Source organism: Hyla sarda, chromosome 2 (genome assembly GCF_029499605.1).
Source record: "Hyla sarda isolate aHylSar1 chromosome 2, aHylSar1.hap1, whole genome shotgun sequence".
In the NCBI taxonomy this organism is placed as follows: Eukaryota; Metazoa; Chordata; class Amphibia; order Anura; family Hylidae; genus Hyla; species Hyla sarda.
This window is the reverse complement of record NC_079190.1, coordinates 281,308,685-281,452,863: the sequence shown is the minus strand read 5'-3', so window position 1 is coordinate 281,452,863 and position 144,179 is coordinate 281,308,685. Positions and strand designations below refer to the sequence as shown.

At 42.2% G+C, this 144,179-nt stretch overlaps 3 protein-coding genes and 1 long non-coding RNA gene across 7 annotated transcripts; 2 read left to right on the top strand and 2 right to left on the bottom strand.

The window, feature by feature from the left end:
* Positions 1 to 11,922: 11,922 nt before the first annotated feature.
* Positions 11,923 to 15,383, top strand: LOC130357886 (protein spinster homolog 1-like). Its single transcript, XM_056560629.1, has 2 exons — positions 11,923 to 12,076; positions 13,839 to 15,383. The coding sequence occupies exon 2, from the start codon at positions 13,864 to 13,866 to the stop codon at positions 15,376 to 15,378; it is 1,515 nt and encodes a 504-aa protein (XP_056416604.1). The 5' UTR covers positions 11,923 to 12,076; positions 13,839 to 13,863; the 3' UTR covers positions 15,379 to 15,383.
* An 11,865-nt stretch (positions 15,384 to 27,248) lies between these two features.
* MATN1 (matrilin 1) lies at positions 27,249 to 40,652 on the bottom strand. The gene is made up of 8 exons (XM_056560628.1): positions 40,562 to 40,652; positions 38,718 to 39,064; positions 35,366 to 35,588; positions 33,356 to 33,481; positions 32,852 to 33,256; positions 32,065 to 32,217; positions 31,898 to 31,978; positions 27,249 to 27,301 (listed from the first exon to the last, which is right to left on the bottom strand). Exons 1-8 carry the CDS (start codon positions 40,650 to 40,652, stop codon positions 27,249 to 27,251), a joined length of 1,479 nt encoding a protein of 492 aa, XP_056416603.1.
* A 30,466-nt stretch (positions 40,653 to 71,118) lies between these two features.
* Positions 71,119 to 135,882, bottom strand: LAPTM5 (lysosomal protein transmembrane 5). Of its 4 annotated transcripts, none has more exons than XM_056557234.1 (8): positions 135,776 to 135,882; positions 105,485 to 105,575; positions 93,242 to 93,318; positions 91,964 to 92,092; positions 91,735 to 91,863; positions 85,791 to 85,880; positions 74,206 to 74,304; positions 71,119 to 72,779 (listed from the first exon to the last, which is right to left on the bottom strand). In XM_056557234.1, exons 1-8 carry the CDS (start codon positions 135,860 to 135,862, stop codon positions 72,705 to 72,707), a joined length of 777 nt encoding a protein of 258 aa, XP_056413209.1. In that variant the 5' UTR covers positions 135,863 to 135,882; the 3' UTR covers positions 71,119 to 72,704. The 4 variants fall into 4 exon arrangements, with proteins under 4 accessions (XP_056413209.1, XP_056413210.1, XP_056413212.1 ...); XM_056557235.1 differs by lacking the exon at positions 135,776 to 135,882 and adding an exon at positions 115,009 to 115,094; XM_056557237.1 differs by lacking the exon at positions 135,776 to 135,882 and adding an exon at positions 114,538 to 114,702.
* On the top strand, positions 73,365 to 86,910 carry LOC130356145 (uncharacterized). Its single transcript, XR_008888794.1, has 3 exons — positions 73,365 to 73,481; positions 86,481 to 86,554; positions 86,662 to 86,910. It is a non-coding gene; the product is annotated as an uncharacterized LOC130356145 (long non-coding RNA).
* Positions 135,883 to 144,179: the final 8,297 nt, after the last annotated feature.

Here is a 144,179-nt window from a genome sequence, read left to right as displayed (position 1 = left end):
CCGGAACCACTATCCCACCGGACGACCTCCCCACCGGACAGTCTTGCAGCACCGGACCAGCGGCCGAGCAGAGATGAGTACAGAACTAAAGGGGGTGAGAGGGGCTGGATGATGTCGAAGGCCGCAGTGGTCTTCAACCTGCGGACCTCCAGAGGTTTCAAAACTACAACTCCCAGCAAGTCCGGACAGCCGATGGCTGCCCGGGCTTGCTGGGAGTTGTAGTTTTGAAAGCTCTGGAGGTCCGCAGGTTGAAGACCACTGAGGGCGGAGAGTTCACTCGAGTATAAGCCGAGGGGGGTGTTTTCAGCACGAAAAATCGTGCTGAAAAACTCGGCTTATACTCGAGTATATACGGTATACGTTTGTTAGGTAGGCAGGAAAAGCATTTGCTAGGTAGGTAATATGTTTGGTTGGTAGGTAGGCAGGTATATGTTTGGTTGGTAGGTGGGTGGCCACGTTACATTTGGTAGGAAGGCCCTTAGTTCAGTGTTTTCCAAACAGGCTTTGGCTGTTTGGGCATGCTGGGAGTTGTAGTTTTGCAACAGCTGGAGGCACTCAGGTTGGGAAACACTGGACTAAGGGCCCAACTACCCACCAAAATGCCACCTTCTGCTGCAAAACTCTAACTTCCAGCTTAAGACTGTCCGAGCATGCTGGGAGTTGTAGTTTTGCAACAGATGGAGAGACAATGTTTTGAAAACACTGCCGTAGTTAGTGTTTCCCAACCTGGGGGCCTCCAGCTGTTGCAAAACTACAACTCCCAGCATGCCCGGACAGTCTTAAGCTGGGAGTTAGAGTTTTTCAACAGCTGGAGGCACCCAGGTTGGAAAACAATGGACCAAGGACCTACCTATCAAACCTGAGTGTCTCCAGCTGTTGCAGAACTATAACTTCCAGCATGCCTGGACAGCTAAAGACTGTCAGGGGAATGCTGGGAGTTGTAGTTTTGCAACAGCTGGAAGTCCCCAGGTTGGAAAATACTGACAAAGGCAGTGTTTTCAAAACGGTGTCTCTCCAGGTGGTCCAAAACTACAACTCCCAGCATTCCCGGACAGTCTCTAGCTGTCAAGGCATGCTGGAAGTTATAGTTTTGCAACAGCTGGAGGCACACTTATTTGTAAACACTGATGTAACACTGGAGGCACACTGATTTGTAAAACTGGTGCTGAAACAATGATGACACTGAGCGCACCGTGATTTACTGACCTGCAGGAAAAGCAGAAGGCGGCGATCAGAGAACGGGACACCAATATTGGAGCAACGGGGGAGCATAGACAGTTGAGTTAGTTTCTTTTGGAATAATTTTCATCCCTGGCACAGTGGATAAAACTAAAATAAAATACTAAAAAAGCCAGCAAGTAGAAGTAAAACGTCCGTCTTTATTCAGGGTTCTTCCTTAAAAGCCTTCACGGTGGCAGACAAACCGTGAACATATCAAAAATATGAAATATTGCACAAACAGAGGGGGGTCCCAAGCATGGCTGACGCGTTTCTGATCTATCGATCCTTACTCATAGCCTGTAGATCCTCAAATGAGGCACCCTTATATACTCCAGGGCTTATTCCCCATTCACACAGGAAGGGGAGGGACAGGTCCACATCACATGTGCGCGTGATTAAAACAAAAACATGGGACCAAACACAGATAAATTATTTGGAGACATATCAGTAATGTAATATTAAATCTGTTTTGCTATTTAGACCATGGGGTTGAATGCAATTCAAAAGATAAATCCACATGATTTCCCTATTGTGGAGGGATCGAATATGGTCACCTCCCCTTTTATTTAGCTTCACCTTCTCAATGCCTGAGAACCTGAGGGAAGTGGTGTCTGAATTATGACATATTAGAAAATGTTAGATATGTTAGAAATGTTCGAGCTTAAAGGGCCAGCAGCATGTCTAATGTGCTCTTGCATGCGTTTTTTAAGGGACCTTTTGGTGGAACCCACATATGTTAAGTGACATTGTGTGCACATGATTTTATATACAACAAAAGTGCTATCACAGTTTATAAAGTTGTGAATGACCTGGCATTTGCCATCCACCGTACCTTCTATTTTCTGGCATTTTTCGGCAAAGGGACATACCACACACCGCGATTTACTGCACTTGTGGAAGCCCTTGGTGCTAATCCACTGGGTGGTAACACTAGCCGTGTCCACCATACTGGGAACAAGGAGATTGGATAGAGTAGGTGCCCGCCTCGGGGCAAATCTCACACCTGACTTTATAATCTCCCCTACCGTGGGATCTGTTGATAGCAAAGGTAAGTGTTTAATTACAATGTGTTTGATATCATTAAATTCTGGACTGTACGTGGGGACAAATGTAGGACAATCTTGTGATTCAGTTGGTTGCTTACTTGTAAAAAGGGATTTTCGATCCATAGGATCCACTCTCGACCGAGCTTTTTTCAAGAGCCATCCAGGGTAACCTCGAGCCGCCAGGCGTGTGCATGCTGCATCAGCTTCCCTGCGGTACACCTCAGCGAAAGAACTGATCCGCTTAATTCGTATAAGTTCACCTACTGGTATGGCTCTTACAGTTTGTTTGGAATGGCATGAATTCGCCCTTAGGATGCTATTGCCTGATATCTTTTTTCTGTAAGGATCAACCTCAATTTTATTTGTATCAGGGTTGCCACGTAATATGACATCCAAAAAGGGGGTTTCACTTTTACACCATGTGTGGGTAAACGTAAGATTGAACCGATTATTATTGATATATGTCATGAATGCATCAACGGTCAGATGGTCAGACGACCAAATGATGAACACATCGTCTACATACCTCCCATACCATGCGAGGCATGTGGAAAATGGATTGGTGTCAGGAAAAATTAACTGCTCCTCCCACCAAAAAACAAAAAGGTTAGCCCGAGCTGGTGATGACTTTGCTCCCATTGAAGCACCCGTGCGCTGCAAAAAAAAATTGTTACCAAACATAAAATAATTGTGTTTTAACACAAAATCTACCACCTCAATAATGTAATGTCTCAAATCCACAGAATATTTAGAAAATCTCATCAGTATATCCGAGATAGCTGATAATGCCAGGTTTTGCGGAATACTGGAATAGAGCGATTCAATGTCGCAAGTAAGCCACGACAGAGAATCGCTCCATGTGAATTCATCCATGATTTTTAGCAAGTGCTTAGTGTCCTTGATATAACTTGGGCATTGCATAACCAGAGGTTGCAGTACTGAGTCCAACCACTCGCATAGGTGCTCGTTAAGCGATCCGATCCCCGCCACGATCGGACGCATCGGCGGCGGAAATCGGTCCTTATGCAGCTTGGGTAGCGAGTGGAAGATAGGAATAATTGGAGCAGGCACGAAAATATAATCCACTTCTTTTTGGGTCAAAATACATCTGGCTTTCCCCTCTTTCAACAGAGTCAACAGTTCTTTTTTAAAAGGTTCAGTGGGATCCCCACAAAGTTTAAGGTAAATTTTATCATCAGATAGTAGATTTTCATTTAAATTGATATACAGTCCCGTGTCCATACATACTACCGAGCCGCCTTTATCGGCGGATCGGATCGTCAAATTTTTGTTTTTCTTTCATTTCTTTATGGCAGCAGCCTCCTTTTTATTCAAATTAGGACAAGTTGTATTGGACATTACTTTTGATTGTAGATTAACCAAATCTTTCATGATAAGGTCCTGGAACCAATCAAAAATTGCTGGTCTGGTCTGTATGGGGTAAAAATTTTGGTTTTTAGTGGAGAAGGTATGTGCAGTATTCACTTCATCACAAATTGATATCCCACTATTTTCAAGGAGACAGAGATCTCTAAAAGCAATTTGTTCTGCTAACGTATGCATTAGTGGTAAATCAGGGTTTATAGAAAGTTGAGGTGGGTCCGATGGTTCATCAGCATTTTCCACAAAAAAATGTTTCTTAACTGTTAAAGTTCTCACAAATTTATTTATATCCAAAATTGTCCGATAAACATCAAAATGATGTGTAGGAGAGAAACCCAGTCCTTTCCACAGGACCGAGGTTTCTTCATCTCTAATGATTTGTGCAGAAATGTTAATGACTTGAAAATCCTCTTTTATTACTTTTTCCGTTTGTCCTTGTTACGCTCCGAAGCTCTTCTTCCTATGTTTTCTGCCACCGCGCCTTCCTCGTTTTTTGACTGTCTTCTCGCATTGCGATTCTTGTGAGTGTTCACATATTGCGGTTCTGAGTCCCCGCTAGTGTCCGTGGTATCTGAACAATCTGAATTTTCAGTAAACTCCTGGTCAGAAGAACTAAATTCACATGGAGCGATTCTCTGTCGTGGCTTACTTGTGACATTGAATCGCTCTATTCCAGTATTCCGAAAAACCTTGCATTATCAGCTATCTCGGATATACTGATGAGATTTTCTAAATATTCTGTGGATTTGAGACATTACATTATTGAGGTGGTAGATTTTGTGTTAAAACACAATTATTTTATGTTTGGTAACAATTTTTATTTGCAGCGCACGGGTGCTTCAATGGGAGCAAAGTCATCACCAGCTTGGGCTAAGCTTTTTGTTTTTTGGTGGGAGGAGCAGTTTATTTTTTCTGACACCAATCCATTTTCCACATGCCTCGCATGGTATGGGAGGTATGTAGACGATGTGGTCATCATTTGGTCGTCCGACCATCTGACCGTTGATGCATTCATGACATATATCAATAATAATCGGTTCAATCTTAAAGGGGTATTCTAGGCAAAAACTTTTTTATATATATCAACTGGCTCCAGAAAGTTAAACAGATTTGTAAATTGCTTCTATTAAAAAATCTTAACCCTTTCAGTACTTATGAGCTTCTGAAGATAAGGTTGTTATTTTCTGTCTAAGTGCTCTCTGATGACACCTGTCTCGGGAAATGCCCAGTTTAGAAGTGGTTTGCTATGGGGATTTGCTTCTAAACTGGGCGTTGCCCGAGACAGGTGTCATCAGAGAGGACTTAGACAGAAAAAAACAACCTTTACTTCAGAAGGTCATAAGTACTGAAAGGATTAAGATTTTTTAATAGAAGTGATATACAAATATGTTTAACTTTCTGGAGCCAGTTGAAATGTAAAAAAAAGTTTTGGCCTGGAATACCCCTTTAAGTCCCAGGATGCCCTTGGTCCTAGTGGGGTTAAAAGGTCAAAAGATTAAAATATATAAACTAAGAAGACACTGTGAAGTACGGGGATATACTCGGCAGGCCTGGAGAAATATTTTTCTAAAAGATGTTTTTATGTACTTCTAGGTGTATATTTTATGTATTTCTAGGTGTATATTAATATATATATATATATATATATATATATATATATATATATATATATATGTCAAAGAAGAAAGCAGCACTCCTAAAGCGTGAGTAGGTGCCTCCAGCTAGAGTCCGTGTCCAGGATTCTGCATACGTAGTTCCAAGGAAAATGCTGTGGCACTCAAGGTATGGTGAAAAAATGAAAACTATTTATTCATCCCAAATGTGCAAAGAGCAACGTATCGATGGTCTCACACCATCATTATCAAGTGGCTTCATAATGATGGTGTGAGACCATTGAAACGTCGCTCTTTGCTTATTTGGGATGAATAAATAGTTTTCATTTTTTCACCATACCTTGAGTGTCACAGCATTTTCCTTGGAACTACGTATGCAGGATCCTGGACATGGACCCTAGCTGGAGGCACCTACTCACGCTTGGAACTATATATATATATATATATATATATATAAAAAACAAAGGAGCAACAGCACTCAAAAAGTCCAAACGATATATAGGAAAGGGTGCAGGCAACCTGTAAAAGGATCAAGTCCAACGATCCATCCAAATGTAGAAAAAGAAAGATCAGGGCAGCACTCCAATGGTGTGAAAAAAGATATTAAAATTTATTCCATCAAAACAATGTGCAAAACAGCAGCGACGTTTCGATCCTCTCCAGGATCTTTTTCAAGCTGAACTAAACAGATTTGTGATTTCTTTTATACAAATACTCATCAAGTGAAACAATTATCAATCAAATATACAGTCAAAATACAATAAGGTGCAATTAAAGCATAAACCGTGTACAGTAGAGTGATCAATGTACAATATAGGGCTCATATATCTTTCTTATTATGAGCAAAGTGCATGTACAGGTATCCAGAAAACCTGGATACTAAAGTGCTGACAGTGATCTAAAAACAATAAGGTTGCCTATAATTAAAAACAATCAAACAATCAGAGGAATGATTACAGTAACACTATACCTTAGACGTGTGTGATGGCGTGCATGGACACTTGGCGTTCCGGAAGCGCCGTCTGTGCCAGCCCGCCCCCCAACATGACGTTCTACTTAATCATTGGTTTGAGATCTCCGTCTTGCAAACGCCACAGCAGATCGGCGCGTGCGCATTGCCGACTTAATCGTCTGTACATTGTCATGTACCGGCGCCTGCGCACCAAAGGAATAGGTGCGTCGGTGCCATTTTGAGAACTGGAAAAGCTTCCCTTACATAGAAGAATACGTGAATAACATGTCCCAAACAAAATAACACGGCAGTCAATGAAAAAACAGGTAACCAAGGGGCAGGATTCCATGCCAAACCCTATGCCGTCAATGCTCAATTCCAGGTAGAAAAAAATGAGAAAAACAAATGAGAAAAACAAATGAACATAAGAAATGAAGACAATATAAAAGATGAATTCAACTGAATATAGCAGGTAGGTATTAGGTTCAGGTTCTCTCGAACCTAGCTTTTTTAGAGTACATAGCAGGGCATTATTAAATTAGAGTAGACCGGATTATGGTCACAAAACCCCTATTCCGTGGGTCACCCCTGTTAACATGACTTATATAATAAGTACATATTAAGGGTGGGTGTCAGTCCCGACACACCCAATCGCCTCGGGTGCGTCCGGAACCCACCAAAACCCTCGGACGCTCGGGGCCAGGTGTCTGTGTTCAAACAGCAGCCCGTACCTGTATGGACCCTGGTCATCATCAACTTCCCTGTGCCATGTAAGTCCAAGGTGGAATATACCAAAATAAACAAAATGGGAAAGATGAATAAAGTAATGTATAAGAAACAAAAAAATAATAAAGTAAAAATAGAAAAATGAAAAATGAAGAATATATTTAAAAAAAAGAGTACCTGGAAGAGCAAAGACCGCAAGAGGTGGCACGTATCAAAACCTCCTATGGCACCTGTCACACATGTCTATCGTGTACAAACGTCAGGGAAAAGACATAATGAAAATATAATTTATTAAAGAAATTATTACAAAGCAAGATATCCTGTTCTCAAAAATTGACTGTTGCAAGTGGCGGAGATCAAGAGAGTAAACCAATTCCTCTGAGTGTATTGAGCTCAAACTGAATCTGAAAAAAAGGGAATAGAAGGATAAATTAGATAAACAAATCTATTGTACTCGGAAACCAAAGTGAACAACAATCCCCCACACCTTAGAGCATGCCCGGTGTAATCTTGAACTCCACGTTCAGCCCAACAGGGCGTAGTGTGGAAAGTTCAAAGATCCACCGAAGTTCCTTCTTTTTGAGAAGAGTTAAACGGTCCCCACCTCTTTTTGGAAGTGGGACATGGTCCAGAATCATAAATTTCAAATCCCGTTCTGTGTGGCCCTTTTCTGTAAAGTGTTTAGCCACTGGCAAATCTAAGCGTTTTTTGCGTATGGTGTATCGGTGATTATTTAACCGTGTTTTCATGTCACATTTGGTTTCACCTATATACAAAAGTTGACAAGGGCACCACAGAACGTAGATAACATAATCCGAACAACAATTTAGATAGTAGTTAATCTTATATTTTTTGAGTGTATCAGGATGTTGGAACTCAGAACCTTTTACCATTAGATTACAATTGACGCAAGACCTACAAGGAAAAGATCCCTTGCCCATTGTACCAAAATATCTTTGTTGTGGTGTTTTGGAGGAAGCTATATCAGCTTTCACCAATTTATCCTTAATATTAGAAACTCTTCGATAGGACATTATGGGAGGATGTTTTAGAGATGGAATCTGGGGGAAACCTTTTTCTATAATCTGCCAATTGCGTTTCAATATTTTAGTTAATTGTGTAGAGATGTCATTAAAGGTACTCACAAATGTCAGTCTCTCTCCCCTGTCTACTGTCCGATTAGTGGGGCTCAGAGTTAGTGCTCTATCCATGGATTTAACCCGCTCAGCATGGATGTCCAGCAGCCTAGGGGGATGACCCCTCTGTCTGAAGTTGCGGGACATCCTGGTGAGCGCTGCTTCGCTGTGTTCAGGGCGGTCAACTATTCTCTTAACTCTCAAAAACTGACTGTACGGTAAAGATCTCACCATATGCCTAGGATGGCAACTCGTGTACTGTAGGAGGGTGTTGCAGTCAGTCTTTTTAACGTAAAGGTCCGTATGAAGTTTATTGTCTTGTAACGTGACTGAGGTATCCAAAAATTGTAGTTTATCTGTGGAAGATACAAGAGTAAATTGTATGTTATAGTCAATGGTGTTCAAAAATCTATGGAAATCATCCAATTCCTCAGTAGTGCCCGTCCAAATTAAAAAAATATCATCTATATATCGCCACCACTCCATTACCTTGGTGAAGTGGGGCGACATATAGATGAATTCCTCCTCCATACTGGCTACCACCATGTTTGCGTAGGTGGGCGCAACATTTGCGCCCATTGCGGTCCCTCTCGTCTGTAGGTAATATTGATCATTAAATATGAAGTAATTGCAGCTAAGATTGATATCCAACAAAGCTAGTACAAAATGTAGTTTATCATCAGTACAATCCGTATTTAGCAGAGCCTTACGTACCGCATTAAGTCCTACCTCATGGCTAATGGATGTATAGAGACTCACTATATCGAAGGAAGCCAGTATGGAGTTGGATGGTATAGTCAAGTTCTGGATTTTCATCAAAAAATCGGTCGTGTCCTGGAGATAAGACCGGGCCCCCACCGCATGTTCACGAAGCACCTGGTCTAAAAAAATTGAGATATTATTCAAGATGGAATTACGACCAGACACTATGGGTCTGCCCGGCGGATTTGACAGAGATTTATGAATTTTAGGTAATAGATAAAGGACCGGGGTGACAGGATGGTCAGTCAGCAGAAAATCATACAGTGACTTATCAATGATGTTACTATCAAGAGCTTTGTCAAGGACCAATTTGATCCTGCGTTGGATGTCCCACCTGGGATTCCTGTCCAACAGCTTGTAAACCGAGCTATCGCCTAATTGTCTCTCTGCCTCATGTAAGTACATCTGCCGGTCCATGACCACGACCGCGCCACCCTTGTCCGCAGGCTTGATGACGAGGTCGTGGTCACGGGCCAGCATGTCAAGGGCCTCTCTCTCTGCCCTGGACAAATTGTGGTGCACTGTAAAATTACCATCCTGTTTCAGTAAATCCACATCATGTTTTACCAAAGTCCTGAATGTCTCTATTACAGGAGACTCCAATATAGGAGTAAAGTCACTTTTTGTTTTGATATTAAGTCTTTTCAGTTCAAAATCCGCCTGAGATCTAGAAGAAGAAGTATTTGGTGTAGGTCTTGCGTCAATTGTAATCTAATGGTAAAAGGTTCTGAGTTCCAACATCCTGATACACTCAAAAAATATAAGATTAACTACTATCTAAATTGTTGTTCGGATTATGTTATCTACGTTCTGTGGTGCCCTTGTCAACTTTTGTATATAGGTGAAACCAAATGTGACATGAAAACACGGTTAAATAATCACCGATACACCATACGCAAAAAACGCTTAGATTTGCCAGTGGCTAAACACTTTACAGAAAAGGGCGACACAGAACGGGATTTGAAATTTATGATTCTGGACCATGTCCCACTTCCAAAAAGAGGTGGGGACCGTTTAACTCTTCTCAAAAAGAAGGAACTTCGGTGGATCTTTGAACTTTCCACACTACGCCCTGTTGGGCTGAACGTGGAGTTCAAGATTACACCGGGCATGCTCTAAGGTGTGGGGGATTGTTGTTCACTTTGGTTTCCGAGTACAATAGATTTGTTTATCTAATTTATCCTTCTATTCCCTTTTTTTCAGATTCAGTTTGAGCTCAATACACTCAGAGGAATTGGTTTACTCTCTTGATCTCCGCCACTTGCAACAGTCAATTTTTGAGAACAGGATATCTTGCTTTGTAATAATTTCTTTAATAAATTATATTTTCATTATGTCTTTTCCCTGACGTTTGTACACGATAGACATGTGTGACAGGTGCCATAGGAGGTTTTGATACGTGCCACCTCTTGCGGTCTTTGCTCTTCCAGGTACTCTTTTTTTTTAATATATTCTTCATTTTTCATTTTTCTATTTTTACTTTATTATTTTTTTGTTTCTTATACATTACTTTATTCATCTTTCCCATTTTGTTTATTTTGGTATATTCCACCTTGGACTTACATGGCACAGGGAAGTTGATGATGACCAGGGTCCATACAGGTACGGGCTGCTGTTTGAACACAGACACCTGGCCCCGAGCGTCCGAGGGTTTTGGTGGGTTCCGGACGCACCCGAGGCGATTGGGTGTGTCGGGACTGACACCCACCCTTAATATGTACTTATTATATAAGTCATGTTAACAGGGGTGACCCACGGAATAGGGGTTTTGTGACCATAATCCGGTCTACTCTAATTTAATAATGCCCTGCTATGTACTCTAAAAAAGCTAGGTTCGAGAGAACCTGAACCTAATACCTACCTGCTATATTCAGTTGAATTCATCTTTTATATTGTCTTCATTTCTTATGTTCATTTGTTTTTCTCATTTGTTTTTCTCATTTTTTTCTACCTGGAATTGAGCATTGACGGCATAGGGTTTGGCATGGAATCCTGCCCCTTGGTTACCTGTTTTTTCATTGACTGCCGTGTTATTTTGTTTGGGACATGTTATTCACGTATTCTTCTATGTAAGGGAAGCTTTTCCAGTTCTCAAAATGGCACCGACGCACCTATTCCTTTGGTGCGCAGGCGCCGGTACATGACAATGTACGGACGATTAAGTCGGCAATGCGCACGCGCCGATCTGCTGTGGCGTTTGCAAGACGGAGATCTCAAACCAATGATTAAGTAGAACGTCATGTTAGGGGGCGGGCTGGCACAGACGGCGCTTCCGGAACGCCAAGTGTCCATGCACGCCATCACACACGTCTAAGGTATAGTGTTACTGTAATCATTCCTCTGATTGTTTGATTGTTTTTAATTATAGGCAACCTTATTGTTTTTAGATCACTGTCAGCACTTTAGTATCCAGGTTTTCTGGATACCTGTACATGCACTTTGCTCATAATAAGAAAGATATATGAGCCCTATATTGTACATTGATCACTCTACTGTACACGGTTTATGCTTTAATTGCACCTTATTGTATTTTGACTGTATATTTGATTGATAATTGTTTCACTTGATGAGTATTTGTATAAAAGAAATCACAAATCTGTTTAGTTCAGCTTGAAAAAGATCCTGGAGAGGATCGAAACGTCGCTGCTGTTTTGCACATTGTTTTGATGGAATAAATTTTAATATCTTTTTTCACACCATTGGAGTGCTGCCCTGATCTTTCTTTTTCTATATATATATATATATATATATATATATATATATACACACACAAATCAAAAAATATGTTGCAGTATCTTGTAATACCTTTTTTATTGGACTAACAGAATTTTGTAGAGACAAGCTTTCAGGATTCCTCCCTTTATCAAGTCCAATAGTCAAGGACTAATGATCAAAGGACTTTATAAATTATCAGGGAGGAATCCCGAAAGTTTGTCTCTACAAAATTCTGTTAGTCCAATAAAAAAGGTATTACAATCTGCATCACTGGACTAATATGGCTACTCACATTTACTATACAGATATACACATACCTGAAGATGGTTTAGAACCCTGTGATGTCACACATGCTTGTGATGATGTCACCGTAAGCTGTACAAGGAGGTGCGCGCCGGCTGCAGTCTCTTCAGTGTGTTTTGCATTCACAACCTGTGGTGCAAAGTGTTTGTTAGAGAGTTTCTATTTGTGATAGAGAATTCAAGATTTTGACCGTTCCTTGTCTGAAGAGAGAACCACAAGGTAAGTCTCAGCCTCTTCTATTCATACATACACAGGGCTTTTTGTTTGACAGTTTTTTTTTTATTGTTGTTGCTTTTTTTTTTAGCAAAAAAAAACCAAGAAATTAATTTCCAAAAGAAATAACAAAAGTTATATTTCTCATAGCATTGTGACAATACTTTGCTTAGGCATTAAACATAATAAAACGCACAGATAGTATCATGACCAGAGCTTTTTCTTGCAAAACTGCTAAAATGCAATTATGCCCAAAAAAGCCCCCAAGAAAAAGAGTCCTAATTCATGAAGTTCAAAAAGAAAAAAGTCTATGAGAAAGATTTGGTGGTGTAGTAAAAGAATGACAGAAAGATTAGGGCAGAAATATAATAGTATATAATAGAATTCTGTGTGTACTAACAATAGAAATACTCTGGGTACTCCGAAAGGGAACATTTTCAAATCAACTAGTGGCAGAAAGTCATATAGGGGACGGATAGATCCCAATGAGGTGGGGTAGGTTCATTATTAGTAAATGCATATAGCAGGATAGCCCAATTGTATCTACAGTATGAAGTTCACATGGCCCAGTGACCATACAGCCAAGCCCTTATAATCCGCCATTACTAGGACAGATTCAGGGTTGTCAGATATTACTAGGACCGGACAGGTTTAGGGTTATCAGATATTACTAGGACCGGACAGGTTCAGGGTTATCAGATATTACTAGGGCCAGACAGGTTTAGGGTTATCAGATATTACTAGGACCGGACAGGTTCAGGGTTGTCAGATATTACTAGGACCGGACAGGTTCAGGGTTATCAGATATTACTAGGACCGGACAGGTTCAGGGTTATCAGATATTACTAGGACCGGACAGGTTCAGGGTTATCAGATATTACTAGGACCGGACAGGTTCAGGGTTATCAGATATTACTAGGGCCGGACAGGTTCAGGGTTATCAGATATTACTAGGACAGGACTGGTTCAGGGTTATCAGATATTACTAGGACCGGACAGGTTCAGGGTTATCAGATATTACTAGGACCGGACAGGTTCAGGGTTATCAGATATTACTAGGACCGGACAGGTTAAGGGTTATCAGATATTACTAGGACCGGACAGGTTCAGGGTTATCAGATATTACTAGGACCGGACAGGTTCAGGGTTATCAGATATTACTAGGACCGGACAGGTTCAGGGTTATCAGATATTACTAGGACCGGACATGTTCAGGGTTATCAGATATTACTAGGACCGGACAGGTTCAGGGTTATCAGATATTACTAGGACCGGACAGGTTCAGGGTTATCAGATATTACTAGGACCGGACAGGTTCAGGGTTATCAGATATTACTAGGACCGGACAGGTTCAGGGTTATCAGATATTACTAGGACCGGACTGGTTCAGGGTTATCAGATATTACTAGGACCGGACAGGTTCAGGGTTATCAGACATTACTAGGACCGGACAGGTTCAGGGTTATCAGATATTACTAGGACCGGACATGTTCAGGGTTATCAGATATTACTAGGACCGGACAGGTTCAGGGTTATCAGATATTACTAGGACCGGACAGGTTCAGGGTTATCAGACATTGGTAACCTTAGGGAAGACGTCTCCATATAAAACACTTATAGAGAAGCGTCTTCTTCTGAGGCTGCGATGGTCTTAGTGTTATCTTGTGGTTCTGTGCTGGACATTTCTGCTCTGTATGAAGGATCTATTGTATAATGACAGGAATGATGACATGTTGTCTAATGTGTTCACTTATCTCTCTCTCTCTAGTGTTTTCAGGCTCTGACCTGTGACCATGGCCTCTCCACAAGACCCATTGCTGAAGGAGGAGGAAGAAGCAATGGAGGACCATAGTGATATGGATGTAGAAAAGGGCGATATCCCTGAGAGGCAGAACCTGCCATCTCTAAGCGTGATGTCCACCGCACGTTCCATCATCACCGTAGTGATCCTCGCCTTTGTTAATTTGCTCATCTATGCAAATCGCTCCAGCGTGGCGGGGGTGCTGCCTTATATACAGAAAGCATATGACACCAATGCTAGTCTGTCCGGCTTATTGAATACATTGTTCATTGGAAGCTACGTGCTGGTCGCACCAATTGCCGGATATTTGGGCGACCACTGCAATAAGAAATATACTGTTTGCGCAGGAGTCATCGTTTGGCTGAGCATGACACTTACCCTGTCATTCATCCCTGATGGGTACTTCCTGCTCTTCCTGCTGACGAGTGGACTGGTTGGGGCCGGAGAGGCGACTTTCTGCACCATCGCCCCCTCCATCATTGCAGACCTTTTTACAAGTGACCAGCGGACCCGCATGCTGAACGTGTTTTACTCCGTCATACCTGTAGGCTGCGGACTAGGATACATCATCGGGCCCAAAGTGACTGATGCAGCAAGGGGCGATTGGCACTGGGCATTTCGGGTCACCCCTGGCCTGGGCCTCATAGCTGTGGCTTTGATGATTTTGGTCACAAAGGAGCTTCCAAGAACGACTACAAACGGGAAGAAGAACAACAAATCCCAGAAGTTTGCCAAATGGGCGACAGATCTGAAAAAACTATTTAAAAATCGAAGCTTCATGTTAACCACCATGGGATCGACGGCTGTATCCTTCATAGTGGGAGCCATAGGTGTATGGGGTCCGTCATACCTGACCCACGCACGAACACTCCTACAAGAGAAGGACCCTTGCCGTGCTGAACCGTGTGACTATCACGACATCCTAATATTTGGTGTGGTTACAGTCGTTTCTGGCATTCTGGGAGTTGTAGCAGGGACGGAGATAAGTAAAAGATATCGCAAATCCAACCCACGGGCGGACCCGCTTGTGTGTGGATGCGCGATGATGCTCTCCGCTCCTTTTCTTCTGTTGGCATTGACTTTTGGCAACATCAGCCTCGTTGCCACCAACATCTTCATCTTCATCGGAGAGACGCTTCTGTCAGTAAATTTCACCCTCATATCTGACATTATACTAAAAGTAGTAACTCCGTGGAGGAGATCTTCAGCCCTGGCCGTGCAGATGACAATCTATCACCTCCTAGGTGACGCCGGCAGCCCGTACCTCATCGGCCTGATATCTGACACCTACGAACGAGGATATGCCAAATCCCCTCTTCTGAAATACCGCAGCCTAGAGTATGCCCTCATGACCTGCACCATAATGGCAGTCATCGGAGGGGCCTTCTTCATGGCCACGGCCCTATATATAGAGAGGGACGAAAAAGAAGCAGAGATGGAATCAGAACCTCCGTCATCCTCCTCCTCCTTACTGCTTCCTGCCGATGAGGAGCGCGCTTCAGACTGAGGAGAAGTCATTGCTTACCTTTATCTCATTTACTTCATAAAAAAAAAATTAAGAAAAAAAAACTGCATTTGTTCTATGTTCCACTTTACCCCTTATTCTCTACCCAGGGGCGGACACAGACAGCAGAGGGCCCTTGTGCAAAGAATGTGCCCTTGCCCCCCCCCCCCCCCACAAAACATCAATTGTTCAGCACCCCCCCCCCTCCATGTGTCACTTACTCAGGTGGACCCTCATATGTCACTTGCTGTATAAGTTTCTAATTATTTATTAAGGCCTCCCATATGCCGCAGCTCATTCAAGCCCCCCACATTAGGTAGCATAGATTCCCAACATTAGGTAGCATAGATTCCCCACATTAGGTAGCATAGTTTCCTCACATTAGGTAGCATAGTTTTCCCACATTAGGTAGCATAGATTCCCTACATTAGGCAGCAGTTTCCCCACATTAGGTAGCATAGTTTGCCCACATTAGGTAGCATAGTTTCCCCACATTAGGTAGCACAGATTCCCCACAATAGGTAGCACAGATTCCCCACATTAGGTAACATAGTTTCCCCACATTAGGTAGCATAGTTTCCCCACATTAGGTAGCACAGATTCCCCACATTAGGTAACATAATTTCCACACATTAGGTAGCATAGTTTCCCCACATTAGGTAGTACAGATTCCCCACATCAGGTAACATAGTTTCCCCACATTAGGCTATAGTTTCCCCACATTAGGTAGTATAGTTTGCCCACATTAGGTAGCAAAGATTCCCCACATTAGGTAACATAGTTTCCCCACATTAGGTAGCATAGTTTCCCTACATTAGGTAGCACAGATTCCCCACATTAGGTAACATAGTTTCCCCACATTAGGTAGCATAGCTTCCCCACATTAGGTAGCATACTTTCCCCACATTAGGTAACATAGTTTCCCCACATTAGTTAGCATATATTCCTCACATTAGGTAGCCATAGCCCCCCCAAACACACAGACAGACACAGACACACACAGAGACACACTTACTTGCCCTGCACAACGCTTCTCCTCTCCGGCAGCGGCCTGACGAGTAACGTCACTGACGTCCTCCTGAGCGGGTCTGCAGAAGTACGTCACTTGTGCGACGTCCCTCGCTAGACCCCGGTCGGCCGGAGGCCGACTCACTGTCTAAAGTGCCCGCTGCGCTATTATACCCCGCAGCTGCTTTAGAACAGTGAGCAGCGGCGGCGCCAACCCTACCATGAACCTACTAGGCACAAAAAAAAAGGGGGCAGCAAAATGCCGCCCCTGGAAAGTGCCACCTGGGACTTATAGTCCCACCGGGTCCCATGGTAGGGCCGACCAGAGGCGGCTCTAGACTTTGTGAGGCCTTAGGCAAAACTTGAACATGAGGCTCTGCTTTATTTTCTGCTGAAATTACATGGTGGTCCGGCTGTGAGATGGTTATACTGTGACATCACTGTGTATTATCCCTGTACTGTGACATCACTGTGTATTATCTCTGTACTGTGCCATCACTCTGTGTATTATCCCTGTAATGTGACATCACTGTGTGTTAACTCTGTACTGTGCCATCACTGTGTATTATCCCTGTACTGTGACGTCACTGTGTATTATCCCTGCACTGAGACATCACTCTGTATATTATCCCTGTACTGTGACATCACTAAGTATATTATCCCTGTACTGTGACATCACTGTGTGTATTATCCCTGTCCTGTGACATCACTGTGTATATTATCCTTGTACTGTGACATCACTGTGTGTATTATCCCTGTACTGTGACATCACTGTGTGTATTATCCCTGTACTGTGACCTCACCGTGTGTATTATCCCTGCACTGTGACATCACTGTGTGTATTATCTCTGTACTGTTACATCACTGTGTGTATTATCCCTGTACTGTTACATCACTGTGTATTATCCCTGTACTGTGACATCACTTTGTATATTATCCCTGTACTGTGACATCACTCTGTATATTATCCCTGTACTGTGACATCACTGTGTATTATTCCTGTACTGTGACATCACTGTGTATTATTCCTGTACTGTGATATCACTGTGTATTATCCCTGTACTGTGACATCACTGTGTATTATCCCTGTACTGTGACATCACTGTGTGTATTATCTCTGTACTGTCACATCACTGCGTATTATCCCTGTACTGTGACATCACTGTGTATTATCCCTGTACTGTGATGTCACTGTGTATTATCCCTGTACTATGACATCACTGTGTATATTATCCCTCCCTGTACTGTGACATCACTGTGTGTATTAACTCTGTACTGTGACATCACTGTGTATTATCCCTGTACTGTGACATCACTGTGTGTATTATCTCTGTACTGTGACATCACTGTGTGTATTATCCCTGTACTGTGACATCACTGTGTATTATCCCTGTACTGTGACATCACTGTGTATTATCCCTGTACTATGACATAACTGTGTATATTATCCCTGTACTGTGACATCACTGTGTATATTATCCCTGTACTGTGACATCATTGTGTGTATTATCCCTGTACTGTGACATCACTGTGTGTATTATCTCTGAACTATAACATCAATGTGTGTTATCTCTATACTGTAACATCAATGTTGATACTTACACTGCACTGTGACATCACTGTATATATTAAGCCTGTATACCCTAATGCCACTGTACATATTTACCTTGCACTGCGAGTGACAATACAGGGTAAATATGCACAGTGACATCACAGTTCAGAGTTAATATAAACAGTAATGTCTCTGTACAGGGACAATAAACAGTTTTGCCACTACAGGGTTAATAAACGCAGTGTTGTCACAGTAGAGGGTAACTATACAGTGATGTCATTGTACCGGGAAAATATACACAGTGAAGTCAGCATTCAAGAATAATAAACTGTGATGTCACTACAGGGTTGTTATACACAATGACATCAAATTACAGGATGAAGCACAGTGATGTCACAGTTTATTATAAAGCAGAGTGATGTCACAGTTTATTATGAAGCACAGTGATGTCACAGTTTATTATGAAGCACAGGGATGTCACAGTTTATTATGAAGCACAGTGATGTCACAGTTTATTATGAAGCACAGTGATGTCACAGTTTATTATGAACCACAGTGATGTCACAGTTTATTATGAAGCACAGTGATGTCACAGTTTATTATGAAGCACAGTGATGTCCCAGTTTATTATGAAGCACAGTGATGTCCCAGTTTATTATGAAGCACAGTGATGTCACAGTTTATTATGAAGCACAGTGATGTCACAGTTTATTATGAAGCACAGTGATGTCACAGTTTATTATGAAGCACAGTGATGTCACAGTTTATTATGAAGCACAGTGATGTCACAGTTTATTATGAAGCACAGTGATGTCACAGTTTATTATGAAGCAGTGATGTCACAGTTTATTATGAAGCACAGTGATGTCACAGTTTATTATGAAGCACAGTGATGTCACAGTTTATTATGAAGCACAGTGATGTCACAGTTTATTATGAAGCACAGTGATGTCACAGTTTATTATGAAGCACAGTGATGTCACAGTTTATTATGAAGCACAGTGATGTCACAGTTTATTATGAAGCACAGTGATGTCACAGTTTATTATGAAGCACAGTGATGTCACAGTTTATTATGAAGCACAGTGATGTCACAGTTTATTATGAAGCACAGTGATGTCACAGTTTATTATGAAGCACAGTGATGTCACAGTTTATTATGAAGCACAGTGATGTCACAGTTTATTATGAAGCAGAGTGATGTCACAGTTTATCATGAAGCACAGTGATGTCACAGTTTATTATGAAGCACAGTGATGTCACAGTTTATTATGAAGCACAGTGATGTCACAGTTTATTATGAAGCACAGTGATGTCACAGTTTATTATGAAGCACAGTGATGTCACAGTTTATTATGAAGCACAGTGATGTCACAGTTTATTATGAAGCACAGTGATGTCACAGTTTATTATGAAGCACAGTGATGTCACAGTTTATTATGAAGCACAGTGATGTCACAGTTTATTATGAAGCAGTGATGTCACAGTTTATTATAAAGCACAGTGATGTCACAGTTTATTATGAAGCACAGTGATGTCACAGTTTATTATGAAGCACAGTGATGTCACAGTTTATTATGAAGCACAGTGATGTCACAGTTTATTATGAAGCACAGTGATGTCACAGTTTATTATGAAGCACAGTGATGTCACAGTTTATTATGAAGCAGAGTGATGTCACAGTTTATTATGAAGCACAGTGATGTCACAGTTTATTATGAAGCACAGTGATGTCACAGTTTATAATAAAGCACAGTGATGTCACAGTTTATTATGAAGCACAGTGATGTCACAGTTTATTATGAAGCACAGTGATGTCACAGTTTATTATGAAGCACAGTGATGTCACAGTTTATTATGAAGCATAGTGATGTCACAGTTTATTATGAAGCACAGTGATGTCACAGTTTATTATGAAGCACAGTGATGTCACAGTTTATTATGAAGCACAGTGATGTCACAGTTTATTATGAAGCACAGTGATGTCACAGTTTATTATGAAGCACAGTGATGTCACAGTTTATTATGAAGCACGGTGATGTCACAGTTTATTCTGAAGCACAGTGATGTCACAGTTTATTATGAAGCACAGTGATGTCACAGTTTATTATGAAGCACAGTGATGTCACAGATTATTATGAAGCACAGTGATGTCACAGTTTATTATGAAGCACAGTGATGTCACAGTTTATTATGAAGCACAGTGATGTCACAGTTTATTATGAAGCACAGTGATGTCACAGTTTATTATGAAGCACAGTGACGTCAGTTTATTATGAAGCACAGTGATGTCACAGTTTATTATGAAGCACAGTGATGTCACAGTTTATTATGAAGCACAGTGATGTCACAGTTTATTATGCAGCACAGTGATGTCACAGTTTATTATGAAGCACAGTGATGTCACAGTTTATTATGAAGCACAGTGATGTCACAGTTTATTATGAAGCACAGTGATGTCATAGTTTATTATGAAGCACAGTGATGTCACAGTTTATTATGAAGCACAGTGATGTCACAGTTTATGATGAAGCACAGTGATGTCACAGTTTATTATGAAGCACAGTGATGTCACAGTTTATTATGAAGCACAGTGATGTCACAGTTTATTATGAAGCACAGTGATGTCACAGATTATTATGAAGCACAGTGATGTCACAGTTTATTATGAAGCACAGTGATGTCACAGTTTATTATGAAGCACAGTGATGTCACAGTTTATTATGAAGCACAGTGATGTCACAGTTTATTATGAAGCACAGTGATGTCACAGATTATTATGAAGCACAGTGATGTCACAGTTTATCACTAACCATGATAATGGCTCCATAGGAGCTGAATAGTTGCGCTGTATTTGAGATATGTGTGAATAAATGCACTTTTTTTTACTGGAGTGCTGCGCCATTGGAATTTTTTATCTACAAGAGACCCTGATCAGGTTAGGACGCTGGCACCCATTTTTTGTTGGAACCGAGCTGTGCTGCAACTATTTCTTACTATATATATATATATTCATGTATCTATCTATCTATATATCATCCATCTACCTATCTATCTCTCATATCTATTGATCTATCTCTCATCTATCTGAGTTAGATAGATAGATAGATAGATATGAGATAGATAGATATGAGATAGATAGATATGAGATAGATAGATATGAGATAGATAGATATGAGATAGATAGATAGATAGATAGATATGAGAGATAGATAGATAGATGGATAGAGAGATAGATATGATATAGATAGATAGATATCAGATAGATAGATGTGAGATAGATAGATAATAGATAGATAATTGATAGATGATAGATGTATAGATAGATATGAGATAGATAGATAGATATGAGTGACTGAATAGATCCCTGTACACATCTTTGCCGTAGACTTAAATTCTGCATTGAGACCCTCTGGTTTCATGGATCTCAATGCAGAATTTAAGTCTATGGCAAAGATGTGTACTAGGTAGTGCCCTATCTATAGCCCCTTTGTTTTGTTACATGTACTCTGGATATATTGTATTTCTGTTTGATCCTTATACTTGTTTTTATGTTTTATTACAGATAACAAACAATTGTACTGCTGCCACCAACAGAGCAACCACCACGTCATATATACAAAAAGGAGCCTCTTTTTTTATTTCTTTTTTATTCCTTTTTTATTATTTGAATTTCATTGAAACCTGTCTTGCATGCAGGAGTTTTGTCTATCTGTGTCATATAGGGTTGTCTAATTTGCTCCACAGGGTGCAGACCATCCCCATTTAATCTGCTGAAATATGTGGGTGATATCTGGAGGATGGAGCCAGTCTTTGACTGACGTCTATACGTCCAGGATTCGCATGTGACGTCCGGCATGGAGACGTGTTGGTCCGACATATGTGAACCCCGCATCTGCAGCGATCATGATGAGGAAGAGCCATGCCAGCTCAGTCTGCAAACAAACCCTATTAAGTGAACATGGAGACACCCATGACGCTTTTACAACGAGAAGTACCTGAAATGAAGGTTTGGGCAATTTTTCCCTGAAGCAAGATGGCGCAAGATACTTCTCAACTCCAGCACGCATGCGTGAATTCTCTTTTCCTTCATTGGTTATACTCAACACGAGGAAGTCCTCACTCGATTGGTTGACTATGCGCATCTGCGCACTAAGTTAGTACCCACGCTCCGGCAATTATGACACGTGGATTATGGTGCTCTGTTGGGTAAGGGCAATACTGTACTTATCAATGTGAATAAGAAGTAAAGAATTATGGAACACAACGGCGCGATTATGCACACCTAGGAGAAACACAACCTAAACACACGTGGTTATTATGAGATCACTATTGCACTTTAATATGATACGGACATGTGGTCTGTTGGTATAAAATCACATTTGTTTATATGTATGCACAACTTGTATATATTTATTTATGTACTGTATGTTCATTATTACATTAAGTAATTATGTAATTAACTGCACATATAAGATTGCACAGGGATCTATTCAGTTGAGATTGAGAACGACAACGAGAGGTCGCTGAAACGTTGCTTCCTTTGTACACTGGGATATAAATGCAATAAATTTTTCACCTTTCTTGCACCTAATTTTCTGTGTGCTGCTGGTCTCTTGTTTTTTTTAGATAGATAGATATGAGATAGATAGATATGAGATAGATAGATATGAGATAGATAGATATGAGATAGCTAGATAGATAGATTCCCTTGTGACTACATCTACAAATGTGTCAATTCATGCATAGTCCCCAAGGGGTGTTTACATTATTCTTTTTAAGCCTTGTAAAGGGTCCTAGACCTTATACCTTGTAACGGTCGGAGTAGTGGATCCGCTGTACCACTGGAGAAAGCAACACCAGGGAGCGGAGTTTAAGGAGCCGCTGGTTTTCACCAAAGCCCGCTGCAAAGCAGGATGGACTTGCTGCGGCAGGTGAACTCCCAGGTTGCTACCCCTGGTACAACTAACCCACAGTGGCGGCCAAGGTGAGGTGTGATACAATTTAATAAGGAAATTCAGAGACAGGGACTGACAGGAAGGTCAAGGCTGGCGGCAAGGTACGTAGTCAGAAAACTTAAAAAAACGGAACTGGTACACAGTATGGACAGGACACTGCAAGATATGCTATCTCAATGGCTACTAGGCACAAAGATCCAGCAGGGGTCAAGAGGAAGTGCGCTGGGCCATAAATTTCAGAGAGCTGGCATGTGCGCACCCTAGGAAACGAGTACACGCGCGATGGCAGTTAGAAGAAGCAGAGGAGCCAGGTGCGCAGAGAGGTAAGTAAGCATCAGCTGACTGAGTGCAACCGCAGCCTGACATGCTGGCCGCGGTACTGCCAATCCCTGAAGCTGTACAGGGAGACAGGCTGTGAGTACGCCTGCGGCCAGCATGACCCCTTTCTATCTCTGTATCTTCCCACTCAAAAGATGAAACATCCCTCTCTTGTTGTGGCACTACATTCCTTTTTATTGTCTCATACTCTCTTTTTTCATTGAAATCCAAGACATCCCTCTTAAACTGTTCATGTTTACACTCTTTAAGGTATGCCACAAATTTTGAAATATTTTCTTTTAGTATGTTTTCTTTTTTCTCGAATGTAGGGTCACTCTTAAAACAATTCATTTGTTCAGTTGCTGTATGAAGTTTGGTGGTTATAGTTTCTAATTGAACTTTCTCCTCTTCTAATAATATTTTCATTAGACGGACTAAGTACAGGTAGTGAGTTGTTGCTTCACGCTGCCTGTACTTGGAGGCTTTTTGAAGGAAGAAGACCTGTTACTTGTCTTGGAATTCTTGATGGGGTGTCCAGGCGAAGGAGACACCTATCTACCTGCCCTGTCAGGTGGATCTCACTCTAACGTGTCTGTTCTAGGCCCACTGCTCAGATTTAAATGTATTGTGTTTTATGATTTATTGTACTGTGATATTAATTGGTGGTCAAATGCTCTTTTATGCCTTGTGTCTTCAAGAGTTAATCCTGTCTGTACAGGAGGATGCTTAAGAGATCACATGATCTTCCTCAGCCAATCAGTGCTCCTACCCTGCTCCCTCAGGTTTGTCTAGACGGGGAAGAGCTAGTCAGTGTTGTAGAGGAGAGGGAGTGGAGGTCAACTCCAGACCTCTGCTGTGGACCTGTACATCACCACATGAGGACAGGCATAAGATACCCAGTTCCTGCAACAATCTGTTCCTGAGCAGCATCACCCTTCACAGGATGCCGCTGACCCGGTCATCCATCTGGTCTGTCCAGTCAAGTTCAGACCCAAGTCTGCAGAGGAGAGGAGCCAGTGAGCCAATGGTCCCATTTGCAAAAGAAGAGGGTATTGAAAGGCTCAGGCACCCTGGCAGTAAGCCCTAACACAAGATTTCCCAAGTAAAGTGCAGATTCAGTGATTTTTAGCTGAAAAGTTACATTCAAGTCTACTAAAGTCAAGTTCCAGTCATACAGTCAGTCTGTCCAATTCACGTTCAGATCTATGTACACTCAAATTAGGTTAAACAACAAGTTAGTTCAGGTGGACTACAAGTCCCGTAGTGCCTTCAAGCAACTGTGATTCCCAAAAGCATCCTTCATCAAACATTGCATTAGAATTGAACTGTTCCTGTTTATCCTGCCAGCTTCTGAAAGTAAAATAAAAGTGGTTTCCCTAACCTGGCATTTGAGGTTTTAATTGCCCAACGCCTGGCACAGGCAACTGCTTACTCTTGGTAGTGTGGTGGTTAACACTCTTTGTGTCACAAACTATATTTAAGTCAACCCCCCCCCCCCCACTAGTACATCATACACTCCACCCTTTAATGATCACCACATTAATGGTTTGCCACATTGTCTTTATGGTGGGCTACATACTGTGTGCTAGAATGTGGTCTTGTGTTGTTGGAGATTACTATAGCTGCAGATATGGTAATGGTCCATAGCATAAAGATATTCATTATGCGACTGTAGGAAGCTGAGCCATCTCATTCTATCTCACAATGGCTCAATATACAGTAACACATGGGTGTGCGCTATGTCTCTGTAAGTTGAATCGTCATATTGTAATTTGACATAACTTGTTTGCCCACTGTAACTAGGGGAGTGGATTATTACTGTATCCATTGGAGTGGCTTTGGAAACCCTCCCTTTGTTGTTGTCTGTACAATTAAACCTGACTCCAGGTGGGACTCACTCACTTTGATTCTGGATGCTGGAGAATAGATCTTCTGTTGACTTACCGACATGTCATCTGTACTTCTTCAAGTATTGCAAATTTGCTTATCCCGGGCAGACACCACTTTATGTTTGGATTTCTACCACATTTTGGTAATTAAAGTTAGGAGGTAACTGTGTTTTAGTAGCTACATTTGATGAATAATCTGTATGTTTTGAAGCCATAACTATAACCGGTCTTTAAAAGTAAGAAACATTGTATTTTTTTTCTCTAAATTTGACTTGTGGTTCAATACATACAGGCTATCTGAGACAGCTTTGGGGACAGAGGCTACCTTTGTCTTAGAGCCAGTGGTTGTATCTGCCCATCAAGGAAAATTACCAGCATTGTGGCTCCTTTTTGTATATAGATTGTGTTATCTATGTTTGGAGGGTAACGGTGATAAGTAATAAGTTTTGTTTTAAAGTATGTCTTAGAAGGGCAAAGTGTTCCCAGTCGCGTTGTGCTTGGGAGGAAGGATGTTGAGCAGAGCTTCTTTGTTCAGGGCATTTGTTTGAGACTATTTTAAGGTCATATGGACCAAGTGGTCAGGTGGCCGTTTTAAGACCAGACACAAGCTGTGGCTGGAAACAGTCCTCATGGAAGTCTAGGCCAGATGGAGAAGTAAAGGAAAGAGCACTACTCCTGTTCGAGTTGATGTCACCTGTGAGTCATTGGTTGTAACTGTACTACATAATACAGTCTATAAAACACTTGTGGAGAACGCACTTGGTTGCAGCTCAACAAATCAGATGGCTTCTTACATTTCTGAAAAGGCCTGTGAAAAATGAAGCGATCTGATTGGTTGCTAAGGACAACTCAGCAACTTTTCCTCTGGACAGGTTTTTATAAATCTCCCCCCGTGTGTACAAAATGTTATCCAGGTTGGGGTCCCCCACTAACCTTGAATGTGTTTTATTTCCCATGTGCTGACCCTCTAGTTTTACCTATGTTCACAACACAAATGAGAAATGTCACTACAAAGAGACAAAAATAAATGGCTAAGAAGAGTGGTATTACACTTTCAGTGAACAGACTGCTAAACATCACTTCAAGAACAGTTCTGTTTTAATTTACTTTTTATTTTGGCAGTGAAATCCGTTTAACATCTTAAATTACCTCACTTTGACAAGCAGAATGTATGATTCATCCAGGACAGAAAAGTGGATGTTTTATGTTTAATATAAAAAAATCAAATATTTATATTATATATACATTATATATATATTATTTTTTTTAAACAAGGAAAGCAAATATTCTTTCCAAAACTAAGTATACATACACATAACAATGTATGTATAGATACTGATAATTATAAATATATACGAATGGAAGAATTGTGTCATCACATACGAAATAGTAATGTAATGTCACAAATACTGTGCAATATTTCATATTCCTGCTCAAAAGCCTGTTTAATACAAGAATGTATATTAGTGTGTGTTAGACTATAATGCAATATGGAAACTTGCAATGCACATTCTGGAGTCAAGTAGAACACTACTGTGTGTGTTAAATTGTCACATTTGGCATTCTCTGGGATATACAGACATATAGGCTTTTTGAAGCTACTAACCTTCCAACCAAGTGAGTTCTACAGCTTTTGGTTGGGGTAATCTTTGAGCTCTACTTGCTACATATGAGTGTTTAGAGTATTTAGTTTGTTTACTTATATATATACACACACACACAGTTTAATTTATTGTTTGTCTTTTTCATAGACTTATATATGTGAAATGATTTGACATACATGTATATAAATATATTTTATGTATATATAGACATATATCTTTATACATACCGTATATATAGTTGCATATATCTATCTTTATATATATAAAAGTGTATATACATGTGTGTAGGCACTTTTTTACATTTAACAAAGGTGGTATCTGACATCGTTCACAAGATGCAATATGCCCATCATCACAAGGGACATATGTGTGACAATAAAGTTGGTGGAATCCAATACATGTCCCCAACCATGTGGCAGTTCAGGGATAAAGGCTTTCTCTTTTTGCAAGAGAGAAGTGGGGAATGATCTTTAGCCTCAAGAAAATAAAGGGTTAGAAAACCCTAGGATAAATCCTGAACATTAAAAGAGCGAAAGGGTTTTCTTCAGACAGTGATTTTATTCTCCAGAGCAGTGATTCTCTTGGACACGGCTTCGAGTGAGAAAGGAGTTAAAGAAATGTTCAGTGATAATATATTGCAAAACACATTATAATACGATTCAATGCAATCAAAGGTTCATAAATGCAAGGACTTACTTGTATGAAACAGCGCCCTCATACCCAGACCTGTTAGTCACAGACTGTAGCTGAAGTTATCCCTCATCCAGCTCTGATCTTGGATCAGCCCCAAGAGAAGAATTCACATGTGGCCATCTCTTCTCTGGCTGCTTAAATATTTTTCTTGCAGATGAAGACAGTCCTTTTATGTTCATTCACCAAGATACCTTGGTGGTCACTTCCTTGAAACACTATTTCTGTCACTGTTAAAGGAGTAGTCCAGTTTAGGACTGCTAGGACCCCTGTGATCTCCTGCCCAGTGCCCCAGCTCTCCCAATACCTGGAGCTGTATCGATCACTGCATGAAATGCACTACTACATTAATCTCTATGGGAGAGCCAGAGAAGTACAAGTACAGAGCTTCGGCGCATGCCAACCCTAGCTCCATGCACTTGGAGAGCCAGAGCATTGCAAAGGAGATTGCGGGGAGTACCCAATGGTCGCACCCTCCGTGATCACACACCTCTTTGAGTAGGGGATACATTTTTTCTAAACTGGAGTACCCCTTTAAAAGGCCCTATAACTGTCACTCTTTTGGGGGCAATGTTTCTGCCACTATTATAACATCATTTGATTTTAGGGATGCTGTGTGTGTGTGACAACAATTTTGGGCGATACCTACAGTACAAAATATGTGTTGGTAGGTAGGGTGCTGGAAAAGTGGGGAGCCAAAGATGTCTGGGGAGAAAACTCTGGGCAGAAAAATGTTGATATATTTAAGGGGTTATCCACCATAAGGTGATTTTAGTACGTACCTGGCAGACAGTAATGGACATGCTTAGGAAGGATTTGTGCTTGTCTTGGGGCTAAATGTTGTGAGATTACCATAACACTGTGGCTAGCTTTTTGTGAACTGGTATTTCCTGTTTCAGTTTTCTTCTTTTGCCTACAAATCCCATAATTCCATTGCCTCCCTCCCACACATGAGCAACCCCACCTATTGGAACATAAATGAGCTGCATCCATTCAAAAGACCTGTGGTTTTCAATCAGGGTGCCTACAGCTGTTGCACTAGTTGCAGATTGATCTCTCTCCCACCAAGCGATCTCTCCACCCATTGAAGAAGATAGGCTCCCTATCATCAGCTGACTAGTGAGTCAGGTCTCAGCCGCTTTGCAACCTGGGAAAAATCTGAGGCAACAGTCATTTTGTATGCTGTTAAAAACAAATATTGGGGTGAAAATCACAGAAGAATTGTGATAAAACTGTCACACACAGGTACAGACACTTTATTATGAACTACACTAAGTTTACAGCCCCTGAAGCATAGTCAGATAAAATAAAAAATTCCTGGAATACCCCTTTAATGGCGATGATCAAAGAAGGAATCAACTGTAAGTCATTGGATTTAGCGGTACTGTCTTCACTTTCATAGTGTATAGAGCACATGTATGATATTAATAGTAGTTTATTTAGTGGTCACTATGTAGTAGTATTATTTGGTTCTTAAATAGGGATATCATTGGCAATATTGGATTTTCTAAAGTGCTTTGTGTTCAACAATAGTACTGTGGTACTATTTAAGCTTTATATAATAGTAATATTTTTTCCTTGCATAACAATATAATTTTATAGCTATATATGTATATAAATAATTGTTTGTGTGTAGGTTGTTCCATGTGGCTTGGGGCATGTACACCTGAAAGCACTAGAGATAAGCACTACAACTCTCTGCCTACCGACTGAAGAATTGACTAAATGTGACTTAGTTGTGGGTGCAATATTTCAGCATTTGGGTCTCCACTTATAATTTTGCTTATGGACAGAATCCAGGCCTATCTGCATTTGCCCAAATAAACCAATTGCAACTTTCATTTTACCAGAGCTTCTTAAAAAGTGAAAGCTGAGCTGTGATTGGTTGTAAGTGGTTGTTAAAAATCAGAAAGTTTTGGTTTCATGCAGATTGATAAATCTGAGCTAATTTGTCTATAGCTGGCAAGTTCAAGGAAAGCTTGAGGACTGTTTCTGGAGCATGTTCTGTTACCTCTTGAAACTTACTTTCCTAATGGTCTAGGGTAGTGAAGAGGGTTAACTGCTTCATCACCTTAGAATAAGAAAGAAGTGACCATTAACTCCTTCTTCATATGTAGCAGGGCATGACAAGTTATATAATTTTGTAATGTATTCCTGTAACCAAAAATGGATGTGCTCCTTCTGATGTGAACAACAGCTTGTCCTGCAGCTCTGTGCAGTTTGTCTTGGTCCCAGGCTGCACTAAGACAAAAATCAGGAAGTGAGGATGGGACTAGCAGATCTCTGTGCAGGCTTCTGGCTTATCAATCAGCCTGCTCTGTGAGCCGGGGGCCCTCACAGAGCCTCAGTGCACCATAGAGACTAATGCAGCCAAAACAAAAGGCAAGTCTGCAGTACAGTGAAAAGGAGTAAAGCCATATTTTCTTCCATTGTTTACTGCCACTAGACTGGAGTAAGTTTCTGGAATGTATATTGGGCATGATCAATTATATACTTTACATAAAAAGCTATCAAAAAATATCATACAAAACATTTTATGGAATATCCACCTCTATGTATACATGATCAGCACGAAGCCCAATGGCAAAAAAAAAAAAAAAAAAAAAAAAGATCTTGTCAGTGCTAGTCCAGATATTACATAGAAGACAGAGTCCTGAGTCTCTAGTATACATTTATGTAGGCATAAAATATTATTTAAAGCACAAAAACAATGAGTTTCAGTCCTAGAGCAGACCAAAGGAATGGTCTACTCTAGGCTGTAAACGTGTTGTTTTTGTGCTTTAAACAATTGTTATGTCTAGAGAAATCTATACTAGAGAATCAGGACTCTTCTATGCTGTATCAGGAATAGCACCAATAAGATCAATTTTTTTGCCATCGGGCCTTCATGCTAATTTACTAACCTGGGATGGATTGAGGATTGTGGCTGCAGCACTGTGAATTGCAATATTCTACTAGTGTTGCTCGCGAATATTCGCAATGCTAATTTTATTCGCGAATTCGCGAATATAGCACTATATATTTGTAATTACGAATATTCTTTTATTTTTAATTTTTTTCACAGTACACATCACAGTGATCATCCCTCTCTGCTTCCAGCTTGTGTGGTATAAAGAAGGTTCTAATACTCCTGTGAGAGAGCGTCGGGCGAATTTTCGCATATGCGAAAATTAGCATATGCTAATTTTCGCATATGCAAATTTTAACTTACATTATCTTTCGCATATGCGAAAATAAAACGTGATTATTACGAATATGCGAATTTAGCGAATATATGACGAATATTCGAATATTCATCCATATATTTGCGAAATATCGCAAATTCGAATATGGCCTATGCCGCTCAACACTATATTCTACATGCCGACTGAAGTGAATGTGTTATCGCCTCATCACTGTGTCATCCTCTATTACGTTCTTCACATGGGGCATGTGTCCTTTTTCTTTTATCCTTTTCTATTCATATATAGAAATAGAGAAATATAGATAGCTGTCACCCAGCTTTCTCAGACTCCTGAATGGCTGAGATCCTTCTCTGCCATTCAGGAGTCTGAGAAATATGGATGACATATATGGTGACAGCCATATTGATCTTTATAAAGATATACTAGTAAATACGCGATGAAAACAAAAACCTTATGCATAAAAAGGACTGTTCTTTTATCACCCAACCATGACAGGTATTCTTTAACATCTTCCAGTGTCATGTACTAGTGGTATTTTTATTGTATTGATTTGCACAAAATTTGTTGAAATAATATTTGAACACAGCATTATTATTTCCCTTCTAGTTATATTGGCACTCTATAATGGTATGGTATGTTTCCAATTGCAGGCTAATTACTCAGAGGCATTATATGTGTATTGAATGGTACTTTGTGGCCACTATTTGGAAATATTAGATTATTTGAATATTGTAAATAGTGTTGAGCGGCATAGGCCATATTCGAATTCATGATATTTTGCGAATATATGGATGAATATTCGTCATATATTTGCAAAATTCGCATACTCACAATATTCACGGCCTTTTTTTACTATGCGCCATAAAATTTGCATGCGCATTCACCATGAAAGTCGCATGCGCAATATCACTTGATAAAAGAGCTAAAATAAGGGAGGGGTCAATATGCATATGCGAATTTTCGGGCGCCCGGCGGTCTGAGACAGTAACTAGTATTTGAGGCTTGTTTACACCGCAAGCTGGAAGCAGGGAGGGATGATCACTGGGATGTGTACTGTGAAAAAAAAAATGCTAATATTCGTAATTGCGAATATTTAGTGCTATATTCGCAAATTCACGAATATGCGATATTCGCAATAAATATTTGCATTACGAATATTGGCGCCCAACACTAATTGTAAAGTGGTTTTGTTTATTTATTGTCTGACAACTTTTTCTGGACAGTGGATGGTAGTATTTTTGTGGCTGCTGTATGGAAATCCCCTGTTTAACCCCTGTATGTTTTCATAGATGTATCTATGACTTTATAAAAAGGATATTTTTTCGTGTTAATGCCTGAATGAGCTCTTCCACCTTGGTCTGGAACTTGACAATAGCCTCACATTCACAGGGATTTTCTTCTAATAAGGTAAAAAAGAGAAATTCGATTAGTTATTGTTGCAATAGCCCACAACATCGCTTAAAGGAAAAATTGTGTTGCACGTACCAACACAGATCTTCATCTGAAGTTTCTTGCCAATTTCCTTCATGGCCTTGAAATCAGCTGAGTAGAAATAGTGCTCATTCACAGGTTCAGAGGCGATCATCCGCAGCTCCTCCTCCACAGCATTGCCCACACCAACTGCATACATCTTGTAACCTGGAATAGGAAAATATAGGCAACTTTACATTTAAGAATGGAAGCTTCCGTGAACACTCTTATGATACTACTCCTAATAATATTAATAATAATATTATTCCAGTTAATGTATCCAAAAACCAAGGGTATTGTCTATTCTTTACTGTGGTTTATCTAGTTTAAAGGGGTACTCTGCCCCTAAACATCTTATCCCCTATACAAAGGATAGGGCATAAGATGTCTGATCGCTGCTGCTCCTGGCATTTGTTTAGAGCATCGGGCGCAGCGCCAGAGGCTCATGACATCATAGCAGCGCGCCGCTTGTGACGTCACGGCCATGCCCCCTCAATGCAAGTCTATGGGACGGGGCGTGACGGCTGTCATGCCCCTTCTCATAAACTTGCATTGAGGGGGCATGGCCGTGATGTCATGAGCCTCCACCCCGCATCGCCAGTCATCTGGCACGGAGTGAAATACGCTCCGTGCACCGGATGTCTGGGGTGCCGCAGCCGAGATCACGGGGGTCCCCTAGCGGTGGAACCCCTGCGATCAGACATCTTATCCCCTACCCTTTGGATAGGGGCTGAGATGTCTCGGGGAAGAGTACCCCTTTAAGAAATGTAATGGATAATTGCAGGACATAATATTCTCTTACCTAGTTCCTTAGCCTTCAATGCAGCATCATTGATATAATCCTGAGAACGTCCATCGGTGAAGACAATGCCAACTTTAGATACACCTGGTCTTCCGCCATTGGAGATGGTGAAAGTGTTGTCAATTAAATATGTCAGGGCTTGACCAGTCATGGTTCCTTTCTCCATGTAGGACATTTTTTTCACGGCTGTCTTAATTTCTCTCTTGTTGTTATATCTGCCCAAGGGGAACTCCTGCCTTACTGCACTTGAGTACTGGACCAGACCAACATGTGCCTTGTTCTCGCCAACATCCACTGACTCCACAATCTGATTGATAAACTGCTTGACAAGTTCAAAGTTCTCTGGGCGAACACTTTTAGAGCCATCAATTAGGAAGACCAGATCAATAGCTGAGGCACCACAGGCTAAAAAAACAAACAAGCAAAGAATAAAAAATATATCATTAGACGGTGCCAGAGCAAAACAACTCTTAATCATCCGGGCACATGCCATTTGGTTCATACCATTGCAGGTCTTTCCATCCTCATTTAATGTATATCCATCTCTGCAGGCGCAGGTGTAGGACCCTGGGCTGCTGACGCAAATTTGCTGACAGTCGTGATCTCCAGTGGAACAGAGGTCAGCCATTTCTGGATAAGAGAATTGTAAAGAATGATGAATACATGCTCCAATGTGTATTATTAACTGCATGTCCACATATAAACATATGGTCAGGAGGACTAGCCTGAGGGGAACGTAACCTGTGTGACCACATGGGGTCATTCTCTGTTCATCTGACATAGTTTAAAATTGAGTCGAAAATACAAAGAGTCACTGAGGCGGCTCCCTGCCAGCTTCTTCCTCCCTAGAGAAGCTTGACTGACAAGTCTTTCCTTATTTATTTATAGGTAAGTAGCTACCACTTAAACTGAGCTCAGTACAGATAGGAGCTGCCAGCAACCATATAGGAGACATACTTTGCAGCTGCTCTTCACTCTAGGTCAGTGTTTTTCAACTTCTCAGCATGCTGGGATTTGTAGTTTTGCAACAGCTAGAGGCACCCTGGTTGGGAAACAATGCTCTAGGTAAAAGAGAGAGTTCATAGTAACATAGTTCATAAGGTTGAAAAAGCCTTAAAGGGGTTCTCCGGTGGAAAACTGTTTTTTTTTTTTTTTTTTTTAATCAACTGGTGCCAGAAAGTTAAACAGATTTGTAAATCACTTCTATAAAAAAAAATCGTAATCCTTCCGGTACTTTTTAGGGGCTGTATACTGAAGAGAAATCAAAAAAAGAAATGCATTTCCTTTGATGTCATGACCACTGTGCTCTCTGCTGACCTCTGCTGTCCATTTTAGGAACTGTCCAGAGCAGCATATGTTTGCTATGGGGATTTTATCCTGCTCTGGACAGTTCCTAAAATGGACAGCAGAGATCGGCAGAGAGCACTGTGGTCATGACATCAGAGGAAATGCATTTCTTTTTTAGATTCCTCTTTAGTATATAGCCCCTAAAAAGTACTGGAAGGATTACGATTTTTTTTTATAGAAGTGATTTACAGATCTGTTTAACTTTCTGGCACCAGTTGATTAAAAAAAAAAAAAAAAAGTTTTCAACGGGAGTACCCCTTTAATCCCTATTGTGTCCCTACTGTATTGATCCAGAGGAAGGCAAAAATCCCTCATAAGACAGATGCCAATTGCCCCACTAGGGATAAAAAATCCTTCCTGACTCCAAATATGGCAGTCAGAATAAATCCCTAGATCAATGTTCTGTCTTAATAAATGTATCCAGGCCCCTATTGAACTCTTTTATTGAATTCACTATGAACACTTCCTTTGGGAGAGAGTTCTATAGACTCACTGCTCTTACAGTAAAGAATCCCCGTCCCACATCAAACAGGGCATATGACATGTGATTGACATTTCCTTTATAGAATCAGGAAGTGAAGACCAGCGGAAACCCAGTCAGCATTGCCAATGTTTTTTTTGTTTTTTTATTACTTTTATATTTTTAAAGTTTTTTTATGTTTTTAAATTAGTCTGTCACTTTTAAAAATAAAATTGTCCCACTGATTAACTCCTCAAATGGATTGCAAAGTGTGATTACTGGAGATATTTACCAATTGACAAGAAAAAGAATGCTTAACTAGAAACCTTGAAAGGCTATTCTGGTTTTAGCAAATAAATAGTATTTTTTTTTCTTTGTATAATAAGTAGCTAGTATAGAGGAAGAATAGATTCTTGTGATTATCAGTTCTAGATGATCTCACAGGTGCAGGGCTGGTACCATATAAGTGATACTGTAGGATCATCACATGATAACCGGGTATTATCTACAGTGATCCTATAGAATGACGGCAAGCAGACAATCCAAATAAACTAATTGAAGAAATACACTGGAAAAGAAATCATCTCCTATTCATTCCTGTAGATGTAGAATGAGGGGGTAATTTAACTATTAGGTTTCCTATTTGTATGAGGTTTGCCTATTTGTTAAACGTATGGTTAAAAATGTCTGAAAACAGTACGACGTACCACAAAATGCTTCCTGGAATTTCTTGCTGAGTTTCTCGATTACGCTGTAGCTCTCCACATAGTCCACATGTTCATCTAGGGGCTCGCTAGCAATCTGACGCAGGGTGGTCATATCAACGCGTCCCACTCCAATAGCAAAGATCTCCAATCCACTTTCTCGTGCTCTTGCAGAAATATCCTTTATGCCGTCCTGGGGCCGACCATCGGTTACTACGATTGCTACCTAAAAGCAGTCAAATAGCAAGTGTATATTCTTTGTTACTGATTTTTGAACTATTATTATTTTTACACCATTTGTAGCATTTGTTTAAGTGTACAATTCAGTTTTGAGAACACATATAAGGAAATGATGTCATGTAAATGAATGATCTCATATGTCAGTAGCTTATTGTACTGTGATACTTTAAAGGGGTACTCCGGTGGGAAAAAAAAATTCTAATCAACTGGTTCCAGAAAGTTCTACAGATTTGTAAATTACTTCTATTAAAACATCTTACTTCTTCCAGTACTTATTAGCTGCTGTATGCTCCATGAGTTGTTCTTTTCTGTCTGACCACAGTGTTCTCTGCTGACACCTCTGTCTGTGTCAGGAGTAGGAACAAATCCCCCATAGCAAACCTCTCCTGCTCCAGACAATTCCTGACATGGACAGAGGTGGCAGCAGAGAGCACTGTGGTCAGACTGAAAAGAACAATTCAACTTCCTGTGGAGCAGCTGATAAGTACTGGAAGGATTAAGATTTTTTAATAGAAGTAATTTACAATTTTTTTTAAACTTTCTGAAACCAGTTGATTTGAAAAAAATAATAATAATAATTGTAGCCCATTTAAAGCCGGGTTCCTCCTGTGGCTCTCATACTGTTGCGAAACTCCAACTACAACAACTTAGAAATTGCCTTCTAGTTAAGATTCACAAATTCACTCTGCCATTAAATTTCTTTTTTTCTTCTTCTTCTTTTTCTTCTATAGAAGTATAGCATTAAATATTCTACCAAATGCCATAAATGCAATTTGTTCTACCTATCAGTGACAGCTATTGTTTGTGTGTTCCCGAATCCAGTTATACTACACCTCTAGAGGGGCCCCCTCACGTCCCTTCACAGGTCTAGCTGATAACACCTCTGACAGGTCTCTGTTTAGCTTTATCAAAGCTGCATTCCTTAAGTGACTGTTCTGAAGGTAGGGAGATATCACTGAAGGAAATACAAAGAAGCATACAAGACATCTTACTATGGGAATCATTCTTTTTAGCATTGATATTACGTCAAAACACTTGCGGTAGTTATTTGAATGTTAGACTTCTAGCATAAGGTGTAAGATCAGGCAATAGCCGAAGGAACGAGAGGTGGTTACTTTTGTTCTGGCAATCAATCCAAAGGATCTTTTAGAAGAGTATGGCTGGCTGCAATTTACCAACACAATGCTGTTATGAAAATAGGAAATTTCACCATGAGCTACGTAATGTTCTCTGCTCTAAACGCTGATGAATCCTTCAAAAAAAAGTACCGTATTTTTCATTCCCGTCAGTAAAGTATTTCAGAAGTGTTATACAAAAATCCTACTGCCTTAGGCGGCGTGATATACTGACAGGTCCAGCATTCATAATGAACTGTGTTTTACTCCAAACTGCTGCTAAGTCTTAGAGAAATATGTTTTCTTACTAGGTCTCAGACACAACTATGTGCAGGACTTGGTCAAAAGTGTCCACTGGGTGGCTCTCCTCCATATTTCTCTGCTTGGCTCACTATGATTGACAGGTCCATTTTTAACCCTGCATATAACACTGTCTATGTGAACAAGCTATGCTTTTTCTAAAAGGCTATGGACACTTTCAGGGTATGTTCACATGTGTATTTTGCAGCATATTTTTGGCAGCTGATTTTGCTAGCCATTGAAGTCAATGGGTAGCAAAATCAGCTGCAAAAAATCTGCAGCAAATTACACATGTGAACGTACCCCTAAGGGTACGTTCACATGTACAGGATCTGCTGCAAATTTTGTGCAGCTATTTTGCTATCCATTGAAGTTGAAGTGTAGCAAAATCAGCTGCGCAAAATATACAGCAAAAACATGTAGCATATCCTGTATGTGTGTACGTATTCACACACACCGGATCTGCAATCGTAATTTTCTATGTGTGTAAACACCCTTACAATAATTCTGTTTTTTATGTTGATTTGTTTCGTAAAAGCAAAATGAGAGAGAGGGAGGGAGGGAGAGATACATAGCTGCAGAGGCTGTAAAAGCAAAAGTAAACAAACATTTTAATAAAGACCTAGAAAATGATTTAGCATCATAATACATATACAGCAAGAAGATCTCTATTTGACTGTCGAACATTGCTTAGCGCTGAACTAAAATGTTAGGTGACTCCATAGAGAATGAATATAATGCTGGCCATGCATGCACTGTGTACACCATCCATTACAGAGACAGTTTTGTCACCGTTCTCAGAATCAGTGGAGCTCCCAACTATGAGTAGGAAATACCCTTATAAGATGGGATTATCCCTTTTAGGGTGCGTTCACACGCTAGTAACTAGCAACGGGTTTCCCACTGCGAGTTACACTACCATTCATTTGAATGGGTCCGTGGACAGTCCGCAAATCCGACACTATTGCGGACTGTCAGCGGACCCATTTAAATCAATGGTAGCGTAACCCGCAGCGGGTTTCCAGCAGCGGGAAACCCGTTGTTAATTACAATGTTATTGTGGGTTCTGTCACTAATCATGCTGTCCATGGTTAGGGCAGCATGAGTTTGCTGACTGGTTCACTTTAAAATCAAGAATGATCTTAAAAGCATTTTCTATTAGGTACTATCATCAGCATCCCCATGCAGTGCTGTGAGGTGAAAATAATAATAGATAATCAGCAAAATTATGACAATTATGGCAAAATTATAAAGAAGAAGACAATCTAAAACACACATTCATGCAATACAATCTTACACATTTGGCTCTATTCACAAGCATTATATCTATTATAGACTACAAATACAGTAATTGCTTTCTTCTGAACCCTTTTACCATCCTACCCTCTTAGGTGTAATACACAAGCGCACTTCCCTTTGTCTCTTCTACCATCCTAGTCTGACAAAGTCACAATTGAAAACCACTAATCCAATGGTGTCCTATAAAATCTCTGTATAGCTTTTAAAGAAAGTGTGCTGTTGTCTGTCTGACTCAATTGTATTTATTTATTTATTAATTTTTTTTTTATAAAAATGAATTTGACTATGGGCTTCAAAGAAGGGTACGTGTATACACAGTTCAGGCATAAAACTAGTGGTCGACATACTGTTTATTCTTGGCAACTCGTAAAAAAAGCATACTTCATATTACTATTGCTCACCTTCTTTACACCTGTAGATCTGAGTCTTGCTCCTTCCCCCTCTGTGAAGGCGTGGTTGATAGCGTACTGAATGGCAAGGCCTGTCATTGTTCCAGTAGACAGAGGCTGGATCTTTTTAACTGCCTGAAGTAGAGCAGCTTTGGTCTTGTGGGTTTTGAGGGAGAACTCATTTTTGACAGAGCTGGCATAATTTAGAACACCGACTCTTGTGTTATTGAAACCAACATCCAGAGATTCAATGACCTGAGACAAGAAAACCTTGACCTGTTCGAATTCAGAAGGTCTTACACTACGAGAACTGTCAATGATGAATACCAGGTCAGTGGGATGAGTCCTGCAATTGGGGCCTTTTTGGGAGAGAAAAACAAACGCAAGTCTATGTAAAGACAGTCATCACATTGAACAACACTCTATTCATGTGCCGCAGCTAGCAGTGTGTATTGACCCAACAGTCTACAAGCAACAAGTCACAGCACTACAGCAGTAAAGCATAGATGTACTTGCCTTTCTTTTATAAGTTTGCTAATTGTATTACTCTAGCTTAATAAGCAATGTGACTGTCAGGATGATGCATTACAACAGATGGTTAGATCTTGGAAATAAGCGTTATGACAGAGAGACAGTGTTAATAATATAATCCTATTTTTATGTTTAGATTCTCAAAGCCAACACTATGTGGGCTCGACTGGAGAGTGGAATACAACATTATTTTCAGATTTTAACAGCTGATCCATATGTTATATGCACCGTTGTACTTTCTATAAACTTTGTCTTGCAATTGATACACTTGATATGGGTGTTTGGAAAGTATGACATTCAGGTATCACGGAACAGACTTGAAAGCCTGATCTCAGTAAGCCGTGCATGGTTCTAGAAACCTGGCAGATGGAAATAGCCTGTTTAGTTATAACAAAACGAAAAAAAATTTTACAGGCTCTACTTTTCAGCACCTGTGATGATCGTATGTAAAACTTTTTCAGCCAAATAACCTAAAACGAATGTCAGTAAAGTCAGTAACGTTTGTTTATGCATTAATATTGTTTCTACTTTTATATTCTTTATTTATAAAATGTAAAAAAAAAAAATTTTCATAATTTTTCATAATATTTGACCATACTAGAAAGACATTTGTGATGTTATAGACTATTACACTAAGGACAAGGGCTGATTTGTTGCCTTTAGAAGCCTACGTGCCCTGGCTATTGTATTTAGATATACCTCAGGCTTTGCCTTAAGTGAAGAAAACCTTGCTACAACCCACGCATTCTCATACCATCAACACTTTTGGGAACAGTATATGAATAAATACATTATTTTTTCTAATTTCCGTTAAAGTAGGCCAGATTGAGAGAAAAAGAATAATATTAGGTTTTCAGCTCTGCCCTGATTATAATAAATCTCATTTCTCAATTTCTGGTTATCATGTTTATAATAATCGACGATATAATTTCATGTTGCACATATTTCTAAATGAAGAGGAAACCACAGAAATCAGTTAATTAATATCTGACAAAAGAAACTTTGCTGGATGTTTCTGAATGCTGCGGCAGTTTTTAGGTAGATCGCAGAGCACAGAAAAGCCACAGAAGAGCATTATGTTGGACAGCTTTCAGATTATATTTATTGTTAAGTATATAGCTGCTACAAATCTCTTCTATCCATAGAATAGCTGTCCACCATATACACATTAGTTTTAGTTTTTTGTCATTTTTGTCTCTTGTAGGTTTTGCTAGTGTAATTTCTATGGCTCAATGACTACTAATATCCCCAAACTTTATGTCATCATGAATATTATGAACTTATTAATGCATAAATTATAATCCTCAGAAGTAGAAATCACTCACCTCTGAGCTGCTGTGGTGCTGCTCCCAGTGCTACATAGCTATAGCAGCTGACTAATAGGAGAGTGGAAAGTAGACACAGAGAGGTCTTCATGATGTCCGGAGAGGAGTCAGAAAGCAAAGTGAGAGTGATGGAATGGGTAATTTGTGTTCAAGGTATCCTACCTACACACCTCCAGGTGTACCTCCCAGTTAAATGACAGAAAGAGGGGTGGGACGGGTGGAGACTGGCACAAGAGGGCTATATATAGGGGGAAAGGATCAGTGGAAAGATAGTTGTGCCTTATAAAACATCTGGAAACATTTTTTTTTTGCATAAGAAGGAAAAAGTTTTGTGTAACAGGACATCAGGACATATGAAGTGTTCAAACATTATTATGTCTAGCACTGGTGGAGATAACCTGTATGTAAAGTTATACGATATACACTAAGAGAGGTGGCTGTTCATCTGCCCAGTGCTGAAGCTTTGGTTTGAACAGCTGAGCTGGTTAGGACCCCCAGGGGACCAGCTGTCAGTTACACTATTCACCAATCTATGATAGGATTTGTAAGAGCAGGAATGAAAGGATTCAGCTACTATAGGGTTAATCAGGTAAAAGCTACCTAAATAAGATCCTTTCAGTGTGACTTATAAAAGAGGGCCTGTATCTGTAGAGAAGACATAAAGGTCTCTGTTCAGCTATGGGGCTAACTCCAGGCTTTCCACGCAAAGTATCTCCAGTACTCTGTGCGCCGCAATTCATTGGTGCTGTGGTGCAGCGTTGTAACTTACTGGCAGCCTATGCAAGCAGCCCTTAAAGTAGGAATTTTTATAAAGTGTCTGGAATTATGGCACGTAAGGAGTTAAAAAAGTATTTCGGAAACACTTAATGTTACTGAATGGCTGCAGTGTAGTTCTTTACTTTTATATGACAATCCAAACAAAACAGTAACTGTTCATATGTTCTGTGTATATGTATGGTACAAGTCTTCCTTTCTGCTCTGCAGTTCATCAATCTGCAGACTGTTATGTTTCCTCCTCATAGTGCTGCTCCCTATATAGCACTCTCTGCCATCGACTAATTCCTGTAGGCTAAAGTGCTGCATAAATAGAAATATGGGCTGCGCGAGGAAGATAATATACTAATAATGTGCTTAGCAGTGGCTGTTACAGCTGGACTAAGATATAGTTTACTGTTCTGTGCATCTTAATGTTCCAAGATGTCCATTCATACTAACATACAGGCCCAGCTTGATCAATCTGCTTGGAATATATATTGGTTTTGCCCACAACAAACAATCACAGCTCAACTTTCATATATTAAAAGGGTACTCCACTGGCCAGCGTTCGGAAGTAAATGTTCTATATGCTGTTTTCCCGCTGCAGGGGTCAGCCACGCCCCTCTTGATATCACAGCCACGCCCCCTCAATGCAAGTTTATGGGAATGCTGGCTAGTGGAGTAACCCTTTACCGAGCTGAGCTGTGATTGGTTGTTATGTTTCAAATAGATTAATAAATCTGGACCTTCATGTTGGTATGAGTCGTAAAATTCAATTTTATCTTAACAGTATGTATTCTCTGTACTGTACTTTACAGTCTTAGCCAGTTACTGCTGGGTTCTCATTGCTTTTCAGCAGTATGTTCATGGATACCAACAAAAATGTCTTCTTACAAATGCATACTGTCTGCAGATCCACTCCCAAATATATATAATTTTATTATGCAATTTTGTTTCAGAAAAAGACGGAATGTAGTCACTAGTAGACTATGTTTGGTCTGAATGGGGCTTCTGTGAGTACACATGGCGGCATACATTTTTGCCAGTATTTTGATATATACATAAAAATTGCCCAGATTTATTAAACTGTGTGAAAAAAAACCTGAAGGAATTTTGCCCATAACTACCAATCACAGCTCAGCTTTCACTTTACCAGAGCTTATTAAGATAAGAAAGCTGAGCTGTGATTGGTTGTTATGTGCAGAATCTCTCCAGTTTTTCTCTCACACAATTTGATAAATCAGGGCCTATGTATCCCACATAGTATAATATAATTTTATATCACGTTTTGTTGAGGCCTTTTGCTAAAAAATAAATAAATAAATAAATGAAAAATAAAGTTCCCCCTATCAATCTGTGCTCAAGACTTCATAATCAGGATGTGAAAACAACATTTTTGAAATATTTGCAAGTTAGCTTAAAATGAATGGGTAGATTTATCAAACTGTGTGAGAGAAAAAGTAGAGTGATTTTTCCCACAGCAACCAATCACAGCTCAGCTTTCACTTTACCTGAGCTCGTTAGCTGAGCTGTGATTGGTTCTCTCACAGTTTGATAAATCTGGGACGAAATGCTCAAATTTTGCATGGACAGAAGTATTGAGACCCTTTGCTATGACATGTAGCTCTGAAGGCTTCCCATCTCTCTTGATTGTCTCTGAGATGTTTCTACACCTTGATTGGAGTCACCTGTTGTAAATTCAAGACAAAAAGAAGAAAAAGGACATGGGCCCCTAGTGTAATACTTCCAGACCTTAAGGTAAGGGAAGGGGTTAATATTCCACTTACCGAGTGGTGTTGCGCTATGGGCACAACACCTAGATGAGCTTGAGTTTTAATGTGGTGTGCTGAATGCAGCCTGGATCCTCCGGTATCAGCGTGGCTGGCCGGCATGCAATGATATCAGGAACAGGAAAGGAAAGATGATGCTCAATAGGCGCAGTTAACAGCAGTGAAGAAGATTTCAATAGTCATTCATTGTTCATGTAGAGGTTTTATTGAGCACACAATGGCAACGCGTTTCTTGCCCGGATCGGGCACTTCCTCAGACAAATGTGCATATACAAACATTAAGATGGCAGCAACTTAAATAGACATGGATACGCAACTATTCAAAGGTCAAATCAATTAAGCTATTCAGAAACGCTAGTAGCTAGACTAGCCGTAGTAAAAAACATACGTGTCGACTTGGTGGTTTAAACAATTTGTATAAAATTAACAAACTTTATACAAAAACAATTTTGTATTTAAAAGAAAGGAACATGAGCAGTGGTTAGAATTAACTAGGCATATCAAGGCGGAGTTGGAAAGGGGCGGATGTTCTACTTTCACTTTGACAGACAGCGCTCCACAAGGTGCGCTTAGCAAATAGCGCTTCACCGGGAGCGCTATGCATATCGTGGAGAAGTTGAAAAGGGGCAGATGTTCTACTTTCACTTTAACAATTGGCGCTTCAAAAGGAGCGGTATACGAACCGCAACGGGTTAAAGGTAGGCGGTATTGTTTAGTGGTACTATGGTATGTGAATGGATAGTAAGCTGGCCAATAATATGAGTGGTCTGAGATATCCAAAGCGGGACAAAGGGCATACATAACCTGATATAGGTATCTTACTGCTATTAAAAAATCACATATAGCATTTAAATAAATAAAGAGCATGTCAAGGGCAGAACAGAAATCACGACCAGCCTAATATGAATATATTACTGCTCTTATTGAGTTACATATATAGTATATATAAAACAATTGAGTGAGATTTTTTATGCTTTTCAACTTCGCCACGATATGCATAGCGCTCCCGGTGAAGCGCTATTTGCTAAGTGCTCCTTGTGGAGCGCTGTCTGTCAAAGTGAAAGTAGAACATCCGCCCCTTTCCAACACCACCACGATATGCCTAGCGCTCCTGCTGACAGCAGAGCTGATTTAGGCAGCGGTGGTGGGTGAAACCCACCATGTAATAAAATAGCGATCTACTCATTGTTGCTCAACACAGGGCTCCTGCTGATTACTTATCTAGTGAGCTCTGTTAGTTTCTAGCAGATATTTGCCGATACCTGACCACATCTGATACTCTCCAACCAGGATACTGCAGCGCAACATCACAAGCTGCAAATTCATTAATTCTAACCACTGCTCATGTTCCTTTCTTTTAAATACAAATTTTTTTTAGTATAAAGTTTGTTAATTTTATACAAATTGTTTAAACCACCAAGTCGACACGTATGTTTTTTACTACGGCTAGTCTAGCTACTAGCGTTTCTGAATAGCTTAATTGATTTGACCTTTGAATAGTTGCGTATCCATGTCTATTTAAGTTGCTGCCATTTTAATGTTTGTATATGCACATTTGCCTGAGGAAGTGCCCGATCCGGGCAAGAAACGCGTTGCCATTGTGTGCTCAATAAAACCTCTACATGAACAATGAATGACTATTGAAATCTTCTTCACTGCTGTTAACTGCGCCTATTGAGCATCATCTTTCCTTTCCTGTTCCTGATATCACCTGTGGTAAATTGACCTGATTGGAGAGGATTTGGAAAGACATGCCCCTATCTATATAAGATCTCACAGCTGACAATGCATATAAGAGCAAAAACCCCAAAAGTCACAAAGAGGAAAGACCTGCCTGCAGAGCACCAAGACAGGATTGTGTGGAGCAGGGGTTTACCTAGAGCAGTGTTTCCCAACCCAGTCCTCAAGGCACACCAACATTCTGGGTTTTTTCAGTTCCTCCATTGGAATAGAACAGGGAAAATTTTAAATCCTGGACTATTGGTGTGCCTCGAGGACTGGGTTGGGAAACACTGACCTACAGTATTTGGCATCCGGGACAGACCCAATATTTGGCATCTCACCATTCCAGAATAAATAACAGAAACATCACAATAAGCAGTCTAAATGGAGATTTGCCCAAAATTATTTCATGGGTAAAATATACATTTTCTATAACACTTTAGGAGAGATGACAGCTCCTCTATAATCCAGAAACTCACAGATCTGTTCTGATTAAAGACATTGGCCTGATTTACTAAAACCGACATGTTTTGTTGAGTTGTGCACCAGATCTGTGCCAGAATTTGCGCCAGAATTGAAAAAAAACCCGACCAACTCTCCATTTTACTTAGAAAACCCGAAAAAGAGGCATGACCATTCGGGAAAGGGGGCGTGTTCACTGAAAGGGGGCGTGTCCCCAACATTTTCACAAAAACCCAACATATTTGCAAATGTTTCCAGTGAATATCTGATGATTTGAGCTGAGGAAAACCCTACAGATCAGAGCATGTGTAAAAAAAAGCAAAATGTAGAGAAAAGTGCATAATGTAGGGAAACCTTAGTAAATACCGTGGAAAATAAATTGTAGGGAATTAAAACCCACAAAGAAAACTACACAACACTCTTAGTAAATCAGGGCCATTATCTTTCTGTTTTAAATACTGCAGACTACCATTAAGACTTCTTCTGATGATCTTCAATCTCTATGCAAGCATAAATTCAGATGCCATATTCCCGCCAAAGCTCTTAAAAAAAATGCCCCAAGACTCTTAAAAAATACATACACCCAGAAAAGATCCCTAATACAGACCCTAAGGCTAAGTTTCCACATGGTTTTTTTTCTGGCAGTTTTTGGAGTACTGCCACTGCAGTTTTTGAGCCAAAGCCAGAAATGTATTCAAAAGGAATAGGACATATAAAGGAAGAACTTACACTTCTCCTTCCTCATGGATCCACTTCTGACTTTGGCTCAAAAACTGCAGTGGCAGTATTCCATAAACTGCCAGAAAAAAAAAAACAGGTGGAATCCTAACCTTAGAAGGTCAGGGCTTTCAGGATGTGTGCAGGGTCAAGTTCTAGTGTGGGGCTGTCAAAGCAACACTTACCAAGAAAGGTACAATGGGAAGAGGTGCTAGCATAAGACATTTTTACCCCATCATTTACAAATCTTTTGTGCCAGAAAAGACCATATCATGTTGTAAATTCCTTTTTATGTGTTCTTCATAATTTTCAGGCCACTTTATTACTTCACATGTGGATGTTTACCCATTTAATTAAAAGTAATTTTATATGCACTTTCCTCACTTTGCTATGTTAAGTTTTTGTGTTGAGGTTTACTATATCTATTTTTGGCAAAACAATTTAAGGCAGTATCCTTTATCATTACCGTTTTGTATTAACATTTTTCTTTATCCCAGTCCTTGTGTATTTAGCATACTTGAATCACTTGGCCGTTTTCCTGTGTCGTAAGTGATTCTATTAGGAGCGGCCAAAGGAGGAAGCCCAGGGCTGACATCATGGAGAAGCAGAGAATGTAGCCCGGAAGCTGTGAGCCTGAACACGCCAACCACCTGCGTTACACAGACTCATTTAGTCCACCAATGCATCCAGCAGTTTCCTCTGAGCTTAAATTTTTTTGTGCATGTAGTACTAACAATACTAGTTATGCTTTACACCTCATTTTGCCTTCAGAACTGCTTTCATTCTTTATGTCATATTTTCTACAAGGTGCTAGAAACATTCCTCAGAGATTTTAGTCCATATGGACATAATGGTATTACACAATTGTTTCAGATTTGTTGCCTGCACATTCATGATGCAAATCTCTCGTTCCACCTTATCCCTATGGTGATCTTTTTAGATTGAGATCTGGTGAGTGTTGAAGCCATTACAGTACAGTGAACACATTGTCACGTTCAAGAAACCTGTTTAAGATGATGGGAGCTCTATGACATGGTGGTTTATCCTGCTAGAAGCAGCAATGGTCTACCTGACTGTTGTTGCTGACCATGTGCATCCTTTTATGACCAAAGTGTACCCATTTTCTAATGACTGCAGAAGAAGAAAGGTGCGCTGTGGTCATAAAGTGATGGATATGGTCAGCAACAATACTCACTTAGGCTGACTTTTAAACAATGCTCAAGTTTGTACTAAGGGGCCCAAAGAGTACAAAAAAAATATGTGTCCATATATATAAGACACATTATCCGTATTATCCCAGTATATTAGTATTATAGTATTATGCTAAGTCCTCAGTATAATACAATAGCAGAACACAAAACACCATCCAATTTCTTTCTTTAAATAAATGCTTTATTAAAGATTCTTCAGATCATACAATTATGCAAACTGTATTCACCCAAGTGCATGAAAATAACCAGAGCATCATTGCTTTTCCATCAGGTATTTCTTCACTCCCTCTGGAGCATTACATTCCCAACTGTCCTGCCAATCCATCCACTGCAGTTTAGCCATAGCAGCGTTTCACCACCACAAGACGTGTGTGCAACGTTTCCAGAGCCATTGCTCTCTTGGTCAAGCAACTGGAAGCAAACTTTGCTGCCCCTGTTCTACATTCAAGGAACCAAATATCCTGGACTACCCGTTTAACAAGCAATTGCACAGGTGTACCCAATAAAGTGGCCAAAGAGTGTGTATCTACAGTATTAATAGTTTTTTTTCCCCCTTATGTATTGTGGCTGTAGACCAAGCGTAAACATAAATAAATGAGTTAAGTGCTAAGATTCCTGCGGCTGCCTTAGGGCACTGGCGGTGGGGGGTGAAAAATACGAATCCCCAGCCACTGGCAGGGGATCTGGATCATAGACGGTGCTCCTGCCCCTGAGTCGCATGCCGCCGGGCAGTATGACTGGAACATCCCTGCATCCTGAATGATCTTTTCAGGATGCAGAGATGTCCCAGTCTTCTGTTGTTGGCCCGGTGAGCAGGCACTTTAAACTCCCTGAGGCTGCTGGGAGGCGGCGCACGTAGGCACCTCACAGACGTGCCTGTGTGTGTGAGCCTGGAAAGAAGGAGCGGAGGAACACTGAGGAGGAAGAAGACAGGCGGCTGAGCAGGAAATTGTACCAACACAGCACGCTGCCCTATGCTCCTCCAAATCAAGGACCTCCTGTTACAGACCATAGTTCCTGGACTGGAGTAGCAGTGGTCAGGGCAGGGGCGGACTGACAGGGGGGCCTCCAACAGCACCCCCCCCCCCACCGGCCTTAAACCGCAAACCATGCACCCCTCACCCCCACCCCTGGCCTATGACTGCACTCCCCCCCACAACGGTCACTCAGTCACATTTGCCAGTGAGGTAAGTATTTAGGCTGGAAATTGTAGTTTTTGGCTCAGCTGTAGAGTCATAGGATGTATCAGCATGCTGGGAGTTATAGTTAGTAACTGCAACCCCTAGCATGCCTTGATACAGCCTATGGCTCTGCAGCTGACCCAAAACTACAACTCTCAAAACTACTACTACTAGTATAGTAAAGGTAACGGTGCAACATGCTTGGAGTTGTAGTTTTTGGTCAGCTGAAAAGGTGTTACGCCGAGCGCTCCGGGTCCCCGCTCCTCCCCGGAGCGCTCGCTTCACTCTCTCCGCTGCAGCGCTCCGGTCACGTCCTCTGACCCGGGGCGCTGCGATCCCGCTGCCAGCCGGGATGCGATTCGCGATGCGGGTAGCGCCCGCTCGCGATGCGCACCCCGGCTCCCCTACCTGACTCGCTCCCCGTCTGTTCTGTCCCGGCGCGCGCGGCCCCGCTCCCTAGGGCGCGCGCGCGCCGGGTCTCTGCGATTTAAAGGGCCACTGCGCCGCTGATTGGCGCAGTGGTTCCAATTAGGGTAATCACCTGTGCACTTCCCTATATTACCTCACTTCCCTTGCACTCCCTTGCCGGATCTTGTTGCCTTAGTGCCAGTGAAAGCGTTCCTTGTGTGTTCCTTGCCTGTGTTTCCAGACCTTCTGCCGTTGCCCCTGACTACGATTCTTGCTGCCTGCCCCGACCTTCTGCTACGTCCGACCTTGCTTCTGCCTACTCCCTTGTACCGCGCCTATCTTCAGCAGCCAGAGAGGTGAGCCGTTGCTAGTGGATACGACCTGGTCACTACCGCCGCAGCAAGACCATCCCGCTTTGCGGCGGGCTCTGGTGAAAACCAGTAGTGGCTTAGAACCGGTCCACTAGCACGGTCCACGCCAATCCCTCTCTGGCACAGAGGATCCACTACCTGCCAGCCGGCATCGTGACAGTAGATCCGGCCATGGATCCCGCTGAAGTTCCTCTGCCAGTTGTCGCTGACCTCACCACGGTGGTCGCCCAGCAGTCACAACAGATAGCGCAACAAGGCCAACAGCTGTCTCAACTGACCGTTATGCTACAACAGTTACTACCACAGCTTCAGCAGTCATCTCCGCCGCCAGCTCCTGCACCTCCTCCGCAGCGAGTGGCCGCTCCTGGGCTACGCCTATCCTTGCCGGATAAATTTGATGGGGACTCTAAGTTTTGCCGTGGCTTTCTTTCCCAATGTTCCTTGCATCTGGAGATGATGTCGGACCTGTTTCCCACTGAAAGGTCTAAGGTGGCTTTCGTAGTCAGCCTTCTGTCCGGAAAAGCCCTGTCATGGGCCACACCGCTCTGGGACCGCAATGACCCCGTCACTGCCTCTGTACACTCCTTCTTCTCTGAAATCCGAAGTGTCTTTGAGGAACCTGCCCGAGCCTCTTCTGCTGAGACTGCCCTGTTGAACCTGGTCCAGGGTAATTCTTCCGTTGGCGAGTATGCCGTACAATTCCGTACTCTTGCTTCAGAATTGTCCTGGAATAATGAGGCCCTCTGCGCGACCTTCAAAAAAGGCCTATCCAGCAACATTAAAGATGTTCTGGCCGCACGAGAAATTCCTGCTAATCTACATGAACTTATTCACCTAGCCACTCGCATTGACATGCGTTTTTCCGAAAGGCGTCAGGAACTCCGCCAAGATATGGACTCTGTTCGCACGAGGCGTTTCTCCTCCTCGGCTCCTCTCTCCTCTGGTCCCCTGCAATCTGTTCTTGTGCCTTCCGCCGTGGAGGCTATGCAGGTCGACCGGTCTCGCCTGACACCTCAAGAGAGGACACGACGCCGTATGGAGAACCTCTGCCTGTACTGTGCTAGTACCGAACACTTCCTGAGGGATTGTCCTATCCGTCCTCCCCGCCTGGAAAGACGTACGCTGACTCCGCACAAAGGTGAGACAGTCCTTGATGTCTACTCTGCTTCTCCACGTCTTACAGTGCCTGTGCGGATGTCTGCCTCTGCCTTCTCCTTCCCTGCTGTGGCCTTCTTGGACTCTGGATCTGCAGGAAATTTTATTTTGGCCTCTCTCGTCAACAGGTTCAACATCCCGGTGACCAGTCTCGCCAGACCCCTCTACATCAATTGTGTAAATAATGAAAGATTGGACTGTACCATACGTTTCCGCACGGAGCCCCTTCTTATGAGCATCGGATCTCATCATGAGAGGATTGAACTTTTGGTCCTCCCCAATTGCACCTCAGAAATTCTCCTTGGACTTCCCTGGCTTCAACTTCATTCCCCAACCCTGGATTGGTCCACTGGGGAGATCAAGAGTTGGGGGTCCTCTTGTTCCAAGAACTGTCTAAAACCGGTTCCCAGTAACCCTTGCCGTAACTCTGTGGTTCCTCCAGTAACCGGTCTCCCTAAGGCCTATATGGACTTCGCGGATGTTTTCTGCAAAAAACAAGCTGAGACTCTACCTCCTCACAGGCCTTATGATTGCCCTATCGACCTCCTCCCGGGTACTACTCCACCCCGGGGCAGAATTTATCCTCTCTCTGCCCCAGAGACTCTTGCCATGTCCGAATACGTCCAGGAGAATCTAAAAAAGGGCTTTATCCGTAAATCCTCCTCTCCTGCCGGAGCCGGATTTTTCTTTGTGTCCAAAAAAGATGGCTCCCTACGTCCTTGCATTGACTACCGCGGTCTTAATAAAATCACGGTTAAGAACCGCTACCCCTTACCCCTCATCTCTGAACTCTTTGATCGCCTCCAAGGTGCCCACATCTTCACTAAATTGGACTTAAGAGGCGCCTATAACCTCATCCGCATCAGAGAGGGGGACGAGTGGAAAACGGCATTTAACACCAGAGATGGACACTTTGAGTATCTGGTCATGCCCTTTGGACTGTGCAATGCCCCTGCCGTCTTCCAAGACTTTGTCAATGAAATTTTTCGTGATCTGTTATACTTCTGTGTTGTTGTATATCTGGACGATATCCTAATTTTTTCTGCCAATCTAGAAGAACACCGCCAGCATGTCCGTATGGTTCTTCAGAGACTTCGTGACAACCAACTCTATGCCAAAATTGAGAAATGTCTGTTTGAATGCCAATCTCTTCCTTTTCTAGGATATTTGGTCTCTGGCCAGGGACTACAGATGGATCCAGACAAACTCTCTGCCGTCTTAGATTGGCCACGCCCCTCCGGACTCCGTGCTATCCAACGCTTTTTGGGGTTCGCCAATTATTACAGGCAATTTATTCCACATTTTTCTACCATTGTGGCTCCTATCGTGGCTTTAACCAAAAAAAATGCTGATCCCAAGTCCTGGCCTCCTCAAGCAGAAGACGCCTTTAAACGACTCAAGTCTGCCTTTTCTTCGGCTCCCGTGCTCTCCAGACCTGACCCTTCCAAACCCTTCCTATTGGAGGTTGATGCCTCCTCAGTGGGAGCTGGAGCTGTTCTTCTACAAAAAAATTCTTCCGGGCATGCTGTCACTTGTGGTTTTTTCTCTAGGACCTTCTCTCCAGCGGAGAGGAACTACTCCATCGGGGATCGAGAGCTTCTAGCCATTAAATTAGCACTTGAGGAATGGAGGCATCTGCTGGAGGGTTCAAGATTTCCTGTTATTATCTACACCGACCACAAGAACCTCTCCTACCTCCAGTCTGCCCAACGGCTGAATCCTCGCCAGGCCCGGTGGTCTCTGTTCTTTGCCCGATTTAATTTTGAGATTCACTTTCGTCCTGCCGATAAGAACATTAGGGCCGATGCTCTCTCTCGTTCCTCGGATGCCTCTGAAGTTGATCTCCCTCCGCAACACATCATTCCACCTGACTGCCTGATCTCCACTTCTCCTGCCTCCATCAGGCAGATTCCTCCAGGAAAGACCTTTGTTTCTCCACGCCAACGCCTCGGAATCCTCAAATGGGGTCACTCCTCCCATCTCGCAGGTCATGCGGGCATCAAGAAATCTGTGCAACTCATCTCCCGCTTCTATTGGTGGCCGACTCTGGAGACGGATGTTGGGGACTTTGTGCGAGCCTGCACTATCTGTGCCCGGGATAAGACTCCTCGCCAGAAGCCCGCTGGTTTTCTTCATCCTCTGCCTGTCCCCGAACAGCCTTGGTCTCTGATTGGTATGGATTTTATTACTGATTTACCCCCTTCCCGTGGCAACACTGTTATTTGGGTGGTCGTTGATCGATTCTCCAAAATGGCACATTTCATCCCTCTTCCTGGTCTTCCTTCTGCGCCTCAGTTGGCTAAACAATTTTTTGTACACATTTTTCGTCTTCACGGGTTGCCTACGCAGATTGTCTCGGATAGAGGTGTCCAATTCGTGTCTAAATTCTGGAGGGCTCTCTGTAAACAACTCAAGATTAAATTAAATTTTTCCTCTGCATATCATCCCCAGTCCAATGGACAAGTAGAAAGAATTAACCAGATCTTGGGTGATTATTTGCGACATTTTGTTTCCTCCCGCCAGGATGACTGGGCAGATCTCCTTCCATGGGCCGAATTCTCGTATAACTTCAGGGTCTCTGAATCTTCCTCCAAATCCCCATTTTTCGTGGTGTACGGCCGTCACCCTCTTCCCCCCCTCCCTACCCCCTTGCCCTCTGGTCTGCCCGCTGTGGATGAAATTTCTCGTGACCTTTCCATTATATGGAGAGAGACCCAAAATTCTCTCTTACAGGCTTCTTCACGCATGAAGAGGTTCGCGGATAAGAAAAGAAGAGCTCCCCCCGTTTTTTCCCCTGGAGACAAGGTATGGCTCTCCGCTAAATATGTCCGCTTCCGTGTCCCTAGCTACAAGTTGGGACCACGCTATCTTGGTCCTTTCAAAATTTTGTGTCAAATTAATCCTGTCTCTTATAAACTTCTTCTTCCTCCTTCTCTTCGTATCCCTAATGCCTTTCACGTCTCTCTTCTCAAACCACTCATCCTCAACCGTTTTTCTCCCAAATCTGTTCCTCCCACTCCTGTTTCCGGCTCCTCGGACGTCTTCTCGGTCAAGGAAATTTTGGCTGCCAAAAAGGTCAGAGGGAAAAATTTTTTTTTAGTGGACTGGGAGGGTTGTGGTCCTGAAGAGAGATCCTGGGAACCTGAGGACAACATCCTTGACAAAAGTCTGCTCCTCAGGTTCTCAGGCTCCAAGAAGAGGGGGAGACCCAAGGGGGGGGGTACTGTTACGCCGAGCGCTCCGGGTCCCCGCTCCTCCCCGGAGCGCTCGCTTCACTCTCTCCGCTGCAGCGCTCCGGTCACGTCCTCTGACCCGGGGCGCTGCGATCCCGCTGCCAGCCGGGATGCGATTCGCGATGCGGGTAGCGCCCGCTCGCGATGCGCACCCCGGCTCCCCTACCTGACTCGCTCCCCGTCTGTTCTGTCCCGGCGCGCGCGGCCCCGCTCCCTAGGGCGCGCGCGCGCCGGGTCTCTGCGATTTAAAGGGCCACTGCGCCACTGATTGGCGCAGTGGTTCCAATTAGGGTAATCACCTGTGCACTTCCCTATATTACCTCACTTCCCTTGCACTCCCTTGCCGGATCTTGTTGCCTTAGTGCCAGTGAAAGCGTTCCTTGTGTGTTCCTTGCCTGTGTTTCCAGACCTTCTGCCGTTGCCCCTGACTACGATTCTTGCTGCCTGCCCCGACCTTCTGCTACGTCCGACCTTGCTTCTGCCTACTCCCTTGTACCGCGCCTATCTTCAGCAGCCAGAGAGGTGAGCCGTTGCTAGTGGATACGACCTGGTCACTACCGCCGCAGCAAGACCATCCCGCTTTGCGGCGGGCTCTGGTGAAAACCAGTAGTGGCTTAGAACCGGTCCACTAGCACGGTCCACGCCAATCCCTCTCTGGCACAGAGGATCCACTACCTGCCAGCCGGCATCGTGACAAAAGGTATAGGCTGTATGAGGGCATGCTAGGAGTTGTAGTTAGTAACTGTAACTCCCAGCATTCTTACACACAGCATATGGCTCTGCAGCTGACCCAAAACTACAACTCCCAGCATATTGCATTATATACTGTAATAGTATAGTAAAGATTATGGTGCAAGATGCTGGGAGTTGTAGTTTCGGGTCAGCTGCAGAGTCATAGGCTGTGTCAAAGAATTCTGGGATTTGCAGTTACTAATTACAACACCTAGCATGCCCTCATACAGCATATACCAGTGTTTCCGAACCAGGGTGCCTTCACGTTGTTGCAAAACTACAACTCGCAGCATTCCTGGACAGCCTTTGGGAGTTGGGAGTTGGGAGCAACATCTGGAGGCACTCTGGTTGAGAAACACTGGCCCATACCTTTGCAGCTGACCCAAAACTACAACTCCCAGCATGTTGCACAATTACTTATAATATTATATAGTGCAATATGTGGGGGGGAAATATACCACTATGAGAATTTATTTTTATAAAAAGGGATCAAAAAGTCCCATCTTAGCAAAAATGTTGCCAACAAAAAAACTATGGATCAAAAGTTAAACCGTCATATATCCCTGCATTCAGAAAAATAAAAATGCTGTAGGGGTCAAAAATGTTAACTCCCGCATCCCGCTCCCCTTTTATGAGGCGGGGTCAGGAGCTGACCCAATATCATAGCGGGGTAGTCCCGATGACGCCAGAACCCGTGGCTAGCACCGGACATCACTGATCATGGTGATGTCCGCCATTAACCCCTTAGACGCCGCGATCAAAGTTGATTGTGGTGGCTAAATAAAAAAAAAAAAAACTTCCTGGCAGCTCAGCGGAGCTGACCGGGACCACCGCGGGGAAACCGCTGTGTCCCGATCAGCTTAGAGAACTTTGGGAGGGCCCTTACCTGCCTCCTCGCCGTCTGATCAGAGCTTTGATGCTCCTGCCCCGCTCTGCAGGCTGGAGCATCAGCACATCGATAACACTGATCAATGCTATGCTATGGCATAGCATTGGACAGTGTATGCAATCGGAAGATTACATGTAATAGTCCTCTATGGGGACTATAAAAGTGTGTAAAAAGAGTAAAAAAAAAAAAAAAAAGTTAATAAATGAAAATGAACCCCTTCCATAATAAAAGTTTCAACCCCCCTTTTCCTATTTAGAAAAAAGAAAAAAATGTAAACAACATAAACATATTGTCATGTCCTGTGCCCTGGCCAGACACGCTGGCCGTAAGCACTCTCCTCCTTCCCCCTCCTCCTCTTCCGGGGCTCGCCCGCATGCGAATCCCAGCCCGTCACTTCCGCTCTCTGTGGGTCCGTCTCCTCTCTCTCAGTGGAGCTCTTAGATTTAAAGGGCCAGTACGCCCTTAATTGTTGTTTTCACCTGCACCTCACTTATAAGTTTCTGCACCTCCCTTCATTCCCTGCCGTATCTTTGTTGCCCAAGTGCCTAAGAGAATGCTTCCCTGTATTTCAGCTCATCCGTGTTTCTGACCCTTTGCTCCATGACCTGTTCCTGCTCCCCTGTTGGCCTCCTGCTTTCTAGACTGCACTCCTGTGCTGCCTGCCCTGACCTACTGCTCTTCTGGCCATGAGTTGCTGTGTCCCTCGCGTGCCTCGCTTCACCTCGGCCACCTGTGTGGCCGGGTCATGCCGTGAGTGGCGACCTGGGTGCCGACGGCCGCAGCAAGACCATCCCACTGCGCGGGCTCTGGTGAAAACCAGCTGCACCTTAGACTGTGCTCCCTGGCAGGGACCTTTCCTCAGTCGTGGTTCTTCAGTCGCAGTAGTTAGCCCATCAGGCGCAACAACTGAGTCAATTGTCTGCCATTATACAACAGCTTTTTGAGGTGCAGCAACAACTGCAGCAGCAGCCACAACCTGCTCCTGTCTTGCCACCCATTCCAGCAGCTTCTTCTGGATCCAAGCTTTGATTACCCTTATCCTCAAAGTATGAAGGGGATCCAAAGTTGTGTAGAGGCTTCGTGACTCAGTGTTCCATGCATCTGGAGCTCATGGCGTATCAGTTCCTGATGGAATGAGCTAAAGTAGCGTTTGTGGTCAGTCTTTTGTCTGGAAAGGCCCTGAATTGGGCTACTCCTCTCTGGGATCGTAATGATCCGGTTACTTCAAATCTTCCGACCTCCCTGACAGTATTCTGCAGTGTATTTGAAGAACCGGCATGAACCTGCCGAGAAGGGTCTTCGGAACCTCTGCCAGGAGAATTCCTCCATTGGCGACTGCGCGATTCAATTCCGCACCCTTGCCTCTGAACTGGCTTGGAACGACGAGGCCTTGTGTGCTACATTTAAAACAAGACTGTCCAGTAGAGTTAAGGATGCTCTTGCTGCACGACATCCTCCATCTACCATGTGAACTAATCCACTTAGCCTCTCGTATTGATGTGTGTTTTGACGAGAGGCAGGAGGTGCTTCATATCGAAGCTCCTCGAACATGGGGATTTCCTCGCTTGGCACCCGTGTTCCAACGTCCACCTCTACAGTTTTCTTTGCCTCTTGCCGAAGAGGCTATGCAGGTGGACCGTTCTCGGTTAATGCAGCATGAAAGATCCCGACGACGCAAAGAGAATTTGTGCCTATATTGTGCCAGTCCGAAGCATCTTCTCAAAGACTGTTCTATATGTCCACAGCGTCCGGGAAACGCTCGTACCTAGGACACATGGGAGAGGCATCCCTAGGTGTGAATACTACCTCTCCTCGATTGACCATTCCAGTTCAAGTCTTTGCTTATACCAAGTCTTCATTCATTGCTTCTGCATTTTTGGACTCTGGTTCCGCTGGCGACTTCATTGATGCCTCCCTTGTCCATAAACATCAACTTCCTGTGATTTGGCTTGCTAAGCCCTTGTATATTTCTTCTGTTAATGGACAAAACCTTGATTGTAAAGTGCTATTCCGCACAGTGCCTCTCGACATGCAAGTAGGAGTCTTGCACAACAAAAAGATTGAGTTCTATGTGCTCCCACACTGTACTTTGGAGCTTCTTCTAGGTCTTCCATGGGTCCAACATCATTCTTCACAACTCAACTGGAAATTGGTGAAATCACATGTTGGGGACAGTTTTGCCAAAATCACTGCCTTATGCCAGTCCAGTCTAAACCTGTCTCTTCTCTTCCTCATTTGCCTGGTCTGCCTTCTCCATACCAAGACTATTTAGATGTATTCAGCAAAAAGCAGGCCGAGACCTTACCACCACATCGTCCTTATGACTGCCCCATCGATTTACAGCCTGGTACCACGCCTCCACGAGGAAGAATTTACCCATTATCTGTTCCTGATACACAAGGCATGGCAAAATATATCCAAGAGAACCTCCAAAAGGGATTTATCCGAAAGTCCTCCTCTCCTGAAGGAGCAGGTTTCTTCTTTGTAGGGAAGAAGGATGGCTCTCTCCATCCATGTATTGATTACAGGGGACTTAACAAGATCACAATCAAAAATCGTTATCCTCTTCCTCTGATTTCCGAACTTTTGGATCATCTACAGGGTGCGAAGGTCTTCTCTAAGTTAGATTTGTGAGGAGCATATAACCTTTTTCGTATCCGCGAGGGAGACAAATGGAAGACGGCCTTCAATACCAGTGATGGACATTTTGAGTATCTCGTGATGCCTTTCAGTCTCTGTAATGCCCCAGCTGTCTTTCAGGAATTTGTGAATGATATCTTCTGAGATCTTCTCTACACCTGTGTTGTTGTTTATCTTGCTGACATCTTGCTCACTTGTCCATCTGGTTCTTTAGCTCCTCTGGGAAAATCATCTTTACACCAAACTGGAGAAATGCCTATTTGAGAGATCAAGTCTTCCGTTCCTCGGTTACATTGTTTCTCATCAAGGCCTTCAGATGGATCCTGACAAACTGACTACGGTTTTAGATTGGCCTCATCCTACTGGTCTTTGGGCCATTCAAAGTTGGGTTTCGCCAATAATTATCATCAGTTCATCCCTCATTTCTCTTCCGTGGTTGCTCCGATTGTGGGCTTCACTAAGAAGTGTTCTAACCCCAAGATTTGCCTCCAAAGGCCGAAGAGGCCTTCACTCACTTAAAGTCAGCATTTGCCTCTGCTCCCGTCCTTTCTAGACCTGATCTTGAGAAACCCTTTGCTATAGAGGTAGATGCTTCATCCGTAGGAGCCGATGCCTTCTTACTCAGAAAAACTCCAAGGGCGCCTGCTGAAAGGAACAGCTCCATTGGAAATGGAGAACTGCTTTCTATTAAGCTTGCCTTGGAAGGGTCTCCTCATCAGGTCAGCATCTACTCTTATATGCTCAGTGATTGAATCCCCATCAGGCAAGATGTTCTCTTTTCTTTTCCAGATTTAATTTATTCTTTCATTTCTACCCGCTAACAAGAACATCAGAGCCGATGCTCTTTCCAGGTCCTCCGTTGTCATAGGATTGGGCTCCATGTCATGGCATATTATTCCTCCGAAGCGTTTAATTTCTGCAGCTCCTGACGATCTTCAGCAAATTCCCCCTCGGAAATCTTCTGTGTCAGCTAAACTGAGACATAGGCTCAGATTTATAGAAGAATGTCTATGGTAGAGCTATTTTCCCACGTTTATTTGGGTGGTGGGTTTGACTAGCGTGCATCTTATTTATCATGAAGGTGCAGCAGGATGATGAATTTTGCGCAGCTCTGCTGTGGTGGGAAGAGCTGTAAGGGAGGGAAGTAGACACTTTTCCGGGTCCTGAATTTGGCAGGTTAGGTGTTTTTACTTACTTTCACGGAGCTGCTGTGACATTTTTACTTGCATTTTAGACGCTAAAATCTAATTTGATTGTGGTGTCTAAGGGGCTAAAGCCACACATCACCGTGATCGGTGATGTCTGGCATTAGAGATGGGTCCTGGTGGCAGATAGCTGTTGTCCACAAGAGGTTAAAGGTTGAATTGCCGAAGGTAGAAGTGATTATCACGCGTACTAGTAGGTGGTGTAGCGTTGCACCTAAAAAAAAGTACCTTTGCGCACAAAGTAGCGACTTTTGACAAAAGTCACAAATTATAAATACGTGACCACTGCATGGCCAAAAAGAAAAAAGTTCTATGGGTAGGAAAAAAAAGTGAAACTGTCTATATCAAAAGACGCCTAAAAGTCACTAAATATACTGCTTGCGCCTGAACTGCGCCAAAACATAGACAAAAAAAATGCTCTAAAAGCAACGATAAATCTCCTTCATAAAGTCTTAAATTGGGGACATTCTTCTTTGTTGGTTGGTCACCCTGGAGTACAGAAGATTAATCAGCTTATCTCCCAACATTACTGGTGGCCACACCTTGAACGCGATGTCACCGATTTTGTCCGTTCCTGTGTTACCTGTGCCCCTGACAAAACCCATCGTCGATAGAAACCTGTGGGCCTCTTACAGCCTTTGCCCATTCCGGAGACTCCCTGGTCTCATATTGCTATGGACTTCATCACCAATCTGCCGCCTTCCCGTAATAATATGGTCATCTGGGTGGTGGTTGATCAATTCTCCAAGATGGCTCATTTCATTCCGTTACCAGGTCTTTCATCTGCTCCACAGCTGGCAAAACATTTCCTTCAGCATATTTTCCGCCTACATGGCCTCCCGATTCACATCGTCTCGGATTGGGAGTGCATTTTGTTTCCAAGTTCTGGTGTGTTCTCTGTTCCCGACTTGACATCAATTTGGACTTCTCCTCTGCCTACCATCTTCAGACCAATGGTCAAGTGGAGAGGGTGAATCAAATCCTGGAAGGGTATCTCCACCATTTTGTGTCTGCTTGACAGGACGATTGGTCGACCTTCTACCTTGGGCAGAATTTTCCTATAATCATAAAGATACTGAATCTATGAGGACTTCTCAGTTTTTATTGTTTATGGATATTATCTTCGTTCTCCTCTTCCTATTCCTGTTTTCTCTGGTGTACCAGCTGTTGATGAACTTGTTCGAGACTTCTCCTCCATCTGGCAACAGACTTGGGATTCTCTCTCAAGCCTCTACTCGTAAGTTTGGTTATCTTCCAGATATATTTGTTTCAAAATTCCCAGTTACAAGTTGGGTCCTCGTTTCCTGGGTCCCTTCGAGGTGTTGCGAAAAATTAATCCAGTCTCTTATAAACTCAGATTGACTTCTTCTTTACGTATTCCCAATTCTTTCCATATATCTCTCCTCAAGCCTCTTGTCATCAACCCGTTCTCTTGAAAGAATTTTCTTCCCACGCCTGTCTTTGGTTCTTGTGATGTCTTTGAAGTCAAAGAGATTTAGCCTCTAAGACCGTGAGAGGGAAACAATTCTTCTTAGTTGACTTTAAGGGAATTGGTCCAGAGGAAAGATCTGGGGGGCCAGAGGAGAATATCTTGGTTCGTAACGAGTATTGAGCGGCATAGGCCATATTCAAATTTGAGATATTTCGCGAATATATGGACGAATATTCGTCATATATTTTCTAAATTCGCATATTCATTATATTCACGTTTTATGTTCACATATGCGAAAATTAGCATAAGCGAACATTAGCATAAGAGAAAATTAGCATATGCAAAAATTAGCATATGTGAAAATTAGCATATGCGGAAATGAACATTAGCGAAAATAGGCGAAAATTCGTACGTCAGTCTCACACAGTAGTATTAGAGCCTTCTTTACACCACACAAGCTGGAAGCAGAGAGGGGTGATCACTGTAATGGGTACTGTGAAAGAAAAAAAAAAGAATATTCGTAATTTTGAATATATAGTGCTATATTCGCAAATTCATGAATATGCAATATTCGCAAATAAAATTCGCATTGCGAATATTCGCGAGCAACACTAATCGTAACCTCCTCAGACATTTCTTGAACCGCAAGAAGAGGGGGAGATCAAAGGGGGGGGTACTGTCATGTCCTGTGCTCTGGCCAGACACGCTGGCCATGAGTGCTCTCCTCCTTCCCCCTCCTCCTCTGCCGGCATGGCCGGGATTCGCATCGCAGGACTCGCCCGCATGTGAATCCCAGCCTGTCACTTACCTCCGCTCTCCATTGGTCCTTCTGCTCTCTCTCAGTGCCGGCATGCGTGCCCCCTCCTCCTAGGGCGCACGTGCTGGAGCTTTTAGATTTAAAGGGCCAGTACGCCCTTAATTATTGTTTTCACCTGCACCTCACTTATAAGGTTCTGCACCTCCCTTCACTCCCTTCCAGATCTTTGTTGCCCTAGTGCCTAAGAGAAAGCATCCCTGTACTTCAGCTCATCCGTGTTTCTGACCCTTTGCTCCATGACCTGTTACTGCTCCTCTGCTGCCTGCCTGTTGGCCTCCTGCTGCGTTCTAAACTGTGCTCCTGTGCTGCCAGCCTTGACCTACTGCTGTCCTGGCCATGAGTTGCTGTGTCCCTCATGTGCCTCGCTTCAGCTCGGCCTCCTGTGTGGTCGGATCATGACGGGGGTGGCGACCTGGGTGCCGCCAGCCACAGCAAGACCCTCTCGCTTTAGGATCGGAAGCACCCAAAAGTAACAAAATGGCATTTTTTTTTATTTTGCCCCACATATAATATATATCTACTTACCACCACCACTTACCCGCACCATCTACCTACCTACCAGCATTATACATACCAACACTATCTACCTACCTACTTACCGGCATTATCTACCTTTTTACTGGCATTATCTACCTGCACTATTTAGGGCATTGAGGGTAGGAAAAAATAAAAAAATATGCTGGAAACGTGCGGAACTTAACATGTTTTTCTGTCAGATTCTGCGGTGACTAGTCATGATTGGATTAATTTTCATGGCGGTCTGAGCAAGACAGGGAAGAAAAGGAAAGAAAATGACTCCATAAGAAAATGTCTCTCATGGAGTCTATTTCTGACCATTTGAGTGGACGCATGCTCATTTGTGGCCTGCTGGAGGTCATTTTGCAGGGCTCTGGCAGTGCTCCTCCTGCTCCTACTTACACAAAGGCAGAGGTAGCGGTCCTGCTTCTGGGAAGTTGTCCTCCTACGGCCTCCTCTACATCTCCTGATGTACTGGCCTGTCTCCTGGTAGCACCTCCATGCTCTGGACACTGCGCTGACAGACCTTCTTGCCACAGCTTGCATTGATGTGCCATTCTGGATGAGCTGCACTACCTGAGCCACCTGAGCTACCTGAGTGAAAGCATCGCCAGCATTCAAAAGTGACCAAAACATCAGCCAGGAAGTATAGGAACTGGGAAGTGGTCTGTGGTCACCACCTGCAGAACCACTCCTTTATTGGGGGTGTCTTGCTAATTGCCTATAATTTCCCCCTTTTTTTCCATTCCATTTTCACAACAGCATGTGAGATTGATTGTTAATCAGTGTTGTGTAATGGAGCTGGGTGTGGATCCTCCAACCTGTGTGGCTGATGACTCGGACTGGATCAGGATGCGGAGTCTAAGGTGCTGCTGGTCTTCACCAGAGCTTGCCGCAAGGCAGGATGGGCTTGCTGTGGCAGGCAACACCCAGGTCGCTACCCTCACATGGCTCGACCACACAGGTAGCTGGGCAAGACAAGGTACCGAAGGATAAGGCAGTAGCATAGTCAAACGTAGCAGAAGGTCAAGGCAGGTGGCAAAGGTGCGGAGTCTAATAATGTAGCGGAAGGTCTGGATACATGGTTAAGGCCAACAGGCTATAAGGGTCGCTTAATCTCAGGCTGGAAGCACTGAAGATCTGGCAGGGAAGCGTGGGAGGGGCAGGGTCTTATAATGTCGTGTCAGGTGCAAACACTAATTATGGGTACACTGGCCCTTTAAATTTCAGAGCTCCGGCATGCGCGCCCTAGGAGATGGGGAGCGCATGCCGGAGCTAAGAGACAGAGGCAGTGGAGGAGTCAGAGAAGCCTGGTAAGTGACGGGCTGGGACTCGCATGCGGGCCCATCCCACGATGCGAATCCCAGCCCCGCCGACAGCAGGGACAAAGCGCTTGCGGCCGGCATGCAGTCCTTAACAGTACCACCACCCCCTTTTGGTCTCCCCCTCCTTTTGCGGTTCAGGAATTTCCTGAGAAGGTCCTGGTCCAGAACGTTGTCCTGTGGCACCCAAGAAATCTCCTCCAGACCGAATCCTTACCAGTCCACAAGAAAAAAGCACAAAATTTTAGTCCAAGATCTCCTTAACAACAAAAACATCTGAGGTGCCAGAAATGGGAGAAGGTGAGATGTCCTTTTGAGAAAAATGGTTGTAGATGACTGGTTTCAAGAGGGAAACATGGAAGGAATTCGGGATCCGGAGGGTGGAGGGTAGATGGAGGGAATAGGCAACAGTATTAAGTCTCTTCTTGACTTTATAGGGACCCAAATAGCGAGGACCTGGTTTATAACTGTGTATGTTGAAATGGATATATTTAGTTGATAATCAGACTTTGTCACCAGGAGAAAATTCAGGAGGAGGATGTCTTTTCTTGTCTGCTTGGAATTTCATCTGAGAAGTAGCACGTAGAAGAGAGTGATGTGTCTTCTGCCAGATGGAAGAAAAATTCTGCACTTGTTCATCAACAGCAGGAACTCTAGAGGAAGAAGATAAAGGGTGAGGAGGACGAGGGTGAAGTCCATAGACCACATAGAAGGGTGAGGTACCAGTGGAATTGGAATCTTTATGATTGTAGGAAAACTCTGCCCAGGGAAGCAGATCAACCCAGTCGTCTTGACGCGCAAAATTGAAATGGCGTAGATAGTCTCTTATGATCTGATTCACCCTCTCAACCTATCCATTAGATTGAGGGTGGTAAGCCGAGGAAAAATCCAGTTTAACTTGAAGGCGTGAGCAGAGGGCCCGTCAGAACTAAGGGTACGTTCACGCGAGCTGATTGACAGCCTATATTACGCTGCTGATCCACTGGTGAAGGCCTGCTCTATGCTGTCTTTACATGTGCCTGCTCGTAGCGGCAATACGCCGCAACGAGCAGACACCCTGCAGTGATGTGCGCGGCGTACTCACACACCGCAGCCACTCTCCCTGCTCTAAGCTAGGCAGAGAGCTCCCGCGATGTGCGAGTATACTGCGACTTGCACATCGCAGTGTGTCTGCTCGTAGCGGCGTATTGACGCTACAAGCAGGCACATTTAAAGATCATAGAGCGGGCCTTCACCAATGGATCTGCAGCGAAATCCGCTGCCAAAATCCGCTCGTGTGAATGTACCCTTAGAAACGAATTGGACTCCACGGTCAGATACTATATGGGAAGGGAGTCTGTGTAAACGAAAGCTATGCTGAAGAAAAAGCTTAGCAAGCTGTGGTGCAGAAGGAAGTCCGGGTAACGGTACAAAATGAGCCATTTTAGAAAATGAATCTACTACCACCTAGATGACTGTATTGACACGGTAAAATGGAAGATCGGTAATGAAGTCCATGGCAATATTGGTCCAGGGAAGCTGGCAAGGGCTGAAGAAGGACTGACCAAATGAGCAGGACTGGCCAAAATCATCGACATCCCGTTTTAAGGTAGGTCACCAGTATTGTCTGGAGATGAGCTGTAGGGATTTACAAATGCAGGGATGGCCAGCCAGTAGAGAGGAATGTCTCCATTTCAAGACTCAGAGCTTCATACGGGTAGATACCTAAGTCTTTCCGGGAGGCAGATGCTGAAGACTTGCAGGTGCTGCAGAGATGAGAGAAATGAGGAGAAATAAATGCTGCAGAGGAGATTCATGGTCATGCACATCAGAAGACCTGGAAAGAGCATCTGCTTGTAAATTTTTTTCCGCAGGACGGAAGTGGATGTAGAAGTCGAACCTGGAGAAAAATATAGACCACCGGGCCTGCTGTGTGTTGAGTCAATGGGCTGTCTGAAGATAGAGCAAGTTTTTGTGGTCTGAATAAATAGTAACAGGATGTACAGAGCCTTCCAAGAGGTGACGCCATTCTTCTTACTCCAACTTAATGGCCAAGAGCTCGCAGGGGAGAAGGTTTTAGAGAAAAATCTGCATGTTAAAGTTTTCCCCTTAGTAGACTTTTGCGTTAACACTGCCACTGCTCCAACTGAAGAAGCATCCACTTCCCAGATAAATGGTTTGCTAGGATCGGATCTAGATAGAACAGGAGCACATGCGAAAGCGGACTTTAACTGTTTGAATGCTTCTTCAGCCTCAGGAGTCCAGACTTTTGGATTAGCAGTCTTCTTGGTTAGTACAACGATGGGAGCTACCAGAGTGGAGTAGTGAGGAATGATAGTAATTGGCAAAGCCGAGGAAGCACTGAATCGCTTTCAGACCAGTAGGTTATGGCCAGTCCAGAACTACGGATAATTTGTTGGGATCCATTTGAAGACCTTCACTGGTAACAATATAGCCCAGAAAATGGAGGCAGATCTTTTCAAAAGTACAAATGGATACACACAGACACAGAAGTCGGCACTCCAACCCAGAAAGTCTGGAAACAGCGGCAGCAGCTCTCAAAGTGCGGGGTTCGTATTCAAGAAATACAGTTCAAGCAAATCCAGTAATGAAGAAATGAAATCGCACTCACCACTCCAATGAAGACAAAAAGCCAGTTTATTTCAAGCTTCAACAAACAAGGTGCATGGTGCTATACAAAGATGAGACATGACTCTTCCAAATGAATGGGTGACAGCTATTGCGTGTGCGCACAGACACGCTTCCTCTGACCACTTTCCAAAAGTACATTTCTCCAGTTTAGCATAGAGATGATTTTCACGGAGAAGCTGTAACACTTGACAGAGGTGAGAGCGATGAGACTGGACATTGGGCGAGTAAATAAGTATGTCATCCAAATAAGCAACGACACAGGAGTACAGGAGGTCACGGAAACTATCATTGACGAACTCCTGGAAGACTGCTGGAGCATTACAGAGTCCGAATGGAATCACTAGATATTCGAAATGTCCGTCACGGGTATTAAACGCAGTCTTCCATTCGTCCCCTTCACGTATACGAATCAGATTATAGGCCCCACAAAGGTCTAGTTTATAGAAAATCTTGGCACCTCGCAGACGATCAAATAACTCTAAGATTAAAAGAAGTGGGTAGCGGTTCTTTACTGTAATTGTATTCAAACTTTGGTAGTCAATGCATGGTCGCAAAGACCTGTCTTTTTTTCCCATGAAGAAGCAGCCAGCTCCGGCAGGGGAAGAGGACTTCCTGATGACTCCCTTCTGAAGGTTCTCCTGGATGCAATAAGACATGCCAGAGTTTCAGAAACAGACAAAGGGTAGATTCTGCTCTTGGGAGGTGTGGTGCCAGGTAGCAATAGGACAATCGTAGGGACGATGCGGTGGTAACGCTTTGGCTTGCCTTTCACAGTAGACATCAGCATAGTCCTGAAGAGCGGAAGCCAAACAGGGCAGTGGACTAGAAGATGGTTCCAATTTTGAGATATGTATGTGGATGCACTGGTTGTTGCAATGTGGACCCCAGTGAAGAACTTCTCCAGTTTTCCAATCCAGCTGCGGAGCATGGAGTTGCAACCACGGTAGGCCAAGCAAGAGAGGAGAAGTACAATGTGGGAGAACATAGAAAGACAAGTTCTCCCTATGCGAGACTCCGATCTGCATAGACAATGGTTCTGTGCGATATAGCACGGTACAGTCCAGTTTTTCTCCATTGACTGTAGAGATCTAGAGAGGCTTTAACAGGCGGGACACCGGCAGACGATGCCTATGTACTAGGGAAGCATCAATAAAATTTCCCACATAGCCAGAGTCCAAAAAGGCAAGAACAGAGATGATCTCTTTGGAGGGTAGGAAAAGCTGGACTGTCATATTTAAGCGTGGAGAGGTGACATTCACACCTAGGGAGGCCTCTCCCACAAACCCTGGGTGCAAGTGTTTCCCTGTGACTGGGGACGCAGAGGACAATCTTTTAGAAAGTGTTCCCCACTGGCGCGGAATAGGTATAGATTCTCAGTTCATCGGCGAGTTCTTTCCTGTGGGGTCAGACGAGACCGATCCACCTGCATAGCCTCCACTGCGGGAGGCAACATAGAAGGTTGTGGTGGCTGTTGGAAGACTGGTGCCAGATGAGGAAAGCCCCGAGGTTGTGCAGACTCCCTTTCTTGGCGTAGTTCCTCATGTCGCTCTGCGAAACGGATATCAATCTGGGATGCCAACTATATTAGCTCATTCAGATTAGATGGCAATTCCTGGGCAGGGAGAACATCCTTGATTTGACTTGATAATACTCTCTTGAAGGTGGCGCAAAGAGCTTCATCATTGCATGCTAACTGCGATGCCAGGGTACGAAAGCGAATGGCATACTCACCCACAGAGGAGTTGCCCTGAGTAAGATTCAGCAATGCCGACTCAGCGGAGGAAGCTCGAGCAGGTTCTTCGAAGACACCCCAGAAACGCCTGGAGATTGGTTGTGAGGGAATCACTGCCATCCCAAAGCGGAGTTGCCCAGGCCAAAGCTCTTCCAGTTAAAAGACTGAGGATGAAGGCTACCTTTGCTCGTTCCGTAGGGAACTGATCCGCCATGAGTTCAATGTGCACTGAGTAACAAAACGATGACAGGACTTGGGATCCCCCTCATATTTCTTGGGAAGAGACAGACGGAGTCTTGATCCAGAGAGGACTGCAGGAGCGGGAGGCAGCACTGGAGCAGGAGGAGGCTGTGGTTGTGGAGGTGTTGCTGTGCAGTAAGCAACTGCTGCATCATGGCAGATAACTAGCTCAACTGCTGTGCCTGCTGGGCCAACCGCTGTGACTGGAGCGCCACGATGGAAGGGAGATCGGAAATATCAGGCAGAGGAAACCCAGTGGGATCCATGGCAGGATCTGGCTGTAATTGAGCTAAATGTGGATCCTCTAACCTGTGTGGCTGATGACTCGGACCGTATCGGGGAGCGGAGTCTAAGGTGCCGCTGGTCTTCACCAGAGCCTGCCGCAAGGCAGGATGGGCTTGCTGCGGTAGGGGACACCCAGGTCGCTACCCCCGACATGGCTCAACCACACAGGTAGCTGGGTAAGGCAAGGTACCGAAGGGTAAGGCAGGAGCATAGTCAAACGTAGCAGAAGGTCAAGGCAGGCGGCAAAGGTGCAGAGTCTGGATACACGGGTAAGGCTAACTGGCTAAAAAGGTCACTTCATCTAAGGCTAGGGGCACTGCAGATCTGGCAGGGAAGTGTGGGAGGTACAGCGAATTATAATGTGGTGTCAGGTGCAAACACTAATTATGGGCGCACTGGCCCTTTAGACTTCAGAGCTCCGGCACACGTGCCCTAGGAGATGGGGACGTGCACGCCAGAGTTGAAAGACAGAGGCAGCAGAGGAGTCAGAGAAGCCTGGTAAGTGATGGGCTGGGACTCACATGCGGGTGTGTCCGGCGATGCAAATCCCAGCCCCGCTAACAGCAGGGACAAAGCCCTCTTAGCCGGTGTGTGCGGCCAGAGCGCGGTCCTTACCATGTTGCTTCCTGAGTGGACAGTGTCATTTCACAGAAGTGTGATTGACTTGGACTTACATTGTGTTGTTTAAGTGTTCCCTATATTTTTTTGAGCAGTGTTGTTCCACTTACATTAAAAGACACAAGCCCATTATGTTTCATGCCTCACGTAACATTTAAAGGAATATTCCAGCTTTATACATCTTATCCCCTATTCAAAGGATAAGATGTATGATCACAGGGGTCCCGCCGCTGGGAACCTCCGCGATCTTGGTGCAGCCCCCAGCATTCTGTGCCGGGCTGTGACGTCATGGCCATGCCCCATATTGATGTCACGCCACGCCTCCTCCATTCGTGTCTATGGATAGGGGATAAGATATATAAAGCCAATATACCCCTCGAAGGAACTTCATTGAAGGAACCTCATCCTAATCTCAGCTTCTTAATGTGTGTTTGCATTCATACACAAAGCATTTTCCTCTTGGGCTATAGCATACAGGTAGTGCCAGCCCAGCACTGCAGGGATGATAGCTCGTGCATCAGTAAAAAATTGGTAGGAAGGTAGTCACTGGTAGAAGCTTCCTGCGACCTGCACAGCCACAGTAGATTTACTGTCACATTTTGCATTTTATAGATCAGTCTCATAATACGCCTTAGTTTCTGCCCCCCTCTTCTAACAAGCCATGTCAGCCCCTTCTGTCCTATATCCTCTAACAGAACCCCTGCCACAATGTGTCTTCCATATCCTTCCACATTCGCTTTCTACCATAGATTTTCGTAGATCTAACATGCAAGTTGTTGCTGCATTTTTGGATAAGGATTAAGCCCTACTCAGTGGAGATAATCTATGTTCTGGCTACTAAACTTAGCTTCATTGCAGAGTCCATATCCAGAAGAGACAAAACATTTCTTTATTTTCTAAGTAAAGATTTAAAGATTTGTTTAAGGAAAAAAAAGCTGTGTTATTTTGACCAACAACAAAAAAAATTTTATTGAAATGAATGGGGTCCAGTTTGCAAATACATTCTTTCTGGATAATAATGTGGAAGCCTGTTTGACTTCTTCTAGGCTTCCTGAACAACTCCATTGGCCACAAGCAGGCTGGAAAGCATCAGGGGAGATTCGATCTCTGGATAGTTGCAGGTCATAGAGGTGGCACTTGCAGACAATCATGTGAATAAGTGTGCTGATGGGAATGCTCTTTATTTTTTTGCTTGTGAACTTCTTCTTACATCTAGAAGCTAAAAACCTATCCTATCCATAACTGAGAGCTCTGTTCTGGCCGTTCATCCATGTGTTATAGCAAGTGCTTACAATTTACTTCTTATTGCCACACTGAAATAATGGTGCGATTTCACTATATGAGTGAAAACTTTATTGGCTAACCAAGAAACATAGTATTTGTATGCTATCAGATCACAAAGACTCTTCACCCACAAAAGATTGACTCCAGATCTCTGACCTTTTAAGGGTATGTTCTAGTGGTTTGAAAAAAACACCATTTGGCTAAGTTTCCACTTGTTTTTTTCCCCTGCATTTATTTGTGTGAAAAAAACGCCAGTGCAATTTCTTGCATCTGATGTTTTTTCTGCCATTTTTGTAAATGTGGAAATTGTATTGTTGGCCACTTTAACGTTTTTTTTTTAATTTGTTGAGTACCAAAAAAAAAAAAAAAGGATGCAGTAGTGATGGAAAAAAATTATTTCATGAAATTAATATTTTTTTATTACGAAATATTAATACATTTTTAAACAGGAATCAATTGATGTGGGCAGGCAGGGCACTAAAAATATAGCCGACAATAATAAAAATGTCATGTGTTTTTTACTTTTTTTTTTCTTCTTTTTTAATATTTTTTAGGTAGTACTACTACTCCCAGTATGGAACACACTGTTCCATGATGGGAGTAGTAGTTCCTGTACTAATAGATTGCTCCGGGTGTCACTCCTGACACCCGACGCGATCATCCATAATATAGCAGAGATACGGAGCGGCTCTATACAGCGCTCACATCTCTGCACTATACTCTGTCCGGCCAGTGATGTGAATAGAAATTCACATCACTCATTCATATTTTCTGCGCAGAGTAGGGATTGGCCGGATGGTGGCAGCAAATCCCCGCTCTCAGCGGGAAATATGAATGAGTGAGTGGCCGGCCGGAGTACATAGCAGAGATGCGAGCACAGGAGAAAATCGCTCCGCATCTCAGGGATGAAGGATGATTGCAGCGGGTGTCAGGAGGGACACCCGCTGTGATCTGTCCTTAACTGCAGGTACTACTGCTCCCAAGATGGAGCACACCCTGCATTAATAGACAGATTGCAGTGAGAGTCACTCCTGACACCCGCTGTGATCCTCCTGTATAATGCTCTTCTATGGTCTCCTTCACTGACGTATATATACACCTATTCATATTTCCCACAGAGAGTTGTGATTGGCTGGAACCATCTAGCCAATCACAGATCTCTGCGGGAAATATGAATAGGTGTATATATACGGCAGTGCAGGGGATCATAGAAGAGCGGCCGGCCGCATCTATACATTATACAGAAGGATACCTAAAAAAAGATTTTTTAAGTGAAAAACGCACACATTACATTTTTATTATTGTCGGCTACATTTTCAGTGCCCTGCCTGCCCACATAAATTGATCGCTGTTTAAAAATGAATAAAAATTTCATTATAATGAAGAAAAATGTTGTTAAATCCAATTTTTTCCATCACTACTGTATCTTTTTTAATATATTTTTTTTAATGGTACCCTACGAAATTTTATTAAAAAAAGGTATCTCCACTTTTTTGGATCGCTAAAGTCCAAAAAAGAATAAAAAAAATGCCTGAAAAAACACCAAAGTTAAAACCCACATGTTGTTTTTCTTGGCGTTTTTTTTTCTCCCATAGACTTCTAGCTGCGACTTTGCAAAAAAGCCAAGGAGCTGAAAAACAACAAAAAAGAGCAAACAAACGCCAAAAGGATAAAAAAAATGCCAAACTGAAAAACGCAGAGTGGAAAAAAAATGTTGTGATGTCTCATTGATTTACAGTTAACATCTGGCCGCAGCGTTTTTTTGGCCGAAAAAACGCCATGCAGCAGAATTGGCATTTTTCTTGAAATTTCCCCCCCCCCCCCCAAAAAAAACAAGTGGAAACTTAGCCTTATACACCACCAGGAAAAACAGCCTCCAATACAGCTTGCAAATCAGCATGTTTTTTACACATGGGGGAGGTTATCAAAGTTGTCTATTTCCCGCATCAATTTAGACCAACCCACAGAGGGTTAGGCCGGTCTATTGTGCGTTTAATCTATCAAAAGTCACACGGCTCTTGATAAATTATGCGCAAAGACTTCACGATCTACAGTTTAGACTGTATTTAAACCTGCTCCAGTATGTTCGGAAATTTCAGTGTACTTTCGGCCAATGCGACTTTTTGCTGAAAAGTCTTTATTGATAAATTCAGCACCAATGCATTTTTCTGTCTAAAATAGACTAGACTGCCCTAAAATAGACTAGAATGCATCATGTACTAAAAATCCTCTAAGGCAAAAGTTGCGAAAAAGTTGCACGTATTTAGACTGCAAGTTTCTGTGCAACAATTTTAAATGGGAAAAACCAGTCTAAGTCCTTTGATAATTCTCCCCCATGGTATTTAAAGTACAGGCATTTTAGATTTTTTTTTCTGGTGTTTTTTTTCAAAGTTCCCAAAAAAGGTAACATGTTGCTTTTCTTTTTTAGTGCTGTTTTAATGCTGCTTTGAGCATTTCCCCTTGAAATCACTCTTTTTAAAAAAAATAGCATTAAAATGCACCAAGCCCACAAAAACTGAATTGTTAAAAAGCCTTTTAAGCAGGTCAAAGATAGCTCAAATTATGTCTGTTTAAATCTTTGTCCCTGTAAAAACAGCAGTGTCATTGTTTTGATATATCGTAATAATGCATCCCATTACTATGTCTTAAAATCTTTTTGTTTTTTAAGAGGCAGGATCCACGTGTACTTGCTTGTAGTAGGTTGGACATTGCACCACTTTTTTCTCTCTGCATCTTGTATCAGATGATAGGAAGCTTATAACATAGAAGCAGGATGTATTGTGCAGACTTGTACTTAAGCAGCGGCATATGGAGGGGGTAAATCTTTGAATTCTATTTTAACAGCTTCCTTGTAGGATGGAAGTGTTGTCTGTAAAACATTAGAAATGGATTAACAAGAGCATACAAAGCGTAGGAAATATAAAAAATGTATTGAATAAAATATTAATTAAAAAAGCAAAAAAGGCAACAATATTTAGTAAACAAAAAAATAAAAAATCAGTCGGTTGGGGGAAATGTAAAGCCTTTGTAGAACTGCAACTTTTTTTTTTTTGTATTAGTATGACAGTCTTTAACTGCATGACTGCATTTATTACTTAAAGGGATATTCCAGCCATACTTGCCTAGCACTGGCCCCCTGTTGGTCCCCTGCATCTCCCATTTAGCTTGGTCCGGTCCCCCAATATTCTGTACCAAGAGCTTGTCTCGAAAGCAGGAAGAAGACGGATGATTGGGGGACCAGATGGAGCAAAAGGGAGCTGCAAAGGGGCCAGCTGAAGTCTAGGTTAGGTATGTATGTTTTTTTAAGCTGAAATACCCCTTTAAGGTGTTAGTGTCATTTAAAGGAAAACTGTCACATGTTTTGTCCCGCACTATCCACAGGTACCTGTGGATAGTGCGGAAGATGCTGAACAATTTGAGTCCTACCTTGCCCGGGCGGTGCTGCGGGCAGGGCGGCGGTTACAACACAGTGGCAGTTGAAGGCAGGCACCCGCCTTTGCCAGTTAAGCGCTAATTTTAATACACAGAAAAAGACCTGTAACAGGCAAACGGCGCAGCGGATCCGGGCAAGGTAGGACTCAAATTGTTCGCATCTCCCGCACTATCCACAGGTACCTGTGGATAGTGTGGGACAAAACATGTGACAGTTTTCCTTTAAAGGGGTACTCCGGTGAAAAACAATTGTTTTCAAATAAACTGGTGCCAGAAAGTTAAACAGATTTGTAATTACTTTATTTGAAAATCTTAACCCTGCCAGTACTTATCAGCTACTGTATGCTCCAGAGGAAGTTCTTTTCTTTTTTAATTTATTTTCTGTCTGACCACAGTGCTCTTTGCTGACACCTCTGTCTATGTCAGGAACTGTCCAGAGCAGGATAGGTTTGCTATGGAGATTTGCTCCTGCTCTGGACAGTTCCTGACATGAACAGTGGTGTCAGCAGAGAGCCCTGTGGTCAGACTGAAAAGAAATTCTAAAAGAAAAGAACTTCCTGTGGAGCATACAGCAGCTGATAAGTACTGAAAGGATTAAGATTTTTAAATAGAAGTAATTTACAAATCTGTTTAACTTTCTGGCACCAGTTGATTTTTAAGAACAATTTAACACTTGACATGTGAAGACGCTTCAAATGTTTCATCGATTGAAGTCTCAGCACTAGAGACCCCGCCTAATCAAAACTTTTGAAATGTCTGTGTTACATGTGAAAAGTTATTTTTTTTAAAATAATTATAACACTTTAAAGCTCAATATACTTTACTACATATTCTATCCTGGCAATGGGTTTAGTGGTCATTACCTTTGAGATTTGTTTCAGAGAATGCTCGTCATTTGTTTGATTCTTTACAAAAGCATTTGCACCTTTGAAGAATCTCCAGATACAACAGATCATAAATGCCTATAGATTAAACATTTAGTTATTCAGATGGCAATTATTATTATCATTATTATTATTGTTGTTATTATTATAATTTTTTACATACAAAACATTTTCTGTACAAATGTGTCCATCCTTACTAGAGATGAGCGAACTTCCAGTAAATTTGATTCGTCACGAACTTCTCGGCTCGGCAGTTGATGACTTTTCCTGCATAAATTAGTTCAGCTTTCAGGTGCTCCGGTGGGCTGGAAAAGGTGGATACAGTCCTAGGAAAGAGTCTCCTAGGACTGTATCCACCTTTTCCAGCCCACGGGAGCACCTGAAAGCTGAACTAATTTATGCAGGAAAAGTCATCAACTGCCGAGCTGAGAAGTTCGTGACAAATCGAATTTACTGGAAGTTCGCTCATCTCTAATCCTTACCTTTCCTCATAACTCCTCATGTCCTAAATGTGTATCAAAAGATAACAAGCTTAGAGCAAAAAAAAATATAAATGTGAACAGTGTAGGAGATGTACAGTTTGCTATATGGGTCTAACTGTATCAACTCAGTGGCTATAATGTGAACTGCAACCTGTAGAGAGCCTAGCGAACTACTGTTTTGAATTTGTATCATGAGAAATTGGAGCTGTTAAATGCAAGAAAAGGTAAAAGTGGACACATTTGTATATCATATATTGAAACACAGATTAACACGCATTTGAATCACATCATGATTGATCTTACTTTTTCATTACTATTTCAAACATTTTATAATTATTTAATTCTAGATTTGACTTTCTGTTAGAGAATAAGTCTTTTTTTTCCATGTGCGGGTTATTATTTATTTATCTACCAATAGAAGAAAAGTGAGGAGATAAAGTATGTAAATGGTGTAAATGGGCCACCAAGGGATTGTGGCGGACAATAACATTATGGTGTGTATTAAGTCTTATATGTCTAGACCAGAAAGAAGCAAAGTGGGAGGGAACACCAAATATATAACATATAATGGGTGTTGGGGCATCCTCTAAGCAAGGAGAAGAGTAAACAGGTACTTAATGTACACTGCTCAAAATAAATAAATAAAGGGAACACTAAGATAACAGATCCTAGATCGGAATGAATGAACAATTCGTATGAATTACTTTCGTCTTTACATAGTTGAATGTGCTGACAACAAAATCACACAAAATGTATCAATGGAAATCAAATTTATCAACCCATGGAGGTCTGGATATGGAGTCACACTCAAAATCCAAAGTGGAAAGCCACACTACAGGCTGATCCAACTTTGATGTAATGTCCTTAAAACAAGTCAAAATGAGGCTCAGTAGTGTGTGTGGCCTCCACATGCCTGTATGACCTCCAGCATGCTGCTGATGAGGTGGCGGATGGTCTCCTGAGGGATGTCCTTCAAGACCTGGAATAAAGCATCCGCCAACTCCTGCTCCGTCTATGGTGCAATGTGGCATTTGTAGATGGAGCGAGACATGATGTCCCAGATGTGCTCAATCAGATTTAGGTCTGGGGAACGGGTGGCCAGTCCATAGCATCAATGTCTTCCTCTTGCAGGAACTGCTGACTCCAGCCACATGAGGTCTAGCTTTGTATTGCATTAGGAGTCTCACAAGGGGTCTGAGGATCTCATCTCTTTACCTAATGGCAGTCAGGCTACCTCTGGCAAGCACATGGAGGGCTGTGCGACCCCCAAAGAAATACAACCCATTACTGACCCCCAGCCAAACCAGTCATGCTTGAGGATGTTGCAGACAGCAGAATGTTCTCCATGGCGTCTCCAGACTTTGTCACGTCAGTCACATGTACTCAGTGTTAACCTGCTTTCATCTGTGAATAGGACAGGGCACCAGTGGTGAATTTGCCAATCTTGTTGTTCTCTGGCAAAGGCCAAACGTCCTGCACGGTGTTGGGCTGTAAGCACAACCCCCACCTGTATACGTCGGGCCCTCATACCACCTACATGGAGTCTGTTTCTGACCGTTTGAGTGGACACATGCACATTTGTGGCCTGCTGGAGGTCCTTTTGCAGGGCTCTGGCAGTGCTCCTCCAGCTCCTCCTTGCACAAAGACAGAGGTAGCGGTCCTGCTGCTGGGTTGTATCCCTCCTACAGCTTCCTCCACGTTTCCTGATGTACTGGCCTGTCTCCTGGTAGCACCTCCATTCTCTGGACACTACGCTGACAGAGACAGCAAATCTCCTAGCTACAGCTCGCATTGATGTGCCATCCTGGATGAGCTGCACTACCTGAGCCCCTTGTGTGGGTTGTAGACTTTGTCTCATGCTACCACTAGAGTGAAAGCACCGCCAGCATTCAAAAGTGACCAAAACATCAGTCAGGAAGCATAGGAACTGAGAAGTGGTCTGTGGTCACCACCTGCAGAACCACTCCTTTATTGGGGTGTCTTGCTAATTGCCTATAATTTCCACCTGTTGTCTGTTCCATTTGCACAACAGCATGTTGATTGATTGATTGTCAGTGTTGCTTCCTGAGTGGACAGTGTGATTTCACAGAAGTGTGATTGACTTGGAGTTACATTGTGTTGTTTAAGTGTTCACTTTATTTTTTTGAGCAGTGTACATATATGGAATCCCCCCACCTTGTACAAACGTAGCAGCCCAGTGACTCAATTGAAGACAGTGAACAATGGTACAGTTTAAGAAAACTATTGGTATGCAACCAGTAAAATAAGGGAAGATCCATCAAGCCAGGTTAAAAGCTAGAATTATCCCAAATATGCGCAAGGGGCATACATGTAAGATAAGACTGGAAATAAAGCTCCCAAACATTATCTAAAGAGGAAGAGAGGAAAGAAACAAGTTGGTACATAGCTGCAGCTTGGTACTACTTTTAAACGACCAGAATCCCTAGACCTTTTTTAACCTGATAGGTATGAAATGTATGTCAAGAAATTCAGGGTGTAGAAGCAGGCCCGGCTACTATAAGGCAGTTAAGGCAGCTGCCTCAGGGTGCTGAGATGGTGGGGTGGAGATTACCCTACCACTGGGAACAGGGAAGTAGCACATATGCACATGGCTTGGGTAGGCCATTGTCTCATATAACTGCCTTAGCATGTCCTGATTTTCTATGGACCTAGAAGCCGCAGGTCTTTTGCTCCTCCTTGGCTTCTCCTGCAGCAATGTTATCACGATTCTGGTGAGGAGGGCAGAGCACAGGGGAAAGAAAAAAGTGCCTGTTGGACTTTCTGTTTCATAGGTCGCCCTCAAGTACTTGTCTAGCTGAAACTGGCTGTGCTGTGTTTAACTTGCAGTACCACTGCTAACTACCGTCATAATTTTACTGCTATTTTCTAAAATAAAAGTAGTAAAAAGGGGGCAATTTCACTGCAATATTCAAATTCCCATTAAAATTTGGGCGGTGATTAGCACTGCCTTGTGAAGTTACTCTAACAGTAACTAATGGGGATTTAGACTAATATAAACTCAAGGGGTACTTTGGATACTAGTTGTGCGTACACTATAGATTGGTATTTCTTTTAATCAAAATAAATAAAAGTTTATATTATTTAAAATATTTCTTGTTCTTCAGTAGTTGTGTTAATGCGTATTTCCCACTTTAAGCATCTTATCACTATAGAGACCCCTATTGATAACATGATTGTAAGTCACCATTTAACTTTAACATACAAGTGTGCTTACAGTTTCACCATTTAAGAAGGCAATTGTGGTGGGATCAGAGAGGGGTAGCAGAGTGGAGTGCACCAAAATGCACCTTCACCTGTGGAGACAATTTTGCAATAGGCCTGTATAAAAGAACCCCCATATAAAATAATTGATCCTTCTTAGGAGGTTTTACTAATTGTAGGCTGAGATAGACATGATGAGGATTGGGAGAGAAATGTTAATCCTACTTTCAAATGACACTAGAGCAGTGGTGTAGCTATAGGGGTCCCAAAGGGCCCCCCTTCCACTATATAATACTACGGCCTGAAGGGGAGGCTTGTGGCCGCGAAATCTGCGGCAGCGACGCTGCCAGTACCAGGCTTGGCACTAGCCTCAAACCCCCCCCTCAGTGCTAGCTTCTACCACCCCCCCTTCTACCACAACCCCTAAGCACACCATAACACTGCCGAGACATACGCCCCCCTCCTCCCCTCACCATGTGCAGCGGAGGCACGCTCCTAATCCTGCCTAGCAGTTAATTTTGGGTCTGGAGGGGAGGGGTGTGTGTGTAAATTTTAGGTCCGAAGGAGCAGGGGGAAGGTTATATATGGGGTTCAGAGGCAGAGGGTGTATGTATGATGTTTGTGTATGTACTGTATGTATGATGTATGAATGATGTGTGTGTATGAATGATGTGTGTGAGCAACATGTATGTATGATGTGTGGAGATGTATTATGCGGGGGATATTGAGGCGGCAGGGGTGTATATGATGTGTTTGTGTATGATGTGTTTATGTATGATGTATGTGTATGCATGATATGTATGTATGATGTGTGTGTATGCATGTATTATACATGTGGGGGGGGGGTGGAGGTGGCATGTGTATGTATGATGTGTGTATGTACTGTATGTATCATATATGAATGATGTGTGCATGTACTGTATGTATGATGTATGAATGATGTGTGTATGAATGGTGTTTGTATGAATGATAGATATGTGTAAGCAATATGAAGATGTGTGTAAGCTAGAAGTATGTATATATGATGTGTGGAGATGCATTATGCGGAGATCTGGAGGCGGCAGGTGTATGTATGATGTGTGTTTGTGTATAATGTATGTGTATGTATGATGTGCGTGTATATGTATGTATTATGGATGTGTGTGTGTAGGAGGGGCAAGGGGGGGGCGGAGACACCGGGTGTGCGTATGTATGATGTGTGTATGTTTGCTAGATGTGTGTAAGATAGATGTGTGCGTGTATGTGTGTGTTTATTTGTGATATGTGTATGTATGTTATGTATGTATGATAGATGTGTGTAAGCTAGATGGATATATCTATGATGTGTGGATGTATGATGTATTCGTATGTACGATGGATGTATGTATGATAGATGTACGTATGAATGATAGGTGTGTGTATGTATGATAGATGGGTTTATGATGTGTATATGTATCATACATCTATCATACATACATCTATCATACACGCAAATATCATAACCATACATCTACCATACATACACCAGTCTCATACACATCTATCATACATAAATACATATACTGTTCATCAATGGGGGGGGGGGGGGGGCAGTAGGTCATTGGGTATGGGTCAGACTTTGGGGTCTGGAGAGTTGGCCAGGGGAGCCTAGAGCAAAATTCTGGGGTCTGGGGAGGGGGCAGAGGAGCCTGGAGAGGACTTAGTGGTCGAGGGAGGGGGAAGAGGAGCACGTAGGAGGACCTATGGATCTGGGGGGAAAGGGGGGTTTGAACAGAGGAGCCAGGAGGAGGACAGAGGGATATGGAGGAGGACAGGTGTGATTCAGCTAAACTGAGAAGAAACAATGTGTGACAGTATTAGTATTATTATTATTATGGAGGGATTATTATATTTGGAAAATACAGTGTGTGGCAGGGTTATATTCAGAGGGTACAGCGTATAGCATGGTTATTTTTGAGGGTTTATATTCGGGGCACAGTGTGTGGAAGTATTATATTCATGGGTACAGTGGGTGGCAGTTTTACGTTCATGGGCACAGTGTGGCAGTATTATATTCAGAGGGTACGGTGTGTGGTAGTTTTATATTCATAGAGTACATTGTGTTGCAGGATTATATTCAGGGAGTACAGTGTGTGGCTGGATTGTATTCAAAGGGTACAGTATGTGACAGTATTATATTCAGAGAGCACAGTGTGTTGCAGTATTATATTCAGGGGTACAGTGTGTGGCAGGATTATATTTAGGGGGACAGTAGGTGGCAATATTATATTCAGGGGGTACAGTGTGTGTCAGCATTATATTCAGTACAATATTTAGCAGGGTTATAATGATTATTGTCTTCATACAGAGGATGAGGATCTACTGACAAAGTGAGAACCTGTGATGTCCGGGTATCAGACTTTGCAGAGAAGATGGAGCTGGAAGAAATCCTGATGTCTGGACCAGATGAAGAAGAAAAGAAAAGATAACAGAGAAGATGTCCCTCAGGTCACTGATTTTCCTGACTGTCCCATCAGAGCTGTAGTCACTGATATCATTGTGTGTTCTCCTGACTGTCCCATCAGCTGGAGTTACTGCAGTCAGTTCCGCAGTGATGGTGGGTGATGCTGTACCCTAATCTGTGGCTTTCCAATTGTTGCAAAACTACAAATCTCATAATGCCTGACATGATGGGAGTTATAGCGTTACAACAACTGGAGAGCAACTGGAACCAAGGTGATCGGTGGGGGTCCCAGAAGTTGAACCCCCACTAGAAAAATTGGCTGCTTATTCATATATGCCTGGGCCTATGTTTTGTCTGTCTGGCCCTGCCTGTTAGTCACTGTATTCTCCTGACTGTGTCCCATCAGTGCTGTAGTCACTGATATCTTTGTGCGGCTAAGTAAGGGGTCGTCCAGGATTGGGGAAGCGGGTCGTCAGGTGGTACGGGGGCCCTGGGCAAATTTTTACACCAGGGCCCGGTGGGTTCTAGCTACGCCCCTGCACTAGAGATACCGTTTACATGAATAACTCTACAACTACCATAAAAAAACACACTTGAAAATCCTGTTTTCATTATTCCAATGTAATGTAAGAAAAATCTACGTGTGTTTTTCAATAAGGGCGTCATGATAAACAGTCTGTCTTGACAAATCCCTCCTGTCCTGTTACACTGTGTAATGTTCTCAACACAAGTTAAATGCAGGATATAGACGCTAATCCTTTTGCTGGACTCCAGGTAGTATGTAAGAGACGCAACAAGATTCAAGTTGACTGGCACAGCAACAAAAATGGAAGGTCTGTGCTACTTTACCCGTAAACAACTTTTTCATCCAATTAAATTGAGGGAGTTTATTTCACCCAATAAATAATTTTCTGTTCGGAATAGAAACTTCTATGTGTAGAATATTCTGAAAGGTCTTATGTGGTTGAGCAAATATTTTGTCATTAACGCTGTCAGTCATTAAAAGAGCACCATCAGCATTTATTTCACCAGCAGTCACAGGTCAATTGAATAGACAGGCTTATTATCTCTAATCTAGCAAACAGTTTAGACCCTTTTCTGAATGTCATAAAGCAACTACTATATTTACATTTTGTTATTTATTACTGAACATGTCACGCATTGAATTAAACAGCCAGGGAAGGTCTTTTTCGGATTCCCAGTTTAATGGGGGTTTCTCTTCAAGACAAGTCTTTCTGTATGTCCTATTAGGGTCACTTGGGACCCCCTCTCAGAGCTAGAAACTTAAACATCTCTTGCTCTGGGAGACCTGGCCTATCCATGCATTACAAGGACAACCATTTACTTACTGTAAATAGTTGCCATATTAGCCCTCGCTCCCATTCATCTGGCACATGGCCAGCAGGCACCAGATGAAATAACTCTGCATGAAGAAATTTTAGATCTGGTGAATCAAGCTGGGAAGCAAATATCTCCAAGGAAAGTGAAGGCGGATATCCGGCTCCCAGGCAGTTAAAATTCCAAACTTTAATGCAAAATTATTATAAAATCATACAGGTGGAAAAATAGTGACAAAAAACAAAAGGTAAAAGCACAAACGAAACGCCAACGCGTTTCGTTTGTGCTTTTACCTTTTGTTTTTTGTCGCTATTTTTCCACCTGTATGATTTTATTATTATTTTGAATTAAAGTTTGGAATTTTAACTGCCTGGGAACTGGATATCCGCCTTCACTTTCCTTGTAGCTACTGCACCTTGAGTCCCGGCTCTAGTGTTTCTCTCTGAGCTTCCTCACCTATTCACGCTGCTGCTGCCAAATCTCTACCTATTGGAAGGGTGAGCTGTTTTTTTTGTGCTTTTTTACATTTATTATTCACTGGGAAGCAAATGTGCCAGTTCGTCCATAGATCTGGCATTGTGCCCCATTTTAGCCTATGAGGCAACAGATGGGTCGTCAAATGTAAAAGATCTAGATTGTAGCAACTGGTGTACCTATCCATTCCTTGTGTTGGATTGCCAAACAAATTTAAACCCTGCCTAATAGTACATTTCCGCCATAGCAGTCACTGCAGAAGTAAAGCTGGTCTTAGCTGAACACCTGATAGCTGGGGGTTTCCAAAACTGACCTGTTCAGTCATCCTGCTTCATGCTTCTTGTTTTGGTTTGATAACACTAGAAGTGACCCATTCAGCAGATGCTCTCTTTATGGCATTCTATTTATCTTAAAGGGGTTATCCAGGAAAAAACTTTTTTTTTTATATATATATATATATATATATATCAACTGGCTCCAGAAAGTTAAACAGATTTGTAAATTACTTCTATTAAAAAAAAATCGTAATCCTTTCATTACTTATGCGCTTCTGAAGTTAAGGTTGTTCTTTTCTGTCTAAGTGCTCTCTGATGACACGTGTCTCGGGAACCACCAAGTTTAAAAGCAAATCCCCATAGCAAACCTCTTCTAAACTGGGTGGTTCCCGAGACACGTGTCATCAGAGAGCACTTAGACAGAAAAGAACAACCTTAGCTTCAGAAGCTCATAAGTACTGAAAGGTTTACAATTTTTTAATAGAAGTAATTTACAAATCTGTTTAACTTTCTGGAGCCAGTTGATATATAACAAAAAGTTTTTTTTCCTGGATAACCCCTTTAAGAGCATTATACCTCTATATGACTACTGAACAGGTAACATCTTCCACTGCACAATAACACAGGAAACAGACTGCCTAGATTGAGTGCAGTAGCAGCACAACTACAAAGCATTCATTGAGTACACTTTATATGAGAAAGCTGCTTCTCAAGCAGGAAAATGATGTTCCGCTGCATATGGCAGTGGGTGACACTATGAGAACCAACATACATAGATCCCAGCATTGTATTTCCTGTTTAACTAGTAATTACTAAAACCACAAGCAAGGCTGGATAGCATCACTGTCAAAAGGTCCTACTATAGGACTAAGGAAAGAGTGCTCTACTCTAGGACAATGTCATTCTCCACATCACTACTGAACATTATAGAATTTACCACTCCAACTAAACACTAAACACCACTGAATTTCTTATTTGACTCTCGAAAATGATTTTCTCTCCCAAATCCTTAGTGCCAGCAAATGTACCCACATCTTCACATGACGCTAGGGAAACTAAATTAGGCATGATGGAATTTGTCCTCTGTCTGCAATGGAAACCAAATGTGAGACATAAACCCCACAGGACACAAAGGAACTCATCGTACACCAGGAAAAATACTACTGTCGAACTGCACAAAACTGAAATGCCAGCCAGGAGATGTCACGTAACATAGTCCTTCTACATAAATCAGAGCCTTTACATTTTAGCTATTTTTCTCAAATGTTAGACATGCCACTTTATTATGAATGCTGAAGATGAGGTTTTGTAGTCACATATGAATTATAGAATATAAAGCCATAATTTCCCACTATAGTCATGTGGCAAGTTTGTTTGAAAAAAAATCTGTTTATGGTAGGAATACATTCCTTAGCCTTTCTAAACACTATAGAATCATATTGCATTATTTATTTATTTATATATTTATTTATTCATTAAATTTCCTGTTACTATCAGAGATGAGCAAGACTGCAGTATGAATCTATTAAGAAGAACTAAAGCAATGACAGTGGATTCATTTTGTTTAGAAAAAAGAAGTTTCACTTATAACGCTGCTGGTTGCCAACCCCCAGCATGCTATGTGTCCAGGCTCTATCCTGTCTCAGGCAACATTCTCTGCGCCACGTCTCTGCTGTGCACCCTGGCCTTCCTTCTCTGGACTCTATCCTGCTGCTTCAGCCATTGCTGCAGTTTCCCCTCTGTCCTCTAGGGGGTGCACACAAGCACTGGCTGAGACTTACAGGGCCAGTGTGCACTCTCAATTGGATCTCCCTCCAATTCCTGCCAGGCACCATCTATAAGACAGCACTCCTCCCTTCCTGTGATTCCTGAGCAACTTTGTAGTTTACTACAGCAAAGTTTCCTGTCTGTATTGCTCCTGTGGTCCAGTTTTTCTGAACTAAGTTGATTTCTGACTTCGTCTCTGCCTGATCCTTTGGTTCCTGTTTGACTCTCAAGTGTATGACCCGGATTGTTCACTACACCTCTGTCTGCTATCTAGCTACACCTGAGCCATAAGCCAAATCAGTAACTGGCACAGTGAGTCCACACCTGTTTGGGCTTTACAAGTGCTTTTCCAAATGCCCCAATTCCTTAAAATGCTCCACACTTGGAAATAGGATCTTTAAGTTTGTAGACATAATGAATTCTCTACCGTTGTTTCAGTTTTGTAGATTAGTACTTTAGTTTTGTTTATCTCTGGTTGTTAATATACTGTAGAGATTTTTATCACTCGCTTTGCTATCCTTTAATGGAGCTTGGTCACAATCAAATTTCTTTGTCTACACACACACACACACACACACACACCATATATACCTAGGTCCATTTTACTAAGAGTAAATCCCCTATCAGTATGTTTTGGAGCCCACGCACACACAGGAAGAATGTGCAAAGCCCCTGCATCTGCAGATGTAGATTGGGTTTAAAGGGGTACTCCGTTGGAATTTTTTTTTTCTTTAAGCCAGAGTTAAACAGATTTGTAAATTACTTCTATTTAAAAATCTTAACCCTTCCAGTACTTATCAGCTGCTGTATACTATAGAGGAAGTTTTCTTTTTTAATTTATTTTCTGTCTGACCACAGTGCTCTCTTCTGACACCTCTGTTCATGTCAGGAACTATCCAGAGCAGCATAAGTTTGCTATGAGGATTTTCTCCTACTCTAGAAAGTTCCTAAAATGGACAAAGGTGTCAGCAGAGAGCACTGTGGTCAGACAGTAAGTAAATTAAAAAGAAAAGAACTTCCTGTTGAACATACAGCCACTGATAAGTACTGGAAGGATTAAGATTTTTAAACAGAAGTAATTTACAAATCTGTTTCACTTTTCTGGCACCAGTTGATTAAAAAAAAAAAATGATAATTGTTTTCCAGTGGAGTAAACCTTTAAGCCCTGAAATATAAGGCAGCATCACTAACCGTTGAGCTACTATGCAGCCCATTATTATTATTAATATAGCTTGATTTACCTGTACAATTTTACTGCAATTTGCAGCCCACCATAGCACATTTATTATTGCAGGAAGTTACAGATAGCCGAAATTAACAGTCTGAGATGAAGTGTCTCCAGAAAACGTTGCCCATCTGCCATTGGCCTCTTAATAACATATTGCTGGACATTATGCCATGTATATATCTAGCAGTTCCTTGTGCTCGGCTGGTACAGTGGGTTTATGGAGCGGACATGGTATATATGCCTCTTGCTAATTGCATTGCACAGAATTGCTGAATCATCTTTCTCTCGCTTACTCAGTTTAATTAAACAGCTCCCTGTAAAGTTTAGCAATGTATATCCAGGAAGGAAAATGTTACCTTATACAAGATCACGGCCGCATGGAGCACCAAGAAGATGATCATTTTCTTGATGTATTTCTCAGAAGACATGCACACCGAAAAGTAAGGCTGAGATAGAGAGCAGAGTTTATTACTATTGCACCCTATAAACAGAATTGCTAATGCATTTTAGAATCCCATAGATTTAGGAGAGATAATAAAGAGCATGCGTTTCCCCACATCTCCTCCAGTAGCGGGAATATTGATTTATTCTGGTAGCAATATGGAGTTCAGATCTAGATCATCTTTACCTTTATATTGCTTTTCACTTAGAATTATAAGCCACATAAACTGGGCATTTAGGCTATAATGCACTTAAAGATGAAGCAGAGCTGAATTTGTTAGTGTGTAAATCTCATTATGGCAAAAGTCATGCAAAAATAGGTAATTCTATACCTCTTACATCTTAAATGTAATTCCGTATATTAATGAAAGCTTTTTAACATATGTGTCTGATGGTGAACAATAAACTGCTACATTAACTATTTATGCGTTTTTTTTTTTAGTCCTGGCTATACTAATGTCAGCTATACTAATGTTTATTGAAATCAAAGGGGGAGATGTTGACTGCTTCCTCCTTTTATTAAAAACATTTGCTGAAATAAGGCCCTCTTAAAATTATGTATACAATGAAGAGGATTCATATCTTTTTTTTATCTTTTTTTAAAGGAGTAATCCAGATAAATATTTTTTTGTTTAAAAAAGAACCATCGGAGCTGCAACAGCAGGAAGATCAGTGGCAGGTGAGTATGTTTCTTTTTCTGTGTACTTTACTCTCTATAATACCTCTTTATGTACTTACATTCTTCTATTTACCATTAAATCATTCTTGAACTTGTTTCTTTCCTAGGCTATGTTCACACGGTGGAATGGCTGTCCAGAAAATTTTACATGCCCGCACTGGGACTGCTCAGAAATAGAGAAAATTCCGTAAAAAGAAGAAATTGGAATTTTCACCGCAGAGGTTTCCACCGTGGAAATTTTGAGCAGAATTTTTCCACCAGATTCTGTTTGGAAATTCTGCCATGTGAATATAGTCTAAGAAGAGCATTGTGCCATTCCTCTGTTAAACTTCCTGGAAATTAATAAATTAATGAGAACTGATGACCACTTTTCCCTTGTCAGTGTGGTCTATCTATATACACTATAAGGGCCTTTTTACAAAGAGTGGTGATCGATCAAACAGACTGTTATTATAGGGCCATATAGGGGTCTATAATATTAGGGTTATACAGGGCAATATAATAGGGTCAATAAGCAAACCTTTGATTGTTGGCTGATCGCTAAGTGTTGCCTTGCTAAAAATGCTCATATATCAGCAGTACATCCCCTGTGTAAGGCTGGGTTCACATATATCAGGCATCCGGCACAGTTTCCCTCTGGTGTGCACTGGAGGTAAACTGGTGCTAGAACTGATCCCATTCATTTGAATGGGACAGTTCACAATAATCCAGTGTCTCAATTTTGACACCGGATGGTTGGACACGCCGGGGGGCACCGGACAGGGGAACACAGCTTTCTGTGTTCCCCTGTCCTCTTTGCAAAAACAATGGACAGACACCGGATGCAATACAACTGATGACAACTTGTCATCAGTTGTGGCATTAGATGCGTCTAGATTTAGGCCGGATGCCGGACATATGTGAACCCAGCCTTACAGGTGATGTGCGATGAATGATGGAAGCATAAGTCTCCACACATTTTATGAAACTCTGCTCAAAGAGAAATGTTGCCCATTGAGGCCCCATAGAGAAAGAATAAAGTGTTGGCCATGTATGCGCTTTGTTCATTCAGTGGCACACTTTTCCGGCATTCTCTGGATCCATGTGGGTCCCATCGGTAGGACTACTAATTCTTCCCTATCCTGTGGATAAAGAATAACTTTCTGAAATTTGAATAAACTTTAATAGTTAAATTCAATCAGCAACACTACAAAAAGTCTAAGTGTTGACTGGCATTGTTACTGCTTAAGTTTATTCACAAGCACAGTTTACGACTTCAGTTAATGAGTACATATGGCATGTAAGGGAAACATTTCAGCCCTGCTACATCCGTAAGCCTACCGTCTACACATCTGTTAGCTTTCATTTTGATGACATTTCCTATTACAGCACGCGTGTGATAGGCAGAAGGCCGTGGACTTTTCATAGTATTCAGAATATTGGGCAGACTAGATGGGCCAAATGGTTCTTATCTTATTTTGTTTCCACATATAATAGAGTAGTGTGCAGTCAATCTGCAGACCAGTATAAGTGTACTGCCCTCTTCTTGCTCTATTCTCTGATTCTGTTATATTAAAATAAAATTCTTTATATGTGGGTCCTACGTTTTCTCATTTCATAATGTGCACATAATACTCATCTGCAGTACCACAATATTTTTAGAATTTATCTTTTTCATTATGAGGGATCAGCAATATGTGTAAAATTATATATAAAAGTCCTTAGTAGGATCTAGTTTACAGCTTTATGTAAGAGCCATCAAATTAAAAGGGCTTTAAGTTTTATCTAAGTGAAATTTAATGACTGTATTATGAGATGCTTTCCAATGGAAGTCTAGTTTGTCCTATTCTCTGGTTGTTCATCACCTCTCCTGACCATCTGCTATGAACAACTCTGCTTCATATGGTCTATTTCACATGAGATTATTGGTAAATGTCCATAATCTGGATCTAAAATATGAACATAATATGGATAATATACCATTAGTATGCACTATTGCATCCATATTTCAGTACAGTAAATACTAAACCACACCAAGCATGCAAAATAGATAAAACACAGATCAAATATGGAACACATACTTGCATCCATATTGTAATCCATCTCCAGAGACTTCTTTGGTGGTTGTTTTCCATCCGTAAAACAGATAAAAGTAATACTGCTGCATTTTTAACCTACGCACATATTTGATATACCCATATGAATAAATTAGCAATAGCTCCATATTATGGCCTGCAATGTAGGAATGTAAAATAAACTCATGTGAAAGTGGCCTCATCTCTTTATCTTGGCCTTGGATATCAGTGACTATTTAGGAACGGCACCTTGAGAAATCCCACCGGTAATGTCTCTACCTGTCAAGGGCTCAAGAGTGAAGAATACTGTCTAATCCGAAAATAATAGAGTGTTCGCTATTCTGGCCCATTACATACATATTATTAATACATGTAAGTAAGGCTGTCAAGTATTCTCTGTATTCATATGACCTTTAGGCATTTGAAGGATATATGACTATATAATATGCTGAAATGCCTGCTGTGGATTCATGCAATGCATGATACAAACTTTTTGCATTGCTATTTCAATCATACTAACATCTTTTGGAACATGGCCTAGATACTTTCCCAAAAATAAGGGTAATAACACATGATGCCATTGTGTTATGGTTGTGCTTGCGTTGCGTGTGGCCGTATGCAGTACTTCTGAAAGGTTGCTGTTAACCTGTATTTTTTAAGTAAATGTCAGTTTTAGTTATTTAGCATTTAGGGGTGATACCTAAATCTGGCAAGTATGAAAAAGAAATGCTGGTTAAAGGGGTGTTCCGGCTTTATACACAGCGATCTGTGCAGCCCCCGGCATTCTGTGCCAGGTGCTACCACCGAGACGGAGACATGATGTCACGGCTACGCTCCTAGTGATGTCATGCCATGCCCCCTCCATTCATGTCTATTGGAGGGGGCGTGATGGCTGACACGCCCCCTCCCATAGACATGAATGGAGGGGGCGTGATGTAACGTCACTAGGGGGCATGGCCGTGACTCTAAATACCACGCCCCCTCCATTCATGTCTATGGGAGGGGGCATGACGGTCGTCACAGCCCCTCCCATAGATATGAATGATGCGGGCGTGGCGTGACATCCCTAGGGGAGGGGCAATGACATCACGTTCCCATCTTGAAGGTCCCGCGATCATACATCTTATCCCCTATCCTTTGGATAGGGGATAAGATGTACAAGGTGGGCCATTTATATGGATACACCTTAATAAAATGGCAAAGGTTCCAAAAGAAAATGGATCTATCTCAGGCGCAGCTACAGTAGAAGAAGGATGAGGATGTCCATAGATAATGCTTCATAAAGTTTATTCAGGGCACAAAAGCAACGCGTTTCTTGCCCGCAAAGGGCACTTCCTCAGGCAATGTGCATCTTTTTCTACACGTGATATGGTGTTGTGCCCTGAGCGCAACATCTTGTGGTAAGTGTAAATCTTTACATTTTGCCAAAGAAACCTTTAAGTACCGAACTAGGGGCGCTGTCTTTTTTCTCGTTTTTTCTCATTTATCTTTTACCTTAATAAAATGGGAGTGGTTGGTGATATTAACTTCCTGTTTGTGGCACATTAGTATATGTGAGGGGGGGAACTTTCAAGATGGGTGGTGACCATGGCAGCCATTTTGAAGTCGGCCATTTTGACTCCAACTTTTGTTTTTTCAATAGGAAGAGGGTCATGTGACACATCAAACTTATAGGGAATTTCACAAGAAAAACTATGATGTGCTTGGTTTTAACGTAACTTTAGTCTTTCATGAGTTATTTACAAGTTTCTGACCACTTATAAAATGTGTTCAATGTGCTGCCCATTGTGTTGGATTGTCAATGCAACCCTCTTCTCCCACTCTTCACACACTGATAGCAACACCGCAGGAGAAATGCTAGCACAGGCTTCTACAGTATCTGTAGTTTCAGGTGCTGCACATCTCGTATCTTCACAGCATAGACAATTGCCTTCAGATGATCCCAAAGATAAAAGTCTAAGGGGATCAAATCGGGAGACCTTGGGGGCCATTCAACTGTCCCACGACGACCAATCCACTTTCCAGGCAACTGTTCATCTAGGAATGCTCGGACCTGACACCCATAATGTGGTGGTGCACCATATTGCTGGAAAAACTGAGGGAACGTGCCAGCTTCAATACATAAAGAGGGAAACACATCAAGTGGATTGGTCATCGTGGGCCAGTTGAATGGCCCCCAAGGTCTCCCGATCTGACCCCCTTAGACTTTTATCTTTGGGGTCATCTGAAGGCAATTGTCTATGCTGTGAAGATACGAGATGTGCAGCACCTGAAACTACAGATACTGTAGAAGCCTGTGCTAGCATTTCTCCTGCGGTGTTGCTATCAGTGTGTGAAGAGTGGGATAAGAAGGTTGCATTGACAATCCAACACAATGGGCAGCACATTGAACACATTTTATAAGTGGTCAGAAACTTGTAAATAACTCATGAAAGAATAAAGTTACTTTAAAACCAAGCACATCATAGTTTTTCTTGTGAAATTCCCAATAAGTTTGATGTGTCACATGACCCTATTCCTAGTGAAAAAACGAAAGTTGGATTCAAAATGGCCAACTTCAAAATGGCCACCATGGTCACCACCCATCTTGAAAAGTTTCTCCCCTGACATATACTAATGTGCCACAAACAGGAAGTTAATATCACCAACCATTCCCATTTTATGAAGGTGTATCCATATAAATGGCCCACCCTGTATAAACCAGAATACCCCTTTAACAGCGTTTTTCAGAAGTACATACTGCATACAGACAACCTCACTGCAACCAAATCAGGCGTTTTTGCTCATCATTAGGGGCCAATTTGCCAACATTTAAGCATGTGCAAAATAGTGTACTTTAACATATATCTGGAAACTGTATTGAAAAGTTTACCTGTACACACAAAAAAAGCTTATACTTTGCGGTATATATTTTTATTCCTTTCAAAAAGTCATGGACATAAGGGGCTATATAGGTATATTATTGCTCATTTTAAAGGCCATGTTTAAATTTAGCATTATCTGCATTGGACCAGCAGACATATTTTATGACCATAGTGCACTATTTTGCTTCTGCGCAGGAAAAAAAACGGACAGTATAGATAATATAAAATAGTGATGCAAATAATATAGTTGACCATTACATACAAGATAATTTGAAGTCTTCAAGTTTAAGTAGGTGGGAAACTCAACATAGCAGCTACAGGTGATCATCAGTCCGAGGCACAACTGAAAATATCTCCATCCTGTAGACTGAGTGTCCAGCTTGGATACTGCCTGGAAGAAATTCAAATATGCCACATAAAGCACAATAAAGAGAACTCACAGGATTAGAAAAAAGGTAAGACTTTACAATAGTTACATAAAGTTTGCTCACCTTGTTACTTTCTATTAAAGCTTCTTGCCTTGAGGGTATCTCGCTGTAACTAGTAAAGAATATCATACAACTCAGGAGAAAATCCATTGTTTGCACAGCCAAAAATGGAATAACCAGACTACCTCGATTCTAGGAAAAAAAAAACATGTGTAAAATAAAACTTAACAAAAAAAAAAAAAAGAAAAATGGTGTAGTCACTTGTGTTAATATTTTAACTTGACTTTCTGTTACAAATATACATAGTGGTAACGTTTAATATAAATGTAAATACATACATAAAGCTAAAACAGTCCTCAGACTGGGTTGCCACTTCGCATTTTTTTTTGTTTGTTTTTTTCTCTTAAAGGGGTACTCCGCCCCTAGACATCTTATCCCCTATCCAAAGGATAGGGGATAAGATGTCAGATCGCCGCGGTCCCGCTCCTGGGGATCCCCGGGATCCCCGCTGCAGCACTACGCTATCATTACAGCACAGAGCGAGTTCACTCTGTGCATAATGACGGGCGATACAGGGGACGGAGCCGCGTGACGTCATGGCTCCGCCCCTCATGACATCACGGCCCGTCCCCTTAATGCAAGTCTATGGCAGGGGGCGTGACAACCGCCGCGCCCCCTCCCATAGACTTGTATTGAAAGGGGCGGGCCGTGACATCACGAGGGGTGGAGCCGTGACGTAACGATGCTCCGGCCCCTGTATTGCGCATCATTACGTGCAGAGCGAACTCGCTCTGTGCTGTAATGATAGCGCAGTGCCGCAGCGGGGATCCCAGGGCTCCCCAGCAGTGGCACCGCGGCGATCTGACATCTTATCCCCTATCCTTTGGATAGGGGATAAGATGTCTAGGGGCGGAGTACCCCTTTAAAAACTGTCTTTGTAGTTTTTGAGCCAACACAAGAAGTGGCTCCGGAAGGAAGGAGAAGTATAAATCCTTCCTTTATATTTCTGGTTTCTTTTAAATACACTTCTGGCTTTAGCTCAAAAACTGCAGTGGCAGTTAAAAAATAAAAATAAAAGAATAAAAAACCCTGCAAATATGAACACAGCCTTAAAGGGGTATTTCAGTGGAATTTTTTTTTTAATCAATTGGTGCCAAAAAGTTAAGCAGAAATTACTTCTATTTAAAAATCTTAATCCTCCCAGTACTTATCAGCGGCTGTATGCTACAAAGTTCTTTTTTTAAATTTCTTTTCTGTCTGTCCACAGTGCTCTCTATTTTTCAGTACACATTTCATCTATGTTATGCTATTTATGCATAGTATACTAGGTATGTCACCTACCATTTTGACACCAATAAGCAATGACAGGCTGATCAGAAACAGGACCACAAGAAGTAGGTAGCTTGAGACTGTACTTGCTGGAAAACAGGAATCAGACATCCAAAATCCATATTAAAGTTTCTTCTTCATTGCATTGACATTCCACTAGAATATATGACTTCATTTGTTGTTGTAATTATATTCATCAATGTAATTGTCTTGAGAAGATAAAGTAATTAGAAAGCCAACGGAATTTGGGAAAGTTTCCTAATAAATAACATGTAATGAGAGTCAGTGCTTGCGGCTGAATAGACTTTGCTTCATATTTGTAGTTGGTCCTTATTCATGTCTTATCCATATATTACAGATCTGGTAAAAACCATAATTTACATAGATTTAGTTAATGCAGTAAATCTAATTGTAAGTATTAAATGTGTTAGGGAATAATGTGTAAATTATGTTCTCGATGTTTATAATGTGCTTTTCAGTAATGATTGTTATAGGATGTGTGATTCATTCCCCAGTTACAGACTCTTAGTATTAAAGGGGGTACTCCTCCCCTAGACATCTTATCCCCTATCCAAAAGATAGGGCATAAGATATCTGATCGCGAGGGCCTGCCGCTAGGGACCCCCGCGATCTCCGTGCTGCACCCAGCATTCGATTAGAGTGTCAGGCGCAGCGCCAGAGGCTCTTGACATCACGGCAATGCCCCTCTATGCAAGTCTATGGGAGGGGGCAGGCCGTCACGCCCCCTTCCATAGACTTGCATTGAGGGGGCATGGCCATGACATCACAAGCGGGGCGTGACCATCACATCACAAGCTCCCGCCCGACATTGCCAGTCATCCGACACGGAGCGAAGTTCGCTCCGTACACCGATGTCTGGGGTGCCGCAGCCGAGATCACGGGGGTCCCGCCACTGGATGGGGGATAAGATGTCTTCCCTTTAAAGGGGTACTCCGCCCCTAGACATCTTATCCCCTGTCCAAAGGATAGGGGTTAAGATGTCAGACCGCCGGGTCCCGCTGCTGAGGACCCCCTGGATTTACCATGCAGCACCCAGTTGTAGCGGCTTACGGAACCGCTGGAGGTCCTCAGGCTGAGTCCATCTCGACTACTGGGATGGAAGATCGTGACATCACGACTCCACCCCCGTGTGATTTCACACCCTGCCCCTCAATGCAAGTCTATGGGAGGGGGCGTGACAGCTGCAATGAGGGGCGGGGTGTGACATCACACTGGGGCGGAGTCGTGACGTCACGATCTTCCGTCCCGGTGGTCGAGATGGACTCACCCTGAGGACCTCCAGCGGTTCCTGGAGCCGCTACAGGTGGGTGCTGCATGGTAGATCCAGGGGGTCCCCAGCAGCGGGACCCCGGCGATCTGACATCTTATCCCCTATACTTTGGATAGGGGATAAGATGTTTAGGGGTGGAGTACCCCTTTAAGGAAAATACTGTATCTGGATAGAGTTTATTTATTGTTCTTCCTAATATGTTCTTCTAACTGACTAACTTTAAAAACCTTAAAATATTTGGAAAAGAGGAGACAGTAATGTCCCAACAAAACTGTTCATGATCTCCTCTATGGATCATAATTTCAATTTCAAAATTCAGAATCCCAGACAGGCGTTCCTTCATCCAAGGAAAATAATCTGATCACTGTTCTAGAAAAGAGGAAAAAATGGCATAAGTGTTGGAAAAAGGTGTAGGTGACCCTCAAATGATATCACTGTTCTATCAAAAGCAATGCTTAAAAACCCTGAGTGAGTCATTTCCTAAAGACATATGGGGAAATGTATTGATGAGTTTAGAGCCTTTTATTTTTATGTAGAACAACATTTTTGTGAAAAAAAATTGACTTTCAAGCAGCTCTACAGCTAAAGTGATTTATGAAAAAGTGGCTTGCTTGAACACTTTTGTTTTAATGGTGGGGGTCTGGCTGCTGGGACCCCTGCGATCTACATTTTTGTTCAGAATGCTGGGTTCAGGTGGCCGCGATCGTGACATTCTGCCATGCCCCCTCTATTCCTGTCTATGGAAGGGGGTGTGATGAGCAACCACAGCCATCACGACCCCTCCCATAGAATAAGATAGGGAATGAGATGTTCAGGGGTTGAGTACCCCTTAAAAAATGCTTTGCACTGTTGGTTGATAAAGTGTGACTGTTCTAAAACATGCATCAGCTCAGACCTGACTTACAAAACTGGCACAGCATTTTTTAAATGTCGATTAATTTTCTGCAATGGGATAAAAAGGTGCATATTTTTGCACAGTGGAGGAACCATACAAAGTGGTGTACTGAAATCTTATTTAACCCCTAGAGGAGGCAATACGTACCTGTTCATCCTGGCTGCTTGGTCCCTCAGGGTATACATGTACATCCTGAGTGTCATCCAGATTATAGAGCGAGCACAGGAGCTGCACCTGCTTCATAAACCGCAGGTCCTGCCTGGAGCAGCCGGGGACCCTCCACTAATGGCACACATCAGCAATCATGCTGATGTTCATCATTAACCCTTCGTATTCTGTGATCAATACTGATCAAGGCATCTGCAGTATTAGGGGGGCTTTGAGAGACTCTTCAGATTACTCCCAGTGTGATCTTGGGGGTCCGGTGAGTCAAGATGGCGGCCAAAGCTCCGCTCACTTGCTCCGTTGCTGCTTCGGGGATCTTCTTGTATGGTGTGCCTTCTGGCTCATCGCTGATCAGTGCTATGCCAAAGCATAACACTTTGCTTTTTTTTAAATGTTTAAGGGGAGCACATGATGTACTCCATGGCAAAAATGGGGTAAAAATAATTTGATTTACCTAGACAATGATAAAATTCCCCCCGTATACGGACATGATAGTTTATCCTAGCAATAAGCCATTACTTTTGGTGCAAAACCCCTTTAACATCAATTCTGGTAATGCTCAAATAGATTACATCCAGAACTATGCTGGATTTAAGTACAATAGCTACTGTTGGTTGTGGGAAAGTATAGTGAAAGTTGTCCTGCATTTCAAGATTAGCGACATATTGTGTTATGGATTAGACTCTTCTCACGTTATTATTTTCTCCATTTTTTCTTGCGTTTCTGTTCTTTTAACACAGCTTAGGCCATTATTATGGAAAGAAGTGTGATTACTCAGTAACTGAATCTATGTATTTGGGTAAAAGCCTGTAATTCCCAGCTTTTTGGCTTGGATACATGCTATTTATTATATGCTGTTTTATTGTTTGTCTTTAACAAGGATGTGGTAATTGAAGCACCAACTGTCTGTGCATGTTACATAATTATTGCTATAAACACTTATTATGATAATGATGATCTGGCACAAGAGATTGCGTCTGGAATGGAAAGTATTTTCCACATACAACAACTTCAGACACATTTATCATTCATTTTCAACAATAAAAGTTATTTGATTTGGGTAATAGTTAGGTGATCGGATTTTGGGTTATGTTAAATAACATTTACTTTAGCTCCTTTAATCACTGAATTTTGATTTTATTTATTTAGTTGTTTTCATTCCGTAATTGTTTTATAATTAAAATTAACAAAAAAAAAAAAAAAAAAAGCTGTGTTAAATTGCAATCTATATAAAGTGGTTATTTTGTAGCTACATCTGTTCATAATGATCATGAGGAATGGTGCCGTTTACATATTGTAGCTTAAGAAATGTCCTGCATCAGCTAAAAGATACAGCTTATAAAAAGCATGATTATCTGGGTAAATAGAATATAAATTGACTCCATATAAGGTACACAAATCTAAAACTTCTATCTATCTATTTATCTACACAAACAGTGGGAAGAGCAGCACTTAAGGCCAAAGTAGAAGTAAGGTGCACGTAGCCTAGGCTCAGGTCAGGAGCCACAGTCACATCAATATCTATCAATCTATCTCTTAATACTGTACTTATCTATCATCAATCTATCTCTTAATACTGTACTTATCTATCATCTATTATCTATCTAATACTGTACTTATCTATCTAATATCTATCTATCTATCTATTATCTATCTATTGATATCTTAATACTGTAGCTGTCTATTTATCTATCTATCTATCTATCTATCTATCTCATATCTATCTATCATCTCATATCTATCTATCTATCTATCTATCTCATATCTATCTATCATCTCATATCTATCTATCTCATATCTATCTATCTATCTCATGTCTATCTATCTATCTATCTATCTATCTCATATCTATCTATCTTATATCTATCTCATATCTATCTATATATCGACCTATCTCATATCTATCTATCCATAGATATATCTATCTATATCATATCTATCTATATATCGATCTATCTCATATCTATCTATCCATCGATATATCTATCTCAAATCTATCTATTTATCTCATATCTATCTATATATCTATCTCATATCTATCTATCTATCTCATATCTATCTATCTATCTATCTATCTATCTCATATCTATCTATCCATCTATATATCTATCTCATATCTATCTATCTATCTCATATCTATCTATCCATTTATATATCTATCTCATATCTATCTATCTATCTATCTCATATCTATCTATCTATCTATCTATCTATCTCATATCTATCTATCTATTTATATATCTCATATCTATCTATTTATCTATCTATCTCTCTATCTCTCTCATATCTATCTATCTATTTATCTATCTCATATCTATCTATCTATCTAGCTATCTCATATCTATCTATTTATCTATCTCATAGCTATCTATCTATCTATCTATCTATCTCATATCTATCTATGTATCTATCTCATATCTATCTATCTATCTATCTATCTATCTATCTCCTATCTATCTATCTATTTATCTATCTCATATCTATCTATCTATTTATCTATCTATCTCATATCTATCTATCTATCTATCTCTCTCATATCTACCTATCTATCTATCTATCTATCTATCTCATATATATCTATCTAATAAACCAGAGAATAGCAGCACACAAAAATAGGTGAAAACAAATCGTGGATTTATTGCATTATTCCAGTTTCTGCACTGGAATAATGCAATAAATTCACGATTTTTTTCAACTATTTTTGTGTGCTGCTATTCTCTGGATTACTATTATAAGTGGAGCCCTAACCCAGGCACCAGTATAGCGTGCACCTATCACAGTTTATTAATAAGGTTGTGCTGCTTTTCTTGGGATATATCTATTTCTCTATCTAATACTGTATTTATCTAATATCTATCTTTTTATCTCTTAATACTGTAATTATCTATCTGATATCTATCTATCTACCTATCTCTCAATAGTGTACCTATCTATCATCTATTATCTATCTATCTAATACTGTACTTATCTATCTAATATATATCTATCATCTATCTATCGATATCTTAATACTGTAGCTGTCTATCTATCTAATATCTATCCATCTATCTATCTAATACTGTACTTATCTAATATCTATCATTTAATCTCTTAATACTGTAATTATCTATCTGATATCTATCAATCTATCCACCTATCTCTTAATACTGTACTTATCTATCTATTATACATCTGAAATATATCTATCTATCTAGCTATCTCTTAATACTTTACTTATCTATCTATTCATACTGTACTTATTTATCTAATATCTATCTATCATCTATCTATATCTCAATGCTGTACTTATCTATCTGTCAGTGTATCTATCTATCTCTCAATTACCTATTTATCTGATATTTATCTATTCATACAGTACTCTATCTATATATCTATAAATCTAATCTCTCTTAATACTGTACTTATCTGTCATTAATCTATCTCTTAATACCAAACCTATCTATTATATATTTATCTATCATTTATCTATTTATCATGCATTTATCTATCTATCTCATATCTATCTATCTATCAATCTATCTTATATCTATCTATCTAATACTGTATTTATCTAATATCTGTTCATTATTAGTGTTGAGCGCGAATATTCGAAATGCAAATTTTTACCGCAAATTTCGGCACTTCACAATTTCACAAATATTTAGAATATAGTTCTATATGTTCGTAATGACGAATATTATTATTTTTTCTTCACAGTACATATCACAACAATGATGTGTATTGTGTAAAAAAAAAGTGACCATCCCTCCCTGCTTCCAGCTTGTAGTCCAAAGAAGGCTCCAATATTATTATGTGAATCGACGTGGACTGCGAATATTTCGCAAATGCGAATATGCAAATATTCTCGAATATCAGCACTTTCAGAGGACACTGTTCCCTCCCTTATTTTAGGTGAAATATATATTCGCGCATGCGCACTATGCAAATTTCATTACGAATTTTCGCATGAAAAAAAGGGAACAAACATAGCGAATATATATGAATAAACAAATATTCATTCATATATTCACGAAATATTGGGAATTCGAATGTGGCCCCTGCCACTCATCACTATTTATCATATGTCTATCTGTCTATCTATCTTTAATATATCTAGTTATCTATCTATCATTTATCTATCTATCTACAAACAGGAGAATACAGCAGCAGACTGCTAGCACAAAGATACAGATAAAACATGAAATGCTATATTGTTACAATGAAAAAAAGAAAAATTGAGGTGCTTTGCTCACCATTTGGCCAAATAGTTTGGACCATCCCACAGCGATAAGGTGACCTCATTGGGATGGACCCTACACTTTGAATGTGCCTCTGTGCAATCATATATAGCATTTCATGTTTTATCTGTATCTTTGTGCTAGCAGTGTGCTGCTGTATTCTCCTGTTTGTGTATATTTAGCCTAGCAGCGTGCACCTGTATGCTGGGTCCATGCAATAGTTTGGTATCAGTATGTGCTGGCCAACTTATCCTTTTTTGTGTTATACATATGGGGAAGTGGCTACTTCCATGTTGGTTTCTGCACCCCACCCATCTTATAAGGTGCTGGATGTTTCAGACCTTACAAGCCTGGTAACTGATGGCACAGAGGCACATTCATAGTGTAGGGTCCATCCCAATGAGATCACCTTATTGTGGTGGGATGGTCCAAACATTTTTTCATTGTAGCAATATAGCATTTCATTTTTTATCTGTATCTTTGTGCTAGCAGTGTGCTGCTGTATTCTCCTGTTTGTGTATATTTAGCCTAGCAGCATGCAACTGTATGCTGGGTCCATGCAATAGTTTGGTATCAGTATGTGCTGGCCAGCTTATCCTTTTTTGTATCTATCTATCTATCTATCTGTCTATCCATGTAATACTGTATTTATCTATGTTATATCTATCTATATCTTAATACTGTACTTATCTATCTGTCTGTCTTTCTTCTATCATCATCTATTTATTTATTTATCTATCTATCTAATACTGTATTTATCTCATATCTATTCATTATCAAGCTATCTATCTTTCTATCTAGGAAAGTAGGAAGAGCAGCACAACCTAGGTTGAAGACAGCGGGTGCAAGCAGTAGGAAAGTCCCGGGTCAGGGGTCCTATAGATATCCACACCACAAACGAAGACCGCAGTGGAGTGCTGCAGTCTTCGTTTGTGGTGTGGATATCTTTCTATCTATCTCTTAATCCCTTAAGGACTCAGCCCATTTTGGCCTTAAGGACTCAGACAATTTAATTTTTACGTTTTCATTTTTTCCTCCTCGCCTTCTAAAAATCATAACTGTCACGATGCCGGCTGGCAGGAGGTGGATCCTCTGTGCCAGAGAGGGATGGCGAGGACCGTGCTAGTGGACCGGTTCTAAGACACTACTGGTTTTCACCAGAGCCCGCCGCAAAGCGGGATGGTCTTGCTGCGGCGGTAGTGACCAGGTCGTATCCACTAGCAACGGCTCACCTCTCTGGCTGCTGAAGATAGGCGAGGTACCAGGGAGTAGGCAGAAGCAAAGTCGGACGTAGCAGAAGGTCGGGGGCAGGCGGCAAGGTTCGTAGTCAGGGGAGATAGCAGTAGTTCTGGTACACAGGGTTTAAACACACAAAACGCTTTCACTAGGCACAAGGGCAACAAGATCCGGCAAGGAAGTGCATGGGAGGAGGTTAGATATAGTCAGGGACCAGGTGGAAGCCAATTAAGCTAATTGGGCCAGGCACCAATCATTGGTGCACTGGCCCTTTAAGTCTCAGGGAGCTGGCGCGCGCGCGCCCTAGAGAGCGGAGCGGGGGCCCGGAGCGCTAGGCGTAACAGTACCCCCCCCTTAGGTCTCCCCTTCTCTTTGTCCGGTAACTGCCTCCCCTGGGATGAGGACACCGGGAAAGGATGGAGGGATTCCTCAACGGCAGGTAGAACAGCAGGAGTAGGAATGGGGAGAGAGGGCAGAGGGCGAGACCTGGCACGGGGCAGTGTGACACCAGGACGAGGGCCATGAGGGGACACAGAGGCTTGCCTGATGGGACTGGGAGGGGGGGAGAGGCATTTCCTGTGGCAGGCAGAGTCCTTAATGACCTTAGGGGGACCGGATACAGGAGGAACCACAGGGTCACGGCAGGGAGTACTGGGAACCGGTTGAAGGCAGTCCTTGGAACAAGAGGGACCCCAACTCTTGATCTCCCCAGTGGACCAATCCAGGGTTGGGGAATGGTGTTGAAGCCAGGGTAGTCCAAGGAGAACTTCAGAAGTGCAATTAGGAAGGACAAAAAATACCATTTCCTCGTGATGAGGTCCGATGCACATTAGGAGGGGCTCCGTGCGGTAACGCACGGTGCAATCCAACCTGGCTCCGTTGACCGCGGAAATGTGGAGTGGCTTGACAAGACGGGTCACCGGAATGCGGAATTTATTCACTAAGGACTCCCGAATAAAATTCCCAGAAGCTCCAGAGTCCAGGCAGGCCACGGCTGAGAGGGGAGAGCTGGCTGAAGTAGAAATCCGAACAGGCACCGTGAGACGTGGAGAAGCCGACTTAGCATCAAGAGACGCCACACCCACGGGAGCTGGGTGCGAGCGTGCGTTTCCCAGACGTGGAGGACGGATTGGGCAATCCACCAAAAAATGTTCAGTACTGGCACAGTACAGACAGAGATTCTCTTCCTTACGGCGATTCCTCTCTTCCAGGGTCAGGCGAGACCGATCCACTTGCATGGCCTCCTCGGCGAGAGGCCTAGGCGCAGATTGCAGTGGAGACTGTGGGAGAGGTGTCCAGAGATCTAAGTCTTTTTCCTGGCGGAGCTCTTGATGCCTCTCAGAAAAACGCATGTCAATGCGAGTGGCTAGATGAATGAGTTCATGCAGGTTAGCAGGAGTCTCTCGTGCGGCCAGAACATCTTTAATGTTGCTGGATAGGCCTTTTTTAAAGGTCGCGCAGAGAGCCTCATTATTCCAGGATAGTTCAGAAGCAAGAGTACGGAATTGTATGGCGTACTCGCCAACGGAAGAATTACCCTGGACCAGGTTCAGCAGGGCAGTCTCAGCAGAAGAGGCTCGGGCAGGTTCCTCAAAGACACTTCGAATTTCCGAGAAGAAGGAGTGTACAGAGGCAGTGACGGGGTCATTGCGGTCCCAGAGCGGTGTGGCCCATGACAGAGCTTTTCCAGACAGAAGGCTGACTACGAAAGCCACCTTAGACCTTTCAGTAGGAAACTGGTCCGACATCATCTCCATGTGCAGGGAACATTGCGAAAGAAAGCCACGGCAAAACTTAGAGTCCCCATTAAATTTGTCCGGCAAGGACAGGCGGAGGCTAGGAGTGGCCACTCGCTGCGGAAGGGGTGCAGGAGGTGGCGGAGGAGATGAAATGCTGGGGAACCTCAGCGGGATCCATGGCCGGATCTACTGTCACGATGCCGGCTGGCAGGAGGTGGATCCTCTGTGCCAGAGAGGGATGGCGAGGACCGTGCTAGTGGACCGGTTCTAAGACACTACTGGTTTTCACCAGAGCCCGCCGCAAAGCGGGATGGTCTTGCTGCGGCGGTAGTGACCAGGTCGTATCCACTAGCAAACGGCTCACCTCTCTGGCTGCTGAAGATAGGCGAGGTACCAGGGAGTAGGCAGAAGCAAAGTCGGACGTAGCAGAAGGTCGGGGGCAGGCGGCAAGGTTCGTAGTCAGGGGAGATAGTAGTAGTTCTGGTACACAGGGTTTAAACACACAAAACGCTTTCACTAGGCACAAGGGCAACAAGATCCGGCAAGGAAGTGCATGGGAGGAGGTTAGATATAGTCAGGGACCAGGTGGAAGCCAATTAAGCTAATTGGGCCAGGCACCAATCATTGGTGCACTGGCCCTTTAAGTCTCAGGGAGCTGGCGCGCGCGCGCCCTAGAGAGCGGAGCGGGGGCCCGGAGCGCTAGGCGTAACAATAACTCTTTTATATTTTCATCCACAGACTAGTATGAGGGCTTGTTTTTTGCGCGACCGGTTGTCCTTTGTAATGACATAACTCATTATATCATAAAATGTATGGCGCAACCAAAAAACACTATTTTTGTGGGGAAATTAAAACGAAAAACGCAATTTTGCTAATTTTGGAAGGTTTTGTTTTCACGCCGTACAATTTATGGTAAAAATGACATGTGTTCTTTATTCTGAGGGTCAATACGATTAAAATGATACCCATTATTACATACTTTTATATTATTGTTGCGCTTAAAAAAAATCACAAACTTTTTAACCAAATTAGTACGTTTATAATCCCTTTATTTTGATGACCTCTAACTTTTTTATTTTTCCGTATAAGTGGCGGTATGGGGGCTAATTTTTTGCGCCATGATCTGTACTTTTTTTTGATACCACATTTGCATATAAAAAACTTTTAATAAATTTTTTATAATTTTTTTTTAAGAAAATGTATTAAAAAAGTAGGAATTTTGGACTTTTTTTTTTTTCGTTCATGCCGTTCACCGTACGGGATCATTAATATTTTATTTTAATAGTTCGGACATTTACGCACGCGGCGATACCAAATATGTCTATAAAAAATGTTTTTTACGCTTTTTGGGGGTAAAATAGGAAAAAACGGACGTTTTACTTTTTTATTGGGGGAGGGGATTTTTCACTTATTTTTTACTTTTACTTTTACATTTTTTTACATTTTTTTTACACTTGAATAGTCCCCATAGGGGACTATTCATAGCAATACCATGATTGCTAATACTGATCTGTTCTATGTATAGGACATAGAACAGATCAGTATTATCGGTCATCTCCTGCTCTGGTCTGCTCGATCTCAGACCAGAGCAGGAGATGCCGGGAGCCGCACGGAGAAAGGAGAGGGGACCTCCGTGCGACGTTATGAATGATCGGATCCCCGCAGCAGCGCTGCGGGCGATCCGATCGTTCATTTAAATCGCGAACTGCCGCAGATGCCGGGATCTGTATTGATCCCGGCACCTGAGGGGTTAATGGCGGACGCCCGCGAGATCGCGGGCGTCGGCCATTGCCGGCGGGTCCCTGGCTGCGATCAGCAGCCGGGATCAGCCGCGCATGACACGGGCATCGCTCCGATGCCCGCGGTTATGCTTAGGACGTAAATGTACGTCCTGGTGCGTTAAGTACCACCTCACCAGGACGTACATTTACGTCCTGCGTCCTTAAGGGGTTAATACTGTACTCTATTTATCTATATTTCTCTCTCATGACTATTTGTTTATCTAATATTTATCTATCTATAAATCTAATATCTATCTATCTATAAATCTAATAATCTATATATCTATCTTTCTATCTAGCTGTATGGGCACAGTAATATACAATCCATGTTTTACTTCTGAAAGTTCCGAATACTGTGTGCTCGGATGGTCACTGCTATCTCTCACATCTTTTCTCTAGAAGCTTTTGGCTTTAATGATGCAAGTAATTGCATTGATAGAGAAATAGAAATGTCTGTTTCTTTTGGTGAAGGTTCCGCATATTTCTTGCCTTTGGAAAGAAAATCTTTATGTTTGAAGGAACAATTCTGTTGCAGACATTACACAAGGTTTCTGACAACTACAGAACTTTTATGGGACCCATACTAATACAGTTTCAGGACTATACATTTCCCTCCAGTGGCACAGAACAAATTATTTCTAAGGCATTCTAATAAAGTCTTCAAAAGAACATGAATTACTTTCAAGGTTCAGTTCCATCCTCTTTGCAGATTATAACAGATTATACAATTTATACAATTTCTGCATCAGTGATTCAATCCGTCCATGGATAATAATGTAAAAAGGAAAGGACATCATAATACAGCATACAATGTAATTCCTTTCTGTAAAAAGCACAGGAATGCATTCAGTCGTGCAATGTACTCCACTCGGGAAAAAACTTCTGCAAAATGACGGCTGCGCTCTGTACGAGAGAATACTCATGAACTCACCAATGTTGTTAAAATTACTCAGGTCAACCGAGAAGTTCTTCTTTTTATCCATCTGAACTGAATACTCGAAAAAGAGTATAATGTTGACTACCTGAAACATAAAAATAAAGGCTCAGTACTTAGATACATAGGCCAAGACATATTTTGCATTGGTAAAGATAGAATATAGTACATAATATACCACTTTAACCCCTTAAGGACATGCGCCGTAAGTGTACGGCACTGCATAGCGTCACTTCTGCACAGTGCTGCACATTTAGCTGCGCTCGCATCATTCACGGTGGGTCTCGGCGGCTGTCAGCAGCCGCGGACCGGTCGGTAATGGCCGACATCAGCAAAAGCGCTGATGTCTGCCATTAACCTCTCAGATGCTGTGATAAATACAGATCACAAAATCTGTGGCAGTGCAGGACTTAAAATGGCTGATCTGATCGCGCATGGCACTGCCACAGGGATCAGATCGTCAAAGATGGCGGACGGAGGTCCCCTCACCTGCCTCTGTCCGTCCTCCGGGGTCTTCTGCACTGATCTGCCTTCCAGCAGACCAGAGCAGAAGATCGCCGATACCACTGATCAGTGTTATGCCCTATGCATAGCACTGAACATTATTATCAATCTAATGATTCCTTCAAATAGTCCCCTATGTGGGCTAAAAAAGTGTAAATAAAAATGTTAAAAAAAGTTTTTAAAAAAGTAAAAAAAACTGTGAAAAAGCCACTCCCCCAATAAAGTTTTAAATCACCCCTTTTCCCCATATAAATACAAAAAAGCATTAAGAAGCCACTCCCCCAGTAAAGTTTTAAATCACCCCTTTTCTCCAAAAAAACATTAAAAACAATAAATAGTAAACATATTTGGTATTGTCGCATGCGTAAATGTTCAAACTATAAAAAAAATTATGTTCATGATCCCTTACGGCAAATTGCGTAAAGTTTTTGTCACATCAAACTGCAAATTTTTTTTTTATAAAAAGTGATCAAAAAGTCACATATGCGCTCCCAAAACAAACTGCAGATCATGGCGCAAAAAATTAGCCCTCAGGCATCCCTTAATATGGAACAATGAGAAAGTTAGAGGTGGTCAAAATAGGGCAATTTTAAACATACTGATTTTGTAAAAAAAAAAAAAAGTTTGAGATTTTTTAAAAGCCGTACAATAAAATAAATGTATGTAACCATGGGTATCATTTTAATTGTATTGACCCAGAGAATAAAAAAACATGTAATTTTTACTGTAAAGTTTACAAGGTGAAAACAAAACTCCCCTAATTAGCAAAATTATGGTTTTCGTTTATATTTCCTTACACAAAAAATGTTTTGGGGTGGGGGTTTACCATACATTTTTGGGTAAAATGAGTGATTTCATTACAAAGTACAACTTGTGACGCGAAAAAAACAATCCCTCATATGGGTCTGGAAATGGAAATATAAAAGAGTTAAGTATTTTAAAAGGTGAGGAGGAAAAAACGAAAATGCAAAAATAAAATTGGCTGTGTCCTTAAGGTCAAAATGGACTGTGTCCTTAAGGGGTTAATGATTGGAGACAATTACAAAAAAAGGCTGTTTTCGAAAAATGTTGCTCTGGTCCATGGTGTGTAAATTGTATTACAAGAGGGCCTCATTCACATCAATGGATTTGATCTGTAAAACCAGGTTATTTTTAATACTTTGTTTTAGTCTCATTAGGGGCTTTTTCATGAGAATGTTATGTAATATCACACTGGTTTTGTATCTTTTGCCGAAGATACATAAAACCTTACATGATCCACCTGACAGACTGATCGTTTCAGGACGTGAATCACTTAATAGTCACATTTCCATCTTACTTGATAATATTCTTCGACCATATGTGTACAATGCCTGGCCATATGTAAAGGACACTGGCTATTTTCGATATAAAAATCAAAGATCTCGCCGTTCTAGATGCTATATTTTGGCCACATTTGACGTCACTTGCCTGTACACCTCCATACCTCATGATGGGGGTATGCAGGCAGTGAGGTCATACATACACACTGATTTCTCCCCTGAAAAAGTCAATTTGATCACCACACTACTTCAGTTGATTTTAACCAAAAAGTATTTAATTGTTAATGACACCTATTATGTGCAATTAATTGGTACTGCGATAGGGACAAATGTGGTGCCCATTTATGCCAATTTATATGTCACCCATCTAGAGGAAATGTCAATCTATGTATCTCCACACTTCGGGCATGTCCTGAAGTGGTGGAGGTACATAGACAACATCTTCTTGATTTGGACTGGCACAGAGGCCCAGCTTGCCAGTTTCCACATGTTTCTCAATCACATAACTACAGGTTTAAAGTTTACACTCACTTCGACTATGACAGAAATGAATTTCCTTGAAACAAGAATTACTATAGTTGAAAACCATCTTGAGTCAAACATTTTTGCTAAATCTACAGATTGCAACTCCATGTTGCGATTCGATAGATATCATCAACGCAGTATGATTTGATATCTGCCCCTGAGCCAAATGATCTGGGCCAAAGGGATCATTAGCTCGGAGACAAAAGTCAAAACCTCTCTTGATTGCATGATACAGAATTTGTGATAACGGACATTGCCATACCTAAGCCCACACAGAGGTACATTTCCAGTGCAAATCATGGTTCTTTTCCATGTAGAATGTGTGTCAATTGTGCCTACATGTTAAAAGGAAATTCTTTTATCCACCCCATGACTGGCAAAGAGTACATTATCAAACAATATCTGATGTGTACCACTCTCTTTGTAATATATGTTTTGCAGTGTCCGTACGATTTACTTTATGTTGGGGGGACCACCTTGGAAGCCAAGGTGAGAATCACCCAACATAGATACACGATCCAAAAGGGAAAACTTGATTTACCTGTTCCCAAACATTTTGCAGGACAGATGTTTAACTGGCAGGGAAAAACCCTCCAATTGATAGTCAGGTCATGCTGGGTTGTGTAGTTAGTGACTAAATGGTCTATCATTTTGTTTGTTCCTGTGTTGTTTTTATTTATCCTGCAATCTGTCTAATAAAGCTGGCGAGGAGCCAGACTTGCATAAAGAACCGTTGTTTGCCTGCTGAATGAAGTAGAAATGCGTCCTGTGGCTGTGTCAAGGATGATCCCAGAGCTAACCCCAGGGTGAAATCCTTACAATTGGTGGAGGATGCGGGAAACACGTTGCAAGGAGCAACAAGCGGTCGAGTTGCAGTGAAGTTATTGCCAAGAGAAAACAACTGTGCATGTTGCAAGGGTGTACTCTTTCTCAGAGAGGAGATAGTGGGACGAGCCCAGTTGAGGACTACAAGAGCAGGACTGAGCCTGTGGTGAAGTTGTTGCTAGGGGCAACAGATAACATCAAGCGAGTGGGCGCTCTTTCTCAAGTAAGGAGACTGGTGGATGGGCCACCTTCAGAGTGGAAAGAAAGTTTTGAGACTGTGTATAAAGGCATTGCCAGGGGTAATAGAAAATGTTGTTGGCAAGTGGCTGACATTTCGGCAGAGGATGGTGCTGTGTATGCAAGGTTTGAAGTGTTGCAAGATTTGAAGTGTTGCAAGATGGATGTCCACACTGGGGAAACTTGGTGTTCGGATTCATTGGAGGAGAGGCCCAAATAATTTATTGTGAACTGGATCCAAAGCTCTTGCGGGACTATGAGAAAGTCAAGACAGAGATCCCTACAGTGTGAACTGCGGTCTAACAGTGATGCTGGATTTAAAGTTGCAGAGCTACTTAACCCCTTAAGGACTCAGCCCATTTGGACCTTAAGGACTCAGACAATTTTATTTTTACGCTTTCGTTTTTTCTCTTCCCATTCAAAAAATCATAACTCTTTTATATTTTCATCCACAGACTAGTATGAGGGCTTGTTTTTTGCGCGACCAGTTGTCCGTTGTAATGCCATCACTCACTTTACCATAAAATGTATGGCGCAACCAAAAAAATACTATTTGTGTGGGGAAATTAAAAAGAAAACCGCAATTTTGCAAATTTTGGAAGGTTTTGTTTTCACGCCGTACATTTTACGGTAAAAATGACATGTGTTTTTTATTTGCTGGGTCAATACGATTAAAATGATGCCCATGATTATACACTTTTCTATTACTGTTGCGCTTAAAAAAAAATCGCAAACTTTTTAACCAAATTAGTACTTTTAAAATCCCCCTATTTTGAAGACCTCTAACTTTTTCTTTTTTCCGTATAAGCGGTGGTATGAGGGCTCATTTTTTGCGCCGTGATCTGTGCTTTTTATTAATACCATATTTGCTTATACAAAACTTTTATTAAATTTTTTATAAATTTTTTTGGGAATAAAACGTTATAAAAAAGCAGCTATTTTTTTTTACGTTCACGCCGTTCACCGTACGGGATCATTTACATTTTATTTTAATAGTTTGGATATTTATGCACGTGCCGATACCAAATATGTATATAAATATATAAATAATTTTTTTACACTTTTTGGGGGTAAAAAAATGTACGTTAAATTTATGTATAGGACATAGCACTGATCAGGGTTATCGGTCATCTTCTGCTCTGGTCTGCGGGAAGGCAGATCAGAGCAGAAGATTCCCGGAAGACAGCGGAGGCAGGTGAGGGGACCTCCGTCTGCCGTGCAGGATGATCGGATCGCCACGGCAGCGCTGCGGGCGATCCGATCATCCTGTTAAGTGACCGCGATGATGCAGATGCCGTGATCTGTATTGATTACCGGCGGGTCCCTGGATGCGATCCACAGCTTTGATGCCCGCGGTTATATTCAGGACGTAAATGTACGTCCTGGTGCGATAAGTACCACGTCACCAGGACGTACATTTACGTCCTGCGATGTTAAGGGTAGAGCAAGTGGAGCGATGTTCTGCAGCGGAGAAGCTGGTGAGAGGGGTCCAGCGCCAGCCCTCAACTGACTGGACAGCAAGAGATTCTGGTAAGACTGTTCCAGGGGTTAGGGGGCCATGTATAGAGACTATGGGGTAGATTTATCAAAACCTGTGCAGAGGAAAAGTTTCCCAGTTGCCTATAGCAACCAATCAGTTCACTTCTTTCATTTTTAACAAGGCCTCTGCAAAATGAAAGAAGCAACATGATTGGTTGCTATGGGCAACTGGGCAACTTTTCCTTTGCACAGGTTTTGATAAATCTCCCACTATGAGACTTTACATAAGAATGAACTGTACATAAAAATGCGTCTGAGGGTGGTGTTTCCCAAGTTGACTGTGTGAACTATGTTCAAGGTGGCTCCAACCTATGTCCAGTTGCAAAATCATGCGAGGGTGGGGGACCCCTCATGAAAACTGATGAGACTGTTCACAGTGGCGTTGCGGCCCAACGGGTGACACCAACCTAATGGGGTGACACCAAGACGCTCCGCAGCACCCCTCCCCAGCTACACCGACACCCCCCATCTGTGCCCGACCGGCCTCCCGTCCGTCAGCATAACACCACACCCCACCCGCCTTCAACTGCGCTGTGCGGTGCGCCCGTCCATCAGCACCCCCCCACCCCGGCCTTCACCTGCGTTGTGCGCCCGTCCGTCAGCACCCCCCCGGCCTTCATCGCCGCTGTGCGCCCGTCCATCAGCCCCACCGCATGGGACGTCAACGTCAGTGACGTCACTCGCAGGGCGTCCGGAGATAAGGATCGCTGCGCTGGATGGGTGAGTGTGTGTGTCTCTCTGTCTGTCTCTATCTCTGTCTGTGTGTCTCTGTCTGTGTGTGACTGTCTGTGTGTAACTCTGTGTGTGTGTGTTTGTGTCTGTGACTCTGTGTGTGTGTATGTGACTGTGTGTGATGCTGTGTGTGTGTGTGTGTGACTGTGTGTGTGTGTGACTGTGTGTGTGTGTTGCAGGGGGACCCAGGAGCTTTAAGCTACACCCCTGCCCACAATCATTTCTTGTATTGGAATTATGTAGGAGGCCTTCTGGTGGGCCAAGTATGCCTTATTGACTCTGTGTGTGTGTGTGTGTGTGTGTGTGTGTGACTCTGTGTGTGTGTATGTGACTGTGTGTGTGTGTGTGTGTGTGTGTGACTGTGTAACTCTGTGACTTTGTTTATTTTTGTTATATCTCATTCCCTAATTCAGAAGCATAGATAAAGGTGGGGCAGAGGCAGTAGTCACATTTATGCCAGATAGTAGGTGAGGAGGACCTGTAATAAATGTTGCAGGGGGACCCAGGAGCTTTAAACTACACCCCTGCCCACAATCATTTATTGTATTGGAATAATGTAGGAGGCCTTCTGGTGTGCCAAGTATGCCTTATTTTCTGTGTGTGTGTGTGTGTGTGACTCTGTGTCTGTGTGTAAGTGACTGTGTGTGTGTGTGTGTGTGACTGTGTGTGTGTGTGTGTGTGTGTGTCTGTGAGTGTGTATCTCTCTTACTGTGTGTGTGTGTTTGTGTGTGTGTGTCTCTCTGTGTTGTATGTTTTTTTTTTTTTTGGGGGGGGGAGGGGGGATTGAACCAGCGATCTAATGTGGGGAGACTTTGTACCCATTGTGGGGAACCTGCAAGGGAACCTGCGGCCTAATGTGGGGAAACTACTACCAAATGTGCGGAGTCTATGCTACCTAATGTGGGGAGTACATGCTACCTAATGTGGGGAAACTGCTACCTAATGTGGGGAAGCTGCTACCTAATGTGGGGAATCTGTGCTACCTAATGTGGGGAATCTGTGCTACCTAATGTGGGGAAACTGCTACCTAATGTGGGGAATCTGTGCTACCTAATGTGCGGAAATTGCTACCTAATGTGGGGTAACTGGTACCTACCTAATGTGGGGGAACTGGTACCAAATGTGGGGAATCTATGCTGCCTAATGTGGGGAAAATATGCTACCTAATGTGGGAAAACTGCTACCTACCTAATGTGGGGGAACTGCTGCCTACCTAATGCTCACCCCTGACAGTAGCACCCTCATCATCAACCAGCAACACCCCCACCCCAGCAGTAGCACCTCCATCAGCAGATCCTGAAGATGGATGATGGAGGTGCTCCTGCCAGGAGGATGATCCTGCTGATGGATGATGGGGGTGATACTGCCAGGGGGATGGCCAGTAGTACCCTCATCATCCTCCAGCAACACCCCCCCAGTAGTAGCACCCCCATCATCCACTAGCAACACCACCAATACCCCCCTCCCGTGGTAATAGCATCAGCTATCGGATGTTGAGGGGTGTTACTGCGGTTGTGGTATTATATTCAGAGGGTGCACTGTATGGCAACGTTATATTCAGAGGGCGCAGTTTGTAGTAGTATTATATTCAGAGGGCGCAGTGGGTGGTAGTATTATATTCAGAAGGTACAGTGTGTGGCGGTATTATATTCAGGGGTACAGTATGTGGCAGATTTATATTCAGAGTGTACAGTATGTGTTGGTATTATATTCAGAATGTACAGATGTGTGATAGTATTATATTCAGAGGGTACAGTGTGTGGCGGTATTATATTCAGGGGTACAGTATGTGGCAGCTTTATATTCAGAGTGTACAGTATGTGTTGGTATTATATTCAGAATGTACAGATGTGTGGTAGTATTATATTCAGAGAGTACGGTGTGTGGAAGGTTTATAATCAAAGAGTATAGTGTATAGTAGTATTATATTTAGAGGATACAGTGTCTGGCAGGTTTACAATAATACTTGTTTTCATATAGAGGATGAGAATGCGCTGACATAGTGAGGAGACGTCTGGGCGTCACATTCTGCAGAGAGAAGATTCAGCTGGAACAAGTCCTGGCGGTATGTACAATCTGAATTAGATAAGGAAAGACTATAGAGAAGACGTCAGCTGTAGTCATTGATATCATTGTGTATTCTCCTCACTATAGAGAAGACGTCACCTGTAATCACTAATACCATTGTGTATTCCCCTCACTATAGAGAAGATGTCACCTGTAGTCACTGATATCATTGTGTATTCTCCTCACTATAGAGAAGATGTCACCTGTAATCACTGATATCATTGTACATTCTCCTCACTATAGAGAAGACGTCACCTATAGTCACTGATATCTTTGTGTATTCTCCTCACTATAGAGAAGACGTCACCTGTAATCACTGATATCATTGTGTATTCTCCTCACTATAGAGAAGATGTCACCTGTAATCACTGATATCATTGTACATTCTCCTCACTATAGAGAAGACGTCACCTGTAGTCACTGATATCATTGTGTATTCTCCTCACTATAGAGAAGACGTCACCTGTAGTCACTGATATCATTGTACATTCTCCTCTCTATGTCCTATCAGAGCTGTAGTCGCTTGTCAGTTCTACAGTTATGGTGAGTGAAACTACAACTCCCAGCATAACCTCACCACTGCTCAAAGGGGTACTCTACTGGAAAACATTTTTTTTTTCATCAACTGGTGCTACAAAGTTAAACAGATTTGTAAATTACTTCTATTTAAAAATCTTACTTATTAGCTGCTGTATGAGCGATTCACAGGAGGTTATTTTCTTTTTTCATTTATTTTCTGTCTGACCACAGTGCTCTGTGCTGACACCTTTGTCCATGTCAAGAACTGTCCATAGTAGGAGCAAATCCCCATAGCAAACCTATCCTGCTCTGGACAGTTCCTGACATGGACAGAGGTGTCAGCAAATAGCACTGTGGTCAGACTGGAAAGAACTACACAACTTCCTGTGGAGCATACACCAGCTTATAAGTACTGTAAGGATTAAGATTTTAAATAGAAGTAATTTAAAAATCTGTTTAACTTTCTGGCACCAGTTGATATAAAAGAAAATGTTTTCCAGTGGAATACCCCTTTAAGTAATTCTGGGAGCTGTATATTTAAATGGTGAAAACTTCTTTAACATTTTCCTATTCTGTGGCAACTGGTATATCTGATTATTATACTGGAATTTCTCACAATGCGCTACACCAGTGGTGTCTGTCACAACAGGCTAAAAACTTATTGGGGGAGGGGGTAGGTATGGGGGTGACTCCTACCCTAGCAACGCCACTGACTGTTCACACTCTGCAGATAGGAATAAAAGAGTTTGGTGAACAGAAAATGTTGCATGCAGGACTAGGAGAAAATTTTACAAAACACACCCTGTATGAGTTAGGTCATAGTGCTATGAACTGTCCTGTAAATTTTAAACCTATGCAGTGTGATATTGTTTTCTGTGAAAAAACCATGCATATGTCTTTTGAAGTAATGTGTACTGCTGCCAACTGTGTGAGTTGGTAGTGCTGTAGATGGTAAAAAGATGATTGCTTTGCTAGAGCCTAGGGAGTCTTGTAAAGACCTGTTGCAGAAAGCCGGAACCTGTCACAGTGTCTATACAGGCAGATATTTGGGGTTACAAAACTGTTAGGGGGAGATTTATCAAAAACTGTGCTGAGGAAGAGTGGTGCAGTTGCCCATGGCAACCAATCAGATTGCTTCTTTCATTTTTAAAGAGACCTGTGAAAAATGAAAGAAGCAATCTGATTGGTTGCTATGGGCAACTGTACTACTCTTCTTCTACACAGGTTTTGATAAATCCCCCTTAATGTCTGTTTTTCTACTCCCTATGGAACCGTGAGTCACAAGGTCACAATAGAGCCCTCCTTGGAGTATGATGTAGTGCTGGGGACTGGTTTTCCATTTTTTTCCAGCAGTTATGAGAAGACTGTCAGGTGACTAAAGCAGGTACACCTGATAGGCCCACAACACTTGACTTGCACCACACACTAGTCGAGAGTTACTCAGCAGAGGCTGAGGATGGGGAGTGTCAGCAGTCACTTGATATGTCAGATAGGGGTCTGCCAGACTGCTAGTAAAGTCCAAGAGGATCCTGAGACTCAAGTGACAAGTGTGCCTCTGACTGAAGCAGAATCTTCAGTAAAACCAGAAATGGAGCAGGTACAGGAACATGTCTTCCATCTGCCCGCTAAAGATGAGCCCAAGGTGGGGCCAGAGTTGCGCTGCCACCTGGAAGAAGTGACCGAGAGACCGAGAGAAGAAGCTATGCTGAAGCTTGTGGATAAAGATGAGACCAAAGGGGGGTTGAAATTGCGCCGTCATCTGGAAGAGGTGACTGGAAAAGAAGCTACCGTAATGTCTGTGGACAATGCAGAAGTACTGAAGAGAGTGCACGTGGAGCTGGGTGCTGCGCTTACTGTCACAGACAGAGTCCTGAGTGAAGGAAATGTGACGTCTGGAACAGAGATGGATCGTGACCAGGAAGGTCAAACCACTGGACCAGTTGTTGTTGCAAACCCAGGAGTCCTAGACGTTTCTGCCGGGCAGCGGAGAGACGGTGGTGAAGTGAAAGAGAAGTCTGCGAGTGAGCAGAGAGATTGTGGTGAAGTAACAGAGAAGTCAGGGAGTGAGCAGAGAGACAGTCCAGAGGGACTATCCGGGAACTACCCTGAAGCCCAAGGGGTCAAGACCCTTGCAAAGGGGGAGACTACTCTTAAAGGTGGAGAAGAGTTGAACTGAGACAGCTTGAAGGAAGAGACAGACCAAGGACAAGTGACTGTCAGAAGACAAGATAATGTCTCATGGTTCAGCAGCAAGAGTAAGGAGACTGCTGTAAGTAATAGTGTTGAGCGGCATAGGCCATATTCGAATTCGCGAATATTCGCGAATATATGGACGAATATTCGTCATATATTCGCGAATATTCGCATATTCGTTATCTCCTCGTTTTATTTTCGCATATGCGCAAATTCACGTATGCGAAAATTAACATATGTGAAAATTTGCATATACAAAATTAGCATACGCGAAAATTTGCATATGCGAATTCGCGCACGCCCGTCTCACACAGTAGTATTACAGCCTTCTTTACACCACACAAGCTGGAAGCAGAGAGGGGTGATCACTGTGATGTGTACTGTAAGAAAAAAAAAAAAAACTAATATTCGTAATTACCAATATACAGTGCTATATTCGCGAAATTCGCGAATTCGCGAATATGTGATATTCGCGAATAATATTCGAATTGCGAATATTCGCGAGCAACACTAGTAAGTAAGAGACCTATGAAAAACCAAGCCTGTCCTGATGAGAAAAGGGGGCAGGTATGTGAAGCCATGGCAGTGGAACAAAAGTCTGGGAAACAGACTGATGGGGACTCCAAAGAGGCAATGGCTGAAGAGTCTGAAGACAATGAGAAGAAGCCATAGGAGAAGTCCTCTGAAGTTGAGGTGAAACCATATGGGAAGTCCTCTGAAACTGAGACTAAGGTAAAGCCATATGAGAGGTCCTCTGAAGCTGCAGAAATATTGACATTTGATGGTGAAAATGCGGAGGCAGAGAAGTTCTCTGAGACAGAAGCTAAGTCAGAGATAACTGCATAAGATGCCAGTATAGTCAGTGACACATCTGAAGGTCTGGGTGAAGAGAGGCCTGAAGGAGCCAAGAGTTCTCAGCCTGCAGATGAGCGTGTGAAGGTTGGTGTCCCTAAAGAAAAGGCTAATGAGAAAGTAGAGTCCTCTATGATAGAGGACAGGATCGTGGTAGAAACCCTGAGAGGTGCTGGATTCGTTCCAGAAAACAACAGAAGAAAGTCTGCAGAAGTAGAATTTGGAGAAGAGTCCGTCGAAGAAGATGGACAGGTGCATTATAGGGAAGCCTCCTGAAATTGTGGAGAATGTGTTAGAAGTCCTACAAATGGCTGATACAGGCTTGGTTGGCCACCAGCAAAGTTTGGTCGATAGTCATACCGTTAGTCACACGGTCAATGGCGTATGCGCCAAAAAATTCCAAAGTCCAAAATAGCGTATTTTTGGTCACTTTTTATATAATAAAAAAATTAATAAAAAGCGATCAAAAAGTCCAATCAATGCAAAAATGGTACCGATAAAAACTTCAGAACATGGTGCTAAAATTAGCCCTCATACCAGCCCGTACGCGGAAAAATAAAAAAGTTATAGGGGTCAGAAGATGACAATTTTAAATGTATAAATTTTCCTGCATGTAGTTATGATTTTTTTTTAGCAGTACCACAAAATGAAACCTATATAAGTAGGGGATCATTTTAACCGTATGGACCTACAGAATACAGATAAGGTGTCATTTTTACCGAAAAATGCACTGCATTGAAACGGAAGCCCCAAAAATTTATAGAATGACATTATTTCTTCAATTTTGTCACACAATTAATTTTTTTTCCGTTTCGCCATGGATTTTTTGGTAAAATTACTAATGTCACTGCAAATTAAAATTGGTGGCGCAAAAAATAAGCCATCACATGGAATTTTATGTGTAAAATTGAAAGCATTATGATTTTTAGAAGGTGATGAGGAAAAAATAAAAATGAAAAAACGGAAAAAGTGGTTAAACAGTCCTTAAGTGGTTAAACAACACAATGTAACTCCAAGTCAATCACACTTCTGTGAAATCACACTGTCCACTCAGGAAGCAACACTGATTGACAATCAATTTCACATGTTGTTGTGCAAATGGAACAGACAACAGGTGGAAATTATAGGCAATTTGCAAGACACCCCCAATAAAAGAGTGGTTCTGCAGGTGGTTTTCAGTTCCGAGCTGTGGCAAGAAGGTTTGCTGTGTCTGTCATCGTAGTGTCCTGAGCATGGAGGTACTACCAGGAGACAGGCCAGTACATCAGGAGATGTGGAGGAGGCCGTAGGAAAGCTACAACCCAGCAGCAGGACCGCTACCTCTGCCTTTGTGCAAGGAGGAGCAGGAGGAGCACTGCCAGAGCCCTGCAAAATAACCTACAGCAGACCACAAATTTGAATGTATTCACTCAAACGGTCAGAAACAGACTCCATGAGAGTGGTATGAGGGCCCGCCTTCCGCAGTTGGGGGTTGTGCTTACAGCCCAACACTGTGCAAGGCGTTTGGCATTTGCCAGAGAACACCAAGATTGGCAAATTCGCCCCTGGCACCCTGTGCTCTTCACAGATGAAAGCAGGTTCACACTGAGCACATGTGACAGAGTCTGGAGACGCCATGGAGAACGTTCTGCTGCCTGCAACATCCTCCAGCATGACCGGTTTGGCGGTGGGTCAGTAATGGTGTGGGGTTGTATTTCTTTGGGGGGGGGACACACAGCCCTCCATGTGCTTGCCAGAGGTAGCCTGACTGCCATTAGGTACCGAGATGAGATCCTCAGACCCCTTGTGAGACCATATGCTGGTGCGGTTGTCCCTGGGTTCCTCCTAATGCAAGACAATGCTAGACCTCATGTGGCTGGAGTGTGTCAGCAGTTCCTGCAAGAGAAAGGCATTGATGCTATGGACTGGCCTGCCCATTCCCCAGACCTGAATCCGATTGAGCACATCTGGGACATCATGTCCCGCTCCATCCACCAACACCACATTGCACCAGAGACTGTCCAGGAGTTGGCGGATGCTTTAGTCCAGGTCTGGGAGGACATGAGTCAGAAGACCATCCGCACCTCATCTGGAGCATGCCCAGGTATTGTAGGGAGGTCATACGGGCACGTGGAGGCCACACACACTACTGAGCCTCATTTTGACTTGTTTTAAGGACATTTCATCAAAGTTGGATCAGCCTGTAGTGTGGTTTTCCACTTTGATTTTTATTTTGACTCCATATCCAGACCTCCATGGGTTGATAAATTTGATTTCCATTGATAATTGTGTGATTTTGTTGTCAGCACATTCACTATGTGATGAAAGTATTTCATACGATTAGTTTATTCATTCAGATCTAGGATGTGTTATCTTAGTGTTCCCTTTATTTATTTTTTGAGCTGTGTGTGTGTGTGTGTGTGTGTGTGTGTGTGTGTATATCTAAAATAGAAGCAGCACATCAAGCGTATTCAATCAGTAGCGGGTGAATGCAGGTATAGGATCTTAGTAAATCAATCAGAAGTCCTGTTATGAAAAAAAAAAACTCTTATCTTGGGTTAGAGTTTTTGGGTTTTGCCTTTCATTGCTGTGTCTCTATTTTGTGCACTCATGCACACAGCTCACCACTAACTCGAAATGTTTTCACCTTCCGTTTTAGTGGTCAGATAAAAGTTTCCATTCTGAGTTTAACTTGAACACCCCTGGGAAATAAATACGACATCTTGGGGCTTAGATGCTCATCTGCAATGGCACCTGCTATCACTAATGTAACCACAGACAGCAGCTGCTGCAACATGCTGGCCATGTCTATTTATTACCCACCCAGCTATGACTATATTTATGACTTTCGCAGCAATATCAGTATTTACAGCCTTTTCTCTTACTGTATTTTACAACAACTGCTGTTTCTTTTGCTTTACACAACAGCACGTGCACGTAATCGCATCTTGGTATATTGCATACTCCTCAGTGACTAAATAAAAAGTTTTGCACAGTCTTCAAGCAGTATACTGTAGGTTTCAAAGGGGTGAAGTAATGTGTACAGTTAAACAACCTCATTTCAGTGTATGTTGTGCTTTTTGTCAACAGAACATCTTTATATCTAGATTTCAGTACTTATGCATCTAGAGCTGTTCCATTGTTGTATTTTATCTCAATCTAAATACTTATTGCGTGCTGTATAGGAATGCCAACTATTTAAACTTTACAATACTTTAATATCTGGTAAAATTAGAATGTAACCATAGTCAAATGTGTGAATGATTGAAGGGAGCTAGAAAATAGGCTGTATTGACCAAATTCTATTTCTTGGACTTATTTGCCTTTCTTTATACTGTCCATGAATGCACCAGATTTTGAAAACTCATGCTGTTGGAAAATCTGGTGCATATTAGTATTATACTAGTTGGCCTAGTTTCTGTAATAAAAAAAACCAATGCATGTATTTTTCATGTTTCCGACATGCCAATAATAATAATAATACTGTTATTCAGAATGACATGCAGAATACATGAATCGCTTTTAGAATCACTGTCACAGAGCTGTACAATTACAGAGCCTGGAGATGGCATCAGCATGAGGAGACCATATAGTGGCTGAATGACACAACGTGGAGGTGTTGGCAGCATGAGGAGACCATATAGTGGCTGAATTACACAGCTTGGATGTGGCTAAAGCATGAGGAGGCCATATAGTGTCTGAATGACACAGTGTGGAGGTGTTGGCAGCATGAGGAGACCATATAGTGCCTGAATGACACAGCGTGGAGGTGCTGGCAGCATGAGGAGACCATACAGTGGCTGAATGAAAAAACTTGGATGTGGCTGTAGCATGAGGAGACCATATAGTGGCTGAATGGCACAGCCTAGAGTTGGCCGCAGCATGAGGAGACACTAGGGCTTCACAATACCTAAGATTAAAAGACAAATTTTGAAATTTAAATTGAAGATTTAGTGTAGCTAGTGCTACCATAAAACATTTTAGGCCCAGGCCCAGGCCCAGCAGCATCAGTAAACCATATATTAGCTGAATGACACAGCCTGGAGTTGGCTGAAGCATCATGAGACCATATAGTGTCTGAATGGAAAGCCTGGAGTTGGCTGAAGCATGAGAAGAGACTATATAGTGGCGTAATGAGACAGCCTGGAGGTGGCAGCAGCATCAGGAGTCCTGAAAGTGACCTGGTGCGGTGAGTGGCAATACCAGTACCCGATGACGAAGGTGGGTGAAAAAAGGTCTGATGCGGAGGAATGTTTGTAACTGGGGAGCAGCGCCTTAAATCTGTTTGGCACTATCCATATTTGTGAAGTGCTGGTGTGGCACCATTGTCAATCTACTCTAATGCATCAGGCATTGGTGGTTGGAAATCCTGACTGATCCATGCCTGATTAATCTTCTCAAAGGTCAGTCTCTCTACATTTTTCACGGACAGACGAGTTCTCCTTGGGGTGACTATGGCCCCCGTTGCACTAAACACCCGCTCTGTTGGCACACTACTGGTCGGGCAGGACAGCTTTTCCAGGGCAAATTCTGCTAGTTTTGGCCACAAATCAAGTTTAACTGCACAGAAGACCATCACCTGATGAATCAGGTCCTGCTCCAGGTCTACCTCCTGCTGATGAGTTGCATCAATATGCGGGTGAAGAAAGCTACTCATCACCGACTGTAGACTTAGGCTGTTGATAATGGAGCTGCTACTGCTCCTGCCACCCCTCCCCAGCAGCCTTGGCAGTGGAAGGTGAGCGCAGAGTGCGCCCCGAGTCAGACCTGTGAGAGGATGGACGATGGTGCCGATAGGCATCGGTCAACTGACTATGTAGGATGTCTCTGTAGTAGGTCATTTTGTCCTCCCTCTCAGTGGGTGTGAAAAATTCCACCATTTCGTGCCGGTAGCAAAGGTCCAATAAGGTGGAGAGCCAGAAGTCATCTCGCTGCCGAATGGTGACAAGCAAGTGAGCATGCATCGTGCCATTTGTGCAAGTGACTCGGAGGGACTCCCAGCCTCCATCTCCACTGCATACTGCCACGGTGTGTCTGGGTCCTCTGTCTCGCCTTCCTCATAACCCTCTAGCTTCTCTGGCTGTAGGCGACAGTGCCCTGACCAGCCATCGGTTCAAACACATGTTGTAAGAAATGAAGCAGTGGAATGACGTAGTTCATCCCGTAATCCTGGCGACTGACTAATAATGTGGCTTCCTCAAAGGGCCTGAGCAAACGGCAGGTGTCACATATGCCACTGGTTCACATTGAAGTTACACAGGGGAGTACCCCTATCGGCTTGGATCATCAAGAAATCGGTGATGGCTTTTCTCTGTTCATACAGTCGGTCCAACATATGGAGGGTGGAATACTGTGTGGCAGTGTCACAAATCAGAGTATTTTGGGGGATACCGTTCTGACGCTGCAGCTCAAGGAGAGTATGCTTTGCAGTGTACGAGTGTCTGAAGTGCATGCAAAGTTTTCTTCCCATTGTTAGGATGTCTTGCAAACGGGGGGAACTTCAAGAACTGCTTCACAACCAGATTGAACACATGTGCCATGCAGGGCGCATGGCTCCGCCTTCCTAGTCACAGCGCAGACAAGATGCTCTTCCCATTGTCAGTCACCATGGTTCCCATTTCCTGTTTTCGTGGAATAAGCCATGCTCCGATTTCTTTACGAATGACTTATAGCAGTTCCTCCCCGTGTGACTCAGTTTGCCAAGGCAAACCATGTGAAGAACAGTGTGACACTGGCGTGCCCTGCACACATGGTATGCTGAAGGGCCACTGAGACTTGTCTGGGCAGTGGAGGCTGAGGACACGGTGGAGAATGAGAAGTCGGAGTCGCTCACTGTCACAGGACCAATGCGCCATTGGATGAATGGGTGCATGCTGTTGTCTCTTGGACATGGCTTCACCGATGGATTGTTTCTCAGAATGGCTGACTAAAAGTAGGAGGAGCAGGAGCATCTGGAGCGACAGAAGGAGGGTATGGCACACAGCTCCCTTCGGCTGAGGTGGTGGAGCCTTGACTGGCTGAAACAGGGAGCAGCATGCCACTGGGTGATGCAGCAGGCTGGGCCACTACATCGGAGCCACGGTTCTCCCAGGCCACTTTAAATGCAAAGCATATGTTGACGCAGGGCCCTGGTGAAAACATTGGAATCCTGGACACACTTCACCTTTTGCCGACATATCTTGCATGTGGCTATGTGAACCTCCTCCGGATGCTTGATGAAAAACTGCCACACCGCCGAGTAGCTGATTTTCCGCCCAATAGTCCGCACTAATTGACTGCTATTGCCGCCATCTCCAGGAAGGTAGGCTGCCGCGAAGCAGGTGGTCTTCCTGGGCACGTTTGGCTCCATCATGCTGACTGCCAACCATGCTACCACCTTGCTGGCAAAGCTGCTGCCTCACGGGCAACCTGCAACTCTCTTCTCCTAATGATGATGAAGCCCCTTGTGCACCCGGCTCCCAATTGCGATCGGCTTCATCATCATCAACAAGTGTCTGCACGTCACTGATGTACTCCTCGGGTTCCTCAACAGTGTCTGCTTCTGGACCCTGAACCCTGGCAACACTGCCTCCCATGTCACTCTCCTCATAACTACTTGCCAGCCTAGCAGAGGAAGCGGCAGATGTCTCCTCTACTTGTTGGCTGGGCAGTAGCTGCTGACTGTCCTCTATTAGATCGTCCTCAGTGAGTGGAGCTGAACCCACAGCATAGGACAGAGGATATGGGAGGACAGGGACTGCTCCCACGCCATGCCAACTGAGGGTTGTGACTGAGGAACCCACCGACTGTTGACTGGGGGTATCAGATGTCACTTATGATGAAGTGGATGACCGTTGACGGCATATGGGTTGCTGTTCTAGACATGACCGCTTGCTGATACCGGGAGCTCAGGGCTTTCACTCCGATTCCTGCTGCTACTCGCCCCTAGTCTGCTGCAACCTCTGTCTGATGAATTTAGGCCTCAGCTACTCCTCTGTGCACGTCCTGGCACTTCTCTGCGTGACATACTTAAAGCGTATATGAGGGGAGTACAATACGCTTCACTACGCTTAAAACAGTATTTGTCTAGAACAGCAGCAGATGTGTACTTTTGCCTGGCCTTTCACAGTATCTAGGCCCTTGACAGATTAACAGGTACAAAATAGTACACTAATTAGATGTACGTATGTGGTATGCACTTATGAGGGCATAAAAATGTGCTACAGAACACTTAAAAAAGTATCTGAGTAAAAACACCAGCCGGTGAGTACTTTTGCCTGGACTTTCACAGCATCTAGGTCCTTGACAGATTAACAGGTACAAAATAGTACACTACTTAGATGTATGTATGTGGTATGCACTTATGAGGGCAGAAAAATTCACTACAGTACACTTAAAAAGTATCTGAGTAAAAACACCAGCCGGTGAGTACTTTTGCCTGGACTTTCACAGTATCTAGGCCCTTGACAGATTAAAAGGTACAAAATAGTACACTACTTAGATGTATGTATGTGGTATGCACTTAAGAGGGCAGAAAAATGCACTACAGTACACTTAAAATATCTGAGTACAACACCTGCTGGTGAGTACTTTTGCCTGGACTTTCACAGTATTTAGACCCATGTCAGATTAACAGGTTTAAAATAGTACACTACTTAGATGTAGGTATGTGATATACACTTATGAGGACAGAAAAATGGGATACAGTATGCTTAATAAACGTATTGGAGTAAAACACCAATTGGGGATTACTTTTTGCTGTCCTTTCACAGTATGCAGTAGGCACTTGACAGGTTAACAGGTACAAAATAGTACACTATTTAGATGTATGTATGTGGAATGCACTCATGAGAGCAGAAAAATGCGCTACCGTACACTTAGTAAAGTATCTGAGTAAAAACAAAAGCCGGTGAGTAGTTTTGCCTGCACTTTCACAGTATCTAGGCCCTTGACAGATTAACAGGTTTAAAATAGTACACTACTAATAGGTAGGTATGTAGTATGCACTTATGAGGGCAGAAAAATGTGCTACAGTATGCTTAATAAATGTATTGGAGTAAAACACCTGCCGGTGATAACTTTTGGCTGTCCTTTCACAGTATGTAGGCCCTTAACAGATTAACAGGTACAAAATAGTACACTACTTAGATGTAGGTATGTGGTATACACTTATGAGGACAGAAAAATGGGATACAGTATGCTTAATAAACGTATTGGAGTAAAACACCAATTGGGGATTACTTTTGGCTGTCCTTTCACAGTATGTAGGCACTTGACAGGTTAACAGGTACAAAATAGTACACTATTTAGATGTATGTATGTGGAATGCACTCATGAGAGCAGAAAAATGCGCTACCGTACACTTAGTAAAGTATCTGAGTAAAAACAAAAGCCGGTGAGTAGTTTTGCCTGCACTTTCACAGTATCTAGGCCCTTGACAGATTAACAGGTTTAAAATAGTACACTACTAATAGGTAGGTATGTAGTATGCACTTATGAGGGCAGAAAAATGTGCTACAGTATGCTTAATAAATGTATTGGAGTAAAACACCTGCCGGTGATAACTTTTGGCTGTCCTTTCACAGTATGTAGGCCCTTAACAGATTAACAGGTACAAAATAGTACACTACTTAGATGTAGGTATGTGGTATACAATTATGAGGGCAGAAAAATGCACTAAACACTCAAAAAAATAAAAGAATAATCTTTAGTTGGGTTCACACATTGTACTGCGGTCAGTATTTTTTTAGCCCAAACCAGGAGTGGGTCCAAAACACAGAAACAGTTGCAAATCTTTCCATTATAGTTTGCCTCTGGCGCAAAATACTATAGTATGAACCCTGCCTAAATGTCTTACATGAAACTGCATTCCCTTCCATATACCAAAATGCAATCTGGAGTTTGTGTGCTTTATTTATTTCTCATCTTGAATAGGTTCAGAAATGTGTGAGGTTAGAAATATAAATACAAACATTTAGAACATACATGCACTAGCATTTCTAGAGCTGAGACTTTTATTAAAGAGTTACCAGTAAAAGGCTTTACAAATATTGTAATAACGTTTCTTGTATAAAATAAGCAATTTATCAATGATTCACATATCACTGTGAAGTCCATTATCAAGGAATGAAGTGCACTTGCACATATTTCTTATGTTCAATTCTATGTTTAGAGAATTAAAGGGGTACTCAGCCCCTAGACATCTTATCGCCTATCCAAAGGATAGGGGATACGATGTCTGATCGCGGGGGTCCCGCTGCTGGGGACCCCTGTGATCTCTCCTGCAGCACCCTTTTCCTCAGCTGCATAGAGCGAGGATCGCTCTGTGGCTGATGACGGGCAATACAGGGGACGGAGTATCGTGATTTTTACAGCTCCGCCCCCTCATGACATCACACCCCACTCCCTCAATGCAAGTCTATGGGAGGAGGCGGAGTTTCTACATATCTAAATATATTTACAATCTCTACATATCCCAGACAATTGTCTCAAGAACTATTATAATAGCATAAAAAGGCCAAAAAGATCCTGGTGGACCAAATAAACCTTGTTGCAATGTACAGAAAGTAAGCCATAATATGTAAAAACTAGCAACCCAGTTAGCTCTGTTTCTTACTGTTAGAACAGGGTATCGGCTGTATGTTTCATCTGACAGTGGGGACAGAGCTCCTGACCCTGCACAACGTGACATAGCAGCACATTGCAGTGTGCAAAGGCACTTACATCCATGATGTACAGTTACCTTGTAGTGACCAAAAGTGAGAGAATACCACCATGATGAGAAACAAAAGTATAGAATTAAAAGTACTAATAACAATAAAAAATGCCAAAAAAGGGTTTAGACTGACACAAAGCCAATATCAAAGTATTCAATGTTTGTTTATTTTGTCTAATTATCTATTACTTACACATCTTGAATTAATATCTTATTAGTGTTAAGAGCAAGTTAATATCAATTATCTCATTTTACTAATGGCAATGAACGTGTGGTGGTAAATGAATAAATCATGAGCAAAGTGTTCATTTGTTTCTGGAATGGGAAGTAAAAGCACATGAGTTGTTATGGAAAACTGATTGAATTTAATCATCTTTTATGTCAGTACAGTCTACCAAGGAAATGCATGCAGTGATCTGTGATGTTGACATCAGAATATCAGAACTTTATACGTGGAAAACAAAATAGGATTGTACATGCCTTTGTTACATAAATAAAGAGTAAAGATAAGCTATTGACATTAAAGGGGTTTTCCATACACACAATTTATTAAAGGGGTTATCCAGAAAGAGAGCCAGTAAACAGATTTGTAAATTCTGTAAAATTTGTAAAATCTTAATCCTTTCAGTACTTGAGCCGCTGAAGTTGAGTTGCTCTTTTCTGTCTAAGTGCTCTCTGATGACACCTGTCACGGGAACTGTCCAGAGTAGAAGCAAATCCCCATAGCAAACCTCTTCTACTCTGTGCAGTCCGAGACAAGCAGAGATGTTAGCAGAGAGCACTGTTGCCAGACAGAAAAGAACAATTCAACTTCAGCAGCTGATAATTATTGGAAGGATTAACAAGATAAGTAATTTACAAATCTGTCTAACTTTCTGGAGCCAGTTGATATTTAAAAAAAAGTTTTTTTCTGGAATACCGCTTTAACCTCTTAAGGACATAAGACGTACCTGTACGCCCTACGCCCAGTCCCGGTGTTTAAAATGGGGTCACACCATGACCCCGCATCACACCGGGTTGGTCCCGGCTGCTATTCATAGCCGGGACCGTGGGCTAACAGCGCGTAGTACTGATCGTTGTGCCGCGTGCTATTAACCCTTCAGACACAGCGATCAATGTTGACCGCCGCGTCTGAAAGTAAACGCTTCCCGGCAGCTTAGTCGGGCTGATTGGAACATCACGATAAAATTGCAATGACCCGATCAGCTAGGACATGAGCGGAGGTCTTCTTACCTGTCTCCACGGCGTCCGATCTTGGTTTGATTGCTCCAAACCTGAGCTACAGGCTTGAGCAATTGAGCCCCTATCTCGCTGATCCATGCAAAGCTATGGCTTTGCAGGGACTAGTATAAGAGATCAGTGTGTGCAGTGCTATAGCTCCCTATGGGAGCTATAGCAATGCAAAAAAAACGGAAAATAAAATGTTAACAAAGGTCATTTAACCCCTTCCCTAATAAAAGTTTGAATCACCCCCCTTTTCCCATAAAAAAAACTGTGTAAATAAAAATAAACATATGTGGTATCGCATGGTCCGAACTATAAAATGATATCATTTATGAAATCGCACAGTCAATGGCGTACGTGCAAAAAAATTCCAAATTCCAAAATAGCGTATTTTTGGTCACTTTTTATATAATGATAAATTTAATAAAAAGCAATCAAAAGTTCGATCAATACAAAAATGGTACCAATAAAAACTTCAGAAAATGTCGCAAAAAATGAGTCCTCATACCGGCCTGTACGTGGAAAAATAAAAAAAAGATATGGGGGTTAGAAGATGAGAATTTTTAACATATAAATTTTCCTGCATGTAGATATAATTTGTTTCTGAGGTAGAACAATATCCAACCTATATAAGTAGGGTATCATTTTAACCATATGGACCTACAGAATAAAGATAAGGTGTTATTTTTACCAAAAAATGCACTGCGTAGAAACGCTAGCCCCCAAAAGTTACAAAATGATGTTTTTTCTTCAATTTTGTCGTACAATGAATTTTGTTCCGTTTCACCATGGATTTTTGGGTAAAATGACTAATGCCACTGCAAAGTAGAATTGGTGGTACAAAAAATAAGCTGTCATATGGAATTGTATGTGCAAAATTGAAGGCGTTATGATTTTTAGAAGGTGATGAGGAAAAAATGAAAATGCAAAAACTGAAAAACCCTGCATCCTTAAGGGGTTAATGGCCTATCCTCAGGGTAGGTCATCAATATCAGAACAGTAAGGTGCCATCAATCTTGCTCATCAGATGTTTGCACGCACTGTGGCTCTGGCATAAACACACTTAATGGAGCCAAAAGCAGAAATAGGTTCCATGGTTAAAGGAAATTAACTTTTACATGAGCTGAGTGGCAGTAACCCAGCATGGCCACTACATAAACAACGCAGCTGTCTGCTTTCAGCTCTGTTTCAACTTTGCATGCTCAGGCCAAGGCTCGGGCAAGTAGGAGATTGATATTGATGACCTGTACTGACAATAGCTCATTATTACTAGAGATGAGTGAATTTTTGAAAAATATGATTCAGACGAATTTTCCGATTTGGAAATTTGGTTTGGTTTGAATTTATTTGCGGTGAATCTGTATCAAAGATGGCTATTTCTGGTGTAGAGAGAGCCTCAATAGGGGTGTAGAACACTTTGCCTTGCTGTAACATGCATAGGGTGTGTGCTGGGTTAGTGAAATAATACTGTTATTCAGTATGACAGAGCCTTGAAGACAGAGCCTGGAAGTGGCATCAGTATGAGGAGACCACATAGTGCCTAAATGACACAGTGTGGAGGTGGTGGCAGCATGAGGAGACCATATAGTGGCTGAATGACTCAGCCTGGAGGTGGCAACAGCCTGAGTAGACCATAGGGCCTCACAAATGAAAAGAGTAAAGATATTTTTTTAACATTTAAATTGAAGATTTCAAATAGATTAACCTAAAAAGTTTTATTTAATGTTCCAGCAGCATAAGGAGACCACATGGCGGTACAGTGACATAGCCTGGAGGTGGCGGAAGCATGAGGAGACCCTAAAGTGGCTGAATGACACAGCCTGAAATTGGCGGCAGCATACAGTGGCTGAATGACACAGCATGGAGTTTGCGGCAGCATGAGACCATATAGTGGCTGAATGACACATCTTGGAGTCGGCGGCAGCAAGAGCAGACCATATAGTGGCTGAATGACACAGCCTGGAGTTGGCGGCAGCATATATGGCTGAATGACACAGCATGGAGTTTGCGGCAGCATGAGACCATATAGTGGCTGAAAGACCTGGAGTTGCCGGCAGCAAGAGCAGACCATATAGTGGCTGCATGACACAGCCTGGAGTTGGCGGCAGCATGAGGAGACCATGTAGTGGCTGAATGAGACAGCTTGGAGGTTTTGGCAGCATGAGGAGACCATATAGGGGCTGAATGATACAGCGTGGAGTTGGTGGCAGTATGAGGAGACCATATAGTGGCTGAATGACACAACCTGGAGTTGACGGCAGCAAGAGCAGACCAAATAGTGGCTGAATGACACAACCTGGATATTCGCGGCGATATTCACATTCATTGCAAAATCGTTTTTTTCCTGAAATTCGTAACGAATTCAGATTAGTCAGATTTGATTCGCTCATCCCTAATTATTACGTTGGGACCCAAAACCCCTTTTAGAGAATGGGTGCAGCAGTAATAGCGAATGCCATGACATGTCTTTTAGAAATGCTATAAATGCTTAAAATGGAAATAACTCTTTAATAACTGTCAGGTGATTTTTTTACGATTTTAAGTGGGGTGTCCAATCATCTGTTGGGAAACTACAACCTTTAGAATAACCTTCAGGGCATGCTGAGAGTAATACAATAGTCTTTGGATCAAGAATCTTGTCCAGATATTATATAGCTGTCTTGTCATTAGAATTGAGAACTTTGCATACCATGGATTTGACATTGTTTAAAACAAGGAATACGATAGCACAGTTTTGAAAAACAGAGCTAAACATATTCCAGTGTTATACGGTGCGTGAAGTGTCAGGCTCTGGCCTTCAAAAGCCCCTGAAATGTCAAAAAGGACAGCACTGCAATCTTTTTCTTACTTAAACAAAGCTACTGAGCTTTCTTTACTAAACATCAAAGCAACTTCAAAATTAGTCTTTTGTAAGCTTCAAAAAGACTCATTTTGGAGGCAGAAACTTGATGGGATGTTTGGTTAATAAAGCTCTATAGCTTTGTATAACAAGATTGGAGTGCTGCACTTATTTTACATTGTTCTGAAATGTACAAAGCACATAAAATGCTTTCAGACCCCTTTTACTTTTTACATTTTGTTATGTTGTGCTAAAATACATTTAAAAATCTATATTTTCCTTATCATTTTGACCTAATAACCCATAATGAAAACATGAAAATAGAATTTTTGAAATATTAGCACATTTTATAAAAATGAAATAAGTAACCTTTTTCATGGACATAAATATTCAGACCTTTTGCTATGACACGTGAAATTTTGTTCTGGATTGTGTAAACCTTGTGGCATCAACCAAGAAGACTGGAGGTTGTAATCACTGCTAAAGGTGCTTCAGCTTAGTACTGAGGGTCTGAATATTTATGTCAGTGGGATATAATAGTTTTTATTACATTCTGTTTTGACTTTTTATTTTTTATTTTGCCCCAAGGCCGCAACATAACATATTATGAAGAAAGTAAACGGTTCTAAAAACTTTTTAAAATTCATCGTAAGCAGGGTTTGCTATGATGCTATTCATATCTATTATATTGTAATTTGCCCTGGGTTTGCAATCTGGATTGCATCTTCTGACCATGGTTTTGTGTAAGCAGGTGATGTGCGGCCGATAATGATGAATTTAAATGGCCAAACCAACTATTCAGCGATCGTAATGTGGCCTGGCTAGGACATACTATCCCATACTGATCCCAAGATCGCATATACACTATATTGGATATATTTATTCTTTACTTCCTTTATGTTTGTGTCAATATTGTCCTTTATGTTCTGGAAGAATTCTCCATAGATACTATTTACACCAAGAGAAAAAGAGTTCAGAGAAACCTCTTTCATATTAAAATATATTCATTTTTTATTCAGTTATTAAAATATTTTTTTTTTTTATAATTTAATAAACAGTGATGGATCTACGAAAAATAGGCTGCACAAACTTACATATCTATATCACTTAATACCTTCCAACTAGTCAAGCAACTCAGTATTGCAACTACCCAATAGAGCACATCAATAGCAGTAGATGCTGAATAAAAGATAACAGCCCACCCTATAGCCATAATACTATTCCACCCTCTGTTGTGGCTTATTACAGCTGAAAAAAATAAATAAAAATTATATATATATATATATATATATATATATATATATATATATACACACACACACCATATATACTCGAGTATAAGCCGAGTTTTTCAGGGCAATTTTTCGGGCTGAAAACACCCCCCTCGGCTTATACTCGAGTGAACTCTCTGTCAATCCCTTCATCAGTGGTCTTCAACCTGCGGACCTCCAGATGTTGCAAAACTACAACTCCCAGCATGCCCGGACAGCCGATGTCATGCTGGGTGTTGTAGTTTTGAAACCTCTGGGGGTCAGCAGGTTGAAGATCACTGCGACCTTCGTCATCATCCAGCCCCCCCTTTTGTTTTGTACTCACCTCCCCTCGGCGGGAAGTAAGGGTGAGCTGGTCCGGGCCATCTATGCTGCACGGACCGTCCGGTGGGGAGGATTAGTCATTGCGGGCTGTGCATCTTCACCGGGGGGGGCTCTTCTCCGTGCTCCGGGCCTGCCCGTCCCAGACAAGTGACGTTGCCTTGACGACAACGCACAGGGACGTTCATGCGCAACGTCCCTGTGCGTCGCCCTCAAGGCAACGTCACTAGTCCGGGGCCGGGCCCGAAGCACAGAGAAGAGGCCCCCCCGGTGAAGATGGACAACGACTAATCCTCCCCACCGGACGGTCCCTGCAGCATAGATGGCCAGGACCAGCTCACCTTAACTTCCCGCCGAGGGGAGGTGAGTACAAAACAAAAGGGGGAGGGGGAGGCTGGATGATGACGAAGGCCGCACTGGTCTTCAACCTGCGGACCCATGGCTGTCCGGGCATGCTGGGAGTTGTAGTTTTGCAACATCTGGAGGTCCGCAGGTTGAAGACCACTGATGAAGGGATGGACAGGGGGTGATGATAAAGGGGGGTGATGATGACGGGGGTCTGGATGATTACATGGGGGGGATGATGTATTTCCCACCCTAGGCTTATAGTTGAGTCAATAACTTTTCCTGGGTTTTTGGGGTAAAATTAGGGGCCTCGGCTTATATTCGGGTCGGCTTATACTCGAGTATATACGATATATACATATATATATATATATACATCTACACATACACACGTGTGTGTGTGTGTGTATATACACCCCCGAAATAAGGTGCATGTGTTCTTGTGTACATACCGTAATATATAACATAGCTGCAATATTGAGTATCTAGCTTGTGCATCTTCAGCCATAAGCACACTTTGTTGCATTTATTTGAAGATCCATCATTATTTATTGAGATGCAAATAATATTTTATTAAATTATCAATAATTGATATAGTTTGTGTAATTCTGTTTTGCTCACTGTATCATGGTGTAAAATGTGTGCATTCATCTGCTTGATGTCTAAAAATTAACAGTTAATAGTGTAGCTGATGGGTGGCCCTGCCAGGATATCATCCACTGATGGGCCTGGGCATATCAGTCCAACCTTGCCAATAAGTGTTCTGCATCTCTACATATAACGTCCCTTCTCTCTAAAGGGACATTATTCTATATAAGAAGAATCAGTCCTGTGCTAATCTTTAGAATTATTTATCGTTTGCTCTCTTTTGCTTTTTCATTACTTGTCTATTAGGGTTAACAAAGTTTGTTGTACATTTGGCACTTTTCAAGTTTTCTTTTTCTATAAAATGCTCATTTGCAGTATAAAGTTCTTCAATACATTTGTTTCTAGAAAGATGATATCTCAGTAGGCTTTCCTTCCAATCTATATGCATAAAAATACTCGTTGGCAGAGCTGCAATCTCCACTCATTTCCCCAGTGTCCCTATATCCTGTGCTTTTCATCAGATATTTTCTCATTACAATAAATGTGGCTAAATTAATTAGGCAAATACAATGACTATATTTAATAATGTATCCTATTGCATTGAGGAACCCACCAACTACCAAGGAACTTAAAAATGATAACATTAGGCTTATAGTGACACAGAGAAGAAGGAATGCACTACATATTACTGTACAAATTGTCTCTATTTCTAAGTATCTGAGAATATAATATCTAAGCAATGGCTTTACATAGGATGAGAGGTAAAATACTTAACATTTTATGGTTGTCAGCAACAAGGTTGACGACCACAAAGTTGAAAATTTTTTAAAGGAAAGTAAATGTTGGACGCTTTACACTATGCTTGCCAAGTGTTTAGCATGGCTTATTGGGCAATGCTTAGCCGAAAGAGCATAGTCTTAACACCAGTCTAAGTAAATTTCCCATATACTGTAGTTATTTGTTGCAGATTTTGACAGTTTTTTTGTTCAGTTTAAGTCCTTCATTTATATTTCCCAATCCTTTTAACCCCTTTCCGCAAATGGATATATATTTACGTCCCCAAATGGACATATATTTACATCCCACTGTATGACTGGCTCAGCAGTGTGCATCATACCTGGTGGGTCCCAGTTGCAATTAGCAACCGGGACCTACGGCTAATGCCAGCCATCGCCGATCTGGCTGATGTCCAGCATTAACCCTTTATCAACTTTAATAGCGGCATCTAAATGCACTAAATCCCGTTCACGGCTAGTTCAGCGGGCTGATCGGGACTGCTGCAGCAATGTTCGGCATTAGCCGTTGGTCCCGGTTGTGACAGTTTTTTTAACCAAAGTCAGAAGTAGATTCTAAAGGAAGGAAAATTAGAAGTCCTTCATTTATATTTCCCATTCCTTTTAACCTCTTCCCGCAAATGGATATATATTTAGGTCCACTGTGGGCTCCCACTAAATGATGTTCACTCAGAGTGCGCATCATACCTGGTGGGTCCTGATTTGCCCATGGCTAATGCCGGACATCACCGATCTGGCTGATGTCCTGCATTAACCCTTTATCAACTTTTATTGTGGTGTCTAAATGCAGTAAATCCAGTCCCTGGCTTGCTCAGCGGGCTGATCCGGACTGCTGTGGCGATGTCCAGCTGAGAGCAACTGGGACCCACAACTAATGCCAGACATTGCCGATTGGTCTGATGTCCGGCATTAATTCTTTAGACACCATGATCAAAGTTGATTGCTGCATCAAAATGCAGGGTAACCGCGGCATCCCAATCAGCTGAGAAAATGGCGGGGTTATCTTACCTTCCTCCCTGCCATCCGTGCGGTTATCCATACTTGCAGTCAGCTATCAGGCTTAAGCAATGGAGCACCAATAACACTGATCAATGCTCTCCTATGGAGAATCATTGATCAGTGTATGCAATCTAAAGATTATATGTTATAGTTGCCTAAGGGGGCTGAAAAAAGTGTAAAAAAATATTAAGAAAAAGTTATAAATGTAATTTAACCTTCCTTAATAAAAATTTGAATTTTCCCATTTTTCAAATAAAATTATGTAAAAAAAAAAAAAAAATGTGGTATTGCCACATGCGTAAATAATGAACTAATAAAACATAACTATTTAAATTACACAGTGAAAAGCGAAAGCATTAAAAAAAAGGGTGGGGGGTGGGTTGAATTTTGTGTGACAAAATAATTTTCTGTTTGTTTCCCTGTACATTTGGAGGTAAAATGCATGATGTCATTACAAAGTACAATTGGTGACACAAAAAAGGTCTTACATGGGTCTTTAGATGGAAAAATAAGAATTGTGTCTATTAGAAGGCAAGGAAAAAAAAGAAACTTAAAAAAAAATTAAATAAAGGGTTCAATACATTTCTGGATGTGGCTCGAAAAAAACGGAAAAAAAACCTGCTACTAAAATGCCACAAAATGCTGTAAAACCACCCTTATAATTTATTATATAAGGGTCAGACAATGGCCATTCAACTGTGAGCATAAAAAAGGCTGTATCATGGCTGTATCATGGGGCAGAAATAGAAGCCTGTGTGATGTAAAGCCAAAAACTTATAACAAATAACATATGGAAATAAAAATAGCAAATAAGAAGTTTAACATTATTACATATCTCCAAAAGTATTTCGCTGCAAACAAGACATGCCTGTGATTATCTTTGTGTATATTGAATGACAGAAGGAATAGTAAAATCTGAAAAAGGGAGTCAGTCACTCACCAAGTGATATATAGCTAAAATATAAGCCATAGATTGGACCTTTATGCCTCTGGATTTGTCTATTCCTTTGCTCTTTTCTGGTGCCATGTTTGTAGCTTGTTGCTGTTTCTGCTGGGTCACTGGTTTTAAAGCAGAAATTAATTTCATGTTAAGACTTAACCCAACTTCCTTCCTGTGCTCACCCTCCTTAACACATGAGTCAAGATGTGTGAGATTGCTATGATCATGCTTTATATTGTATACATTAGCCAGTACATTGCATGTGGTTTGCCCTATATTTTATATATACAGCCCCTTGATATTTACAATTACAGATGGCATCTCCTCTGTCATGCTTATTAGGTGCTGCTGTTGCTATTGACTGTGGTATCTAAGGGAATAAAAGGACATTGACGTGGTAGATTTGTTCCAGATATTGTGAACTTTTTGTAAAATCAGTCTCACATCTTTTAAAGGCAAGCATCACGGTTTTGTAGAGGCATGGTGTAGTATCATGGTGACAGTACAGTACAATACATGGCAATATAGTATTGCAAAGTATTATACGAGCGACTGCACCCATCAATGGTCAAGAAAAAAGTTTAATTGACGTATAATGATATTCAACAGTTCAAACTAGTCTCAGGCAGGGGCATTGCTAGGGTTTTAAAAGATCAAGAGCACAAGCTCCAAGGCACTTCCTTACCCTCCACTCCAAAAACACCAGTGATTCTCAACCAGAGTGACATGGCACCATGGGGAACTTACCTGCCAAACCTGGCAAACTTACTAGCTGCCTGCCTACCTAGCAAACCTACTACCTTCTTGCCTACATAGTAATTGTATTATCTACCTACCTACTTAGAAAACTTTCTATCTACCTACAAAACTTACTATCTATATGGACCTATGAGGTTATGTAAGCATCAGGTTTCTTTATGTTTGCCCCCAACTAACACCCCCCACCCCCACCCCCGCAGTGTGGACATGACAATTATAAATGCCATCCCGGCCTGTCCACATGTCCTTCCAGTTTGGCTCTACTCCTCCAGACTGAGCATACATCACATCACATCAGATGTGCCTGCACCATGCTACCTTCTGGGGAGGAGGGGGGTGGGGGGTCTGGAAAGAAAACTATTGGCTTAATACCCATAATTATTATTTTTTTTACTGACAAAGTTGTATTTGTGTATTAGCTTATTTTTTTGTGGGACAAGTGAATTTTTTTCATTGCCTTGGTCTGATCCCTATAACTTTTTTTTCACTGTGTCAGGGTTTATTTGTTGCACGATGAGCCTTTAACGGTACTGCCTTTTTGATAGCTTTTTATTAGATTTTTTCTTGGATGTGATGTCAGCACAAATAATTCAGCACAGTAATTTTAGCATTTGGATTTTTTGCGTTTACGCCCTTGACTTACAATATAATAATGTAATTGTTGTGACAAACACGCAATGGCATAAAATACATTTTTGTACAGTGTTTTATTTGAAAAATGGGAAGAAGGGGGTGATATAAATTTTTATTAAAAGGGTACTCTGGTGGAAAACAATTTGTTTTAAATCAACTGGTGCCAGAAAGTTAAACAGATTTATAAAAAACTTCTATTAAAAAATCTTAATCCTTCCAATAATTATCAACTGCTGAAGTTGAGTGCTCTCTGCTGACACCTCTGTCTGTCTTACGAACTGTCCAGAGCTTAAGAGGTTTGCTATGGGGATTTGCTCCTACTCTGAACAGCTCCCAAGACAGGTGTCATCAGAGAGCAGTTAGACAGAAAACAACAACTAAACTTCAGAATCTGATAAGTACTGGAAGGATTAATATTTTTTTTAATAGAAGTAATTTACAAATCTGTTTAACATTCTGGAGCCAGTTGTTATATTAAATTTTTTTTTTCCTGGAATACCCCTTTAATCCTTCCAGTGCTTATCAGCTGCTGTATACCACATAGGAAGTTCTTTTCTTTTTGAATTTCTTTTCTGTCTGACCACAGTGCTCTCTGTTGCCACCTCTGTCCATGTCAGAAACTGTCCAGAGCAGGATAGGTTTGCTATGGGGATTTGCTCCTGCTCTGGACAGTTCCTGACATGGACAGAGGTGGCAGCAGAGAGCACTGTGGTCAGACTGGAAAAAAGTACACAACTCTGGAGCATACAGCACCTAAGTACTGGAAGGATTAATATTTTTAAATGGAAGCAATTTACAAATCTGTTAAACTTTCTGACACCAGTTGATTTTCTCCATAGTTCTCCTTTAACTTGACAGGTAACTGTTTTACGAAATAATACAGTTCTGAGACCAAATATATCCTCCCCAAAGATTATACCACATTTGTTTCTTTTTTGGTAATCTCAGCTTCAGCAAAAACATCTTGTCTCTCCATTAGGTATCAGTTAGCTTGTCAATATACGTGTTAGTTTTGGTTTTCTTTTTCAATCTCAGAAAATAAAACTCCCATCTCAGTTTCATATTTTCATGTCTAAGGCCATAGAAAAATTATTCAGACTATGCAAACAGCCACAGTCCATAACCATGTAACACAACTGTTGAGCACAATATCTCCATATTAAAGGGGTTATCCAGGAATAAAAAAACAGAGTTAATTTCAAAAACGTCTCCCCTTGTGTGGTTGTGGTTCTGCAGTTTAGCTCCATTGAAACTCAAGTGAATGGAGCCAAGTTGTAATACCACATCCAACCTGGAAACAGATGTGGAGCTGTTTTTGAAAGTTCTGTTTTTCTATTCCTGGATAACCCTTTAAATAGTCTCTTATGGGGGCGTGGCCTGGCAACCGAGGACACTGGCCGCATAGAAAGAGAGCTCGGTGTTTGAGCCCTGCTTAAGCGACTTTACAAAGCAGATACCACAGCTAAAGTTATCCAGAAGAGAGATACTAATATCCCAAACATGGCTGGCCACAGAAAGCGGGTCACAAGGCAAGGAACACTGCACAGATTCAGCTTTACCCGTGCTGACCGCGGGATCCAAGATAGCGCCGCACACGAGATCAGCGCTCCTTCTACTCCTTCTACGTGCCTGAATACCCGCTCGCCTTCCTCTCCACACCCGCGCTGCTTTAGCTCTGATCTGGCGCTCTCAGCCAGCTACTCGCACTTACCTACTTCACGGAGCCGTGCATCACTGAGGATCTCCATCTTCGCCATGCTGGCTTCCATGCTCTCTCAACTGCTCCTGCTCTTTGTGTGCCATCTGCCTCCCCATCTTCCAGCCCAGCTAAGCAGAAACTTAGACTGTCTTCTGCTGCAGCAGACCCAGAGACTTCACACTGGGGAGATATCACCACCTCCATACTGCCTGTGAGTCCGTCTCTGGATGAAATTGCCATCTCTGGCCAAATGATGACTGATGTTGCTATGAAAGCTATGTTAGTGGCCCTTAGGCAGATGTTCCTTGGAGACATAAATGCTATAATTGCTACAGTCACTGTTACAATAGATGAGCTGGGGGGCAGAGTCAACCATATTGAGACTAAATTAGGGGAGTTCACAGAGTTCCATAATACTCTCATAGACTCTCATGCAGAGCTGGAGGAAGAAGTAGCTACATTGAAGTCTAAGATTGCTGATTTGGAAGACAGGAGTAGGAAGAACAATATTAAACTGCATGGCATACGTGAATCTTTTCTACCAGTAGACATTCCTCAATATGTGCGCTCACTTCTCCAGGCGGTGCTCCCCTCCTGCTCCGCACAAGAAATAGAAGTGGACAGGGCACAAACAGTTCCTTGCCTGAGACACCTAGAGGACTCGGTCCCCAGAGATGTCATTGCCAGGATCCACTTTTTTACTATCAAAGAGCAAGTGATGGAATACTCTAGGAAAAATGGAGGACTGCCTGCTCCTTACCATATGATATCTATTCATGCTGACTTGTCAGCTACAACTCTCCAGGCTCGCAGAACCCTTCAACCAGTCACACAAGCTCTCCGCCTGGCTAAAATCCCCTATCACTGGGGGTTCCTGATGCGGTTGTTAGTCCGCAAAGACAACAACCTGTATGTAATTCGCACTGTTGATGAAGGACTTGCTCTCCTCTCTGATCTATGGATTCCTCTGGCTCCAATGAGACGCTCTACTGCTGATGCACCTATCTAAAGAGTGGTCGGCTGCTTGAAGATATGGTGGTATTTAATCTGTTGCTGTGATTTCTGAATTGAGGCCTCGAGACACTGGCCTGTGTCCTCTGGTTACAGTTTGGACTTTTACCCCACTCATCTGCACAAGTTCCACATGTTGGAGCTTCTTATTCTGTTGTTTCATATGTTTTTGGTTATCTTTGTTTAGTTCTCTCTTACTATTTTTACTACATCTAATGCCTTTTGACCTTTATATAATTACACCTCCTATCAAATAAATGCACCAGACGTGAAAATATAAATAAAATAACAAGTTTTATTAAACATATATAATAATTGAATAAAAAACATAAATAATGAGAATCAGCAATAGCCAGAAAAATGTGCTATGATCTAATGAAGACTATTCTCTTAAAGGTTTGCCATTACCAGTTAAACACATACTGCAAAAAAACACTGCGACATTGAGCACACATAGAAAAGGCAAACAAAAAATGAATGATAATAAGAGAAGAGAGACAACGTATACAGGTGATCTATTGGTGCACTGTGGGAGCCTGAGAAAACTAGAGACGAAAGTGTGTTGGTATGAGACCTGAAGAAATTAGCAAGTGCATCCATAGCAACATCACTGCACTAGAGAAATACACCAGCCCACGGAAGGAAAGAGAGGGCTGGTGTAAACACGCTGCCACAGTGCATCCGGAGTCACCACGTTATACTCACATAAAAGATCACACACAACCCCTACGCCGTTTCGCTACCCGCTTCGTCAGGGAGTATCTGGGTGATAGCTGGGTAAACTATTTATACAACAGAGGACCGAGAGCCCAAGATGGCGCCGGCAGCTATGAGCTCTGGCGGTACGGAACACAGCTGCTTCTATCCAGGTAATTCTCATTCCAAATATCTGATTGGTCCTCTGTTGTATAAATAGTTTACCCAGCTATCACCCAGATACTCCCTGACGAAGCGGGTAGCGAAACGGCCTAGGGGTTGTGTGTGATCTTTTATGTGAGTATAACGTGGTGACTCCGGATGCACTGTGGCAGCGTGTTTACCCTTTCTTCCCTTCCGTGGGCTGGTGTATTTCTCTAGTGCAGTGATGTTGCTATGGATGCACTTGTTAATTTCTTCAGGTCTCATACCAACACACTTTTGTCTCTAGTTTTCTCAGGCTCCCACAGTGCGCCAATAGATCACCTGTATACGTTGTCTCTCTTCTCTTATTATCATTCATTTTTTGTTTGCCTTTTCTATGTGTGCTCAAAGTCGCAGTGTTTTTCTGCAGTATGTGTTTAACTGGTAATGGCAAACCTTTAAGAGAATAGTCTTCATTAGATCATAGCACATTTTTCTGGCTATTGCTGATTCTCATTATTTATGTTTTTTATTCAATTATTATATATGTTTAATAAAGCTTGTTATTTTAGTTATATTTTCACGTCTGGTGCATTTATTTGATAGGAGGTGTACTAAAGTGTTTGGCACCAAACGCAATTTACTTTTCGAGTTGAAAAGCAACTTTGGTCACATATCTTTGGTTACTTTACATAATTAGTGTCATGCCTGCATATGTCAGAAGGGGCGCATGCTGACTGGGAGGCACGCTTCCTCCCTTTTGTTTCAGTCAATCGATTGATTTTGCTTTTTACTTTTACATATTTTATTGTAGTTAAGATCGCTAGCCTTAAAGGGTTACTCTTAGCGCAATTAGCCCCGGGAGTATGCACTGAAACTTAAGGCTGATGTTTCTGATTATTTTTCATTTAATGCAGGTTCCGTCACCAGTGCTATTTCACTCTGGAAGTGTCATAAGGCAGTATCCCATGGACTCTGCATTAAATACAGTTCCATTCTTAAGAAGTTTAGAGACCAAAAATTTTACATTCTTCTTTCTCAATTACAGACAGCTGAAAGGTCCAATAAAGACTCTCCCTCTTCTCAAAATGCTGATACTCTCCGTTCTCTCCTATCTTAACTGCAACACCACATGCTGTACTCTTATGAGAAAGCATATTGCAAGACCCAGGCTCGCTTTAATGCACAGGACCACAAAGCGGGTAAATTATTGGCACAAAGGTTGAAAGCTAAACACCAGATGCACATATACCTGCCCTCATACACCCAATCACAGGAGCTAAATTGGTCAATCCACTTGACAATGGCTTTAATGCCTTTTATTCTTCCTTATATAATTTAGGGGACACCATAGTGTCCCCTCCTGATCATTTAGACTCTGTACAATACTACCCACGCTCACAGAGCATCAATGTCTAAACTTAAACGTCCCTATTACATAGGAGGAAGTGCAAAAAGTTATTAGCTCCTTACCTGCAAACAAGGCCCCTGGACCAGACAGGTTCACAAGTCTTTACTATAAATCCTTCTCCACCTACTGTCCCTTCACCTTCAAAATGTTTGTAATGAAGCAATGAAAACCTACAGACCAACCTAAATATTTCAGTCCAATTTCCCTTTTAAATCAGGACTTGAAAATATACTCTAAAATCATAGCACTTAGATTGGCTTCTGTCTTCCCTAATTCAATTAGCCCTGATAAGTCGGGTTTTGTTTCCGGATGTCAAACGGTGGACAATACCCGTCATCTTCTTAACATATTACATCATATTGAACAAATTAATACTCCTGAACTGATGTTGGCTTTGAACGCCAAGAAGGCCTTCGACCGACTTCGCTTCTCGGTCCTCTGTGCTATGGAATTCTCAGGTGCCATCTTGTCAGCAGTATGGTCCCTATACACCGGTCCATCTGCTAGAGTCATGGTAAATGGCGCCCTGTCGGGAGATTTTTCCATCACAAATGGATCTCGGCAGGGCTGTCCCCTGTCCCCCTGATATATATATATATATATATATATATATATATGTTATCAATAGAGCCACTACGACTAGATAGGAGAATATCTGGTGTAACGGTGGGCAGTAAACATCACGTTGTCTTGCTTTATGCTGACAATGTGATCCTGATGTTAACCAACCCTGTCTCCTCCCTGGCAGCGGTTTTAGACAATATAGCTGAATTTTGCAAACTCTCATATTACTCCCTGAACACATCTAAAAAGCAAGCCTTACTACTAAATGTATCCTCCACGTTGGTAGATTCCCTTAAACTAACTTATGCCTTTGATTGTCGTGCACAGGATATTTTTATATCTGGATGTTTGTTTATTGTACCCCCACTCCTCCCGCTATAAAACGAATTATGAACCTCAACTGTTGACCCTTAGAGCTGATACTATGCTCCTTTCTAAATCAATGATATCATGGGTGGGCCGCATTGCCACTTTTAAAATGTTTCTGCTCCCAAAACTACTTTTCTTATTTTGATCTCTCCCTATCTCCCTTTCCTAATTCCTTTTTTAAGTCAACTCAGACAATCCTATCAGACTTTAGTTGGTCTAACAAAAAAACATGACTTGAAGGCTCCATCCTTGTTAAGTCCATGGACGCGGAGGGGCCTGAGTAGTCCAGATATCAAAAACTATTACCTTGCTACTTTAGTTTCCTTGTTGAAATTCTGGTGGTCTCCGCATACGGCTCCCTATTGGTAGATTTAGAGGGTCGTTTCCACTCAGCCCCTTTCCCTTAAAGACGTCATGCTCCTGCCACTCTGGCAACTTCCAGATCCCCAGTTGTCTAACCCTCTGGTCAGGGCCTCATACCAGGCCTGGAAAACCTACCTCTCTAACATGCCTATGTTGGGCATGCCTACTTCTGAGGACATGCTGCTTTCTATTGTCCAATCCCTTGTTCCTAACCTAGATTTACACGGTTGGCAACTCAAGGGTATTACAATAATCAGGCAAATTTCTGATGAACATGGAGTGGGGTCTTTTTCAGATTTGAAGGAGGAGTACCTCCTCCCTAATAAAGACTTTTATATTTATTTACAAATTTGGCACTTTTTACAATCTCTCAAACCATTCACGTTGGCTATTGATAGATATACTTCTCATTATCTGTCCTCTTCAGTTAAGGGTTTGAAGCCTATATACTTGGCTATCACAATACTTGTACAAAGATACTTGTACAAAGACATATCCTCTCAAATAGAATCTGCTTATAAGTCTATCCTTCGTTGGTATTTTACCCCGGATAGACTCTCCAAAATGTACCCTGGGTCTCCCGATAGATGCTGGAGAGGTTATGGTCGGAGAGGCACTCTGGCACATATTTGGTGGTTGTGCCCTTTGATCAAACCCTTCTGGGACGCAATTAAAGCCTTACTTAACTCACTGTTAGGTTGCTCTGTTAATCGGCAGCCACAATCAATGCTCCTTTTCATGGATCTTTCTAAGAT

What these genes read in the sequence shown, in the direction of transcription:
- LOC130357886 (XM_056560629.1), top strand. Translation starts at nt 13,864, where the DNA reads ATGGCCTCTCCACAAGACCCATTGCTGAAGGAGGAGGAAGAAGCAATG.
- MATN1 (XM_056560628.1), bottom strand. Translation starts at nt 40,652, where the DNA reads ATGAAGACCTCTCTGTGTCTACTTTCCACTCTCCTATTAGTCAGCTGC. An exon ending in ATTGAAGGCTAAGGAACTAG is followed by an intron (nt 32,218 to 32,851) that starts GTAAGAGAATAT and finishes TTCCTATTCCAG; the next exon opens with GTTACAAGATGTATGCAGTT. An exon ending in TCAGATGAAGATCTGTGTTG is followed by an intron (nt 31,979 to 32,064) that starts GTACGTGCAACA and finishes TTACCTTATTAG; the next exon opens with AAGAAAATCCCTGTGAATGT.
- LAPTM5 (XM_056557234.1), bottom strand. Translation starts at nt 135,862, where the DNA reads ATGGCACCAGAAAAGAGCAAAGGAATAGACAAATCCAGAGGCATAAAG. An exon ending in TTTTAGCTATATATCACTTG is followed by an intron (nt 105,576 to 135,775) that starts GTGAGTGACTGA and finishes TTTATGTTTCAG; the next exon opens with GTAGTCAACATTATACTCTT. An exon ending in CTCTGAAACAAATCTCAAAG is followed by an intron (nt 72,780 to 74,205) that starts GTAATGACCACT and finishes AATGTTTTACAG; the next exon opens with ACAACACTTCCATCCTACAA.